At 48.0% G+C, this 144,179-nt stretch overlaps 2 protein-coding genes across 3 annotated transcripts in view; one reads left to right on the forward strand and one right to left on the reverse strand.

Annotated features, from left to right (window-relative positions):
• Positions 1-657, forward strand: part of LOC140731428 (uncharacterized) — a 13,625-nt gene extending 12,968 nt beyond the window's left edge. Inside the window, exon 3 of the mRNA XM_073052932.1 lies at positions 1-657. This exon is cut by the window's left edge and continues 3,400 nt beyond it. Within this exon, the coding sequence (XP_072909033.1) occupies positions 1-269 (269 nt within the window). The 3' untranslated portion in view covers positions 270-657.
• Positions 658-14,261: 13,604 nt separating this feature from the next.
• LOC140731980 (ankyrin repeat and BTB/POZ domain-containing protein 3-like) lies at positions 14,262-84,519 on the reverse strand. Of its 2 annotated transcripts, XM_073054029.1 has the most exons (17): positions 83,566-84,519; positions 73,626-73,757; positions 72,547-72,751; positions 64,193-64,345; positions 56,991-57,156; positions 51,007-51,096; positions 39,050-39,151; positions 35,025-35,112; positions 34,384-34,519; positions 32,275-32,486; positions 28,054-28,229; positions 24,893-24,998; positions 24,266-24,368; positions 22,571-22,661; positions 19,806-19,874; positions 17,885-17,998; positions 14,262-15,840 (listed from the first exon to the last, which is right to left on the reverse strand). In XM_073054029.1, exons 1-17 carry the CDS (start codon positions 84,428-84,430, stop codon positions 15,640-15,642), a joined length of 3,009 nt encoding a protein of 1,002 aa, XP_072910130.1. In that variant the 5' UTR covers positions 84,431-84,519; the 3' UTR covers positions 14,262-15,639. The 2 variants fall into 2 exon arrangements, with proteins under 2 accessions (XP_072910130.1, XP_072910131.1); XM_073054030.1 differs by lacking the exon at positions 19,806-19,874.
• Between the last annotated feature and the right edge of the window lie 59,660 nt (positions 84,520-144,179).

Consider the following 144,179-nt stretch of genomic DNA (forward strand, 5'->3'; position numbering starts at 1 on the left):
TGCACACAACGAGGGCCAGGAGCCCCATCATCTCCAGCTCTGCTCCCTTCCTATCAGCCCCTGAGCCACTGCCCCACCCGGAGCAGTTTGATGAGGCCCTCTTTGAAATCCTGTTCCACACGCCAAAGGACGTGCCGGACAAGATGCTGGTCAGCATGCCTGAGGAGGACCACGAGTACTGGGGGGTGTTGCACTTCCAAGGACTGGACGCTGCTCGAGATTTAATCAGGAAAAGGGAGGATGACGAGGAGAAGAAAAACAAGATGTGACCATTTTCGCTCCCTCTTGCCCCAGGTGCTGGAATGTATTATTTACCCAACACTCACTCTGGTGTGGGATCTGCACTGGCCAACAGGATCAAAACAGGCTGCCTCGCTGCCATCTATTGTGTGGGGTCAGAACCCAGGAAAAGGTGATTTGTTGAGAAATCTTCACCTAACACTAGAGGACCCCGGGCCTAGAGTTTGTATTATTGAGAATGGCAAATGTTTTTCTCTCTCTCTCTCTCCAGCTCACTCTCCCTAGCTCTCTCCCTCTCTCCTTCCCTCCCTCTATCTCCAGTCTGGCATCTTTAAGTGTCCACATTAAAATGTAAAAAAGGACTGAAGTATTTCCAGGAATATCTAGGCTTTGTCTCTGAATTCCCTTGTGCCTAAGAAAGGGCCCTCTCTTGCTATGTTTATTCCAAAATAAAACCTAAGGAGGGCTTGTGCATGTGCTTGGTGCTAACTTTTATTTTGAAGAAACAATAAAAGCTCTAACAGAAAACGAGAGCAAACACCGGAGGCTTGGTTGGTTGTCATGTCACTGTTGAGGACTTTGTTTCTTGAGGTAAGGACAGTGACATGAAAGACTGGCAAATTCAGGATGGGCAGAGTTAAAACCGCGTGTCCTTTCAGCCCCCAAAATACTGCAAAAGGAAATCACCACCTGACCGAGCCATTCTTCCTTGTTGCGTTCAGCTCTTCACCCCTTTACTGGGGCACGGGCTGCCAACAGCAGCTGGTCAGAGTCCTCTGTCCTGGGCCGAATGTCAATCGACCCCGCAGCTTCCCCTTTCACCACACGACATCATGCGTCTTCAGGGCGGAGGCCTCTCCTCTCCCGGGAGTGAGATCCTTGGAGCTCCTGCTGGTGTTTCTGTAGCTCTGGGTTTTTATGGAGCCTATCTATCTACCTATCCATTCCCTGTCCTTCTCCTTTCACTGCCAGGCCTGGGTCCGTCCATGGCCGAGTTGACCTACCCATATATCAGAATAAATCTTCCTGCACCAGACCAGCCTGTGTTCGCTGCCTTGTCCCAGACTGAAGTAGGTCTAGGTTAGGTCACCTCTTCTCAGGGAGAGAGCATGGAGCTGGGCATTCAATACTATGAAGAGTATGCAGTCAATGGCAACTTTATTAAGTACCTCCTGTATGTTCCACGTTGCCCATTCATTTCAAGGTTCAATGTATCGTGCATTCAGAGATGCTTCTGCACACCTCTGTTGTAATGTGTGGTTATTTGAGTTAGTGTCTCCTTCCTGTCTGCTTGAACCAGTCTGGCCATTCTCCTCTGACCTCTCTCATTAACAAGGCGTTTTCACCCACAAAACTGCTGCTCACTGGATGCACTTTTGTTTTTCACACCAGTCTCTGTAAATTCTAGAGATCGTAATACATCAAAATCCCAGGAGATCAGCAGTTTCTGAGATACTCAAACCACCCCATCTGGCACCAGCAATCATTCCACAGTCAAAGTCACTTAGATCAAATTTTTCCCCCATTCCGAAGTTTGGTCTGAACAACTGAACCTCTTGACCATATCTGCATGCTTTTCTGCATTGAGTTGCTGCCACACGATTGGCTGATTAGATATTTGCATTAACAATCTACCTAACCAGGTGGCCAACCCATTCTCCTATCTTCCCCCTGTAACCTTGGATGACCCTACTCATCAAGAACCTGAAGACTAAAGACTGGCTTTATCTGTCGATTGTACAACATTTGCATCAAATCAAACGAGTAAGGATTCTGTCACCACACTTCCGGCACCAGCAGAATGCGCCAACAACTTACTAACTCTAACCGTGTGTCTTAGGAATGTGGGAGGAAACTGGAGCACCCAGAGGAAACCACAAAGTCGTGGGGAGAACGTACAAACTCCTTACAAGCAGCTGCAGTAATTACCCCAATCAGTAATCGCATTATGCTTCATTACTGAGCCACTGGTGAGTAGCTGCTGTAGATGCAAATATTTCAAACTCTGGAAAAAAAATCTGTAACACTTGCAGCCCCAAGCATTTCAGATAAGGGATATTCAAACTGTAATAATGTAGACTGTGAAGAGGCTTATCAAAATTTACAAGTGGATCTTGATAGGGCTGAGGAAAGACAAACAAAATTTCTCAGTGCGAGGCGCTACGTGTCGGCGAATTAAACAGGATTGAACTTTCACGGATAAAGTCAGGGCCTTGGGGAATTGGGGTTTGATAGGTACAGGGATGGTAAGGACTGGAGGGAAATAGGATTATAAGATATAGGAGCAGATCTGGGCCATTCAGCCCATCGAGTCTGCTCTGCTCATTGAGTCTCATCATGACCGATTTATTATCCCACTCAGCCTCATTCATCTGCCTTAACTGTTGACGCCCTTATGAATCAAGAACCTATTAACCTATGTTGTAAGTATACCCGTTGACCTGGCCCAACAGCCGCCTACAGCAATGAATTCTACAGGTTCACCACGCCGTGGCTAAAGAAATTCCTCATCTCTGTTTTAAATGGATATCCTCCATTCTGAGAACAGGCTGTGCCCTCTGGTCCTAGACTCCCCCACTATAGGAAACATCGCTCCATTCCATAGGTTTCAATGAGATGCATCTTCATCCTGCTACACGCCAGCGAACATAGGTACATGGATGGAGGGGAATGCAGGTAGGTGGGACTAGGTTGGAGACCACGTCAGCATGCAGTAAACGGGCCAAATGGTCAGTGTGGAAGTCTGTGGAAGTCAGGCCACAGTATTGTCATTAACTAACTGGACTTTGAAACCTCAAACACTATCCTCTATTATACATTATTTAGCTTGTCCCTCATCACCAAACTCATTTGTTTCTTATTTATTTAGAGAACTAATGGGGAACAGGACCTTCCAGCCCAGCAACCTGCCTACTTAACCTTAGCCTAATCTAGGACAGTTTACAGTGACTAATCAACCTATGAACTGGTACACCTTTGGACTGTGGGAGGGAACCAGAGCACCCAGGGAAAACCCGTGTGTTCCCAGAGAGAACGTACCAACTCCTCACCGATGGCCACAGAACTGAACGCCCCCGAGCTGTAATGGTGTTACGTTAACCGCATTGCCATAGTGGCACCCAAGATCTGAAGTTTGAACAACAAAATGCCACTTTTAAACGGAATTCACTTGTTGGACACAGATATTGACCAATCGGTAATCTTGTGTGCTTTCAAGTCTATGAAACAGATTGACATTCGGAAGGAAACGGTGATGAGAAGGCTGATGGGACTGAAGGCTGACAAATCCCCAGGTCCAGATGGTCTGCACCCTAGGGTACTAAAGGAGGTGGCCCTGGAAATTGCGGATGCATTGGTAATCATTTTCCAATGTTCCTTAGATTCAGGATCAGTTCCTGAGGATTGGAGAATGTCTAATGTTATCCCACTTTTTAAGAAAGGAGGGAGGGAGAAAACAGAGAACTATCGTCCTGTCAGCCTAACATCAGTAGTGGGGAAGATGCTAGAGTCCATTATTAAGGATGAAATAGTGGCATATCTAGATAGCAGTGATAGGATTGGGCCGAGCCAGCATGGATTTACCAAGGGTAAATCATGCTTGACTAATCTGTTGGAGCTTTTCGAGGATGTAACCAGGAAGTTAGACGGGGGAGATCCAGCGGATGTAGTGTACCTCGATTTTCAGAAGGCATTTGATAAGGTCCCACATAGAAGATTGGTGGGTAAAATCAAAGCTCAGGGCATCGGGGGGAAGGCTTTGACATGGATAGAAAACTGGTTGGCAGATAGAAAGCAAAGGGTAGCGGTGAATGGGTGTTTCTCGGAATGGCAGGTGGTGACTAGTGGGGTGCCACAGGGCTCGGTATTGGGACCACAGCTGTTTACAATTTACGTCAACGATGTGGAAGAAGGCATTGAGAATAACATCAGCAAATTTGCTGATGATACTAAGCTGGGTGGCAGTGTGACATGTGATGAGGATGTTAGGAAAATTCAGGTTGACTTGGATAGGCTGGGTGAGTGGGCAGATATTTGGCAGATGGCGTTTAATGTGAATAAGTGTGAGGTTATCCGCTTTGGGAGTAAGAACAGGAAGGCAGATTATTATCTGAATGGTGTAGAGTTAGGTAAGGGAGAAATACAAAGAGATCTAGGAGTCCTTGTTCATCAATCACTGAAGGTGAATGAGCAAGTGCAGCAGGCAGTGAAGAAGGCTAATGGAATGTTGGCCTTTATTACGAAGGGAATTGAGTACAAGAGCAAGGAAATCCTCTTGCATTTGTACAGAGCCCTGGTGAGACCACACCTGGAGTATTGTGTACAGTTTTGGTCTCCAGGGTTAAGGAAGGACATCCTGGCTGTAGAGGAAGCGCAGCGTAGATTCACGAGGTTAATTCCTGGGATGTCTGGACTGTCTTACGCAGAGAGGTTAGAGAGACTGGGCTTGTACATGCTGGAATTAAGGAGATTGAGAGGGGATCTGATTGAAACATATAAGATTATTAAGGGATTGGACAAGATAGAGGCAGGAAATATGTTCCAGATGCTGGGAGAGTCCAGTACCAGAGGGCATGGTTTGAGAATAAGGGATAGGTCATTTAGGACACAGTTAAAGAAAAACTTCTTCTCCCAGAGAGTTGTGGGGGTGTGGAATGCACTGCCTCGGAAGGTAGTGGAGGCCAATTCTCTGGATGCTTTCAAGAAGGAGCTAGATAGGTATCTTATGGCTAGGGGAATCAAGGGATATGGGGACAAGGCAGGAACCGGGTATTGATAGTAATTGATCAGCCATGATCTCAAAATAGCGGTGCAAGCTCGAAGGGCCAAATGGTCTACTTCTGCACCTATTGTCTATTGTCTATATTTGTATAGTCAATCACCAATCACACTTCCACAAGGCAGGTGTAAACAACCAATGGAATCTCGACATTACTGGACAATAATACTATTGGGCTATTGACAACATCCATATTATTCCACAAAGAAAGATGTGTTGGGAATTTGAGATATACATCCAGTGAGAGCTGGTGATGTCTGGAAGTTAAACAGTGCGACCCGAGCCTTTAATCTGGATGATGTTGAAAGAGGTGGGTTAATTAGGGGCACTATCGTTGCAGGACACTATTTCAGCTTGGAGTGCTCAATGGTCATTGGTTTTAAGGCACGTCCCAATGTCTCTGCCTCTTTGGTATATTGGAGGCCAACTGTTCAACCTACCTCCATCCATTATGCATTGACATGTGCAGGTCTGGTCTCTGATCTAGAACGTAGAACATAGAACAGTACAGGCTCTTCAGCCTCAAAGTTGTCCCAACTTCTTAACCTACTCCAAGATCAATTTTAAGCTTTTCTCCTACATCGCCCTCCATTTTTTTATCATCCATGTGTCAACCTAAGAGTCTCTCAAAGGTCCTTAATGTATCTGCCTCTACTCACCTCCAGCAGTGTTTTTCATGTGCCCACCACTCTCTGTGTAAAATACTTACCTCTGACATCCTCCTCTATACTTTCATCAATCACTTTAAGATCATGCCCCCTCACAATAGCCATTTCTGCCCCTGGACAGAGGGTCTGACTGTCCACTCTATTATTTCTGTCCTGGGAGAAAGTGTCTGTGTCATGGTCCGGTCCGTGGAGTCTGCATTCCGGCTCATGGTCCGGTCCGTGGACTCAAGACTCCAGGTCTTCCGGTGTTCCCTTGTCTCAACTGGGCTTAATCGTAGGCACCTGATTCTCGTCTTGGAGTCGGGAATATAAGTGGCCCTGGGTTTGAGGTTGGTGGTGGGTTTGTCTTGTCAGTATCCTGTCCTCTGTGGGATAAGTCAGGCTGTCATTGCTGTTTCCCTTGGGAACAATAAAGTATGTCTGTCTGTTACCCTGAGGCTGGTCTGTTCACTTCCCTCTGAAGCCCTGCCTGTAACCTGTGACCTGTGCCTGGAGCCCTGCCCTGCCTTGCCTCTGCCTGGAGACTTGCCCTATTTAGAACTGTCTGTCCATGTCCACATCTTTGCTAGGTAGGTCCAGCTGTTTTGCCACTACCTAGCGTTAGGAGCTGCCTCTCCATGTCTATGCCTTTGCTAGGTAGGTCTGGCTGTTTTGCCACTACCTAGTGTTGCGAACTGTCTCGTTGTGTTCAGTGTAATGAGTCCCAGCCCTATGTCCTGTACCCAAGGAGGGGTCCCGGCTCTGTATTCCATGTTCCTGTTCTCCCTCAACTCTGTGTTCTGCGTTCCTGTTCTCCCTCGACCTAGGCTCTGGGTTCTTGTCGTGTCCATGTGCCTCGCCCAGCCCAGGAGTACCTTGCCCAGCCTAGTGCTGGGATTCCCTTGTTCTGTGCTGGGATTCCCTTGTCCAGTCCAGGAGTCTCATGTCCAGTTCTGTGTCTCTCCTCATCCTGTAGCCATGTCTTGTCCTTGCCTGGTTCTGGAGTCTGAGCCCGAGTCAAGACCCAGGTTCTGGGTCCTTGTCCAGTCTCTGGCTCGGAGTCCAAGCCCAGGCTCCTAGTTCCCAGTTCTCTGTCCTGGTTCCGCTCTCCTTGTCAAGTCCTAGCCCAGGCCCGGAGTCCTTGTCTCGTCTGAGGCCTTTGTCATGTCCAGTGTCCTTTCTTCCTCACTTCCCTTGCTTCCTTCTCATGCCCAGTACTGTTCCTGGTAGTTCAGTGTCTGTCTTGCTTTTGGGTCCACTCCCAACGCCCTCCCTATGACAGTCTGACTGTCCACTCTATCATTTCTGCCCCTGGAGAAAGTCTGACTGTCCACTATCATTTCTGCCTCTGGAGAAAGTCTGACTGTCCACTCTATCATTTCTGCCCCTGGAGAAAGTCTGACTGTCCACTATCATTTCTGCCCCTGGAGAAAGTCTGACTGTCCACTCTATCATTTCTGCCCCTGGAGAAAGTCTGACTGTCCACTATCATTTCTGCCCCTGGAGAAAAGGGCTGACTGTCCACTCTATCATTTCTGCCTCTGGAGAAAGTCTGACTGTCCACTCTATCATTTCTGCCTCTGGAGAAAGTCTGACTGTCCACTCTATCATTTCTACCCCTGGAGAAAGTCTGACTGTCCACTATCATTTCTGCCCCTGGAGAAAGTCTGACTGTCCACTATCATTTCTACCCCTGGAGAAAGTCTGACTGTCCACTATCATTTCTGCCCCTGGAGAAAAGGGCTGACTGTCCACTCTATCATTTCTGCCCCTGGAGAAAGTCTGACTGTCCACTCTATCATTTCTACCCCTGGAGAAAGTCTGACTGTCCACTATCATTTCTGCCCCTGGAGAAAGTCTGACTGTCCACTCTATCATTTCTACCCCTGGAGAAAGTCTGACTGTCCACTATCATTTCTGCCCCTGGAGAAAGTCTGACTGTCCACTCTATCATTTCTGCCCCTGGAGAAAGTCTGACTGTCCACTATCATTTCTGCCCCTGGAGAAAAGGGCTGACTGTCCACTCTATCATTTCTGCCTCTGGAGAAAGTCTGACTGTCCACTCTATCATTTCTGCCTCTGGAGAAAGTCTGACTGTCCACTCTATCATTTCTACCCCTGGAGAAAGTCTGACTGTCCACTATCATTTCTGCCCCTGGAGAAAGTCTGACTGTCCACTATCATTTCTACCCCTGGAGAAAGTCTGACTGTCCACTATCATTTCTGCCCCTGGAGAAAAGGGCTGACTGTCCACTCTATCATTTCTGCCTCTGGAGAAAGTCTGACTGTCCACTCTATCATTTCTGCCCCTGGAGAAAAGGGCTGACTGTCCACTCTATCATTTCTGCCTCTGGAGAAAGTCTGACTGTTCACTCTATCATTTCTGCCTCTGGAGAAAGTCTGACTGTCCACTCTATCATTTCTACCCCTGGAGAAAGTCTGACTGTCCACTATCATTTCTGCCCCTGGAGAAAAGGGCTGACTGTCTGTCTGCGCTAGGGAACTGGAGCTGCTGCTCGATGACCTTCGTCTGGTCAGGGAGAGTGAGGAGGTGATGGAGAGGAGTTATAGGCAGGTAGTCACCCAGGAACTACAGGAGACAGAGAAGTGGGTAACAGTCAGGAGAGGGAAGGGCAAGAAACAGGTACTAGAGAGTACCCCAGTGGCTGTCCCCTTAACAATAAGTATTCCTGTGTGAGTACTGTTGGGGGGAACGGCCTACCTGGGGGAAGCAACAGTGTTCGTGCCTCTGGCACAGAGTCTGGCCCTGTGGCTCAGAAGGGAAGGGAAAGGAAGAGGATGGCAGCAGTGATAGGGGACTCTATAGTTAGGGGGTCAGACAGGCGATTCTATGGACACGGGAAAGAAACTCAGATGGTAGTTTGGCTCCCAGGTGCCAGGGTCTGCCACGATATCCTGCAGTGGGAGGGAGAACAGCCAGAGGTTGTGGTACATATTGGTACCAACGACATAGGTAGAAAAAGGGAAGAGGTCCTGAAAACAGACTAGGGAGTTAGGAAGGAAGTTGAGAAGAAGGACCACAAAAGGTAGTAATCTCTGGATTACTGCCTGTGCCAGGTGACAGTGAGAATAGGAATAGAATGAGGTGGAGGATAAATGTGTGACTGAGGGATTGGAGCAGGGGGCAGGGATTCAGATTTCTGGATCATTGGGACCTCTTTTGGGGCAGGTGTGACCTGTACAAAAGGGACGGGTTGCATTTGAATCCCAGAGGGAACCAATATCCTGGCAGGAAGGTTTGCTAAGGCTATTGGGGAGAGTTTAAACTAGAATTGCTGGGGGTGGGAACCGAACTGAAGGGTGGTTGACTCACAAATAGAGAAAGTTTGGAGATGGTGCAAAAGGGAGGATAGGCAGGTGATAGAGAAGGGACGCACTCAGTCCGATAGTTTGAGATGTGTCTATTTTAATGCGAGGAGTATCATGAATAAAGTGGATGAGCTCAGAGCGTGGATCAGTACTTGGAGCTATGATGTTGTGGCCGTTACCGAGACTTGGATGCTGCAGGGGCAGGAATGGTTACTTCAAGTGCCAGTTTTTAGATGTTTCAGAAAGGACCGGGAGGGAGGCAAAAGAGGTGGGGGTGTGGCCCTGCTGATCAGAGATAGTGTCACGGCTGCAGAAAAGAAGTCATGGAGGGATTGTCTACGAAGTCTCTGTGTGTGGAAGTTAGAAACAGGAAGGGGTCAATAACTCTACTGGGTACTTTTTTTATAGACCAGCCAATAGTAACAGGGACATCGAGGAGCAGATAGGGAGACAGATTCTGGAAAGGAGTAATAACAACAGCGAGGGCCAAACTGTCCCGGGCCATCAGAGGGGCAAAGCGTGCACATGCCCAGCTAATCCACAGTTACTTCCAGGACAGCGGTGACACGCGGTGCATGTGGAAGGGCATCCAGGACATCAACTACAGGACAACAGCACCAGACTGTGCGGGTGATGCCTCCCTCCCAGATGTGCTGAATAACTTCTATGCTCGTTTTGAGGTGGAAAATGACATGGTGGCAGGGAATTCCACCCCTCCTCCAAATGACACAGATAAAAAGTGACGACTTGACTAATAACAGGGTTGTTGTGGTGGGAGATTTTAATTTCCCAAATATTGATTGGCATCTCCCTAGAGTGAGGGGTTTAGATGGGGTGGCGTTTGTTAGGTGCATTCAATAAGTAGATAAGCCTACAAGAGGAGAGGCTGTACTTGATTTGGTATTGGGAAATGAACCTGATCAGGTGTCAGGTCTCTCAATGGGAGAGCATTTTGCAGATAGTGATCACAATTCTATCTCCTTTACCACAGCATTGGAGAGGGATAGGAACAGACAAGTTAGGGATACATTTAATTGGAGTAAGGGGAACTATGAGGCTATCAGGCAGGAACTTGGAAGCATAAATTGGAAACAGATGTTCTCAGGGAAATGTACCAAAGAAATGTGGCAAATGTTCAGGGGATATTTGCATGGGGTTCTGCATAGGTATGTTCCAATGAGACAGGGAAAGGATGGTAGGGTACAAGATTCGTGGTGTACAAAGCCTGTTGTAAATTTAGTCAAGAAGAAACAAAGAGCTTACAAAAGGTTCAAAAAACTAGGTAATGATAGAGATCTAGAAGATTATAAGGCTAGCAGGACGGAGCTTAAGAAGGAAATTAGGAGAGCTAGAAGGGGCCATGAGAAGGCCTTGGTGAGCAGGATTAAGGAAAACCCCAAGGCATTCTACAAGTATGTGAAGAGCAAGAGGATAAGATGTGAAAGAATAGGACCTATCAAGTGTGACAGTGGGAAAGTGCGTATGGAGCCGGAGGAAATAGTTGGGGTACTTAATGAATACTTTGCTTCAGTATTGACTATGGAAAAGGATCTTGGCGATTGTAGGGATGACTTGCAGTGGACTGAAAAGTTTGAGAATGTAAATATTAAGAAAGGATGTGCTGGAACTTTTGGAAAACATCAAGTCACTGGGACCAGACAGGATGTACCCCAGGTTACGGTGGGAGGCGAGGGAGGAGATTGCTGAGCCTCTGGCAATGAGCTTTGCATCATCAATGAGGATGGGAGAGGTTCCAGTGGATTGGAGGGTTGCAGATGTTCCCTTATTTAAGAAACGGGGTAGGGATAACCCAGGAAATTATAGACCAGTGAGTCTTAATTCAGTGGTTGGTAAGTTGATGGAGAAGATCCTGAGAGGCAGGATTTATGAACATTTGGAGAGACATAATATGATTAGGATTAGTCAGCATGGCTTTGTCAAAGGCAGGTCGTGCCTTACGAGCCTGATTGAATTTTTTGAGGATGTGACTAAGCACATTGATGAAGGTAGAGCCGTAGATATAGTGTATATGGATTTTAGCAAGGCATTTGACAAGGTACCCCATGCAAGGCTTATTGAGAAAGTAAGGAGGTATGGGATCAAAGGGGACATTGCTTTGTGGATCCAGAACTGGCTTGCCCACAGAAGGCAAAGAGTGGTTGTAGATGGGTCATATTCTGCATGGAGGTTGGTGACCAGTGGTGTGCCTCAGAGATCTGTTCTGGGACTCCTACTCTTCATGATTTTTATAAATGACCTGGATGAGGAAGTGAAGGGTTGAGTTAATAAATTTGTTGATGACACAAAGGTTGTGTGTGTTGTGGATAGTGTGGAGGGCTGTCAGAGGTTACAGCGGGACATTGATAGGATGCAAAACTAGGTTGAGAAGTGGCAGATGGAGTTCAACCCAGGTAAGTGTGAGGTGGTTCATTTTGGTAGGTCAAATATGATGGCAGATTATTAATGGTAAGACTTTTGGCAGTGTGGAGGATCAGAGGGATGTTGGGGTCCGAGTCCATAGGACACTCAAAGCTGCTACGCAGGTTGACTCTGTGGTTAAGAAGGCATACGGTGCATTGGCCTTCATCAATCGTGGGATTTGAGTTTAAGAGCCGAGAGGTAATGTTGCAGCTATATAGGACCCTGGTCAGACCCCACTTGGAGTACTGTGCTCAGTTCTGATTGCCTCACTACAGGAAGGATGTGGAAACCATAGAAAGGGTGCAGAGGAGACCTATAAGGATGTTGCCTGGATTGGGGAGCATGCCTTATGAGAATAGATTGAGTGAACTTGGCCTTTTCTCCTTGGAGCAATGGACGATGAGAGGTGACCTGATAGAGATGTATAAGATGATGAGAGGCATTGATCGTGTGGATAGTCAGAGGCTTTTTCCCAGGGCTGAATTGGCTATCTCGAGAGGACACAGTTTTAAGGTGCTTGGAAGTAGGTACAGAGATGTCAGGGGTAAGTTTTTTTTTATTCAGAGAGTGGTGAGTGCGTGGAATGGGCTGCTGGTGGAGGTGGATACGATAGGGTCTTTTAAGAGATTCCTGGATGGCTACATGGAGCTTAGAAAAAGAGGGCTATGGGTAAAGCCCAGGTAGTTCAAAGGTAGGGACATGTTCGGCACAGCATTGTGGGCCGAATGGCCTGTATTGTGCTGTATGTTTTCTATGTTTCTATCATTTTTGCCCCTGGAGAAAGGGGCTGACTGTCTGCTCTGTCTATGCCTCTTATGCACTGTTATCAAGTCACGTCTCTTCACTCCAAAGAGAAATGCACCTGGAGGAAAGCCATGTGGTCACGGGGTGAACGAACAGACACCTTACAGGCCATGGTGGGAATTGAACCCGTCAGTGGTCACTGGTGCAGTAAATCGATGTGCTAACCGCTGTTATACCATGCCTCCCCATCTGATCAACGTCCATTTGTAACCTGTAACAATTTTTTATATTATCCACACCACCACCAAACTTCGTGTCTTCTGCTAACTTACCAACCCACCCATCCACTTCCTTATCTAATTCATTGTTACCTTGTGTCCCCGTCCCCCCACCACCTCTGAAATTCTGCCTTCGCATCCGAGACTTTGTGCAGGATTCCCTAAAGGTTAGCTTGCAAGTTGAGTCTATGGTGCGGAAGGCTAATGCGATGTTAGCATTCATTTCCAGAGGACTGGAATAAGGATGTGATGCCGAGGGTTGATAAGGCATTGGGCAGACCGGGAGTGTTGAGAGCCGTTTTGGCCCCTTTGTCTCAGAAAAGATGTGCAGCCCTTGGAGAGCATCCAGAGGTTAACGAGAACCAGGAGCATTTAATGGCTCAGGTCCTGTACTCACTGCAGTTTAGAAGAATGAGGGGGTATCTCATTGAAACCTGTTGAATATTGAAAAGCTTAGACACGAGGGGACATGAAGAGAATGTTTCCAATAGTGGGGAGTCTAGCGCCAGAGGCCACAGACTCAGAATAGAGGGATGTTCATTTAAAACGGATGAGGAGGAATTTCTTTAGCCAGGGGTGGTGAATCTGTGGAATTCATTGTCACAGACAATTGTGGAGGCCAAGTCGTTGAGTATATTTAAAGCAGAGGTTGATAGGTTCTTGACTAGTCAGGGCATCAAAGGTTATGGGGAGAAGGCAGGAGAATGGGGAGACTAGCCATGATGGAGGAGTGGCGTAATTCTGCTCCAGTGGGTTATGGTCCTGTGCTACTGTGGCTGTCCATAGCTTCGAATTCTTCATCTCCAAGTGGGAATGCTTGAAATTGCAGTGAGGAAAACAGTTCTGAATTGTCTTAATCCTTACTTCTTGCCAACTAACAGTGGACAAAAATCACTGCCTCTTGAACACCAGCATATGCAACTGGTGCTATTTTAAAGCTGTCTGTTCCAGGCGTGTAGTATCTGATGGCAGCACAACGTGCATGGACCTGCCTCTAGTTACAAACATTTCGCCAACAGTCCTGTGCCCCAGTTAAGCGGCAGTGTCTCAACAAATGATGGGAATCCCGGCTATTTTCTCCACAAGCTTTCATGTTCTTTAAGAGCTGTCCCAAATAAGCAGCTGCCCGATTAACCGATGGCCCAAGTAACTGGAATCCACTGTGTATGAGAAACGTAACTAGCTGAGTGGCGTAATGGCTGGCAACATGGGCAGGGTCGCTACCCACTGCTATATGCAATACAGACACAACTTCCTCCCAGTTTGATGGGGACAGTTTGGCTGCAGATTACCATGGGGGGGGGGCAGAAAATAAGATTTCCCCACAGGACTGAAGTTACATATTTTATAAAAATATTCACCCAGACATCTGGTCACCTACTTACAGGAAAGATGTAAATAAGGTTGAAAGAGTACAGAGTAAATTTACAAGGATGTTGCCAAGACTGGAGGAGCTGAGTTAGAGGGAAAGGTTGAATAGCTCAGGACTTTATTCCCCAGAGTGGAGATTTAATGGAGGCATACAAAATCATAGATAGGGTAATTGCAAGCAGGCTTTGGGTGGGACTATGAGTTGAGGCTGTGGGATAAGGGTGAAAGGTGAAACATTTAAGGGAAACTTCTTTGTTCAGAGGGTTGTGAGAGTGTGGAACAAGCTGCCTGTGGAGGTGGTGGATGTCAGGTCCACTTCGATATTGAAGAGAAGTTTGGATTGATACGTGGATGGGAGGGTTAGGGTCCCGGTGCAGGTCGACGGGACTAGGCAGCTTAAGATGGGCTGAAGGGACTGTCACTGCAGTCTGACTCTGACTCAATAGAAGAACACACAGAGGAACTGAATGATCTTTAATAATGAAAGAAAAAAAGGTTTACCAGTCTGATTTACCAATTATGTACATCACTGAAATCCTTCATTTGATTTTCATACCTGATGAAAATGCAGATTTCTGATACTTTCTATAAATAATCTTCTGCTTAATATCTTGTTTATACAAAATAACAAAAGAGCATTAAATTAAGCAATAAGATACAGTAGTTTACACACAATATTGCACTTCAGTTAAAAGAAAATTCCTTTGGTTTCTCTGCAACACGCACAGAATGCTGGAGGAGCTCAGCAGGTCAGGCAGATCGATGGAGAGGGGTAAACACTCGATGTTTCGGGCTGAGACCCTTCAGCACTGGTTTCTGTTGCTATTGGAAACAATACCTGAGGCTCAGTATGGCTTTGCAATTGAATGCCCGGGGAAGAACTGTGAAGCAGCCAATACTGCTTCCCAATCTCTCACAAAACTCTCATATCAGTCTGTCTGTGGACCACAGGAGACTGTAAACTGAAATCAGAGATGCAAAGGGAGTTGGGAGCCCTTGTGCAGGATTCCCGAAGGTCAATTTGTAGGCCGATTCAGTGGTGAGGAAGGCAAATGCGATGTTAGCGTTCATTTCAAGAGGACTAGGATGTAAGCGCAGGGAGGTGATGCTGAGGCACTGGTCAGACCACGCTCGGCGAGCAGTTTTGGATTCCGTATTGCAGAAAGGATGTGCTGACATTGGAGAGTGAATGATCCCGGGAACGAAAGGGTTAATGTATGGGAACCACTTGATGGTTCTGGGTCTGTACTCACTGGTGTTCAGAAGAATGAGGAGGGATCGCAATGAGACCTATCGAATACTTAAAGGCCTAAACAGAGTGGATGTGACGTTGCCTTTGGTGGGGGGGGTCTAGGGCCAGAGGGCACAGCCTCACAATAGCAATACGTCCATTTAGAACAGAGACGAAGAGGGATTCCTTTAGCCAAAGGTGGTGAATCTGTGGAAGCCATTGCCACAGGCGGCTGTGAGGCCAGGTCAAAGCAGAGATTGATCGGTTCTTGACTAGTCAGGGAGTCAAAGCTTACAGGGGGAAGGCAGGAGCATGGGATCGAGAGGGATAATAAATCCACCATGATAGAAAGGTGGAACAGACCCGATGGGACGAATGGCCACATTCTGCTCCTATGAACCTCATGGCCTTATTTCACCAAGGGTGAAATGGAAGGGGGCAGGTTTTCTCAGAGAAAACATTTAAGGTTGTTCTATTTCAACACCAAGCCACCCTAAAGCATGCCTATTGAGCTGTGTTGCCCGATGTCCTGTCCAGTAGACCCATCTCCATTTACATTAAGTGTTGTTGGCCATCCAAAGGCCAAGTCCTGTTAGTGCGTCACACTGTAGTTTCCTTGGAGATGGGCTGGTACACAGCCTGCATCCTGGAGGCCAGGGTCTGCTGCAGGTCTGCCAGGAGGTCCGATTTTACTGCCTCGTCCATCAACAGCTCCTGGAAAGAGTCCTGCTCCAGCAGGGACAGCAAGTTCTTCAGGAAGTAGCCGCTGCAGTACGAGACTAACTGGGATGCTCCAGCGACCTGCAGTGAACAGGAGTACAGCTTTACAGTCAAGAAAATCACAAGCATTGGCCCGTTCTGGCTTTAAAATGGAGAGTTCCACCCCTCCATTCATTTACATTTGCATAGAGCGCTGTTACAGGAAAGCAGCATCCATTGTTAGGGACCCCCACCACCCAGGTCCTGCTCTCCTCTCGCTGCTGCCATCAGGAAGGTGGTACAGGAGCCTCAGGACTCACACCACCAGCTTCAGGAACAGTTATCACCCCTCAACCATCTGGCTCTTGAACTAGAGGGGATAACTTCACTCAACTTCACCCACCCCATCATTAAAGTGTTCCCAAACCGATGGACTCACTTTCTTCATCTCATTGTCTTGATATTTATTGCTTTTTTTTACTAATTTGATTTACTTCTTTGTATTTACTCTGAATGCCCGCAAGAAAGCAAATCTCAAGGTGACATACATGCAGTTTGATTTATTACAGCTCTCCGAGTTAAAGTCATAGAACACAGAACATACACCATAGAACATTACATCACAGTACAGGCCCTTCGGCCCACAATGTTGTGCCAACCTTTCAACCTACTCCAAGATCAATCAAACCCTTCCCTCTCACATAGCTCTCCATTTTATATCATCCATGTGCCTATCAAAGAGTCATTGAGTCAAATAAAATAGGCCCCTCAGCCCAACTCGCCCATGCCGAGTAAAATACCGATCTCAGCTATTTGTCCACGTTTGGCCTATATCCCTCTAATCCTTTAGTAGGAAGATGTAGGACCAGAATTAGGCCACTCAGCCCATTGAGTCTTCTCCACCTTGCCAGCCTGGCTGATTTATTAAACCTATGCTCCTGCCTTCTCCCCATAACCTTTAACACCTCGACTAACCAAAAACCCAACAACCTCCACTTTAAATAGACCCAACCACTTGGCCTCTGTAGCCGACTGTGGCAATGAATTCCACAAGATTCACCACTCTCTGCCTAAAGAAATCCTTTCTCATCTCCTTTCTAAATGGGCATCCTTCTATTTCGAGGCTGTGCCCTCTGTTCCTAGACTCCCGCACTATAGGAAACGTTCTCCCCACATCCACTCCATCTAGGCCTTTCAATATTTGATAGGCTTCCAGCAATGACAGGCCCAGAGCCTTAAAACACTCCTCATATTTCATTCCCAGAACCATTCTCACGAACGTGTAAGGGGCCCAAAACTGCTCAGAACACTCCAACACGGGTCCGAAAACCTCAGCATTACATCTTAGCGTTTACACTCTAGTCCTCCCAAAATGAATGCTAACATTGCATTTGCCTTCCTCACCACAGAATAAACCTGCAAGTTAACCTTTAGGAAATCCTGCATGAAGACTCCCAAGTACCTCTGCATTTTCTCCATGTTTGGAAAATAGTCTACGCCTGTATTCTTTACCAAAGTGCATGACCGTACATATGCCTACACTGTATTCCATCTGCCACTTCTTCACCCATTCTCCCAATCTGTCCAAATCCCTGCTCCCTCAACGCGATCTGCCCCTCCTATCTTTGCACTGTATCACCTGCAAAATTGGCTACAAACCAAACAATTCCATCAGCCAAACCATTGGCATATAACATACAAAGCAGTCACAACACTGACTCCTGCGGAAATCAACTCGTCACCAGCAGCCAATCAGAACAAGCCCCCTTTCTTCCCACTGTTTGCCTCCTGCTAGTCAGCCAATCTTCTATCCAGGCTAGTATCTTTCCTGTTATGCCACGGGCTCTTATCTTGTTTAGCAGCCTCATGTGTGGCTTCTTTCTGTCCTGAAATCTTATTCCCTGGAATGAAGATTGAGGGGAGCTGTACAAACTGGCCTGTTTCTGTGCTGTTGTATTCTATGACCCTATCAGCCTATAAAATGGTACCTACGTAGCGAGTTCTCCACCTGGTGTTGAACTGCACCAAATTTAACCCTTTTACTTCAAAGAATACCCCATTAATCGTTAAAGCATTCCTGAAGATTACCTCAGGATGCTGCGCATTATACAACTTGCATATCAGCGGGAGGTAGGGCTGCCCTCACCTTGGCCCTTTGATAGGTCTTGGAGCTGTCAGCAAGGGTCAAATCTCGGGAACACATGGCTTCGCAGTGATGCATAAGCGATTCTAGCTTGAAGAGGCTGGAAGCTGAGAGAACCTGGAACAGAGACGGAGAGGTGAGTTCGGCAAGGAAGAACCCGCAACACAGACGGAGTGTGGAAGCTCCAGCTAGGCAAGGGTTAAGATGTCACATGCTTCATGGCAGCAGCTCCTCAGGGCCCAACAAATGGTGCAAATGCTTGTCTTGAAATTTTCTCGTCATTACAAGACCCTGTGGAGATTCTATTGGCTATTAATATCTGCATTGCTGCAGTGTGATTGGTCACTGATTGTGCAAGGTTATTACCCTACAACCAGCAGACTCCTGAACCAGTGTGGATAACTTCACTCACCCCAACACTGACCTGATCCCACAACCCACAGACCCACTTTCAACGTCTCTACAACTCATGTTCTCTGTATTACTTATTATTTGTTTTTATTAATTTGCATAGATTGTCTTCACTTGCACGTCATTTATCAGTCTTTGTGTGCAACTCTTCATTGATTCTATTGTATTTCTTTGTTCTACTTTGCTAATAAATTTACCTTGAGCTTTGAATAAGGAAATGGAACATACGCACACAAGATTACCAATTGGTCAGTATCCATTTGTTAGCTTCAGTGTAAAAATGGCATCTTTGCTCAAACTTCAGAGCAGTCTGATTTCCTTGTGCACGGGTACATAAAGTGTGGCTGAGGAACGTCTGCGGTGTCAGAGTCCAGTTTAGTTGGCGACGACACAGGAAATGAGCAATCTCTCTACATGTCGTTCAAAGCCATTCCATCTCTTACACCTTATACCCATTCCAATCATCTCTTTCCAAAGCACATGTACCATAATTCATTCCACTAAAAGCATCTAATCCACTCCAAGACAAATCGAGGGAGCATGCATAAATCTACCCCTCCTCAGCTGTGGGTTATTTCCTATGCCCCACTCACCTCCAAATTCAAAGTAAATTTATTATCCGGGAACATGTATGTCACCACATACTACCCCGAGATTCATTTTCTTGTAGGCATTTGCAGGAAAATAAAGAGATACAATTGAATTTCTCAAAAAGACCAACTAACAACTAATGTGCAAAAGAAGACAAATTGTGCAAATGAAATATAAATAATAATTATAAAGATAGGCCTTGAAAGTGAGTCTGCAGGTTGTGGAATCAGTTCAGTGTTGTGGTGAGTGAAGTTATCCTCGCTGGCTCAGGAGTTGAGGGGTAATAACTATTCCGGAACCTGGTGGTGTGGGTCCCGAGGCTCGAGGCTCCTGTACCTCCTTCCCGGTGGTAGAGAGCATGGCCTGGATGGTGGGTGCTGCTCTCCTTTGGACGTGCTCAAGGGTGGGAGGCTGTGTGACGGACTAGGCCGTACCCACTACTGACAGTTGGCTTTTCCCGTTCCTGGGCATCGGTGTTTCCGTACCAGGCCGTGATGCAGCCAGTTAGGACACTCTCCACTCTGTATCTATAGAAGTTTGTCGGGGTTTTAGGTGACATGCTGGATGGATCTTCGCAAACCCTTCGGAGAAAAGTGCAGTGCTGCCCATTTCCTGACATTCTTTCTCTCCACTACCAGCCCTTAACCGACAATTCTCAGCCACCCACTCCGTGAGGAGAGTGTGTCCATATTGAATATCCCCACCCCACCCCACCGACACTGCCACTATTGGAGCACCTCGATTCAAGTCGTCCCTGGCCCACGGTAATGAACTTGGTGCACAGACACGTTAGTGCACACTACCATCTGCCTGAGGATGTGGATAAGAACATCCGTGTCTTCTGATAGCTCACCACTTGCCAAGTGGCAGGACACTAGGGAATAAGCGTGCGAGTTGAGATGCACACGAGGGAAGAGCTTACCTCCAAGGCTCTGCTTTTCCTGATGTGCAGTCCATCTGTTCCTCCATTGTAAATATACCGTACCAAGCACTGTGGAGACATCACAGATCTCGATATGAGTTCGTGCACAAGTCTCCAATAAAAAATTGCAAGTGAAAAAAATCATTTCTCCAAATGCAAAACATCCATTTCTTTGACAGGTTTGGTTATTTCAGAGACCTTTATAGCCAGGTATTACTGCTGTGGTATAGTTGCTGACATTTCTGCAATGGGTTTGCTTATTACAGAGACCTTTATAGCCAGAGTTTGTTGCTATTTTGTTGAAAAATTGTAGCCTATACACTGTGTATCATTAGCTATGCAAAAATCAAAATCGGATGAAGGAAAGAGAGAGAGAGAGAGAGGAAAAAGAGAAAGAGCACGAGAAAGAAAGATTAAAGGGAGATGAGCTTTATTTGTCACCTGTACATCGAAACATTCAGTGAAATGTGTCATTTGCATCAGCAACCAACACAGTCTGAGGATCATGCTGACGTGTAAGTGTCGTCACGCATTCAGCACCAACAAAGCAAGCCCGCAACTCACTGATCCTCACCCGTATGTGTTTGGAACGAGGAAGCCAGAGCACCCGGAGGAAACGCACTCAGTGATGTGGAGAACTAACTCCTTACAGACAGAGATTGCTGGTGTGTTAAACGACAGCACTGTTATGCTGCTGCGCTGCCTTGGTTACCGTTACTTTGTTGGAGACCACAGCAATTAAATGGCGCACTGTCACCCGTCCATTCAGAAAGAGCTGGACACCCAGCCATTCACCTCTGGTGAAGATGCGAGCAAATAACAGCCAGGAATACAGGGAATCATTTCCAACGAGCATCTAAAACGTGTCACCTAAACCTCTGCCAGACTTCTGGAGATGCACAGTGAAGAGTATCCTGACTGGTTTCATCATGGCCTGGTATGCCCGGAAGCAGAAACGCCGAGAGAACGTGGAGGATACAGCCCAGTCCATCAAAGGTAAAGCCCTCCCTATAATCCAGCACATCTGCGTTAGCATTCATTGCAAGAGCTCTGGAATACAAGAGCAAGGATGTGATGCTGAGGCTTTATAAGACACTGGTGAGGCCTCACCTTGAGTATTGTGAACAGGTTTGGGCCCCCCATCTTAGAGAAGATGCGCTGACATTGGAGAGGGTCCAGAGGAGATTCGCAAGGATGATTCCAGGAATGAAAGGGTTATCATACTCTCAGTCTGTTCTCACTGGAATTCAGAAGGATGAAGGGGGATCTCACTGAAACCTTTCAAATGTTGAAAGGCCTAGACAGAGTAGATGTGGAAAGGATGTTTCCCAGGGTGGGGGAGTCTATGACAAGAGGGCACAGCCTCAGGATAGAGGGGAGCTCTTTCAAAACAGACATGGGACAAATTTCTTTAGCCAGAGGGTGGTGAATTTGTGGAATTTGTTGTCACATGGAGCTGAGGAGGCCAGGTCGTTGGGTGTACTTAAGGCAGAGATTGATTGGTTCTTGACTGGACACAGCATCAAAGGTTATGGGGCAAAGGCCGGGAACTGGGGTTGAGGAGGAGATTAAAAGAAAGGATCAGTCATGATTGAATGATGGAGCAGACTCGATGGGCCAGATGGTTTAATTCTGCTTCGATGTCTGTGGTCTTATCTACAAGAAGCGCTGCCACAAGAAAGGAACATCCACCATCCAGGCCAGGCTCTCCTCTCCCTGCTACCACTGGGCAGAAGGTACAGGAGCCTCAGGTCCCACACCACCAGCTTCAGGAGCAGTTATTACCCCTCAGCTATCAGGCTCCTGAACCGACCGGCGTGGATAACTTTAATCACCACAACTCTGAACTTTTCCACAACCCACAGGCTCACTTTCAAGGCCTCTACAGCTCATGTTCTCAGTTTTACATTTGCACAGATTGTCTTCTTTTGAATATTAGTTATTTGTTAGTCTTTTGTTTATGTGTAATTTTTCATAAGTTCTATTGTATTTTTTCCCCTGTGAATGCCTGCAACAAAATAGATCTCAGAGTAGTATATGATGACATATATGTCCTTTGATACACTTCCTTTGGCGTTGGCACTTTCAGACTGATCATCTGCTCCAAAGGAAGGTCCCTCTATACCAACCTGAAGTATCTCCGTTACAGGTGTTGGAGAACTCACGTATAATGGGTTCGTTATCCGAATCATGTTTCAATTGTAATCAGAGATAGTCACAGGATGGCATGGTTGTAGTAGTGTCAATTTTACCTGTCGTCGATAGCCGCTCCCCCATGGGAGGTGGGGATTGGCCCGTGTGAGGAGCATTGCAGCCCATCCCACTACCTGTCACTTAGTTGATGATGTCACGGTGCTGGTAGAGTTTAAATCTAGCCACACAGCCTCTTTTCACACACCTGGTCACCCCGGGCTGAGGGTCATGTTATTGTGGAAACAGTAAACAGTGGGGGGGGGGGGGGGGGTGCTGTAAAGAGGGTCTCTGCACACGCTTTAGAGAAGTATTTCCCACAGTGTGTATGTTTAGTGTCTGAGCATATATAGTTAACATACTCACCAGTAGTGAGTGTCTCTGCCCCAACTCACCAAACCCGTGAAACTGATTTCACACCAACAGACACGAACCAGATGCACTAGGATTTTGTCCATGAGACAAGATGCATCAAGTGCCCAGGAAGTTAGCTGTCAATAAACATCCCTGGTGTGTCTGACATTAATTTGCTACATTCGTTCTATCAGAAATATGAATAATTTGCTGTTGGTTACCTCAAATGTTTCGTACGCTATATCTTGGATCTCGATTGGGTCTCTGGCCTTGTCATTGACGGAAGGGCAGGCTTCAATAAGCACTCTGAACCTTAAACGTAACCAAAAAGTAGAATTATGTAGAACACAGAGCCAGAGAGAAATACGGCACAAAATGCAGCCTGTGTTGGATCTGTGTCCAGTAAACAGCAATAAAATAGATCTGACTCTCAAATAACGTGAGCAGCAGAAGTAGCCCTAACCCCCAATCAAACACTTTCCGTTCAGAGAAGCTCTTCCATAGAAATCCCGATGCCGATGCTCCATTTTGGGGAAGCTCTCCCCACTGAGGTTTAGTGTTATTTCACGTACACTGTCCCTTCCCACGTTCATCCCCAATACTGTCGTAACTCCAACATTTCTCAGTTTCCCACCCTGACCAGCCTTGTTTAACTAAGATAGAACATGACAGCAGAGTACAGGCCCTTTGGCCCACAATGGTGTGCTGACCTTTTAGCCTACTCCAAAATCAAGCTAATCACACAGGGGGGAAAAGATTTTGTTGCGTGATGTGTTCTGTTCTACTGAGCAGTGCGGGCATGCCGTGTTGGTGTCAGAAAATGTGGTGCCACTTGTGAGTTGCCCCAGCACTTCCTTGGGTGTGTTGTTTGTTGAACATCGTGGGATTGGATTGCTACGTTGGAGCTGGAAAAAGTGGTGCCACTTGCCAGCACGTCCTTGTTTGTGTTGGTTGTTAATGCAGAAAACACATTTCACTGTATGTGATAAATGAAACTGCATCTGAATTCCAATTTCTTTTTTTTCCATTCTCGTGCCCATCTAAGGGTCTGTTAAATTTCCTGTTGTACCTGCCTTTTCCAGCAGCCCTGGCAGTGCATTTCCCTTCTTTCTTTTCCTCAGCTTCACAAAAATCTGTTGACTTGAGCCCAGCACATCAACGTAATTACGTAGAGGGGATGCCCGCGGCTAGACTTCATTAGGAGTTTGGGAGGAGATTTGCTAAGTCTCTGAAGTCTCTCACCAATGTACCGTGGGGAGTATTCTAACTGTTTGTTTCACTGCCTGGTATGGGGAGGTAAGGGAACACTGCACAGGACCTGAGAAAGCCGCAGAAAATTGTAAATTCAGCAACTTTTTCATGGATACTAGACTTCCCACCATTAAGGGCATAGAGTCATAGACCACTACAGCGCAGAAACAGGCCCTTTGGCCCATCTAATCCATGCTGAACCATTCATCTGCCTAGTCCCATCGACTTGCAACCAGATCATAGCCATCCATACCCCTCCCATCCACTTACCTGTCCAAATTTCTCTTAAGCATTGAAATTGAACCTGGATCCACACTTTGTGATGGCTGCCTGTTCCACACTCTCATCACCCTCGGAGTGAAGAAGACCCGCCTCATGTTCCCCTTAAACATTTCACCTTTCACCCTTAACCCATGACCTCTAGTTCCAGTCTCACCCAACCTCAGAGGAAAAAGCCTACTTTAACCCTATCTATATTTGTCATAATCCTCTCCTCTCCTCAATCTTCCAACGGTGATGCCTCAAGAAGGAAGCATGCACCATTAAGGACACTCAACATCCAAGATGTCCCTCTCTCACTTCTATCATCAGGGGCCTGAGGACCTAACACTCAATGTTCTGGGAAGAGCTTCTTCCCTTCTGCCTGGTGCACGGCGGGCTCTTACCGTGGTGATGCTGACGTCAGCAGCTCGCGATCGCCGTAGAAAGGTTTCCCGCCCACCAGGAAGGTGACGTCTGAGCACTCCTGGTTGTTCAGAGGGATGGTTTCTGCAGGAGGAAACAGAGAGGGTTAGATTCTCGCAAACTTCCTCTTCCAGTGCCAGCACAGCCTTTCTCAGAAAAGGAGACCAAAGCTGCTCACAATACTCCACATGCAGTGTAACCAATAACTTATAGAATCTCCGCATTGTATCCTTGCTTTTGTGTACTACTGTTAACACTGCGTTTACCTCCCTTACCACCGACCCAACCTGCAAGTTAATCTTTAGGGAATCCTGCACAAGGGCTCCCAAGTGCATTGCATCTTTGATTTTGGAATTTTCTCCCCATTTAGAAAATAGGCTACCCCTTTATTCCTTATATGCATGGCCATACGCCTCCCTAGGCTATATTCCATCTGCCACTTCTTTGCCCATTCTCCCAATCTAAGTCCTCAAGGGCAGCCTCTTTCTATCTGCCAAGGCCTCACTATTACATCCTCGTTGTCTCCGAACATCGCATTTGCTTTGCGAAGATCCGGGATTGAAAGTTTGTCTCCGATCGAGTCCACAGACAAAGCCCCTGATTCTCACCGCCTGGGTCTCTGAGTTTCTGCTTCAGGTCTTGGATCACGGGGATATGGTAGGGTCCGTAGCAGTGAGTGAAGATGGCAGCCAGCTGCTGAATTATAGTATCATTCTGAAAAACAAGGCACAAAGACACATCACAACACGTCACTCAGGTCTGAGATCAGTTCACCAGCTTTCCATAGTTACCACTTTGCTTAGAACATGCAGAACATAGAACAGTACAGGCCCTTCAGCCCACTATGTTGTGCTGACCTTTTAACCTACTAGAGATCAATCTAACTCTTCCGTCTGACAGAGCTCTACACTCTTCATATCATCTATGCTTCTTCTTCTTCTTGTTTTACGGCGGTTGGCACTCAGCTTAATGGTGCATTACCGCCACCTTCTGCTCCGGGCGGGGTGTGGATCAGACTTACATTCTAAATCCCTTCACCCATTCACACACCCTAATCTACACATTACCCTTCCTTCTTTGGCCAGCCTAGTACCCTATTCCTGTGTATCCGTCATATCCGATATTTTAAAAAACCCTGTATCGCTTAAGAAAGCTAAAAATACCCTGACCTGTGTTCTCTCACCCATGCCCAGTAACCCTTTTAATGTGAATTCCTGCACCCCCAATTCCCTTAGATTAATTCTCATCATCTCTCTCTGCATCCCATACTTCCTGCAACTCAGAACTACATGTTCTACTGACTCCTCTTCCTGACATTCTGCACACAATCCTGTCTGATGTTTCCCTATCAATTTCAATGTTTGGTTTAGTGCACAGGGACCCAGCCTTAACCTAGTCCACACAATTTCCTCTCTTCTGTATCCAATACCTACCCTAGTACTTGTAAAAATATAAAACTGACTTGGTAAGTGCATTTAACTGTCACGTGATGGAAAAGTATAGTGATTATACTCAGGTCTATACAGATGGTGCTAAGGAACCTGAGACAGGAGTGACAGGGTTTGGGGTGGCGATACCAGCAAAAGAAATTGCAATCAGCAGAAGAACATCTGATAAGTTAGCGGTGTATACAGTGGAGATGATGGCAGTGATGGTTGCGTTGCGTTGGGTGGAGAAAACTAAACTAGTCGAAGCATTGATATGTTCAGATTTATCCTCAGTTCTAGCAAGTTTAAGGTTTTTTTCACTCAAACAGCCGGCAAGATGTACTTCATGAAATCCTTCAGTCAGTCACAAGAGTTGCAAATCAGGGAGGTCAGGTTAAATTTCTATGGGTTCCAGCACATGGGGGTGAAGGGGAATGAGAGAGTGGCTGAGTTGGCAAAGAGGGCGTTAAAGAAAGAAAATATAGAAATGCACATTAGTATCAGTAAAGCAGAGGTTAAGTGTGTAATCTGGGGAAAAAATCATCCAGGTGTGGCAAGAAAGATGGGACAGGGAGGGGAAAGGGAGGCATTTATCGATCATCCATGCGCCTATCTAAGAGTCTCTTAAATGTCTGTAACGTATCTGCCTCTATCACCACCCTGGCTGGGCGTTCCACACACCCACCACTCTGTGTAAAAACCTACCTCTAGACAAGACCCACCCCCCCATGCTTCCCTCCAATCTCCTTGAAAATATGCCTCCTCATTTTAGCCAGTACAGTCCTGCGAGTGTCCACTCGATCTTTGCCTCTTATCACCCTCCCTCACTCCAGACACTCACTCATTCTATCCTCATGAGGCATGCTCACTAATCCACCCTGGTAAATCTCCTCCACAACATGATGATACGGCCTTTAGATCCTGCGCCCTGACCTATGGAAACAAGCATGCAGCATGCCTTCACCACCATCCTATTTATCTCTGTTCAAAGTTGAACATAATTTTTTTATTAAAGTATGTTTATGTCATTATATACAGTAGATTCCTGTTAATTACAAAATCTAAATTGAGAAAGTAGCCAGGACTCCCTTCATTTAGTTGGTACACGACGCCTCTCAACTGGGACAACAAACTGTCACCAAACAGCTTCCAACTGGAGACAGGCTTGTGCTCATTAAGACACTACACCAGGCGTAGAGCAAACAGTTTCTAAACAGTGTCAAGTTGTGTGTGTTTCTGTTCAGTGATCTTTGTCACTGAAATAAGCAGGAAGACAATTCTGAACTGTTTTGCTCACTGCAGTTTCAAGCACTCGGGCTGGGAGATGCCGGAAACGGATGGGAGTGAAAATAGAGCAATTTCACTATTCCAACAAGTCAGGAACTACGAAGAATCAACAGTCACCTTGAAAGTTACAATGAAAATGAAGATTTGGAGGATGCGATCGTTAACAGCATTGTTTGAAGGCAGTCCACTATCTGCACCAGGCGTCTGTGCAGATTCTGTTCATTTACAGTCAATCAAAAGAACACAGCAATGTACACTGGATGAATTCCTCCATCAAAAACTTCTTCTTTATACCTTTTTGACTATTTCCATAAAACTTTGGCTAAAGGGGGCAGCCGCTTAATTGGGCCGAAATGTTACTGGTCCCGATGTGTCGCAATTAACCAGAATACACTGTAGTACCTTGACATTTGCTTCCTTGCAGGCATTCACAGTAAAGCAACAAAATACAATTGAACCAATGAAAATCCATGCACAGAGACCGACAAGCAACAAATGCATTACTCTCGCTGTGTTCAGGACATAATGGGCTCGAACCCCAAGGTCCCTCTGTTCACTGACATTCCTTAGTGCCCTCCCTGTGTCTGCCACAGCCTATCTGAGTCTGCCACAGTGCATCAACTTCCCGGGCAAAGTAGAACTGGAATGAGGAAACAGGGTAGATTGTACGGGCCTAGACAAGACCCACCTTGCTCAGATGGAATACATTGGACACAAGGGGCAGAGGCTCTTGGAGATGAGGTAAGGGGGTAGATTTGTACAGGCCTAGACAAGACCCATCTTGCTCGGAGATGAGGTAATGGTGTAGATTTGTACAGGCCTAGACAAGACCTATCTTGCTCGGAGATGAGGTAATGGGGTTGATTTGTACAGGCCTAGACAAGGCCCACCTTGCTCAGTGATTAGGTAAGGGGGTAGATTTGTACAGGCCTAGACAAGACCCACCTTGCCCAGAGATTAGGTAAGGGGGTAGATTTGTACAGGCCTAGACAAGACCCACCTTGCCCAGAGATTAGGTAAGGGGGTAGATTTGTACAGGCCTAGACAAGACCCACCTTGCTCAGACGGAAAATGTTGAACATGAGAGGCAGGCCCTCAGAGATCATCTCCTCGCTATACACATCCTTCAGGCTATCAAATTCTTTCAACAGCTCCAGGGTGACGGAGCAACGATGCTGATTGTACGAGGTCTTCAGGGACTTCTGCCACGAGTGTATAGTCCATGGCACACCTAGAATGAAAACAGACACTCATCAGACCAGAATACACTGGAGCATTATCAAGCCATTCGGCCTATTGAGTCAGCCCCGCCATTCCATCATGGCTGATTTATTATCCCTCTCAACTCCATTCTCCTACCTTCTACACTTAATCTTTGACCCCCTTACTAATCAAGAGCCTATCAACCTCCACTTTAAACTTACCCATTGACTTGGCCTCCACAGCCATCCATTGAACCGCCCTCTGTCTGACTTGGGTCCACTCCAATTTACCTACCATCACCACAGCTCAACACAACAGCAGATGCCATCTCATTGACTCTTCATTCAGCTCTGGAGCATCCAGACACCGAAGATGCATACGTTCTTCACTGTCTACAGCTCAGCATTCAATGTTATCATCCCCATGAAACTAATCTTCAAGACCTTGGCATCAATACCTCCTTGTGCAATTGCATCCTCGATTTCCCCACTTGCAGACTTCAGTCAGTTTGGATTGGCAATCTCCATGATCTCCAACAGTACAGGTGCACCATGAGATTGTGCGTTTAGTCCCCTGCTCTACTCACTTACGACATTGGGGCTAAGCACAGCTCCAATGCTGTATTTGTTTGCTGAGGAGAGAGGTTGAAAGTCTGGCTGAACGGTGTCACAACATCTCACTCAACGTCAGCAAGACCAAGGAGCTGACTATTTTCAGGAGGAGGAAACCAGAGGTCCATGAGCCAGCCTCCATCAGGAGATCAGAGGTGGAGAGGGTCAGCAACTGTAAACTCCTCGGTGTTATCTTTTGAGAGGACCTGTCCTGGGTCCAGCACGCAAGTGCAATTACAAAGAAAGCACGGCAGCGCCTCTCTCTCCGCTCAGGCTGGCCAAACCTGATGTGTGGGCAAAGCCAAGCACACCCATTTCTCAATTGCTAGGAACTTTCGGACTATTCCAGTACTGGCTAGTGTTGTGATTTTATGATGACTTACATAAATATTGCTGCATTGGCCGAATTGTTTAATGCTATTGCATAGTGCCTCTGGGATGACATCAGTTGTAGATATTACTATCAGGACAATGTATACCCTGTCCATGTTCCATAGCCTTTCAAATTCCTCTTTTAATTCAGCATATTTCTGGTGGTTTTCACATTGATTTCTGTAAGTTATGCATGTTTGGAATGGCTGTATCTATTAAGTAAGTTGTTCTTATTATTATCCTGTGTTACTATATCTGGATGGTTATTACAGATTGTCCTATCTGTAATAACAGATCGGTTGTAACATTATTTGTAGGGCTCTGACTCTGAAACGGGACCAGGCTTGTACTTATAGTGAGATATAGTGTCATTTATCAGTTTGTATTTTAAAGCAGGATTTTGGTGAATGATGTTTGCCACTCCATTGTGCCTGTGTAAGTAATCAGATTGAGTTAAACTGCTACAGGATCCTGGAATGTGTTGGATTTTTTCTGGTTTCTCTAGGCATTTTCTGAATTTATTGAGTTGAATTTCTCAGTCTTCTATTATTTATTTTAACATTTTTGTGTTAATCACCTGGGGAACTCCTGTTTCTGCAAAGGTCTCATTATTATTAATTATTTTTCTTTTACTTTTTGTATTTCCACAGATTGTTGTTTTTTTTTGTGCAACTTGTCAGGGCAGTCTTTCATCAATTCTATTGTGTTTCTTGTTATTACTGTGAATGCCTGCAAAAAATTGAATCTGGTGTTGTATATGGTGACAAATTTGATAATAATATCATAAATATATATACACATACACATATTTAATATATTATAAAATACGTGTATATGTATATGCTGATATTATTATACAGAATACACATACAGAATCTTCCAAACTTCTGAGAAAGTAGGGGTGCTAATGTGCTTTCTTTGTAATGGCACTAAATGCTGGACCCAGGACAGATCCACTGAAATTACAATAATTTGATAATAAATTTACTTTGAACTTAAACATATTAAAGATATTCCTCTTCATTGGAACAGGGGCATTTTATAATGGTTGAAGGAATGAGGCCATTCAGCCCATTGAGTCTGTGGTACCATTCCACCATGGCTGATTTGTTTCTTTAACCCCTTTCTCTCAACTTCTCTCCACAGCCCATAACTCGCTGACCAATCAAAAAACTATCAATCTCAAGCTCAAGGTTTGAGCTTAATTTCTTATCCAAGTTCCTATATCTTACCTTGAGATTCGTTTCCGAGCAGACATTTACAGGAAAATACAGAAATACAATAGAATTTATGAAAAACTATACATAAACAGACTGACAAAGAAATGGTGCAAAAGAAGACAAATTCTAAAAATAAATAAGACTAAGGACATGAGATGTAAAGAGTTCTTGAAAGTGACTCCATAGGTTATGAGTTCAGTGTTTTGGTGAGTGAAGTTATCCACACTGATTCAGGAGGGTAATAACTATTCCTGAACATGGTGGTGTTGGACTTAAGGCTTCTCTGCCTTAGATACACCCAATGATGGCCTCCACAGTGAATGACAATGAATTCCATAGACTTGCCACTCACTGCCAGAAAAAATTCCTCTTCATCTCTATCCTAAGTAGACATCCCTCTATTCTGGTCCTAGACTCCCCCACTATAGGAAACATCCTCTTCACATCCAGTCTTTCAACATTCGATAGGTTTCAATGAGATCCCTCTCATTCTTCTAAACTCCAGAATGTACAGGCCCATCAAATGTTCCTCAAAAATTAACCCATTCATTTCCAAAGTTATTCTTGTGACCCTCCTCTGGACCCTCTCCAATGCCAGCACATCTTTTCTTAGATAAGGGGCCCAGAATTGCTCGCAATATTCCAAGCTCAGACTGACCAATGCCTTATAAAGCCTCAGCATTACATCCTTGCCTTTCTCTTCCAGTCCTCTTGAACTTGTGTGAAGATCCGTATTGTACCTATCCCAGAGCACTGAAATCCAGTCAATGCCCCAATTTGTTCCTGATGCAAAAATAACCGACCTACTTTCAACTGCAAGATGCACAAGGTACTGGAGGAATTCAGCAAGGTCAGGCAGCATCTATGGAGGGGGATAAACAGCAACCCTTCTTCAGGGCTGGAAAGAAGCCAGAATAAGAAGAGGAGGGGAGGGAGAGACAGGTGATAGGTGAGACCAGGTGAGGGGAAGGTGGGTGAGCGGGGGCGGGGGAGGGTGAAGTGAGAAGCTCGGAGGTGAAAGGTGGAAGATGTAAACGGCTGAAGAAGAATCTGATAGGAGAGGTGGGTGGAGCATGGGAGAACGGAAAGGGGATACGGGAGGGGCACCAGGAGATGGTGATAGGCAGGTGAGAAGGGAAGGAGTGAAAAGAGAGCTTGAATGGGGAATGGAAAAAGAGAGACAGTGTGCCTCCAATATTGTTAATTCTCAGAAATTCAAACGTGATGCAATGGAAATTTTAGGCCAGTGCACACATATTTGTTTCAGTGTTTTCTACTTTATTACGTTACGAAGTTCCTTCATATGCAGTGAAGTGTTCCATTATGTCCTGCTGAAGGTTTCTTTCTAACCAAAGATCTTCCTCCCTTGTTCTGCTGTGGAAGTCCTCAGACTGTACTGCCCTGCAAGGAGGTTGAGCAGACAGGCGCAGTTCCAGTCACTGCCAGCAGAGGCCACCCGCTCATCACATCTGGGCGAAGCTCTCCTCGTTCAGTAGGGATTTTTCAAACTTCGCACCAAACAGGCCTATCCAGCCCTCGAGCGACACCACCCTGCACTTCTCCGATAGAATCCTAGCCTAATTGCGGGACAATTAACCAGTACATCATTGGACTGTGGGAGGAAACTCAGGCAACTGGAGTAATCCTACACATCATGGAGTCGACACTGAGATTGAACTCGGGAGTTGTAACAGCAGACATCCCAGCTCTCCCGGAAGTTCCGGGAGTCTCCCGCATATCGATAGTGGCTCCCTGACGCCCGCAAATTATATACAATATTCGGAAAAGGATATTTTTTGAGAGAGATGAGGTAAAGAGAGAATCAGTTCAGGAACGAGAGCTCAAAGCCGTGGCAAGGAACGACACATACCCAGCCTGTGCAGTTCCATGGTGATGTCGAGATAGCCGTGCTCAGCGCTCTGGTACAGGGCGTCCTGCAGCGCTCTCCTGCGGGCTCTGCTACTGCGACTCAGGCCAAAGCTCGCAGCCTGCGGCTTGCTCAGACCCGCTCCCTCGGCAAGAATGTCCTCCAGGGACACAAACTCGGTGTCTGGCTGCGACATGAGTTTCTGAAGCACGTTCCTGAGTAACAAGTAAAAACAACAAAGAATGAATAGCAGCGAAAACTTTGCTTGGCAGTCCGTGGTTTGATATCCGCCGTGACTGCCAACTGCCTGCAGTACAGACCTCCCCAGTTATTCATAAACACACACTGGAAACCCGGAGTCAATGGTGGAGGGACTCAGCAGGCCAGGCAGCATCTGTGGAGGGGTTACCATGGAGTCTACGTTTGGGCAGAGCCTCTTCATCTGGTCTGGAAGGGAAGGGGGAAGATGCCAGAACAAGAATGTGGGAGGAGCAGACGGATGATAAGCTGGCAGGTGATAGGTGAGACTAGGTGAGGTAGGAGGAGGGGTATGAAGTAAGAAGCTGGGAGGTGATTGGTGGAAGAGTTAAAGGGTCGAAGAAGAAGGAATCCGATAGGAGAGGAGAGTGGACCATGGGAGAAAGGGGAGGAGGAGGGGCACCAGAGGGAGGTGATGGGCGGGGGTGAGCAGAAGTGAAGGGGTGTAAGGGGTAACAGAATAGGGAATAGAGAAGGGGAGGTGGAGGAATTACCAGAGGTTAGGGAAACCGATGTTCATGCCACCAGATTGGAGGCTACCCAAACAGAACTCAGGGTGTCGGGCCTCCAGCCCGAGAGTAGCCTCACCGTGGCAGAAGAGGAAGCCATGGACAGACACGTTGGAATGGGAGTGGGGAGTGGAAGTAGAATAGGTGGCTGTCGGGAAATCCTACCTCATCTGCACAGATGCTGCCTGACCTGCTGAGTTCCTCCAGTACTTTGTGTTTTTCCCTTTACTCCGGCGCATTCAGAACACCTTTCTCCGGCAAAGGCCCAGTAAGATCCTGCCCCACCTCTGTCATGTAACAAAGCTCCCAGCTAAAACGTACTCTCCGCTGCACCTTTTCACATTGTAAGGCTTCCAGTGAAAACACACTTTCCTTCACACCTCCCATAAAACACCTTCCCTTCCCAACATGGTGTGCTCATCTGGCAATATGGGGGGGGGGCATAATTTTAAGGTGATTGGGGTAAGTGTAGGGGGATGTCAGGGTTAGGTTTTTCCAGAGAGTGGTGGATGTGTGAAATCAGGGCTGGTGGTAGATACACCACTAGACTCTGTGATAGACACATGGATGGTAGGAAAATGGAGGGGTAGATGGGAGGGAAGAGTTAAAGTTGATCTCACTGAAGGTTAAAAAGCTCACTGTAAATTTATTATCAAGGTACGCATATGCCACCTTGAGATTCATTTTCTTGCGGGCATTTACAGGAAAATAAATAAATAAATAGAATTTACAAAAACAAAAGACTGACAAACAGACAATGTGCGAGTTAAAAATAAATGAACAATATCGAGATCATGAGTTGAAAGTGAATCTCTAGGTTGAGGAATTGTTCGGTGCTGGAGTAAGAGAAGTTATCCACACTAGCCCAGGAGCCTGATGGTTGAGGGATATTAACTGCTCCTGAACCTGGTGCTGTGGGTCCTAACTTGTCTGTCCCTCCTGCCCGATGGTACGCTCAAGCAGAGAGCATGGCCTGGATGGTGGGGTCTTTGAGGATCTGCTGTTCCTTGAGGCAGCGCTCTGTGTAGATACACTCAATGTTGGGGATGGCTTTTCCTGTGACGAATAGGGCTACATCCAGCACTTTCCATTCCTGAGTGTTGGTATTTCCATACCTGGTCGTTACGTAACTACTCAGGACACTCTCAACTGTGCATCTCAAGAAGTTTGGAAGTTTTAGATGACATGCCAAATCTGAGCAACCCCCCAGGAGTAGAGGCACTATTGTGCCATTTTGTAATGGCGTTTAGCTGCTGGTCCCAGAGCAGATCCTCTGATATGTTAACGCCCAAAAGTCCTGACCCGTGCTGCAGCGATCTACGTTCTATACGTCCAGCTGATTTACCTGCGTCCGTGGGCAGCAGCCTGACTGAAGGGATTAGTGATTCCGTGCATTGACGTAGCCATACCACTTTTGTCCATGGTCCCAGCCAGGACATCGGCTCCCTTTTGCAATAAATGGCAAACGAGATCAAAGTGACCTGAAATTGACGAAAGGCAAGGCAAAAGTTAGAGAGGATCTGTACAGTGGGGAGGTCCAGATAGGATCTGAATGACGAGGAGATCCAAAGAGGGTCTGAACGGAGAGGAGATCCGGAATGAGAGAGTTGTGAAAAGGGGGCAGAGCATCATAGTTACAAGGAAAAGGTGTGACTAAAATCAGAATTGGTTTGGTATTGTTGCATGGACTGAGATACAGTGAACAGCTTGTCTTGCACACTTTTCATACAGATCAATCATAACACAGTGCACTGAGGTAGAACAAGGTCAGACAATAATAGAACGATAGAGAAATGGAGGGTTATGTGGGAGGGAAGGGTCAGATTGATCTTACAGTCGGTTAAAAGATCAGCACAACATCGTGGGCCGAAGGGCCTGTGCTGTGCTGTACTGTTCCGTGTTCTAATGCAGGATAAAGGGTAACAGCTACAGAGAGGTGCTGTAATAAATGATAAAGTACAAGACCATCGCTTGGTAATTGTGTACCTGCTGCAGCTGCCAGCTGTAGTGGCGTTTCTGACCAGTTTCCCTCGATGACCCCTCCTTCGACGTTGGCCCCCGCATCCAATAGTAGCTGCAATGCGAAAGAGGGGAATTGTACAGAATTCACGGCAAGAATTTAGTTCAGCTTGCCTCTGCCCCACACTTCTCGTCATGAACCCTCTCTCAATGTGATGTCTGTGTTCTACGAATAAACTCATCTCAGGCTTCCATCTTCATCAGGGTTGATGCCTGGGCAAGTCTAGTTCGGTGGTATTTATACCCCCGTCATCCATCCCCCCGACTGGTTAGTCCTCATCCAATCAGCTTTCTGCTTTCCCACCTTGTTTACAATCAAATTCCAGCTCTTACTTCAGGCAAGACCTACATCTTTGTTAAAATTCTTCTCCTCTAGTTTTATTTCAATGGCTGCCTTCACCAGACGGTCCCAAAACAGCAGTTTTGTGCCGTTAAAGTCAATCCTCTGGTCATTGCAAATGCAATGTTGTGCTACCGCCGGTTTCTCTGGGTAACCCAAACAGATACACATTCTGTGCTCCTTGATACGGGTTGATGCCTGTACTCACTGCTCCACATTCACAGGGAATCCTCTGAATTTGATTATACATGAGGCGGGAGAGCAGAAACCTGATTGGATGAGGATTAACCAATCAGGGGGGACGGACGACGGGGGTATAAATGCCACCGGACTAGACATACCCAGGTATCATCCTTGATGTAGATGGCAGAGTTTGTCATCAAAACGTCAGTTAAATTCAATACCTGTTCCCGGCTAGAAGCCTGAGAGAGGTTATCCGTTATATACTCTGGGAAAGCACCAGATCCTTTTTCTATGCTCTCTACTCAGAAGCTGCTTGATGAGGTATACTGGTACACCTGCTCGTGGATGCAAATATCCAACCAGCCAATCATGTGGCAGCAACTCAACGCATGCACGAAAGCATGCAGACGTGGTCAAGAGGTTCAGTTGTTGTTCAGACCAAACGTCAGGATAGGAAGGAAAGTGACTTTAACCGTGGAATGATTGTTGGTACCACACAGGGTCTCAGAAACTGCTGATCTCCTGGGATTTTCACACATAACAGTAGAGTTTACAGAGAATGGTGCGAAAAAACAGAAGGCAACAAATCCAGTGAGCAGCAGTTCTGTGGACAGAAACACCTCGTTAATGAGAGAGGTCAGAGGAGAATGGCCGGACTGGTTGGAGCTGACAGGAAGGTGACAGTGACTCAAATAACCACACATTACACCAGTGGTGTGCAGAAGAGCGTCTCTGAACACAGAACACATTAAACGTTGAAGTGGACGGGCCACAGCAGCAGAAGATCACGGACAGACACTCTGTGGCCAGTTTATTAGGTACAGGTGATATGTAATAAACCAGCCACTGAGTGCGCTTTCTACATTCTTAGTGTGAACACCCGGTTTGAGGACTCGGAGTGACAGGGAAGGGGTTGGAGCTTTAGTGCTAATCAGGGGCAGTGGGGATAGAGGAGATGCAGTCTTCATATGGAGTTCTGCAGACTATTCTGACACACAGAGAGTGTGTGGAACACCCTGACACGGCTGGTGGTAGAGGCAGAGATATGTCAGTGACATTCAAGAAACTCTTTGATAGGCACATGGTTGAAAAAAAAATGGAGGGCGATGTGGCTGGGTATTTGATCTTTGGTAGGCTACAAAGTCGGCCAAAGAACCTGTTCTGTGCCGTAGTCCTCTATGTTCCAGTAAAAAATGGAGAACTTGAGTAAATTATAATACTGCCCAACTGTGAAGTTAAAGGAAGGGGGGAAGACAAAAGAAGGATGTAAAACTTTCTTGAGGGAATCGGAATCAGGTTTATTATCACTGACACATCACAAAATTTGTTGTTTTGCAGCAGCAGTAGAGTGCAAAACAAAAATACTATAAATTTCAGTCGTCGTCATCATTATGTGCTGTATTGTATGACATCACCATTATGAGCCGTATTGTATGACATCATCATTATGTGCTGTGTCGTGTGACGTGGGTGAACATGGTCTTACACGACCGTGATTGTTCTTGGCAAATTTTCCTACAGAAGTGGTCTGCCACTGCCTTCTCCTGGGCAGAGTCTTTACAAGAGGGGTGACCCCAGCCATGATCAATACTCTTCAGAGATTGTCTGCCTGACATCAGTGGCATCAGGACTTGTGATTTGCACCGGCTGCTCATATGACCGTCCATCACCTACTTCCATGGCTTCACGTGACCCTGATCGGGGGCTAAGCAGGAACCAGACCTTACCCAGGGGTGACCCACAGGCCAGCAGAGCTGAGGAGCACCTTACATCTCTCTCGATAGAGATGTTTCTCCACCCCACCATCCAATAAATTACAATAAGAAATGTATATTTTTTAAAAAGTTAAATAATTAGTGCAAAATGATGGAAAAAGTAATGGGTTCATTGTCCATTCAGAAATCTGATGGCAGAGGGGAAGGAGTTGAGTGCATTCTTTCGAATTCCTGTCCCTCCTCCCTGATTTTACAATGAGAAGAGGGCGTGTCCGGCTGTGCTCCCACTCTGTGCTTTGAGAGCCTGGGGTAGACATTGTCAGTGTCATCACAAGAAAGAGACCGCCAGCTTCCTGGATGCTAAAACAGCTGGGAGGTGTGGAGTGGGCAACTTGAAAAAGATCAACACACAAACTGCTGGAGGAACTCGGCAGGTCAGGCTGCAGCGATGGAGGGGAATAAACAGTCCAGACCCTTCATCAGGACTGGAAAGGAAGGCGGAAGAAGCCAGAGTAAGGAGGGGAAGAGTACAAGCTGGGAGGTGGTAGGTGAGACCAGGAGAGGGGGAAAGGGGATGGGTACGGGAGGGGGTACGAAGTGAGAAGCTGGGAGGTGATGAGTGGAAGAGGTGAAGGGCTGAGGAAGGAATCCGATAGGAGGGGAGTGGACCACGGGAGAAAGGGAAGGAGGAGGGGGTACCAGGGGGAGATGATGGGCAGGTGAGGAGAAGAGGGGAGAAATTTCTCTCCTCAAATTGAGTAAATAATTTTCCATCCAAGTTCTTATAATATTTTCCCTCATGTGCCCTTTAACAGACAGCTTGTACTCCTCCCCCACCCCCACCTTCTTATTGTGGTTTCTGCCCCCTTCCTTTCCAGTCCTGGTGAAGGGTCTCAGAGCTCAAAATGTCAGCTGTTTATTCCTCTCCAGAGATGCAGCCTGACCTGCTGAGTTCCTCCAGCATTTTGTGTGTGTCGCTCTGGATTTCCAGCATCTGCAGAGTCTCTTATTTTTATGCGAGAGAATCAGCCGTTATTTGAGCTCCATCATGGGCGCTAGCCTCCCCAGTTCTGAGGCCATCTTCAACAGGTGATGCCTCAAAAAGGGGACCCCCATCACCCAGGACTTGCCCTCTTCTCATTGCTGCCACCGAGGAGGAGTTACAGGGGCCTGAAGACACAGGAACAGTTTCCTCCCCTCTGCCATCAGGTTCCCTAAGGACAAGGAACCCAATGTGGTGAGATTTGTTGTTTTGCAGCAGCAGTACAGGGCAATGTTTAAAAGTTAATATAAATTATGATAAGGAATATTGATAGGAAATATTTGTGTATAAACTGTAGATATTTGCACTATGCATGTGTGTGTGTGTAACTATATCTGTACATACTGTATATATCTATAGTTTGCTGCAGGAAAACAACACGTTTCGTGACATTTATCGTGATAATAAACCTGGCTCTGGTTCTGGAGTAACTGGCCTAATTTAGTCTCACCGTGTGTTTTTAACATCACCCCCTGGCAGTAAAGATGTCACTCAGTGATCTCTCATGAGGTTCACTTCACGAGTGCCTCCGGAGTGTTGGCACTGAAGAGGAGGGCTGTGGTCTGAGCAGGAACAACCTAAATCCAAGGACAGGAACCAGCAGCCCTCCGCCAACCCTGCCGTGAAGCCACAGGCCTCTCCAAGAGCCGGCACAGCAGGCAGAACTTAACGCACACTTCTTTCTGTAAAGAACATCAACCCGCCTCCCTACCTGAGTGACGGGGAGATGGCCAAACGCCACAGCGAAGCTGAGGGCGGTCCAGTGCCGGGTCTCTGCGTGAATGGACGGCCACTGCTGGGAATTGCTGGGCACCTGCAAGGAAACATACAGCTCAGACTCAGGCGGCCAATCCTAAACGTCATTGTTACTGTGTCTCAAACTCCGGCGGGGCGGCCAATCCTAAACGTCATTGTTACCGTGTCCCAAACTCCGGCAGCCAATCCTAAACGTCATTGTTACCGTGTCCCAAACTCCGGCGGCCAATCCTAAACGTCATTGTTACCGTGTCCCAAACTCCGGCGGCCAGTCCTAAACGTCATTGTTACCGTGTCCCAAACTCCGGTGGCCAATCCTAAACGTCATTGTTACCATGTCCCAAACTCCGGTGGCCAATCCTAAACGTCATTGTTACCATGTCACAAACTCCGGCGGCCAATCATGAATGTTACTGTGAACAGGTCTCAAACTCAGCTGGCCGATTTTTTTTGGGATACAGTGAGGAACTGCCCCTTCTGGCCCTTTGAGCTCAGCAAATCGCAGATTTAACCATTGCCTAACCTCAGGACAACTTACCTGTGAACCAGTACCTCTTGGGAAACCAGAACGGCCGCAGGAAGGCGGGGGCTTTATAAGGCACTGGTCAGACTGCACTTGAAGTATTATGGGCAGTTTTTGGGCCCCAAAAGATGTGCTGACATTGGAGAGGGTTCAGAGGAGATTCGCAAGGATGATTCCAGGAATGAAAGGCTTAACACATGAGGCGCTCTGGGCCTGTACTCACTGGAATTTAGAAAAATGAGGAGGAGTCTCATTGAAACCTATCAAATATTGAATAAAATGGATGTGGAGAAGGTGTTTCCTATAGGGTGTGAGTCTCGGACAAGAGGGCACAGCCTCAGAATAGAGGGTCGTCCCTTTAGAGCACAGATGAGAAGGAATTTCTTCAGACAGAGAATGGTGAATCATTGTCACAGATGGCTGTGGAGGCCAAGTCATTGTGTACATTTAAAGTGGAGGTTAATGTTTCTTGATTAGTCAGGATGCAAAAGGTTATGGGGAGAAGGCAGCAGAATGGGGTTGAGAGGGAGAATAAATCAGCCAGGTTGGAATGGTGGAACAGACTTGATGGGCTGAACGGCCTAACTCGGGGCTCAAGCTCATCTGCTCAACCTTAAACATAACTGTCAACAGGCCGGCAAAAGAGCTGGAAATTTTGCGAGGTACGTGCATGTTGAGATTCCAACGTGACCCAGGCATACTACCTGTCATTTACTGCAGAGGGCGCTACAGAGCCACGTGGCATGGAAACAGGCTCTTCCACCCAAATCGTCAATGGCAGCCAAGGCTCCCATTTTCAGCTCGTTCCACCCCTCATGGTCCAGCCCATATCCCTCTAATCCTTTCCTGCCCAAAAGGCCTCTTAGGTGTTAACATTACTGCGTTAACCACTTCCTCGGGCAGCTTGTTCCAAATCAGGGTTTTAGGTAGGGCTAATGCAAGCACACATTTTTCTGCTAAGGATGAGTGAGATTAGAACTAGAGGTCACAGGTTAAGGGTGAAAGGTGAAATATACGGGGGGGAAACTTGTTCACTCAGAGGGTGGTGAGAAAGTGGAACGCAAGTGGTGGATGTGGGGGTCAATTTCAATATTTAAGAGAAATTTGGATAGGTACATGGATGGGAGGGGTGTGGAGGTCTATGGTCCAGGTACAGTCAATGGGAATAGGCAAATCAATGGTTCATCACAGGTTAGATGGGCCGAAGGGCCGGTTTCGGTGTTGTAGTGTTCTATGGCTCTATATGCTGACCCCTCTCTGGATATAAAAGCTGCCTGCCAGGTTCCTATTAAATCTCTCTCCTCTCACACTACACCTGTGGCCTCCCCTACCCCATTCCCCACCAGTGGGGAGAGGTCTATGTGCATTCGGCCTTTCTGTAGCCCTCGTGGTTTGAAACATCTCAGTCTGATGCATCCACCTGAACTGGGTCAGGGATTCATTTTATTTAAAGATTAGCTTTGTTTGTCACATGCTTCACTTGCTAAACCAGATTAAAAAGATCACGGCATCCAGGACGAACTGGTGTTCAGCTCACGACTCCATGAGGTTCACTCGCCTCTGCGCTGAACTGACTGTGTGTCTGTATCCTGCACCCCTCGGTTTCTACTGAACTGTGTGTGTGTATCCTGCACCCCTCGGTTTCTACTGAACTGTGTGTGTGTGTCCTGCACCCCTCGGTTTCTACTGAACTGTGTGTCTGTATCCTGCACCCCTCGGTTTCTACTGAACTGTGTGTCTGTATCCTGCACCCCTCGGTTTCTACTGAACTGTGTGTGTGTGTCCTGCACCCCTCGGTTTCTACTGAACTGTGTGTCTGTATCCTGCACCCCTCGGTTTCTACTGAACTGTGTGTCTGTGTCCTGCACCCCTCGGTTTCTACTGAACTGTGTGTCTGTATCCTGCACCCCTCGGTTTCTACTGAACTGTGTGTGTGTATCCTGCACCCCTCGGTTTCTACTGAACTGTGTGTGTGTATCCTGCACCCCTCGGTTTCTACTGAACTGTGTGTCTGTATCCTGCACCCCTCGGTTTCTACTGAACTGTGTGTCTGTATCCTGCACCCCTCGGTTTCTACTGAACTGTGTGTCTGTATCCTGCACCCCTCGGTTTCTACTGAACTGTGTGTCTGTATCCTGCACCCCTCGGTTTCTACTGAACTGTGTGTCTGTATCCTGCACCCCTCGGTTTCTACTGAACTGTGTGTGTGTATCCTGCACCCCTCGGTTTCTACTGAACTGTGTGTCTGTATCCTGCACCCCTCGGTTTCTACTGAACTGTGTGTCTGTATCCTGCACCCCTCGGTTTCTACTGAACTGTGTGTGTGTGTCCTGCACCCCTCGGTTTCTACTGAACTGTGTGTCTGTATCCTGCACCCCTCGGTTTCTACTGAACTGTGTGTGTGTGTCCTGCACCCCTCGGTTTCTACTGAACTGTGTGTCTGTATCCTGCACCCCTCGGTTTCTACTGAACTGTGTGTCTGTATCCTGCACCCCTCGGTTTCTACTGAACTGTGTGTGTGTGTCCTGCACCCCTCGGTTTCTACTGAACTGTGTGTCTGTATCCTGCACCCCTCGGTTTCTACTGAACTGTGTGTGTGTGTCCTGCACCCCTCGGTTTCTACTGAACTGTGTGTCTGTATCCTGCACCCCTCGGTTTCTACTGAACTGTGTGTCTGTATCCTGCACCCCTCGGTTTCTACTGAACTGTGTGTCTGTATCCTGCACCCCTCGGTTTCTACTGAACTGTGTGTCTGTATCCTGCACCCCTCGGTTTCTACTGAACTGTGTGTCTGTATCCTGCACCCCTCGGTTTCTACTGAACTGTGTGTCTGTATCCTGCACCCCTCGGTTTCTACTGAACTGTGTGTGTGTGTCCTGCACCCCTCGGTTTCTACTGAACTGTGTGTCTGTATCCTGCACCCCTCGGTTTCTACTGAACTGTGTGTGTGTGTCCTGCACCCCTCGGTTTCTACTGAACTGTGTGTGTGTGTCCTGCACCCCTCGGTTTCTACTGAACTGTGTGTCTGTATCCTGCACCCCTCGGTTTCTACTGAACTGTGTGTCTGTATCCTGCACCCCTCGGTTTCTACTGAACTGTGTGTGTGTGTCCTGCACCCCTCGGTTTCTACTGAACTGTGTGTCTGTATCCTGCACCCCTCGGTTTCTACTGAACTGTGTGTCTGTATCCTGCACCCCTCGGTTTCTACTGAACTGTGTGTCTGTATCCTGCACCCCTCGGTTTCTACTGAACTGTGTGTGTGTGTCCTGCACCCCTCGGTTTCTACTGAACTGTGTGTCTGTATCCTGCACCCCTCGGTTTCTACTGAACTGTGTGTCTGTATCCTGCACCCCTCGGTTTCTACTGAACTGTGTGTGTGTGTCCTGCACCCCTCGGTTTCTACTGAACTGTGTGTCTGTATCCTGCACCCCTCGGTTTCTACTGAACTGTGTGTCTGTATCCTGCACCCCTCGGTTTCTACTGAACTGACTGTGTCTGTATCCTGCACCCCTCGGTTTCCACTGAACTGTGTGTCTGTATCCTGCACCCCTCGGTTTCTACTGAACTGTGTGTCTGTATCCTGCACCCCTCGGTTTCTACTGAACTGTGTGTCTGTATCCTGCACCCCTCGGTTTCTACTGAACTGACTGTGTCTGTATCCTGCACCCCTCGGTTTCTACTGAACTGTGTGTGTGTGTCCTGCACCCCTCGGTTTCTACTGAACTGTGTGTCTGTATCCTGCACCCCTCGGTTTCTACTGAACTGTGTGTCTGTATCCTGCACCCCTCGGTTTCTACTGAACTGTGTGTCTGTGTCCTGCACCCCTCGGTTTCTACTGAACTGTGTGTCTGTATCCTGCACCCCTCGGTTTCTACTGAACTGTGTGTGTGTGTCCTGCACCCCTCGGTTTCTACTGAACTGTGTGTCTGTATCCTGCACCCCTCGGTTTCTACTGAACTGTGTGTCTGTATCCTGCACCCCTCGGTTTCTACTGAACTGTGTGTGTGTGTCCTGCACCCCTCGGTTTCTACTGAACTGTGTGTCTGTATCCTGCACCCCTCGGTTTCTACTGAACTGTGTGTGTGTGTCCTGCACCCCTCGGTTTCTACTGAACTGTGTGTCTGTATCCTGCACCCCTCGGTTTCTACTGAACTGTGTGTCTGTATCCTGCACCCCTCGGTTTCTACTGAACTGTGTGTGTGTGTCCTGCACCCCTCGGTTTCTACTGAACTGTGTGTGTGTGTCCTGCACCCCTCGGTTTCTACTGAACTGTGTGTCTGTATCCTGCACCCCTCGGTTTCTACTGAACTGTGTGTCTGTATCCTGCACCCCTCGGTTTCTACTGAACTGTGTGTCTGTATCCTGCACCCCTCGGTTTCTACTGAACTGTGTGTCTGTATCCTGCACCCCTCGGTTTCTACTGAACTGTGTGTGTGTGTCCTGCACCCCTCGGTTTCTACTGAACTGTGTGTGTGTGTCCTGCACCCCTCGGTTTCTACTGAACTGTGTGTCTGTATCCTGCACCCCTCGGTTTCTACTGAACTGTGTGTCTGTATCCTGCACCCCTCGGTTTCTACTGAACTGTGTGTCTGTATCCTGCACCCCTCGGTTTCTACTGAACTGTGTGTCTGTATCCTGCACCCCTCGGTTTCTACTGAACTGTGTGTCTGTATCCTGCACCCCTCGGTTTCTACTGAACTGTGTGTCTGTATCCTGCACCCCTCGGTTTCTACTGAACTGTGTGTGTGTATCCTGCACCCCTCGGTTTCTACTGAACTGTGTGTGTGTATCCTGCACCCCTCGGTTTCTACTGAACTGTGTGTCTGTATCCTGCACCCCTCGGTTTCTACTGAACTGTGTGTCTGTATCCTGCACCCCTCGGTTTCTACTGAACTGTGTGTGTGTATCCTGCACCCCTCGGTTTCTACTGAACTGTGTGTGTGTGTCCTGCACCCCTCGGTTTCTACTGAACTGTGTGTCTGTATCCTGCACCCCTCGGTTTCTACTGAACTGTGTGTGTGTGTCCTGCACCCCTCGGTTTCTACTGAACTGTGTGTCTGTATCCTGCACCCCTCGGTTTCTACTGAACTGTGTGTCTGTATCCTGCACCCCTCGGTTTCTACTGAACTGTGTGTCTGTATCCTGCACCCCTCGGTTTCTACTGAACTGTGTGTCTGTATCCTGCACCCCTCGGTTTCTACTGAACTGTGTGTGTGTATCCTGCACCCCTCGGTTTCTACTGAACTGTGTGTGTGTGTCCTGCACCCCTCGGTTTCTACTGAACTGTGTGTCTGTATCCTGCACCCCTCGGTTTCTACTGAACTGTGTGTCTGTATCCTGCACCCCTCGGTTTCTACTGAACTGTGTGTCTGTATCCTGCACCCCTCGGTTTCTACTGAACTGTGTGTCTGTATCCTGCACCCCTCGGTTTCTACTGAACTGTGTGTCTGTATCCTGCACCCCTCGGTTTCTACTGAACTGTGTGTCTGTATCCTGCACCCCTCGGTTTCTACTGAACTGTGTGTCTGTATCCTGCACCCCTCGGTTTCTACTGAACTGTGTGTGTGTATCCTGCACCCCTCGGTTTCTACTGAACTGTGTGTGTGTGTCCTGCACCCCTCGGTTTCTACTGAACTGTGTGTCTGTATCCTGCACCCCTCGGTTTCTACTGAACTGTGTGTGTGTGTCCTGCACCCCTCGGTTTCTACTGAACTGTGTGTCTGTATCCTGCACCCCTCGGTTTCTACTGAACTGTGTGTGTGTGTCCTGCACCCCTCGGTTTCTACTGAACTGTGTGTCTGTATCCTGCACCCCTCGGTTTCTACTGAACTGTGTGTGTGTGTCCTGCACCCCTCGGTTTCTACTGAACTGTGTGTCTGTATCCTGCACCCCTCGGTTTCTACTGAACTGTGTGTGTGTGTCCTGCACCCCTCGGTTTCTACTGAACTGTGTGTGTGTGTCCTGCACCCCTCGGTTTCTACTGAACTGTGTGTCTGTATCCTGCACCCCTCGGTTTCTACTGAACTGTGTGTCTGTATCCTGCACCCCTCGGTTTCTACTGAACTGTGTGTGTGTATCCTGCACCCCTCGGTTTCTACTGAACTGTGTGTCTGTATCCTGCACCCCTCGGTTTCTACTGAACTGTGTGTGTGTGTCCTGCACCCCTCGGTTTCTACTGAACTGTGTGTCTGTATCCTGCACCCCTCGGTTTCTACTGAACTGTGTGTGTGTGTCCTGCACCCCTCGGTTTCTACTGAACTGTGTGTGTGTGTCCTGCACCCCTCGGTTTCTACTGAACTGTGTGTCTGTATCCTGCACCCCTCGGTTTCTACTGAACTGTGTGTCTGTATCCTGCACCCCTCGGTTTCTACTGAACTGTGTGTCTGTGTCCTGCACCCCTCGGTTTCTACTGAACTGTGTGTGTGTGTCCTGCACCCCTCGGTTTCTACTGAACTGTGTGTCTGTATCCTGCACCCCTCGGTTTCTACTGAACTGTGTGTCTGTATCCTGCACCCCTCGGTTTCTACTGAACTGTGTGTGTGTGTCCTGCACCCCTCGGTTTCTACTGAACTGTGTGTCTGTATCCTGCACCCCTCGGTTTCTACTGAACTGTGTGTCTGTATCCTGCACCCCTCGGTTTCTACTGAACTGTGTGTCTGTATCCTGCACCCCTCGGTTTCTACTGAACTGTGTGTCTGTATCCTGCACCCCTCGGTTTCTACTGAACTGTGTGTGTGTGTCCTGCACCCCTCGGTTTCTACTGAACTGTGTGTGTGTGTCCTGCACCCCTCGGTTTCTACTGAACTGTGTGTCTGTATCCTGCACCCCTCGGTTTCTACTGAACTGTGTGTCTGTATCCTGCACCCCTCGGTTTCTACTGAACTGTGTGTGTGTGTCCTGCACCCCTCGGTTTCTACTGAACTGTGTGTCTGTATCCTGCACCCCTCGGTTTCTACTGAACTGTGTGTCTGTATCCTGCACCCCTCGGTTTCTACTGAACTGTGTGTCTGTATCCTGCACCCCTCGGTTTCTACTGAACTGTGTGTGTGTGTCCTGCACCCCTCGGTTTCTACTGAACTGTGTGTCTGTATCCTGCACCCCTCGGTTTCTACTGAACTGTGTGTCTGTATCCTGCACCCCTCGGTTTCTACTGAACTGTGTGTGTGTGTCCTGCACCCCTCGGTTTCTACTGAACTGTGTGTCTGTATCCTGCACCCCTCGGTTTCTACTGAACTGTGTGTCTGTATCCTGCACCCCTCGGTTTCTACTGAACTGTGTGTCTGTATCCTGCACCCCTCGGTTTCTACTGAACTGTGTGTCTGTATCCTGCACCCCTCGGTTTCTACTGAACTGTGTGTCTGTATCCTGCACCCCTCGGTTTCTACTGAACTGTGTGTGTGTGTCCTGCACCCCTCGGTTTCTACTGAACTGTGTGTGTGTGTCCTGCACCCCTCGGTTTCTACTGAACTGTGTGTCTGTATCCTGCACCCCTCGGTTTCTACTGAACTGTGTGTGTGTGTCCTGCACCCCTCGGTTTCTACTGAACTGTGTGTCTGTATCCTGCACCCCTCGGTTTCTACTGAACTGTGTGTCTGTATCCTGCACCCCTCGGTTTCTACTGAACTGTGTGTCTGTATCCTGCACCCCTCGGTTTCTACTGAACTGTGTGTCTGTATCCTGCACCCCTCGGTTTCTACTGAACTGTGTGTGTGTGTCCTGCACCCCTCGGTTTCTACTGAACTGTGTGTCTGTATCCTGCACCCCTCGGTTTCTACTGAACTGTGTGTCTGTATCCTGCACCCCTCGGTTTCTACTGAACTGTGTGTGTGTATCCTGCACCCCTCGGTTTCTACTGAACTGTGTGTCTGTATCCTGCACCCCTCGGTTTCTACTGAACTGTGTGTCTGTGTCCTGCACCCCTCGGTTTCTACTGAACTGTGTGTCTGTATCCTGCACCCCTCGGTTTCTACTGAACTGTGTGTCTGTATCCTGCACCCCTCGGTTTCTACTGAACTGTGTGTGTGTGTCCTGCACCCCTCGGTTTCTACTGAACTGTGTGTCTGTATCCTGCACCCCTCGGACTCTACTGAACTGTGTGTGTGTATCCTGCACCCCTCGGTTTCTACTGAACTGTGTGTGTGTGTCCTGCACCCCTCGGTTTCTACTGAACTGTGTGTCTGTATCCTGCACCCCTCGGTTTCTACTGAACTGTGTGTCTGTATCCTGCACCCCTCGGTTTCTACTGAACTGTGTGTCTGTATCCTGCACCCCTCGGTTTCTACTGAACTGTGTGTCTGTATCCTGCACCCCTCGGTTTCTACTGAACTGTGTGTGTGTATCCTGCACCCCTCGGTTTCTACTGAACTGTGTGTCTGTATCCTGCACCCCTCGGTTTCTACTGAACTGTGTGTGTGTATCCTGCACCCCTCGGTTTCTACTGAACTGTGTGTGTGTGTCCTGCACCCCTCGGTTTCTACTGAACTGTGTGTCTGTATCCTGCACCCCTCGGTTTCCAGGACCGGCTGAAACACGGAACTGACTGTGGACTCACTTTCAGAGACTCTGCAGTTCATGCTACTTGTTTACATAGAAACATAGAAAACCTACAGCACAATACTGGCTCTTCTGCCCACAAAGTTGTGCCGAACATCTCCCTACCTTAGAAATTACCTAGGGTTACCCATAGCTCTCTATTTGTCTGAGCTCCATGTACCTGTCCAGGAGTCTCTTAAAAGACCCTATTGTATCCACCTCCAGCACTGCTGCCGGCAGCCCATTCCATGCACTCACCACTCTCTGTGTAAAAAAAAACTTACCCCTGACATCTCCTCTGTACCTACTTCTAAGCACCTTAAAACTGTGCCTTCTTGTGGCAACCATTTCAGCTCTAGGGAAAAGCCTCTGACTATCCACACGATCAGTGCCTCTCATCATCTTATACACCTCTATCAGGTCACCTCTAATCCTCCGTCGCTCCAAGGAGAAAAGGCCGAGTTCATTCAACCTATTCTCATAAGGTATGCTCCCCAATCCAGGCAACGTTCTTGTAAATCTCCTCTGCACCCTTTTCTATGGTTTCTACATCATTCCTGTAGTGAGGTGACTAGAACTGAGCACAGTACTCCAAGTGGGGTCTGACCAGGGTCCTATATAGCTGCAACATTACCTCTCGGCTCTTAAACTCAGTCCCACGATTGATGAAGGCCAATGCACCATATGCCTTCTTAACCACAGAGTCAACCTGTGCAGCTGCTTTGAGCATCCTATGGACTCGGACCCCAAGATCCCTCTGATCCTCCACACTGCCAAGAATCTTACCATTAATACTATATTCTGCCATCATATTTGACCTACCAAAATGAACCACCTCACACTTAACTGGGTTGAACTCTATCTGCCACTTCTCAGCCCAGTTTTGCATCCTATCAATGTCCTGCTATAACCTCTGACAGCCCGCCACACTATCCACAACACCCCCAACCTTTGTGTCATCAGCAAACTTACTAACCCATCCATCCACTTCCTCATCCAGGTCATTTATAAAAATCACCAGAGAGAAGGGGTCCTAGAACAGATCCCTGAGGCACACCCCACAGCCTGGGGTATATCTCATTTGGTCCCGATGACTTATCCAACAATGCTTTCCAAAAGCACCAGCACATCCTCTTTCTTAATGTCTATATGCTCAAGCTTTTCAGTCCGCTATAAGTCATCCCTACCATCGCCATTCTTTAAGTAACTCGGCTATCTCATCCGGTTCCATACACATTTTTCCACTGTCACGCTTGATTGGTCCTATTCTCTCACATTTTATTCTTTTGCTCTTCACATGCTTGTAGAACGCCTTAATCCTTTCCTTAATCCTGCTCCCCAAGGCCTTCTCATGGCCCCTTCTGGCTCTCCTCATTTCATTCTTAAGCTCCTTCCTGCTAGCCTTATAATTTTCTAGATCTCTATCATTACCTAGTTTTTTGAGCCTTTTTGTAAGCTTTTTTTTCTTCTTGACTAAACTTTCAACAGCTTTTGTACACCACGGTTCCTGTACCCTACCATCCTTTCTCTGTCTCATTGGAACATACCTATGCAGAACGCCACGCAAATATCCCCTGAACATCTGTCACATTTCTGTCGTACATTTCCCCAAGAACATCTGTTCCCAAGTTCCTGCTTGATAGCCTCACATTTCTCCTACTCCAATTAAACGATTTTCTAACATGTCTGTTCCTATCCCTCTCTAACGCTATGGTAAAGGAGACTGCATTATGATCACTATCTCCAAAATGCTCTTCCACTGAGAGACCTGACACCTGACTGGGTTCATTTCTCAATACCAGATCAAGTACAGTCTCTCTTCTTGTAGGCTTATCTACTTATTGTGTCAGGAAACCTTCCTGAACACACCTAACAAACTCCACCCCATCTGAACCCCCCTCTAGAGAGATGCCAATCTATATTTGGGAAATTAAAATCTCCCACCACGATGACCCTGTTATTATTACACCTTTCCAGAATCTGTCTCCCTACCTGCTCCTCGATGTTCCTGTTACTATTGGGTGGTCTATGAAAAACACCCAGAAGAGTTATTGACCTCTTCTTGTTCCTAACTTCCACCCACAGAGACTCCGTAGACAATCCCTCCATGACTTCCTCCTTTTCTGGAGCTGTGACACTATCACTGATCAACGATGCCACGCCCCCACCTCTTTTGCCTCCCTCCCTGTCTTTTCTGAAACACCTAAAGCCTGGCACTCTAAGTAGCCATACCTGCCCTTGAGCCATCCAAGTCTCAGTAATGGCCACCACATCAAAGCTCCAAGTACCGATCCACGCTCTAAGCTCATCCGCTTCTCTATCACCTGCCTATCCTCCCTCTCACACTATCTACAAGCTTGCTCGATTTGTGAGCCAACCGCTTCTTCCTCAGTCTCTTCAGTTCGGTTCCCACCCCCCAGCAGTTCTAGTTTAAACTCTCCCCAACAGCCTCAGCAAACCTCCCTGCCGGGATATTGGTCCCCCTGGGATTCAAGTCCAGCCCTTCTTGTACAGGTTCTTATTGTTTGCACAATTTGTTGTTATTTCGCACATTGAGTGTTTGATGTGCTTTGTTGTGTGGGTTTTTTAAATTGGTTCGATTGTATTTCTCTGTTTTGTGTCTGCCTGAATGGAGACAACTCTCAAGATTGCATATAATATACAAATGTTGAACTTTCTACAGTCGAAGCAAACAGTGAAATGTGTCGTTTGCATCAAATCAGCTGTCAATCACACAGAAAGCACCAGGGGCCATGGTCAAACCCAGAGCTCTGATGGCACAAGGCAGCGGATCCACCTGCTGCGTCTCTGCCGATGACGGGAACGGATGTGTTCTGAAAACCTGTCATTATTCTCACCTGGATATCTACATCTGCTCCTGAGTTCAGCAGGACCTGTGCCATGGCCTCATCCCCATTGCTAGCTGCATACATTAACGGTGTCATTCCCTGGTGGGTCAGAAAGCATTAGGTTAATAATGAGCTTCGAGACCAGGTGCCTGCATGCCCAGTGACTCCGGGCACAAGACAGCGGCAAACCTGAATGAAAAACACAAAGTACTGGCACTGCACGCAGCCGACTAATGCAACCACCAGCCGGATCTTGCTCCCGGGAAGCAGACAGCTCGGATTAAGCTCTTTCTTTTTTAATCTACACATCAGAAAAGAGGATTAAGTAATTAGCACATGGGAGCTGCCTTTTTTAGCTCTTCAGAAAAGTCGGAAGTTCAAAAGTAAATGTATTTATGGAAAATAGCCAATAATATCATGAAGGATCCCAGTCAATACGCTCACGGACTGTCTGTCCCATCCCATCAGGGAGGAGGCTACGTAGCGTCCACGTCAGGACCACCAGACTCATATACAGACACTCCTGCGTCTAACGACACTTTATGGGCAGAAAATCAATGTATGTAAGCTATCTTACGTATTCATATTTATTGTGTTTTTTTATTACTATCTTCTTTATCTTGTTGTGTTTCTTGTTTGTGCTGCATCGGATCCAGAGTAACAATCATTTCATTCTCCTTTACACGTGTACTGGAAATGACGTCACACAATCTCGAATCCTGAATCATTGAAGTACGGATACACTACCTTGAGATTCATTTTCTTGTGAATTTTCACAAAGACAAAGAAATACAACAGAATTTATGAAAAACTGGACTGGCAAACAGCCAGTGGGCAAAAGACAAATCACAATACTCTGCAAAAGTCTTAGACGCGTGCAAAACAATTCTGTAAAGTGAGGCCACTTTAGTTTTGAAATATCAAAAAACTTACTATATAGAACAAAATCTATCAAAATAAACAAAGAGTGAAAAATGAAATCAAATCAGTATTTGGTGTGACCACCCTTTTTGCTTTCTAAACCGCATGAATTCTCTTTGGTATAGGGTTTTATAAGAAAACCGGCTGGTAGATTGTTCCAAGCTCCACTGCAGACCAGACAGCCTCGATGTTGGCATCATGGCTCTGTGGCGGCCACTTCATCTGTTGCAGAACTGTCTTCTTTTTGCTGAAGAATCTCGCTCTCTCTCACTGGATATATCTATACACACACAGACATATGAGATAATAGAATATCTGAGAATATGAGATGCAAAGATTTGCATTCCTGGAGAGTGAGTCTATAAGGTTGTGCAATCAAGGTGAGTGAAGTTATCCACGCTGAAGTTTGAGGGGTAATCGCTGTTGTAGGTCCGGAGGCTCCTGTGCCCCCCTCCCTGATGGCAGCAGCAAAAACGAGAGTGTGCCTCGATGGTGAGGATCCTTGATAATGGATGCTGCTTTCCTGCGACCGAGACACAACACTGTAACGGGACCTTCCTGCCCAACAATCCTGTCCTGCCCAATACACGTGACCAATTAACTGTGCTGGCATTGGAGAGGGTCCAGAGGAGGTTCACAAGAATGATTCCATGAATGAAAGGGTTAACGTACGAGGGGCATTTGATGCCTCTGTATTCACTGGAGTTTGGAAGAATGACGGGGGGTTGAGGTATCTCAGTGAGTATTGAAAGGCCTAGGTAGAGTGGATGTGGAGAGGATGCTTCCTATACTGGGGGAGTCTAGGACCAGAGGGCACAGCCTAAGAAGAGCTGGATGTCCCTTTGCAACAAAGATAAGGAGGGATTTCCTTAGCCAGAGGGTGGCAAATCTGTGTAACCCTTTACCACAGACAGCCGTTGAGACCAAATCATCGGGTACATTTAAAGTGGAGGTTGATAAGATTCCTGATTGGTCAAGGTGTGAAAGCTTACATGGAGAAAGCAGGAGAATAGGGCTGAGAGGGAAAATAAATCAGACATGATAGAATACCGAAAAAGACTCGATGGGCCAAATGGTCTGATTCTGCTCCTATGTCTTATGATCTTAACCTGCTAACTGGTGCATCTTTGGACGGTGGGAGGAAACCGGAGCACCTGGAGGAAACCCACACGGTCACGGAGAGAACATATAAACTCCATACAGACGGCGACAGGACTTGACCCAGTGTCGCTGGTGCAGTGACCGCTGCACAACTGCACCACCCGCTCTCTGTAGGAGCCCGCTTGTCTGTGCGGTGCCCACGGGCAAAGGTCTGGTTTTGGGTGTCGGGACTCAAGTGCACACAACGTGAGTGACGTCACATCCGTGTAAAACGACGCAGTGCGGGGCAAGTGAACGGGAACGGCGCGAGACCTGGACGTTCCACACAGAGACGAACAAGAGAATACAAGTCATCCGTGGAGACTGCAGAGTCAAAAATAGCACGTCGACACATAACGTGGCGGTTTATCTTCACCATCAGTAGACATTGGGCGTGTCAGCACGAACACACAAGCAGCAACAACAAAACCAGAACAACGGCTCAGCACATCCCTCCCTCACACACTCCCCTCCCCCCAACACAGCTCAGCCGCCTCTCCGGTCTTTAGATCTGCCTACAGGAAAGATACCAATAAGACTGAAAGACTGCAGATAAAATTTACATGTTGCTGAGACTTGAGGACCGGAGTTCCAGGGAAAGGCTGAATACACCCATAGAACATTACAGCACAGAAACAGGCCTTTCGGCCCTTCTTGGCTGTGCCGAACCATTTTTCTGCCTAGTCCCACTGACCTGCACCTGGCCCATATCCCTCCATACCCCTCTCATCCATGTACCTGTCCAAGCTTTTCTTAAATGTTAAAAGTGAGCTCGTATTTACCACTTCATCTGGCAGCTCATTCCACACTCCCACCACTCTCTGCATGAAGAAGCCCCCCCCCCCCCCCCGTTCCCTTTAAGCTCTTCCCCCTTCACCCTTAACCCATGCCCTCTGGTTTTTTTCTCCCCTGGCCTCCATGGAAAAAGCCTGCTTGCATTCACTCTATCTATAGGTTAAGACTTCATTCCCTGGAGCGTAGAAGATTGAGGAGAGATTTGATTGACCTTTACAAAATTGTGAGGGGTATAGATAGGGTAAATGCAAGCAGGCTTTTTCCACTAAGGTTGGATGGAACAACAACTAGAGGTCATGGGTTAAGAGTGAAAGGTGAAATGTTTAAGGGGAAGCTGAGGGGAGCTTCTTCCCTCAGGCTGTGTTGAGAGTGTGAAATAAGCTGCCACTGTGAGTGGTGGATGTGGGTTCAGTTTCAACATTTAAGAGACATTTGGATGGATGGTAGGGGTATGAAGGGCTACGGTCTGAGTGCAGGTCGATGGGACTAGGCAGATTCATGTCTAGCACTGGCTAGATGGGCCAAAGGGCCTTTTCTGTGCTGTAGTGTTCTATGACTCTATAACTCCCAGACACCGAGCCTCCAACCTCCAGATGAGTCAAATTCAGTTCTTGACCTTTCAGTTTCAACCTCCAAACTTTCTGACCTCTGAGGCCTCTGATTTCAACCTGCAGGCTTCACCAATCTCTGGGTATTGACCCCAGTACTTACCGAGCACATGCAATGTCTCGATGTCTTGTCTCGATGATCTCTGGTTTCAACCCCAGGGGTTGCCAAAGGAATCAGGACTTGCCAACTGACCTCTGTGGGCCTCCAAAGCCTTGCCTCGCCTTCTGCCCTTAACACCTGGTGGAGTCGTCGGGGCGCATTAGGTACATTGCCTCGCCTTCTGCCCTTAACACCTGGTGGAGTCGTCGGGGCGCCACCATGACAAGCTTTTCACCAGTTTGTTCCATCTGTTGTGGTTGTGTGCCAGGGCCTGGGTCACTGCAAACGTTTTCCCTGTCCATTCTGTAATGTTGTCCGTCCATCTTTTCCTCTGTCTGCCTCTCCTTCTTTTCCCCTCCACAGTTCCTTGTAGAACGGTCTTTGCAAGGCCACTGGATCTTGTTACGTGGCCGTGCCATCTCAGCTTTCCTCACCGTTGTGAGAAGGTCTTCATGGGGGCCAATATAGTGCTGGATGGTCTTGCGGACCTGCTCGTTTGTGATGTGGTCCAAGTATGAGATGCCCAAGATGTTGCGATAGCATCTCATTTCCAATGCCTGTATCTTCCTCTGTAGCTCTGCTGTGAGGGTCCATGTCTCGCATGCGTACAGGAAGATGGAGAATACCAATGCACACAGGAGTCTGATCTTGTACTTCATGGTGATGTTGCTGTCCCTCTATATTGTCTTGAGTTTGGATAGTGCAGGCATTGTCTGTGCAGTTCTCACCAGGACTTCTGGTCTTGATCCTTCATCACTGATGATTGCCCCCAGGTATTTGAACTGCTGCACTGTCTCAAGTTTCTGACCATGGACTGAGATGTCTGTTGTGATGGCACTGTAGGCATTTGCCATGAGGTTGTTTTTCTCGGCACTTATTGCCATTCCAAACTTCATGGAGGCTCCGTCAAGATGGCTGACCAGGTTGGCCAGTTCGTCCTCTTTTCCTGCAAGTCCATCAATGTCATCAGCAAATCTTAGGTTCATGATGTTCCTCCCTCCGATGCTGACTGTGCCCACATGATCTTCAAGGGCATCACTCATGATCCGTTCCAGGAAGACGTTGAAGAGTGTGGGGGAGAGGAGGCAGCCCTGACGGACTCCTACAGAGGTATGGAACTACTCCCTGATTGTGGCCTGAGTGAGTACTTGGCGTAAAGCTGATAGATCGTATGTTGAATTTCTTCATGGTGGCCCATAAGGCATCATGTCAGACTCTGTCTCGAATGCCAGGAACCACTAACTTCAGACGTCCAACCCCAGGACTCAACGACCTTGGGGATCACCGGCCCTCATTCTCAGGGTCCTACAGACCCCCAGCCCTCCGGTACTGGGAGGATAACTAGCCTCTGAACTCAGAGCCCTCCGCCTTAAACACCAACCCCACCTACTTCCCCGGACTCGACATTCACAGCCCCTGACCGCTCACACCCCCCCACCCCTGTCCCTAATCCCTAACCTGACCCCAGCTCATCGTTATTGACCGCTGAGCAGGCATTGACATGGTGACCACTGAATGCCCTTGCAAGTGCACAGTACGAACCTCTTTAAGTGAATTACCATGGCAACAGGAATGGGAAAGACTACAGAAAGTAGTGGATGCAATCCAGTCCATTAGAGGTGAAGCCCTCACTACGTGTGTAAGGGACACAGCCACAAGAAAGCAGCACCCATCAAGAATCCCCACCACCCAGCACATGCTCTTTTCTCACTGCTGCCACCAGGAAGAAGGTACAGATGTTTTAGTGTACGTATTTGGGTCACTTGTCCCATTTAACCTGTCGCAGTACGGTGGATTTTAGGACCCAGGGCAGCTCGCGGTGTATAGTACAGTACGTACTGTTCTGTATCTGTTCATCGACGTAAAACAATCACGGTTGAAAATACTGTAAGGTGGAAATAATGAAGTGATTGGAAAGAGGTGAGACGCATTCGGTCATTGGAAAAGCGTTAGGCTGCAGTCGGTCACCGATCAGAACTATTTTAAAGGATAAAGTGAGAATAATGGAGTATGTGAAAGGCCCTGCCCCGATGCAATTATTACTAAGCATCATAGTGGTTTAATTATTGAAATACATACTGTACGTTGCTTATGTTTTTTATGCATAGAAAGGTAAAATATATATATACCAAGACAAACATTTGACTAACTGACACTTGGAGCGAGGGAGAGAGGGAGTGAGGGAGAGAGGGAGAGAATGGATATTTGCACAATGTGATTGGTTGGTCGTCAGTCTTTGTTTAGGTGTAGTTTTTTGTCTATAAATTCTATTGCATTTATATTCCTATAAATTCCTGCAAGAAAATGAATCTCAGGTGGCACATGCTGTATGTACTCTGACGATAAACTGACATTGACTTTGATTTGATGTGTCTGTTACCGCAGACAACAGACCTGTAGTAGTACAGACCGCGAGTCTGTTACCCTACCTGTTCATTCAGTGTGTTGATTCCATCCGGCCCCAGCAAGGCAACGGCGGCCGTCACCAGGTCCGTGCGGCCACTGCTCAGCATCTGAAACCCCAGATCCTGTTTCAGCTTCAGCTCCGCCTGCTCGGCATTCAGGCCACGGGAGACACACAGGGAGCTGGTGATCCTGTGGGAGACGGCAGCCGTGAGGGGAGTGGACACGCGATTCACCGGGCAGACTTTCGACAAGGAAAAGGGCAACACACAGAAAATGCCGCAGGAGCCCAGCAGGTCAGGCAGCATCTACAGAGAGCCATTAACAGTCGACGTTTCGGGCCAAGACCCTTCATCAGGACTGGAAAGCCAGGATAAGCAGGCGGGGGGGGGGAGCAGGACCAGCTGGAAGGTGACAGGAGAGACCAGGTGGGTGGGGGGGGGGGGGGAATGAATTGAGAAGCTGGGAGGTGATAGCTGGGAAAAGCAAAGGGCTGAAGGAGAAGGAATCTGACAGGACAGGAGAGTGGACCAGAGGAGAAAGGGAAGTGGTGGTGGGGGGAGTACCGGGGGAGGTAATGAGTACGTGAGAAGAGGGAAGGGGGGAAAGGGGAGAAAGAGGGTAATAAAGGCAAAAAAGAGTTTCAACAGTATCTCCTGTTTCCACCTTTAGCCCTGAACCCTCCTCTTCCCGTACACAGAACACACTGCCGGGGTGGATGTCACAATCACAGATTAGGCAACTGCGCCTTTCAATGTGCATGTGGCAGCTAATTGTGTCATTGTGATGGTATTTAACTCCATTCATCCCGCCGTGGTTTTTGTCGAGACTTGGACACAGCAACACTTTGCTTCCTGCATTCCACCTTGCCTGAAAAACTGGACTGTTGAGTCAACTGACTGAAAACGAGCGATATTCCTTTAATTCTTAGTTGTTCTTTTCAGCCGCAGTGTCAGCTTCGTTTTCCATTTGTTTGGCCCAGCGTCTATTGTTTTTTCCCCCCTGTAACACTGTTCACATTAAAGCCTGTGAATTATCGATCAGTGCCTCTCAGGGGCCATATCCGTACCGGGTGACAGCAAGTCTCGACCACACAAAGATGGACGCGGCAGAGAGAGCAGCTGACCTTGGCCATGAGATGCATTGGTCAGAGTGATTTGTCGAGGCAACAATGTTCCGTTGGAATTCTTATGTATAAACTCCATCATGGCAAAAGGATCTTGCCAAGTAATGGGCCCAGACGTTTTGACACTGGTGCCTCGAAGAGGGTGTCTTCTATTCTCAGTGTTTATCCTGACGCTACATTCTGAGTGTCCCAAGCCTACATTCCGAGCTCCTCTAGTCTACATTGAGTTTCTCCGGCACCCATTCCTAGCTTTTCAAGTCACAGGAACCCAGGTTCCCAGCTCTGTGGTCCCGTGACTCAGGTTTGCGTAACAAATGAGCGCTTCAAGCAATTCAACAAATCATCATTCAAGTCAATAGTGTAAATTCTGGAAGAGCCCTGCTGCAAAAGCTGATCCCTGGCTGGAGTGTGCGAATGAACAAGTAACCCTATGAAGAGAATCCTGATGAAAATCCTGGTAGAGACTGGTGAAATTGAACTTTCATGAACCAGCCAGCTTAGCGATGAAAGGAACCTGTCTGTACCATCTCGATCTGTAAAATTGAGAGTATATCCTAACTGCCTCTGGAAAATTGTGAAAGATAAAACACTGTGAACAAGATTTGAGAAGGTTCCTTCTCAGTTTTAAGTTTCATGGTTTTAAGGTTCATGTTTTCAAAGTTTCCCAAGGGTTTTGTTTTTCCAATTGTTTCCAAGGCTTATTCAATGTGTTTAGGGTTTTTCGATGTCCTCCCCATCTCGAGGATTCCCAAATCTCCCTCCCAGCCCCGCCCAAGGTTCCTTGATCTCACTCCAGGTTCCCTGGTCTCTATGTCTCTTTGGATCCCCAACTCTCCCTGCCTCTCGAGGGGGAGACATGGGGAACTCAAGTTCCCAGGTCTTGTGAGTCATCCCTGGATCTCGAGTTTTCAGGTTTTCCTGGGCTGTCAGGTGGCAGCTATCGGGTGTGGGGGGGGAGGGGGGTTCTGTAGTGACTACTTCATGCCTGTTCAGGACATCAGCACATTGGGCTGAGGTTTTTAGAGCTCCTGAATTGGTTAATTGTTGCTTAACAACAGCTATTAATGGCTTAAGAGTTCCTTGTGTTTTTCTCAAGCGATTTGCCCTTTGTAATGCGGTTTCCTGGTGCTTTCTGTTTAAGTTTATTTTGATGGGCTCAGGGATTCAGTGTTAGTCTTATTGTTGAAGCAGATGCCCAATTAGCTCCAATCGGAGGGTTCTCATTTTGAGAGCAATTTGTCTCATGGTAACACTTGGTCGAGCTACTTTTGTCTAAGCTCTTGTTTCTGTCTCTACATGGATGTCTTTGGCTCCGATAATTGGCACTTTCCCATCAGCATCACTGAAGGACATCCCAGACAAGTCCCTCATTAGCGACTTCCAGTAAACACAGGTCTGTGGCGCCTCAGGGGCTGTGCCTAGAGAGGGGGCCCTGTCACAACCATGGATTCGGCAATTGCGCTCGTGAATATGCATGTGTCAGCTAACTATTTCATTGTGATGGTATTTAACTCCATTCATCCCGCCCGTGGTTTTTGTCGAGACTTGGACACAGCAACACTTTGCTTCCTGCATTCCACCTTGCCTGAGAAATTGGACTGTTGAGTCAACTGACTCTGAAGACTAGCGGTATTTGGTTAATTCTTGTTCTTTTCAGCCGCAGTGTAGGCTTCGTTTTCCATTTGAGAGTTTTAGTTATTATTGTTTTCTTTTGCTGTAGCGCTATTTGCATTGAAGTCTGGGAACTATCGACCCGTGTCAGTGTCTCCCACTCTGCACTTTGGGCACCTCTGTAGCGGCTGACAGTGGGAGTAGAGACTGAACCCTACACTTCACATACACAGAAAGCACTGCCAGGGTGGGAGTAGAGAATTGAACCCGACTCAATTATAATACGATGACTCGGCCTTTTCTCCTTGGAGTGACAGCGGATGAGAGGTAAGCTGATAGAGGTGTACAAGATGATGAGAGGCATTGATCGTGTGGATAGTCAGAGGCTTTTTACCCAGGGCTGAAATGGCTATCGTGAGAGGGCAGAGTTTTAAGGTGCTTGGAAGTCGGTACAGAGGAGATGTCAGGGATAAGTTTTTTTTTACTCAGAGAGTGGTGAGTGCATGGAATGGGCTGTCGGGCGACAGTGGTGGAGGCGGATACAACAGGGTCTTTTAAGAGGCTCCTGGACAGGTACATGGAGCTTAGAAAAATAGAGGGCTATGGGTAACCCTAGGTAATTTCTAAAGTAAGTATATGTTCGGCACAGCATTGTAGGCTGAAGGGCCTGTATTGTGCTGTGGGTTTTCTTTGTTTCCATGTTTCTACTCTTCTTGTACACAGAACGAGGAAATGGCTAATATGAGGGGACATAATTTTAAAGTGATTGGTGGAAAATATAGCGGGATGTCAGAGGTAAGTGTTTTTTTAATATTCTTTTTGAGTCATCAAACACCCTGCTAGGGATGGTAGTAGAGCAGGGGTTCTCAGCCTGGGGTCCAAGGACATCTCGGTTAATGATAGGGGTCCATGGCATAAAGAAGGTTGGAATCCCTGTGGTAGAGGGATTTTAACAGACTCATGGATGATAGAAAAATGGAGGAAATGGTCGGCACAAAAGCACATCTTTTGAGGATAGTTTGAGCAAGCTGGGGCTTTTCTCTTTGGAGTGAAGGATGAGAGGCAACTTGATAGAGGTGTACAAGATGAGAAGAGGTATAGATAGAGTGGACAGCCAGAGTCTTTTTCCCAGGGTAGAAATCAGTAATAAAAGGAGGCATAACTTTAAGGTACTTGGAGGGAGGTTTGGGGGTCAGATGTAAAGATGGACAAAGGGAGTGGTGGGTGTGTGGAACCCCTGCCAGGGGTGGTGATAGAGGCAGATACATTAAAGACATTTAAGAGACTGTTAGATATGCACATGGATATTGGATAACAGAGGGCTGTGTAGCAGGAGGGAGGGGTTAAATTGATCTTAGAGTAGGTTAAACAGTCAGCACAACACTATGGGCCTGAGGGTCTGGGCCTGGACTGTTGTATGCATGTTCCTTAAGTGCAAACTGAGTACAATTCTTCCAGGGAATGAAGGTTAATGATGGGCTTTCATGAAAAGCAGAAATTCACTACACAGGAACATCAGTGTTGCTCAGGCAAGTAAATTGTGGGTCAGAAAAATATTGATTTAAATGGATTCCGCTCGGTATCAGTGGCACCCAACTATTGCAGTGTATACACTTGCGAATTCACTGAGCAATGTGACTGAACGGCCACGCTAAAGAGTTCCGAAGAAGGGTCTCAGCCCGGAAACCCTGATTCTGTCCCCCACCCCCAGCTGGGTCAGCAAGTCTTCTCGCAACTTCTTCACATCTCAGTCCTTCCTTCACGGCTGTGTTTTTAAAAACACCAGTAGTGTGTTCACCTCTTCACCCTGTGTTTTTAAAAATGCTAACAATCCGTTCACCTCCACAGATCATTCACTTTTTAATCTCCACATCTTTATAAACTTGGCCGACCATCTTTCAAAGCACTTTTAAAATTTAGAGATGCAGCACGCTAGCGGGCTCTTCCGGCCTAACGAGTCTGCACTGCCCCATTACATCCATGTGAACGATTAGTCAACTAACCTACGAGCTGAACCTGGGGCGCTGATGCTCTTATAGCATTACTAACATTAGTGCTACTAACCCATATGCCTTCGGAATTTGGGAGGAAACCGGAGCCCCCCAGAAAACGTGCAAACTCCTTACAGACAGCGGCAGGAATCGAACTCTCGATCGCTTGCACTGTAAGAACATTTCTCTAAACCACTGCACAGCTGTGCCGTCTCAAAGTAATGACGCTGAAGAACTGTATTCCCCAACAGGCAAAAAAGATGTGATGGCATTGGAGGGGGAGGTTCGTGAGAATGATTCCAGGAATAAAAGGGTTAATGTGTGAGGGACATTTGATGGCTCAGGGCCTGCACTTGCTGGAGTTCGGGAGAATGAGGGCGGATCTATGGACAGCTATGTGTGGAGCCGAAAGGGATGGGGAGATTCTGAACAATTTCTTTTCTTCGGTATTCACTAAGGAGAAGGATATTGAATTGTGTGAGGTAAGGGAAACAAGTAGGGAAGTTATGGAAACTATGACGATTAAAGAGGAGGAAGTACTGGCGCTTTTAAGGAATATAAAAGTGGATAAATCTCTGGGTCCTGATAGGATATTCCCTAGGACCTTGAGGGAAGTTAGTGTAGAAATAGCAGGGACTCTTGACAGAAATATTTCAAATGTCATTAGAAACGGGATGGTGCCGGAGGATTGGTGTATTGCTCATGTGGTTCCATTGTTTAAAAAGGGTTCTAAGAGTAAACCTAGCAATTATAGGCCTGTCAGTTTGACATCAGTGGTGGGTAAATTAATGGAAAGTATTCTTAGAGATGGTATATATAATTATCTGGATAGACAGGGTCTGATTAGGAACAGTCAGCATGGATTTGTGCGTGGAAGGTCATGTTTGACAAATCTTATTGAATTTTTTAAAGAGGTTACAAGGAAAGTTGACGAGGGTAAAGCAGTGAATGTTGTCTATATGGACTTCAGTAAGGCCTGTGACAAGGTTCTGCACGGAAGGTTCAATTGTTAGGTGTGAATATTGAAGTAGTAAAATGGATTCAACAGTGGCTGGATGGGAGATGCCAGAGAGTAGTGGTGGATAACTGTTTGTCAGGTTGGAGGCCGGTGACTAGTGGTGTGCCTCAGGGATCTGTACTGGGTCCAATGTTGTTTGTCATATACATTAATGATCTGGATGATGGGGTGGTAAATTGGATTAGTAAGTATGCAGATGATACTAAGGTAGGTGGCGTTGTGGATAATGAAGTAGGTTTTCAAAGTTTGCAGAGAGATTTAGGCCAGTTAGAAGAGTGGGCTGAACGATGGCAGATGGAGTTTAATGCTAAGTGTGAGGTGCTACATTTTGGTAGGAATAATCCAAATAGGACATACATCGTAAATGGTAGGGCATTGAAGAATGCAGTAGAACAGAGTGATCTAGGAATAATGGTGCATAGTTCCCTGAAGGTGGAATCTCATGTGGATAGGGTGGTGAAGAAAGCTTTTGGTATGTTGGCCTTTATAAATCAGACCATTGAGTATAGGAGTTGGAATGTAATGTTAAAATTGTTCAAGGCATTGGTAAGGCCGAATTTGGAGTATTGTGTACAGTTCTGGTCACCGAATTATAGGAAAGATGTCAACAAAATAGAGAGAGTACAGAGGTGATTTACTGGAATGTTACCTGGGTTTCAGCACTGAAGTTACAGAGAAAGGTTGAACAAGTTAGGTCTTTATTCTTTGGAGCATAGAAAGTTGAGGAGGGACTTGATAGAGGTATTTAGAATTATGAGGGGGATAGATAGAGTTGATGTGGATAGGCTTTTTCCATTGAGAGTAGGGGAGATTCAAACAAGAGGACATGAGTTGAGAGTTAAGGGGCAAAAGTTTAGGGGGAACTTCTTTACTCAGAGTGGTAGCTGTGTGGAACGAACTTCCAGTAGAAGTGGTAGAGGCAGGTTCAGTATTGTCATTTAAAGTAAAATTGGATAGGTATATGGACAGGAAAGGAATGGAGGGTTATGGGCTGAGTGCGGGCCAGTGGGACTAGGGGAGAGTAAGCGTTCGGCACGGACTAGAAGGGCCAAGATGGCCTGTTTCCGTGCTGTAATTGTTATATGGTTATATGGATCTCATCGAAATGCTTCAAATATTGGAAAGCCGAGATAGGGTGGATGTGGAGAGGATGCTTCCTATCGGAGGAGAGCCTCAGAACAGAAGTGATCTCATTTAGAATGGAGACGAGAGGCAATTTCTTTAGCCACTGGGTGGTGAGTCTGTGGAATTCTTCATCACGGATGTGGAGGCCAAGTCATCCGGTATATTTCAATTGGTTCTTCGTTAGTCAGAGCCTCTAAGGATACGGGGAGAAGGCAGGAGAATGGTATTGAAAGGGATAATAAATCAGCCATGATGGAATGGCGGAGTAGACACAATGGGCTGAATGGCCTAATTCTGCTCCTATGTCATAAGGTCTGATGGTTGTAGGCCGAGGAGGAACAGAAAGCCAGTGCTGACCTGAGTTGCCGTGGCTCACAGTCGACACCCGGTAACAGTAACCTGGCAGCCTGTCGAACATCAACACTGTCCACCGTCAAACTGCTCCTGTACTCTGCGTGAGCGACACAAACCCTGATCCACTCGACCATTGGCGGCAGAACCTCGTACAGCCTGTGGAGAACAAACGGGAGCAGACATGATTATAACCTGGACACAAAAGGCGAGAAGGAAGCAGCTAATCTTCGCACATGTATGGGCAGTCCCTGAATAAGAAACATGTTCTGTTTCTACAAAGGTCCCAAAGTAAATTTATTCCTCAATAACACAAACTATAAAAGTCAGGTTTATTTATCAGACACTCATTGAAAGATAGAGTACATCAACCATGATCAAATGAGATGGGAAAAGGCTAGAAAACGGGATTCAGAGAGATAATAAATTTGGCGTGACTGAATGGTGGAGCAGACGCAATGTGTCAAATGGCCTAATTCTGCTCCGATGTCTTATGGAGATGTGCCATTCACATAATTGACCAGCACGCGCTGCAGGAAGCCCGCAGGTGTCGCTACACTTCCGCCAGCAATACAGCCTACCCACTACTTACTAACCCCAACCCGTATATCTTCGGACTGTGCGAGGAAACCAGAGCACATGGACAAAACCCACAGAGTCACAGGGAGAAAGTTCAAACTCCCGAAAGACAACAGTGAGTATTGAAAACCGATCACTGACACTGAAAAGTGATGCACTGACCTACACCATCTTCCACTGTCCACAACACCACCGACCTTCCACACTGTCCCCAACACCACCGACCTTCCACACTGTCCCCAACACCACCGACCTTCCACACTGTCCACAACACCACCGACCTTCCACACTGTCCACAACACCACCGACCTTCCACACTGTCCTCAACACCACCGACCTTCCACACTGTCCTCAACACCACCGACCTTCCACACTGTCCCCAACACCACCGACCTTCCACACTGTCCACAACACCACCGACCTTCCACACTGTCCTCAACACCACCGACCTTCCACACTGTCCACAACACCACCGACCTTCCACACTGTCCACACCACCACCGACCTTCCACACTGTCAACACCACCGACCTTCCACACTGTCCATACCACCACCAACCTTCCACACTGTCCACAACACCACCGACCTTCCACACTGTCCACAACACCACCGACCTTCCACACTGTCCTCAACACCACCGACCTTCCACACTGTCCACAACACCACCGACCTTCCACACTGTCCACAACACCACCGACCTTCCACACTGTCCACAACACCACCAACCTTCCACACTGTCCACAACACCACCAACCTTCCACACTGTCCTCACCACTGACCTTCCACACTGTCCACAACACCACCGACCTTCCACACTGTCCTCAACACCACCGACCTTCCACACTGTCCACAACACCACCGACCTTCCACACTGTCCATACCACCACCAACCTTCCACACTGTCCACACCACCACCAACCTTCCACACTGTCCTCACCACTGACCTTCCACACTGTCCACAACACCACTGACCTTCCACACTGTCCACAACACCACCGACCTTCCACACTGTCCTCAACACCACCGACCTTCCACACTGTCCTCAACACCACCAACCTTCCACACTGTCCACAACACCACCGACCTTCCACACTGTCCTCAACACCACCGACCTTCCACACTGTCCCCAACACCACCAACCTTCCACACTGTCCCCAACACCACCAACCTTCCACACTGTCCCCAATACCACCGACCTTCCACACTGTCAACACCACCGACCTTCCACAATGTCCACAACACCACCGACCTTCCACACTGTCCTCAACACCACCGACCTTCCACACTGTCAACACCACCGACCTTCCACACTGTCCCCAACACCACCAACCTTCCACACTGTCAACACCACCGACCTTCCACACTGTCCCCAACACCACCGACCTTCCACACTGTCCACAACACCACCGACCTTCCACACTGTCAACACCACCGACCTTCCACACTGTCCTCAACACCACCGACCTTCCACACTGTCCACAACACCACCGACCTTCCACACTGTCCACACCACCACCGACCTTCCACACTGTCCTCAACACCACCAACCTTCCACACTGTCCTCAACACCACCAACCTTCCACACTGTCCACACCACCACCAACCTTCCACACTGTCCTCACCACTGACCTTCCACACTGTCCACAACACCACCGACCTTCCACACTGTCCTCAACACCACCGACCTTCCACACTGTCCACAACACCACCGACCTTCCACACTGTCCTCAACACCACTGACCTTCCACACTGTCAACACCACCACCGACCTTCCACACTGTCCACAACACCACCAACCTTCCACTGTCCTCAACACCACCGACCTTCCACACTGTCCTCAACACCACCAACCTTCCACTGTCCTCAACACCACCAACCTTCCACACTGTCCCCAACACCACCGACCTTCCACACTGTCCACACCACCAACCTTCCACACTGTCCCCAACACCACCGACCTTCCACACTGTCCTCAACACCACCGACCTTCCACACTGTCCTCACCACCGACCTTCCACACTGTCCTCAACACCACCAACCTTCCAAGCTGTCCACACCACCACCAACCTTCGTGTTATCTGACAAAGACATGACCTGAATTGACAAAATTCACAGTCATATCTTGATTACATAATTATCTCTCCATGAAACAGATAAAATCATAACCACAAGGGATTCTGCAGATGCTGGAAATCCAGGTCAACACACACAAAATGCTGGATGAACTCAGCAGGTCAGGTAGCACCTATGCAGAGAAATAAAGAGTCCATGTTTCGGGCTGAGTCTCCTTATCATGGTGGAAAGGAAGTCAGGGAGTGACTAGATTAAGAAGGTGGGAGGAGAAGGACAAGTGATAGGTGAGAACAGGTGAGTGGGATGGTGGGTAACTGGGTATGAAGTGAGAAGCTGGGAGTTGGTAGGTGAGAACAGGTGAGGGGGAGGTGGGCAAGTGGGTATGGATAAAGTAGAAGCTGGGAGGTGATAGGTGGCAGAGGTAGGGGCTGAAGGAGAATCTAGCAGGAGCATGGACCATGGAGGAAAGGGAAGGAGGAGGGAGGGAGGGTGATAGGTACCTAGGTGAGGGGAAGAGAAAGGGTGAGAGGGGAGTCGGATTGGAGAACTGATGCTGCCTGACATGCAAGTTCCTCCAGAGTCTGGTGTGCATGAGCTTGTGAAGGATTTGCTTTTTCCTCAGGTGACTCGTTCCTGCTGCTTCACATGGAGTGGCCATCGCATAGGACTGGAAAAAGCTGCAGAGTTGTAAGTTCAGCCAAGTCCATCACCCAGGACATGCCTCTTCTCATTGTGACGCTCAAGGCGGAGCTACTGGAGCCTGAAGCCACACACTCAACATTTTAGGAAACTGTTTCCTCCCCCCACCATCAGATTTCTGAATGGACAATGAACCCACGTACCCTAACTAGCTCACTAATTTTTGCACTAAATATCTATCATTCTTACTGTGATTCATAGCTTTCACTGCTAATCCACGACCCACGTCAGGAACAATAAACCCGAGTCTGATTAATCCGACCACATCTGTGCTTCCCCTCCTCACTCATTCTCATATGAACGCCGGGAAATGTGAGAGTTGACGGTGCAGTTTGTACCCACACACGGGAAGCTGAACAAGTACAAAGAACAATCGTTGCCTCCGCTCAAAAGCACCAAGCCTGTGGTCACCATATCGTGCAGCAAGCCCTACCTATCACTAGGGGACTTTTCACTTCCTGCAACCTTTCAGGGTAGTCATCATCGCTGTTCTCTGAAAAACCCCAGACAACTAAAAATCCGACTTACATCACCCCATGATACTTAAACTTGCCACACACAGCAGCTTGTGTTCAGAGGCTCATCAAATTCAAGCTGTACTTCTGACAGACTATAAATTAACACTTCCTCTTTTCACAGTTCATTGCCATAAAAATATGTACAACATTTAACATAAACAGCAAACACTCAATTCCACCCTGAGTTTAGTGGTGATATGCCCAATCGACTGCCGTGATCTGAGCCAGGGACTGCAAGCCTGGCTGGAATCGGCGTGCACTGGGCTTGAAGCAGACCTTGAGACGCAAGAGTGGAATGTGGCCATTCAGCCCATTGAGTTTGCTCTGTGCCACGGGAGCATAGCTGTTGGCACAACACTATTACAGCTCAGGGCATCAGTTCAGAGTTCAATTCCAATGTTATCCATAAGCAGCCTGTACGTCCTCGCCATGGAATCCATGGGTTTCCCGGTTCCTCCCGCGCAAGTTGTAGGGTAATTAGTTATTGTTAAAAAGGAGCATCATGTGCCCTTTTCTCACTGTTACCATCAGGTAGGAGGTACAGAAGCCTGAAGGCACACACTCAGTGATTCAGGAACAGCTTCTTCCCCTCTGCCATCCGATTCCTAAATGGACACTGAACCCGTGAACACTACCTCACTTTTTTAATATATAGTATTTCTGGATTTTTTTGTACAATTTTTAATTTATTCAATATACATATACTATAATTAATTGATTGATTCTTCTAGATTATGTATTGCATGGAACGGCTGCTGCTAAGTTAACAAATTTCACGCCACATGCCGGTGACAATAAACCTGATTCCGATTCCGATTCGGAGCTGTCCTGTGATTGGAATCGGCGACTGCTGGGTGGTGCGGTTCGAAGGATTGAGATTCCACACTCTATCCCAATCAGTCAATAAATAGATCAGCACTAGACATCCTGCAGATGCTGGAGATCGAGAGCAACACATTCAAACTGAATAACCAGTCAACGTTTCAGGCCAAGACCCTTCATCAGGAAATATATAACCGATTAGCTTTTCCCTCTCAACCCCATCCTCCTGCCATTTCCACATAACCTTTGACGCCCTGACTAACCAAGAACCTATCAACCTCTGCTATAAATACACTCAATGACCTGGCTTCACCAACTATCCGTGGCAATGAATTCCATACATTCTGCCTAAAGAAATTCCTCCTCATCTCTGCTCTAAATGGATGTCCCTCCAGTCTGAGGCTGCGCCCTCTGGTCCTAGACTGTCCCACTATAGAAAACATCCTCTCCACGTCCACTCTATCTGCGTCCTCTGGTCCTAGACTGTCCCACTATAGAAAACATCCTCTCCACGTCCACTCTATCTGCGTCCTCTGGTCCTAGACTGTCCCACTATAGGAAACATCCTCTCCACGTCCACTCTATCTGCGCCCTCTGGTCCTAGACTGTCCCACTATAGGAAACATCCTCTCCACGTCCACTCTATCTGCGCCCTCTGGTCCTAGACTGTCCCACTAGAGGAAACATCCTCTCCACATCCACTCTATCTGCGTCCTCTGGTCCTAGACTGTCCCACTAGAGGAAACATCCTCTCCACGTCCACTCTATCTGCGCCCTCTGGTCCTAGACTGTCCCACTATAGGAAACATCCTCTCCACGTCCACTCTATCTGCGTCCTCTGGTCCTAGACTGTCCCACTATAGGAAACATCCTCTCCACGTCCACTCTATCTGCGTCCTCTGGTCCTAGACTGTCCCACTAGAGGAAACATCCTCTCCACGTCCACTCTATCTGCGCCCTCTGGTCCTAGACTGTCCCACTATAGGAAACATCCTCTCCACGTCCACTCTATCTGTGTCCTCTGGTCCTAGACTGTCCCACTATAGGAAACATCCTCTCCACGTCCACTCCACGTCACATGGTGGATTGGATAGTGGACTACTTGACAGATAGACCTCAGTATGTGCGGTTGGGAGACTGTAGGTCTGACACGGTGGTCAGCAGCACAGGGGCGCCGCAGGGAACCGTACTCTCTCCGGTCCTGTTCACCCTGTACACATCAGACTTCCAATATAACTCGGAGTCCTGCCATGTGCAGAAGTTCGCTGATGACACGGCCATAGTGGGGTGTGTCAGGAATGGACAGGAGGAGTATAGGAAACTGATACAGGACTTTGTGATATGGTGCAACTCAAACTACCTGCGTCTCAATATCACCAAGACCAAGGAGATGGTGGTGGACTTTAGGAGATCTAGGCCTCATATGGAGCCAGTGATCATTAATGGAGAATGTGTGGAGCAGGTTAAGACCTACAAGTATCTGGGAGTACAGTTAGACGAGAAGCTAGACTGGACTGCCAACACAGATGCCTTGTGCAGGAAGGCACAGAGTCGACTGTACTTCCTAAGAAGGTTGGTGTCATTCAATGTCTGTAGTGAGATGCTGAAGATGTTCTATAGGTCAGTTGTGGAGAGCGCCCTCTTCTTTGTGGTGGCGTGTTGGGGAGGAAGCATTAAGAAGAGGGACGCCTCACGTCTTAATAAGCTGGTAAGGAAGGCGGGCTCTGTCGTGGGCAAAGTACTGGAGGGTTTAACATCGGTAGCTGAGCGAAGGGCGCTGAGTAGGCTACGGTCAATTATGGATAACTGAACATCCTCTACATAGCACCATCCAGAGACAGAGAAGCAGTTTCAGCGACAGGTTACTATCAATGCAATGCTCCTCAGACAGGATGAAGAGGTCAATACTCCCCAATGCCATTAGGCTTTACAATTCTACCGCCAGGACTTAAGAACTTTTTAAAAGCTATTATTAATGCTTTTTGAGATAGTGATTTAGATGCATATCATATTTTTTACTGAGTTAAGTATTGTATGTAATTAGTTTTGCTACAACAAGTGTATGGGACATTGGAAAAAAAGTTGAATTTCCCCATGGGGATGAATAAAGTATCTATCTATCTATCTATCTATCTGTGTCCTCTGGTCCTAGACTGTCCCACTAGAGGAAACATCCTCTCCATGTCCACTCTATCTGTGTCCTCTGGTCCTAAACTGTCCCACTAGAGGAAACATCCTCTCCACGTCCACTCTATCTGTGTCCTCTGGTCCTAGACTGTCCCACTATAGGAAACATCCTCTCCACGTCCACTCTATCTGCGCCCTCTGGTCCTAGACTGTCCCACTAGAGGAAACATCCTCTCCACGTCCACTCTATCTGCGCCCTCTGGTCCTAGACTGTCCCACTATAGGAAACATCCTCTCCACGTCCACTCTATCTGCGCCCTCTGGTCCTAGACTGTCCCACTAGAGGAAACATCCTCTCCACGTCCACTCTATCTGCGCCCTCTGGTCCTAGACTGTCCCACTATAGGAAACATCCTCTCCACGTCCACTCTATCTGTGTCCTCTGGTCCTAGACTGTCCCACTAGAGGAAACATCCTCTCCACGTCCACTCTATCTGCGCCCTCTGGTCCTAGACTGTCCCACTATAGGAAACATCCTCTCCACGTCCACTCTATCTGTGTCCTCTGGTCCTAGACTGTCCCACTATAGGAAACATCCTCTCCACGTCCACTCTATCTGTGTCCTCTGGTCCTAGACTGTCCCACTAGAGGAAACATCCTCTCCACGTCCACTCTATCTGTGTCCTCTGGTCCTAGACTGTCCCACTAGAGGAAACATCCTCTCCACGTCTACCCCGTTGAGGCCTTTCAATATTCGATAGGTTTCAATAAGTTCCTCCCTCAGTCTTCTGAATTCCAGCGAGTACAAGCCCAGAGACATCAAACGTTCCTCATATGTTAACCCTTTCATTTCTGGGATAATTCTCGTGAACCTCTTTTAGATCCTTGCTTTTATATTCTAGCTCCCTCAAAAAAAAGTTGGAGCCAAGAGTGGCTCCTTACAGGGTCCTGAGACAAAAGAACGGTCTAGCTCACTCATCCTGTCCTCCATAAGACATGCTCTCTAGTCCAGACAGCACCCTGGTAAATCTCCTCTGAGCATACATCACAATGCCATGCCTCCCGCTTAACCTACTCCAAGATCAATCTAACCCTTTCCTCCAACAGAGTCCATCATTTCTCTATCATCTAAGAATTCCTTAGATGTCCCTAGTGACCTCACCCCTGGCAGGGCTTCCATGCACCCATCACTCTCTGCAAAATAGCCACCACTGACATCGTCCCTATATTTTCCTCCAATCATCTTAAAATTATGCCCCCTCGCATTAACCATTTCCACCCTTGAGAAAGATCGCCTGCTCTCCACTTGATTCACGTCTCTTATTAATTTGTACACCTCCATCAAGTCGCCTCTCACTCTCCTTCGCTCCAGAGAGAAGCAATTATTTGGACGGCGTTCTGAAATCCCCTGATGTGCGACACAGAAAGCGTTCAAACTCCCAAAAGCCCAGCGGGACATGTTGTGCTACCCGTGAACGAATCCGCTCGGCACAAGAGAGCGTGCCGGCCCATCCCGTGGAGGAAGGCTTGCAGCTGCCTCACCTCTCGTTGTTCAGCTTGCCCTTGGGAGGCTCCTCACCGAGGTTCTCCCACTCCATCTGCGGGCAGTGGGTGTAGTAGTAGAGACTGTGTAACGCCCCCGGCTCCCAGGAGTACGGGCCCTTTCTGAAGTGCAACTGAAACCCCTGGTCACGGTGCAAAGCGCCAAACTGCTGGAGGTAGTACATAGAGTGAGAGATCAAGTCGCCTAGGGAACAGAGGAAAGGAGGTTAGCATCCATCACCATTCCAGTTCCTTTACTGTCATCAGACTGTACACATACACAACCAAACCAAACTACGCTCCTTAGGGATCAGAATCAGGTTTAACATGACTGACATTGTCGGGAAATTTGTTGTTTTGTGAAAGCGGTACGGTGTAATACACAAAAAACTGTAAATTTCAACAAGGAATTATATGTGTGAAAATCAAATACATGGTGCAAAAGCAGAGCGAAAAAAACCAGCGAGGCAGAGTTCAGCGGTTCATTGATAAGCAATCAGATGGCGCAGTGTGTGCCTTCAGGCTCCTGTACCTCCTGCCTGTTGTTAGCAGTGAAGAGAGGACATGTCCTGGGAGATGGGGGTCCCTAATGCCAGGCGCTGCTTTTTGGATGTCGGGCGCCACGGTAGCGTAACAGTTAGCACGGCACAATTACAGCTTAAGGCGTCAGAGTTTAATTCTGACGCTCTCTGTAAGGAGTTTGTACGTTCTACCCGTGACCACCTGGGTTTCCTCCGGGTGCCCACAGCCCAAAGACATACCAGTCAGTAGATTAATTGGACATTACAAATCGTCCTATGGTTAGGATGGTGTTAAATAGATGGGTTGCTGGGCGGGGTGGGGCTCGTTGGGGTGGAAGGGTTTGTTCCTCGCAGTATCTCGAAATAAGTCAATACACAGCTTTATCACAGCACCATACATGATAGCCTTTTACACACATGAATGCGCTTGCAGAAATGGTGACTGAGGTCTTCCGGTCTGGACTGTTCTGAAACATAATGAAGTGTCAAAGCGCCCTCCCCCCCCCCCCCCACTCGTCCGCGCACTGACAGGAGGAGAGAGGGTCGCAGAGTACTGACTGAGTTCAGCAATGGTGCCCACGGAGGTTGCCAGCATGGCTTGCTCCAGGTTCTTCAGGTCATGGCTGGTGTAGAGCTGCTGATGATGGCGCTCGGCATACATACTGAGGTACGTCGGAAGGCAGGGCACACCTGAGAACACAAGAAAAGAGGTCGGCGTTCGGTTAGACATCTCAGAGACATATTCCGAGGAGAAGTCAAATCTATCGGGGCTTCAATGAGGAATCTCCAAAGTCAGACAGACGCACCAAGATGATTCACCGCCACTTAGACCATAAAACCATTCATTCGTTGTGAGCCGTGTCCTATGACACGGGTAATCTTAGTCTCATGACCATGATTGTTCCTGGCTAATTTTTCTACAGAAGGGGTTTGCCATTGCCTTCTTTTGGGCAGTGTTTTTACAAGAAGGGTGACCCCACCCGTTATCAATACTGTTCAGAGACTGTCTGCCTAGTGTCAGTGGTCGCATAACCAGAACTTGTGATCTGCACCGGCTGCTCATACGACCGTCCACCACCTGCTCCCATGGCTTCACGTCACCCTGATCGGGAAGGTTGCCCAAGGGCGAGAAGGAGGGAAGCAGCTCCTGACACCTCCTTTGGTAGGGACAGATCTCCACCCCACGACTTATGGATTTTTAAGTAAACCTATTATCAAAGTACACATATGTTACTAATTCAGCCCTGAGATTCGTTTTATTGTGAACATTCACAGTAAGTACAAATTGGAATCAATGACAGATGGACAAACAACCACTTTATAAAAACAACAAAGTGTGTGTAAACAAACAAAAAATAATAAATTAATACTGAGACCATGAGTTGTAGAGTCCTTAAAAGTAAGTGCATAGGTTGTAAAATCAGTTCACTGCTGCGGTGACTAAATTTTTCCTCTCTGGTTCGAGAGCCTGATGATTGAGGAGTAATAACTGTTCCTGAACCTGGTGGCGTGGGACACCAAAGCCCAGGAACGGGGGAGTCTGCAGGAAGTAATACATAACGGCCCAGTTCGTCACAGGAAAAGCCCTCGGGCACAGTTGCAGGAAAGCATGTTCACCATCACCATCCAGCCCATGCCCTCTTCCTGTCACTACCACTAGGCAGCAGGTACGGGGGGACGGGGGAAGTGGTGTCAGAAACAGTTACTAGTCTATAATCATCAGGCTCCTGAGGCAGCCTTTAAAGTCCACAGTAAATTTATTACTAAATCGCAGAGGGATGGCTCTCTCTGCAATTCCCTCTTTCATTCACCCTTCCCTCCCGCCACTGACACCTAAGTGCCACACCTGCCCATTCACCTCCTCCCTCACCCCTGCTCAGGGCACCAAACGATCATTGCAGGTGAGGCAACACTTGACCTGCGAACCTGCTGGGGTCGTTGATTGTGTCTGGTGCTCCCAACACAGCCTCCTCTACATTGGTGAGGTCCGTCCTAAACCGCTTCATCGAGCACCTCCGCTCCATCCGCCAAAAGCGGAACCTCCCGGTGGCCAATCATTTTAATTCCCGTTCCCATTCCAAAGTGTCGTTCTCTTGTGTCAAGTTGAGGCCACCCTCGGGGTAGAGGAGTGGTATCTTATATTCCGTCTTAGTTGACTCCACTCTGATGGCACGAATATTGACCTCTTTCCAGTAAGAACATTTCACCTGGCCTCCTGACTTAAACCCCCTGGCCTCTCACCTCTCCATCTAGAGTTGCAAGGAGTCCTTTGAAAGCCTGTAGATCATTAAAACAGTACAGAGAAGTGGTGAGTGAAATTATTATCCATGCTGGTTCAGGAGCCCGATGGCTGTGAAGTAACAGCTGTTCCTGAACCCGGAGGCATGGAGCCTGATTTCCTGGACTAGTTCAAGCATCAGCCTCCTGAATTGGTATGTATAACCAGGGTTTTGACCATCCGTCTCCAGTTTGTAGGTTGTGAGTTCCACTTCACAGCCTAAGTGAGGCTGAGAGGAAGTGGTGCACAACCCGATGTGCTGTCTTTCGGTCTGGCTGTTAGACTAGACTCTTTCCTACACATAAAGTCCCACGGAACAGCTCTGGCTTCTGTCATGGGTGATAGTGAACTCTCAGCCAACGGCAAGAAAACTTTGCTGCACTGAAGCTGGGAAACACAGGAGAGTCTGCAGATGCTGGAAATCTAGGGTAACACACACAAAATGATGGAGGAACTCGGCAGCTATGGAAATGAATAAACAGTTGACGTTTCAGGGCGAGACCCTTCATCAGGACTGGAAAGGAAGGGGGAAGAAGCTGGAATAAGAAAATGGGGGGAGAGGGGAAGGAGGACAAGCTGGCAGGTGATAGGTGAGACCGGGTGAGGGGGAAGGGGCTGGGTGGGTGGAGGAGGGGGGGATGAAGTAAGAAGCTGGCAGGTGATAGGTGAGACCGGGTGAGGGGGAAGGGGCTGGGTGGGTGGAGGAGGGGGGGATGAAGTAAGAAGCTGGCAGGTGATAAGTGAGACCAGGTGAGGGGGAAGGGGCTGGGTGGGTGGAGGAGAGGGGATGAAGTAAGAAGCTGGCAGGTGATAGGTGAGACCAGGTGAGGGGGAAGGGGCTGGGTGGGTGGAGGAGGGGGGATGAAGTAAGAAGCTGGCAGGTGATAGGTGAGACCGGGTGAGGGGGAAGGGGCTGGGTGGGTGGAGGAGGGGGGATGAAGTAAGAAGCTGGCAGGTGATAGGTGAGACCGGGTGAGGGGGAAGGGGCTGGGTGGGGGAGGAGGGGGGGATGAAGTAAGAAGCTGGCAGGTGATAGGTGAGACCAGGTGAGGGGGAAGGGGCTGGGTGGGTGGAGGAGGGGGGATGAAGTAAGAAGCTGGCAGGTGATAGGTGAGACCAGGTGAGGGGGAAGGGGCTGGGTGGGTGGAGGAGGGGGGGATGAAGTAAGAAGCTGGCAGGTGATAGGTGAGACCGGGTGAGGGGGAAGGGGCTGGGTGGGGGAGGAGGGGGGGATGAAGTAAGAAGCTGGCAGGTGATAGGTGAGACCAGGTGAGGGGGAAGGGGCTGGGTGGGTGGAGGAGGGGGGATGAAGTAAGAAGCTGGCAGGTGATAGGTGAGACCAGGTGAGGGGGAAGGGGCTGGGTGGGTGGAGGAGAGGGGATGAAGTAAGAAGCTGGCAGGTGATAGGTGAGACCAGGTGAGGGGGAAGGGGCTGGGTGGGTGGAGGAGGGGGGATGAAGTAAGAAGCTGGCAGGTGATAGGTGAGACCAGGTGAGGGGGAAGGGGCTGGGTGGGTGGAGGAGAGGGGATGAAGTAAGAAGCTGGCAGGTGATAGGTGAGACCAGGTGAGGGGGAAGGGGCTGGGTGGGTGGAGGAGGGGGGATGAAGTAAGAAGCTGGCAGGTGATAGGTGAGACCAGGTGAGGGGGAAGGGGCTGGGTGGGTGGAGGAGGGGGGGATGAAGTAAGAAGCTGGCAGGTGATAGGTGAGACCGGGTGAGGGGGAAGGGGCTGGGTGGGGGAGGAGGGGGGGATGAAGTAAGAAGCTGGCAGGTGATAGGTGAGACCAGGTGAGGGGGAAGGGGCTGGGTGGGTGGAGGAGGGGGGGATGAAGTAAGAAGCTGGCAGGTGATAGGTGAGACCAGGTGAGGGGGAAGGGGCTGGGTGGGGGAGGAGGGGGGGATGAAGTAAGAAGCTGGCAGGTGATAGGTGAGACCAGGTGAGGGGGAAGGGGCTGGGTGGGGGAGGAGGGGGGGATGAAGTAAGAAGCTGGCAGGTGATAGGTGAGACCAGGTGAGGGGGAAGGGGCTGGGTGGGTGGAGGAGGGGGGATGAAGTAAGAAGCTGGCAGGTGATAAGTGAGACCAGGTGAGGGGGAAGGGGCTGGGTGGGGGAGGAGGGGGGGATGAAGTAAGAAGCTGGCAGGTGATAGATGGAAGAGGCAAAGGGCTGAAAAAGAAGGAATCTGATAGGACAGGAAAGCAGACCATGGGAGAAAGGGAAGGAGGGAGGTGATGTGCAGGTGAGAAGGGGATCAGGTAGTGTGACATCAAAGGTTTTATCCTTCCTCTCCCCATTTCAGTTTGTTTTTCTGTTATTGTCACATACTAAGCCAGGCTTGGCCCAAAATGGCAACTGTTTACTTCCCTACATAGATGCTGTCTGAACTGCTGAGTCCCTCCAGCATCCTGTGTGGTTTTTTAGACAGTGTGCATTTGCAAGCGTGTGCAATCTTTGTGAAATTTTTTCTCTAAATCAGCTGCAGCTTTTAACTGAGGTATGTGTAAGAGCCTTGCAGTTGTTTAAATGGACTATATTAGGCTGCATGCCATTTGCTGCACTGTCAAACCACACTAACATTTCTGGACAGAACTCAGCTCTCAACCACAAGTCTGCTTCACCATCGTCTGAAGAGGGAACAGAAAGCAGTAACCATGACAGGTATGGAAACAACTCCCACTTCACCAAAACCGTGTGGCTGTGTCCCTTCTGAACCAGAAGAAGGACACGAGCCTTCAATGCATCACAATCTGAGTTTTAGGGACAATCATGCATTGCATTAGCAGGGCAATTTCCATGTCCTAGCAAGGAAATGATACAGGAGGAATGTTGTTCCTGGGAAAATTGACAAAGGGATGATACAGGGGGAACTTTGTTCCATATAACCATAACAGCACGGAAACAGGCCATCTCAGCCCTTCTAGTCCGTGTCGAACGCTTACTCTCACCTCGTCCCACCGACCTGCACTCAGCCCATAACCCTCCATTCCTTTCCTGTCCATATACCTATCCAATTTTACTTTAAATGATAATATGGAACCTGCCTCTACCACTTCTACTGGAAGCTCGTTCCACACAGCTACCACTCTCTGAGTAAAGAAATTCCCCCTCATGTTACCCTTAAACTTTTGCCCCCTAACTCTCAACTCATGTCCTCTTGTTTGAATCTCTCCTACTCTGAATGGAAAAAGCCTATCCACGTCAACTCTATCTATCCCCCTCATGATTTTAAATACCTCTATCATGTCTCCCCTCAACCTTCTACGCTCCAAAGAATAAAGACCTAACTTGTTCAGCCTTTTCTCCCTGGGAAAATTGATGCAAGGGATGATATAGGAGGAACTTTGTTCCTGGAAACTTCTGGGACTTAACAAAGTACCAATATTGAAGGAACACGAGGAAGTCTGCAGATGCTACAAATCCAGAGTAATACACACACAAGATGCTGGAGGAGCTCAGCAGGTCAGGCAGCGTCTATGGAGAGGATTGAACTGCTGACGTTTCCGGCCCAGACCCTTCTTCAGTACTGTAAAGGAAGGGGGAAGAAGCCCGAATAAAAAGATGGGAGAATAGCTAGAAGATGGCAGCTGAAGCCAGGAAATACGATGCTGGGAATCAACAAAGGAACGATATTAGAGAAACAACATCCCTGGGAATCAACAAAGGAACGATATTAGAGAAACAACATCCCTAGGAATCAACAAAGGAACGATATTAGAGAAACAACATCCCTAGGAATCAACAAAGGAACGATATTAGAGAAACAACATCCCTAGGAATCAACAAAGGAACGATATTAGAGAAACAACATCCCTGGGAATCAACAAAGGAATGATATTAGAGAAACAACATCCCTGGGAATCAACAAAGGAACGATATTAGAGAAACAACATCCCTGGGAATCAACAAAGGAACGATATTAGAGAAACAACATCCCTAGGAATCAACAAAGGAACGATATTAGAGAAACAACATCCCTCGGAATCAACAAAGGAACGATATTAGAGAAACAACATCCCTGGGAATCAACAAAGGAACGATATTAGAGAAACAACATCCCTAGGAATCAACAAAGGAACGATATTAGAGAAACAACATCCCTAGGAATCAACAAAGGAATGATTCTGAAGAAACTATGTTAATTCTGTTAGAAACAGCTTAAAGATAAACAGCCGTCAACTTAAGATGATGCCACTTGTTTCTTTCCCTGCTGATTATTTCCAGTACTTTGCTTCTAATAGGTTTTCAGACATCTACTATATTTTAGGGTGGCGGGGTGGAGGTACGTCTCTACCAAAGGAGGTGTAAGGTGCTCCTTCTCTCCACTAGCCTGCAGCTCACCCTTGAGCAAGGTGTAGCACCTACTTAGCCCCCCGACCCCCGCCCCCGAATCAGGGTCACATGAAGCCATGGAAACTGGTGGTGAATGGTTGAATGAGGAATTGGTGCATAGCACGAGTCCAGATTATGTGATAAATGATGCCAGGCAGACAATCTCTGAAGAGTATTGATAATGGCTGGGGTCACCCATCTTGTAAGGACTCCACCCAGAAGAAGGCAATGGCAAACCACTTCTGTGGAAAAAAACTGCCAAGAACAATCGTGATCATGGAAAGACCATGATCACCCACGTCACAGAACACCACACATAATGAACAAACTGTATTTTACTTCAAATAAGCTCTACAAAAGTAAAAGATTGTTCTGCTTTCTGTCTCTTAGTCCAGAGGAAAAGAGAATCTGTCACTCGCCCACGCTTCTTGCAGTATAGTTAATTACTAATTATTGTGTAATCTGAAACTACTGATCATAAAGCCATGGACCAGCAAGTCGAAATGGGATTGGGAAGTCAAATCAATGTGGGTGGCCACTAGGATTTAATGGGTTTTTTTGCTGTTTAAATCAACTAAGGCCGATGAAGTGAGCCCCCGTGAATTGGGACAACTTTTAAAAATAACAGCTACCCTCTACCTCACCAGTAGCTTCACAAGTTTCTGATTTACACATTAATTAGCAATTGATCATACCGCAGAAAATGTGGGCGTGAGTTATGTTCCTACAACGATGAAGACTTGGCGTCTTTCTGGAGTTGAATTGCAGTCACGTCCTGTCAGCTTGAACCAGTCTGGCCATTCTCCTCAGACCTCTCTCATTTTCAGCCACACGACTGCCACTCACTGGAATTTTTTTTCTGTTTTTCACACCATTCTCTGTAAACTCGAGAGACTGTTGAGCATGAAAATCCCAGTTTCTGAGATACTCAAACCACTCCGCCAACCACCAACAATCATTCCACGGTCAAAGCCACTTAGATCACATTTCTTCCCCTTTCTGAGCAACAGGGGACCTCCTAACCATGCCCGCGTGCTTTTATACATTGAGTTGCTGATCAAATACAGGCTGATCAGATACAGAAAGCAGCTGTACTTAATAAATTGGCCACTGAGCACGCAACAAGGGAGCCTCCACTGAATGGAAAGTTTTAAAAAGTCCAACAATTGCAGTGGGTCAAGGAGCATCTGAGGGAAGACAGGAATTGTCAGAGTTTCGGTTCAAAACCCCCCACATAATTCCTTTCCTCCCACAGACTCGATTCGACTGGCTGAACTCCTCCAACAGCTTGATTGCTGCTCCAAGCTCCCAGATCCGGGGTTCTCTTCAGCTGGAAAAAGTCGGGCCTTTCTGAATGTTCAGTGATTAATATCGTCCACTTGGAATCTTTGGAACATGTCTGAATGGTGATGTCAGCTGCATTCTAGAGAAGGGTTATGCAAAGGGACAGGAACTGTGTATGATGAAGCATTTCTTATCTTACCCGTGACAGACCCAGCAATAATTAACAGGTTATGCTTTATGCTGTAACTGAACCAGAGAAAATGCCTTTTCAACAATGAATAAGCAATGGTCAGGAGCTTGCTGTGGTGTGTTGGTCAGGGCAGGACATGCAACAAAACACAACATTCAACAAATCTCAATAACAATACGTAAACTAAAATATGTAAACAATATGTATATCAAGAACAAGATGTAAACTTAAGTACAGATATGGAATAAAATGTGCAAATATAAGCATTATAAAAAGTGGTTTAAAGTGTTTACGGTACAGACCAGTGACGGGGGGGTAATAAATAGAGGGGGCTGAGGTGGCACACTAGAATGGTTGATCAGATTAACTGCCTGCAGGGGAGGAAAGAAACTTTTAAGATGTCATGAAGTTTTTGATTTCATAACCCTATCAATCTCCCTAAGTACAGGTACAGCACAAGGCCGTGAGCTTAGCCCCCTGCTCTAATCGGTTTGGTGGAGGGTATATTGACGGACTCTATCACAACTCGCAAACACAGTGGATACGGGCACCGGTAACGCCCTCCCCACCATTGAGCACATGTAGCTGGAGGAAGCCCACACAGTCACGGGGATGGTGGAGGACCCCACCATCCAGGCCATGCTCTCTTCTTCATTCTACCCTCAGGCAGGAGGTACAGGAGCTTTAGGTCCCACGCCACCATGTTCAGGAACTTTTACCCCTCAACCATCAGGCTGCAAGGATAACCTCACTGAACTGATTCCACAACCCAGGCTCACTTTTGAGGACTCTGCAATGCATGTGTCAGTATAATTTATTATTTTATTTCATTTGCACGGTTTGTCTTCTTTTACACACTGGCAGTTTGGCAGTCTTCACCTCTGTATAGTTTTACATAAGTTCTATCATATTTCTTTATTCTCCTGTAAATGCCTGCAAGAAAATGAATCTCAGGGCATTAGATCATAAACAGAAAATCTGCAGCGTCTGATAATCGGGCGCAACACAGGCGAAATGCTGGAGGTCAGGCAGCATCCACGGAAGTGAATAAACGGTCGACATTTCGGGCTGAGACCCCTCAGCAGGAATGGAAAGGTGGGTGGCGGTAAGGCGGTCAGCTAGAAGGTGCCTCACTCACCTCAACTCGGAACTGACTCCACAACTTATGGACTCAGTTTTAATTACTCTACACTCACGTTCTTAGCACTACTTATTGATTTTTATTTGCACAATTTGTCTTCTTTTCAACGTTGATTGTTTGCCAGTCTTTGTTTATGTATAGTCTGTTTTCTAAATTCTACTGGCCTGCTCTTATTTTCTTGTCAATGCCTGCAAGAAAATGAATCTCAGGATAGTACAGGTGTAATATGATAACAAGTTCACTTTGAAGTGGGACTTCAGTCACACAGGGCATTTCCGAGCCCAGGTCTGGAGAACTGCAAGCAATATTGCAGAAGGAATGAAGTCAACCCAGGGGAGGCAGTTTCAAGAAAGTCACTAAACTACAAAGTCAAGTGGATAGCTTACCTCACAAGGAAAGCCTGGACAAGCCAAGCTTGGAGTGGGCACTGTGGGTATAAATAGTATTTAACTGTGGGACGTGCACATCGCTTGGGAAAACAAACTGTCCGTTGAAGAACAAAAATGCAGTTGCATTACAAAATGATTGGCTGTGAATGTGCCCAGACATGCTCCCATTCCTTCCAGGTATCTTAGTTTGAAGTAAAACAATGTATACAGTAAAGGACCGAGTAAGAGGAGCCAGTCTGAGGAAACACACAAATCACAGACATTCAACCATTAGGAGCCTGGATCTGTACTCTAGGGCCACTTCGTTTGATACCACCTCGACCTAAAAAAGTGGTCACTGAGTGTATGTTCATGGTCTTCTGCTGCTGTGGCCCGTCCACTTCAAAGGTCAACGTGTTGTGTGTCCAGAGATGCCAGTGTTGGAACGCCTGGTTGGTTGAGCTCCTGTCGTCTTCCCGTCAGTCCGGCCGTCCTCCTCCGACCTCTCTCATCAACGAGGCGTTCTGCACCCAAAGCGCCGCCACTCGCTGGCTGTTTATTTTTGTTTTTCACACCATTCTCTGTAAACTCTAGAGACTGTTGTGTGTGAAAATCCCAGGAGATCAGCAGTTTCTGAGATACTCAAACCACCAACAATCATTCCACAGTAAAGCCACTTGCATCACATTGCTTCCCCATTCTGATGTTTGGTCTGAACAACTGAACCCCCTCACCATGCTTTCTGTTCATTGAGTTGCTGCCATATGATTGGCTGATTAGCTTTTTGCATTAACGAGCAGATATACATGTGTACCTGATAAAATGGTCACTAGAAGTGTACCACTTAAACGCCACTGTCGAATCTCCCAGTGCCCCCTGCTCGCCCCTCACCTCCGGAGTCCACTTACCATAAGCGTTTTTGCCGCAGATCAGGTGGTCGTGAGCCTGGAAGAGGCCCCAGAGATCAGCATCGCTGCCAACAGCCTGCTCCAGTGCCTTGTCCAGCCCGCCGAGTTGCTCGTTGGCCCGGGCGCCCAGGTGGTCCAGCAGCCTCAGGTAGAGCTCTTCCAGCAGGTTCTCCAGGCAGGCCGCCAGGTAGATGGCCGCGTGTTCGTGGACGCGCAGCGACAGTTTACAGTCCACCATCCAGCGGAAGAAGCGGCCGACAGAGAAGGTCAGATTACAGTAGGCGCTCTTGCTGGCATTGAGCTGCTCCCTGCAGCTCATGTTGTAGGCGGACAGAGCCTTGACGGCCGCTTCGATGCAGCTCTGGGACAGGGCCCAGGACAGGACGAGTTTGGCGGCGCCCTGCACTTCGTGCTTGCTACACTGAGCGCTTACTAGGCTCAGTCTCTGCGCCTCCCGGGCGATGCGGACCAGCGCCCTGCCCAGGTAGGCGGAAAGTCTCTCCAACAGCTGGCTATCCGCGGCCGGACCTCCGGCTCTGCACCTCCTCAGGATCTCCCCCACCTCTTGCTCGGACCAGGGCACCTCCTCCAAGTGGGGCAGTTTGGGGTAACAGTCCGGGGACTCCAGGGGTCCGGAGCTTTCCAGCAACCCGGCGTCCAGCGTCCCGCAGCTGTTCGTGTACCTCTTGCTGGCCGCCGTGGGGTAGGAGTACAAGGTGTTGCCCAAGTGGGGCAGCGACAGAGTGGACGATCTGCACGAGGCTCCGGCTCCTCCATAGCCAGAGTCCAAAGTCAGGTTCTCGAAGTTCCTGCCCAGCAGTTTATGGAGCCCGGACATGGTCTGGGCTCCCCTCGGCCGGATCATTGGCGGCTGCTCTGCCGAGATCTGCACGGACTTTCTCTAGTTATGACTGGTTTTCCTGGCCCGGCCCCTCTTCAGAGTCGGACGGTGTGTCTGAGCGAGTCGCCCGTCAAACCCCTCCCACATTCTCCCCGCCCACTCACCTACCTCCGGGAAACTCCACCTCCCCGTCCGACACGGCGCTGTGTACACAGAACCGAGTCCGAAGTAATGTACATGTCACCCGAAGACTAGACTTCCTGCACGGTAAATACAAAGAGGCGCAATATCGGCAACGAAACGCCGCACACACACACACACAGACAAGCAACAGTGTGCGGAAGGCAAATTGTCCAGATACTGAATAAACAAATAAAAACAGATAGACCAATAATACGGAGAAGATGAGTTGGAGAGTCCTTAGAAGCCAACCTGAAAGTCGCGGAATCAGTTCAGTGTTGGGGTGAATGAAGTTAGCACCGCTGGTGAGCCAGATGGTTGAGGGGTGATAAGTGTTCCTGAACCTGGTGGTGTGGGTCCTGAGGTTCCTGTACCTCCTTCCTGATGGCAGCAGCAGGAAGGGAGCGTGTCCTGGGCGGTGGGGTCCCTGATGATGGATCTGCTTTTCCCGCAACTGTACTCCTTGTAGATGTGGTAGGGAGGGTTTTATCTGTGATGCACTCCAGCAAGTCCATCACAGAGCAAATCAACGCCCTACAAGACTCAACAGTGGGGATAGAGAGACAGTGATGTAGACAGGGCAGTATGTGTGTTCCAGAAAGAGAAGGTGTGTTCCTAGACTGAACGGGGTGTGACCCAGGGATAGAGATGGTGTCATCCTAGGCAGGACAACGAGTGTCCAGAAAGAGAAGGTGTGTTCCTAGACTGAATGGGGTGTGACCCAGGGATAGAGATGGTGTCATCCTAGGCAGGACAACGAGTGTCCAGAAAGAGAAGGTGTGTTCCTAGACTGAACGGGGTGTGACCCAGGGATAGAGAGACAATGACAGGCACTGTCACTGGCAGGACAGCAGGGATAGAGAGAGGGTGGCAGTCAAGTTCAAGTTTATGGTTGTTAAACCGTACACGTATATGCAGCTAAATTGTTCATTCAGGATCAAGTTGCAAAACACGGTATGTATAGTCACACACAGTACATAGAGTTCTCACAGCACATACATCACAGAATAATACCAGCACAAGTCTCTGCGAGGCGTGGCCTGAAGGTTGATGGCACATGGGATGTTGTCCTGGAGCCACGTTTCTGCAAGAACAAGCTCACAGCAGTTCCTCATCTCTCCCTGGGTCACCCGCAGACAAAGGTGAACACTGGAGAGCAGCACCAACGGGAGAGCCAGCCTGTGGAGTCCTAACCCTAGAGAGGATAGTGTGTCCCTAGTGTGTTCCAGAGATGGAGAGAGAGAGAGAGAGAGTGATCCTAGACCAGTGTCCTGTGTATAATCACAGCCTCTTTTGATCTGTGTGACCCAGAGATGGTGAGCAGGGGGCTGTCAGCCTACAGAGGGAAGTGTATGACCCAAGGGGGGGGGAAGAGAAAGAGAGAGACAGGGAGAGAGTGGGGGGGGGAGGAGGATGTGTTGCTACACAGGACAGGGTGCGTGATCCTATTCTGGACAGTGCGTGGGGGAGGAAGTGTAATCCAAGAAAGATGACCCAAGGATGGAGGGAGTATATGAACCAGGGATAGGAGGAGTACGTGCTTCAGAAATGTGTGTGACGCATCACAACAAAATGGACACACACTAGTGTAGTAGTTTGTGAAGCTATGACGGCTTGGCGGGTCAGAGTTTGGAGTTCAATTCTCACGTCCTCTGTGAGCAAGGCTGGATGTTAGTTCCCCCCGCTTACCCATGGGTTTCCTCTGGGTGCTCTTGTTTCCTCCCACGGTCTAAAGATGTACCGGTTAGTAGGTTAATAGGTTAGTGTGAATTGTCCTGCGATTAGGCTAGGGTTAAATATATGGGTTGCTGTGCGGTCTGGCTCATTGAGCTGGAAGGACCTGTCCAAATAAAATAAATAAACAAGCATCAAAATAGCAACAGCAAAGCAAGCTCTTTTCCACATGCGCACGGCAGCCTTGCAACAGCAGTACAGGCCTTCGGGCCTACAATCTCCAGGCCTTGGCTTCCCAGCTTCTGATTGACCTTCTGTATTGGTCCTCAGACTAGCCGAAGACAGGACCCAGAATGCCAGGCTCACCAACTGTCCGGCTCTCATGCCTCGAACTGGAGATAAGGCATGGAAGAGGGCTGTGTGTGGGATTGGGGCTCTGCCAGACCGCCTGTCAGCAGGATGAGGAAGCAATGGTCACGGGTAAAGCTCTCCCCACCACTGAGCGCACCAACGCAGAGTGCTGTCTCATGAAAGCAGCATCTATCATCACAGACCCCCACCACCCAGGTCATGCCCTCCTCTCACTGATACCAACAAGGAGGTACAGGAGCCTCAGGACTCACACCACCAGGACCAGGAGCAGTTATCACCCCTCAACCATCAGGCTCTTGAACCGGAAGGGATAACTTCACTCACCCCATCACTGAAATATTGCCACTTTCAAGGACTCTTCATCTCTTGTTCTTGTTATTTATTGCTTATTTATTTATTTTTCTCTTTAGTACTTGCACAGTTTGTTGTCTTTGGGGAAAGGGTTGTTGGTCTGCCCTGCTGGCTGTGGTCGTTCATTGATTCTATTGTGCTTCCTGTATTTAGTACGAATTCCCGTAAGAAAATAAATCTCAGAGTTGTATACGGTGACATATGTACCCTGATAATCTATCTACTTTACACATGAGGAAGTTTGCAGATGCAGAAATCCAAAGCAACGCACACAAATTGCTGGAGGAACTCATCAGGTCAGACAGTGTCTGTGGAGAGGAATAAACAGTCACCGTTTCGGGCCGAGAATCTTCATCAGGGCTGGGAAGGAAGTGGGAGGATGCCAGAATAAAATGGTGGGAGGAGGAGGGAAAGGAGGATAGCTGGAAGATTAGGGACAAACAGTCCTCTTTCTCATGCAGTTGGTTCTGCAGGAAGTTATACTCTCCCTGATTACCTTTGCCTGTGTTCTGGGGTAAAAGACTGGAGGATTATTAGACAGATGCTGTTTGAGGAGGGGTATTAATTTAGTTTGAGGTCACTGCTCTCGAGCTGCAGAGACTCCGTTATGCTTTAGTTAGTTTGAGAATTTTCAGTTGGCAGCCCTGTTGTTCCATTATTTTCCTTGTTCTTCCATTCCCGGGTCCTCAAGGTTGACGTTGCTGGGGGAGGTAGTGGGTTATGACCCAGGTTCAATTCCCGAAAAGAGTTTGTACGTTGTCCCGTCACCATGCGGGTTTCCTCTGGTGCTCCACTTTCCTCCGGGCTGGTGAGTTAATGGGCCACTAATTGGGCGGAGCGAGTTCGTCGGGCCAGGTTACCATTACCGTGCTGTATCTCTACATAAAATCCAAATAAAACCTAAATAGTCAGTACAGCTTAGTGAAGTAAGTCATACTCTGTAAGCACGGAACTCCGGGGCACCTCATTAATCAGCACGCCTGAAAAGAACCCTTTTTAAAATCTGTTTTCTTGCACAAATTGCTGGAGGAACTCAGCAAGTCATACAGCATCGATGCAGGGAGATAAACGAAGGTCACTGCCACTCTCATTCTGCCTGCATTCCCAGTCCCCACGAAGGGTCTCTGCTGGGACGTTGGGTGAATTTATTATGGGGAACAAGGAAATGGCAGATGAGTTGAACAGGTACTTTGGATCTGTCTTCACTAGGGAAGACACAAATAATCTCCCAGATGTAATAGTGGCCAAAGGAACTAGGGTAAAGGATGATCTGAAGGAAATTTATATTCAGCAAGAAACGGTGTTGAGTCTGAAGGCTGATAAGTCCCCGGGACCTGATGGTCTGCATCCCAGGGTACTTAAAGAGGTGGCTCTAGAAATCGTGGACGCATTGGTAATGATTTTCCAATGTTCTATAGATTCAGGAACAGTTCCTGATGATTGGAGGGTGGCTAATGTTGTCCCACTTTTCAAGAAAGGAGGGAGAGAGAAAACGGAATTATAGACTGGTTAGCCTGACGTCAGTGGTGGGAAAGATGCTGGAGTCAATTATAAAAGAGGAAATTATGACACATTTGGATAGCAGTAGAAGATCAGTCTGAGTCAGCATGGATTTATGAAGGGAAAATCATGCTTGACTAATCTTCTGGAGTTTTTTGAGGATGTAACAATGAAAATGGACAAGGGAGAGCCAGTGGATGTAGTGTACCTGGACTTCCAGAAAGCTTTTGATAAAGTCCCACATAGGAGATTAGTGGGCAAAATTAGGGCACATGGTATTGGGGGCAAAGTACTGACATGGATTGAAAATTGGCTGGCTGACAGGAAACAAAGAGTAGTGATTAACGGGTCCCTTTCGGAATGGCAGGCCGTGACCAGTGGGGTACCGCAAGGTTCGGTGCTGGGACCGCAGCTGTTTACAATATACATTAATGATTTAGATGAAGGGATTAAAAGTAACATTAGCAAATTTGCCGATGACACAAAGCTGGGTGGCAGTGTGAAATGTCAGGAGGATGTTAGGAGAATGCAGGGTGACTTGGACAGGTTGGGTGAGTGGGCAAATGTATGGCAGTTTAATGCGGATAAATGTGAGGTTATCCACTTTGGTGGCAAGAACAGGAAGGCAGATTACTATCTGAATGGAGTCAAGTTAGGAAAAGGGGAAGTACAATGAGATCTAGGTGTTCTTGTATATCAGTCAATGAAAGCAAGCATGCAGGTACAGCAAGCAGTGAAGAAAGCTAATGACATGCTGGCCTTGATAACAAGAGGAATTGAGTATAGGAGTAAAGAGGTCCTTCTGCAGCTGTACAGGGCCCTGGTGAGACCCCACCTGGAGTATTGTGTGCAGTTTTGGTCTCCAAATTTGTGGAAGGACATTCTTGCTATTGAGGGAGTGCAGCGTAGGTTCACAAGGTTAATTCCCGGAATGGCGGGACTGTCATATGTTGAAAGATTGGAGCGACTGGGCTTGTATACACTGGAATTTAGAAGGATGAGAGGGGATCTGATTGAAACATATAAGATTATTAAGGGATTGGACACGCTGGAGGCAGGAAGCATGTTCCCGCTGATGGGTGAGTCCAGAACCAGAGGCCACAGTTTAAGAATAAGGGGTGGGCCATTTAGAACTGAGATGTGGAAAAACTTTTTCACCCAGAGAGTGGTGGATATGTGGAATGCTCTGCCCCAGAAGGCAGTGGAGGCCAAGTCTCTGGATGCATTCAAGAGAGAGTTAGATAGAGCTCTTATAGATAGCGGGGTCAAGGGATATGGAGAGAGGGCAGGAACGGGGTACTGATTGTGTGTGATCAGCCATGATCACAGTGAATGACGGTGCTGGCTAGAAGGGCCGAAGGGCCTACTCCTGCACCTACTGTCTATTGTTGCATTTTGTGTGTGTTCCTCAAGATTTCCAGCATCTGCAGAATCTCTTGCATTTATCTTTCTTTATTTAACAGTCCCCTTGACTCCTTGAAGTTGCCATAGCCAGTGTGGTGGGGGGGTGGGGGAGAGGTGCAGTGGGGATAAGCTCCCACTTCCTATGAAATAGTCCCAATGGCGTGTATCTCAAATAGACTCTGACAACTAGGTTCGGCTCCTGGCCTTCTGGTGCGGTTCAGCTACAAAGCCCGGTGGAACCACTTCTACTGACAGGAGAAGGGACAAAGGCAGGTTACTGGCACCTTAAAACCAGTTGCTTCGGGCAAATGGGTCCATCGGCCGTGGCTGGCAGCTCAGCGAGGAGAAGCAAAACTCTGGTCTCAAACCTGCACTGCCTTTCAGCGATATCCACTCATGGGGAAGGCCTCAGGGGTAAACCCCGAAGGAAAAATCCAGAGCAGGAGTCCCTGAAGCAGTCCATGTTGATTTCAACGCTGACTGGCAACTCCTGTTCCTTTGGGTCCATCAGTTGCATGGAGAAGGGGAGCCCGCTGCGTTGGCAACAGCTCGCTCTCCTCATTCTACTGGCATAACATGTGGAAGCTGGCACACAACGTCCATCGTCCGCCTTCGACCGACGGAGGCCTCAGACAGTTCACTTAATCCAGACCAAAACCTTAGCTTTACAATTCAGGGGTGTCAAACTCATTTTAGGTCACGGGCCGGATTGAGCAAAATGCAGCTTCATGCGGGCCGGATCAGTCGGACGCGTGCGAACGCAGCTTTCGTTGCCTCCGTTTTTTCAGCCTGCTCTCATGTGTCTCAGTCTCTGCTATAACTACAAAGTGTTTCACTTTACAAATTCCGTTTCTTATTGTTACGTATCCCGTAACTGGATCACTTACCAGCAAAGATAGAGAGGTCCGCTGAAGTCTGATGGTACCATTTTCAAACGTTTTTATTTATAAAGGGGCACAAAAGTAAGGTTAATACAAACATTCAGATACCATAAGTCGTCAATATTCAATCTAAAGCGCAGGTATAGTAATAACCAATAAGAAATAAACTCTATCGTTGTCTAGGGGTAATGTATATATTGTCCGCTGTATATCTGAAAGTCTCTTGCGGTCACTGTAGTTCCACCAGCTGCCGTCTTTTGGGGTGTCGCGTTGGTGCACTTTGTTAGAGAGAGAGAGATAGAGATTAAATGAAACAGTTACCCAGCGGGTTTCTTTCCAACCTTTAGGAGTTCGATTCGTCGAAGCCTCGTTGGGGAATGGACGCTCACTTGTGGCCTCCCCTGTAGCTAAGCCGTTATTTTGTGGTGAGGTCGCCAATCCCAGGCAAGGAAAAGACGCACACGAACCCCCCCACCGGCTGTCGCTATTAAACGCTGTCACAGGATTTCTAGCGTGTCTTCTGGTGCGTCTGGGGGGCCATCTTTACAACCCCTCTTTTATCTGAGCTCACGGGGTCTCAGATGTCAATCAGGTTGGGATGATGCAATCTCTCTCCATCTCTCCACCCACGTTGCCCTGAGGGTATACACGTAGTACAGTTCCCAATTCACAAAGGTGTCTCCACGAGACAATGACCACAGTCGCCAGCTTTTGCCTTGCCGTGAAACGAGGGACACCGCACGTATCTCTCTCTTCTCTTGGGTCATTGACCCCCCCCCCCCCTTCACTAGGGCTCTGGCGATTCTCACAAAGGAGGGGGCTGGGGTCATAACATTATGAAGAAGACTGCCGAGCATAATTAGCATAGATGGGGGAAAAGATATCTGTACATCTGTAGCACTCTACTGCAACCAATACCAGAAACTAGTGAGAACATACACACTTTGTTAGGTAGCCCTGTGCACCTGCTCATTAATGCTGATATCTAATCAGACAATCATGTGGCAGCAACTCAGTGCACAAAAGCATGGTCAAGAGGTTCAGTTGTTGTTCAGACCGAATATCAGAATAGGGAACAAACATGATCTGAGTAACTTTGACCGTGGAATGATTGTTGGTGCCAGACGGGGTGGTTTGAGTATCTCAGAAACTGCTGATCTCCTGGGATTTTCACGCACAACAGTCTCTGGAGTTTACAGAGAATGGTGTGAAAAACCATCCAGTGAGCGGCAGTTCTGTGGGCAAAAATGTCTTGTTAGTGAGAGAGGTCAGAGGAGAATGGCCAGGCTGGTTCAAGCTGACAGGAAGGTGTCAGGAACTCAAATCGTTACAACAGTGGTGTGCAGAAGAGCATCTATGAACACACAATTCGTCGAACCTTGAAGTGGACGGGCTATAACTGCAGAGAACCATGAACCTACACTCAGTGGCCACTTTATTAGGTACACGGTGTACCTAATAATGATTCCCTTGAGTGAGATTGTAATCTGTATTGTTTGTGGTTGGGTGTGGCACAACGGTAGCCTAGTGGTTAGTGCAACTTGGGGTTCCGAGCTCAGTTCCAGCACCGTCTACACGTTCTCCCCGTGAAACGTCTGAGCTTTCCCCGGGTGCCTCAGTTTCCTCCCACAGTCCAAAGACGTACCAAAAGGAGGTTACTTGCTCATTGTAAATTGTCCCATGATTGGGCTAGGATTAAATCAAAGATTGCTGGATGGTACAGCTCAAAGGGCTGAAAAGGCCTGTTCTATGCTAGACCTGTAAACAAATCATAAATCTGACTGTCAATGAGAAGTTGCCTCATTTCTGCAGGTGTACTCTGTGTGTTTGATCACAGTTAGGCTTTAGCACATGATCAGCTGTTTAAGTGCGTCAGTCTTCACTGGTGTTTTCATGTGACTCAGTCCTTTCCCACCAGTATAAATCGGTGAGTCATTCCTAAGGTGTACGCGCCGATCTCACTGTGTCTTTTCTGTGCAACAGAGAAATGTCGAGTTATCTCAAAGTTACAACACATTGGAAGGTTATTTCGCCAGTCATTTGTAAGAGAAACCAAACACTTTACCCCAACAATGCACACAAAATGCTGGAGGAACTCAGCTAGTCTGGCAGCAGCTATCGAGAGGAATACACAATCAACGTCTGGCTTCTGCCCCCCCTTCCCTCCCAGTCCTGATGAAGGGTCTCAGCCCAAATCGTTGACTCTTTATTCCCCTCTGTAGATGTCGCCTGACCTGTTAAATTCCTCCAGCATTTTGAGTGTTAATCTGGATTTCCAGCCTCTGCAGAGTTTACATTTAAGGCGCTGGCTCCCTCGGATTCTTTGATTCTTGAAATGAGTCCAAAATTCTGCAGGTATCAGCCTTACAACAGCAGCAGTCACAGCAACAGGCTCAGGAACAGTTATTACCCCTCCACCATCAGACTCCTGAACTGCCGTGGGTAATAACTTTCCTCATCTCAACACTGAACACAACCTCTTATCAGTACTGCCACTGGGGAGGAAGCACTGGGAGTCTTAGGTCCCACACCACCAGGTTCAGGAGCAGTTCAGCCACTGGGCTCCTGAACCAGCAAGGATCATTTCACTCATCACAACACTAAACTGATTCCACAACCTACAGACTCACTTTCAAAGACCCTATAAGTCATGTTCTCCCGTGCTAATTATTGTTTATTTACACAAATTTCTTCTTCTGCACATTGGTTGTTTGTCGGTCGTAGTTTATGTTGTTAAGTTTTTCTTAAATTCTATTGTTTTTTTTTTACTTTTCCTGCAAGAAAATGAATCTTAAGGTGGTATGTGTTGATGTAAACCCATCTTGATAATAAATGTACTGTACGTTGACTTTGAGCTAGCAACTTGACCTTGTGAAAAAAACCTGGAGAGGGACGGGCTCGGCCAGGTTTCAGATGCCGGAGACACGCTGTACGATGAGCAATCACTAGAAAGATCAGTGCAAAAAGCTTGTCATGACAGCGCCCCGATTACTCCACCAGGACACACACACTCACACACACACACACACACACACACACACACACACACTCACTCACACTCACACTCACACTCACACTCACACTCACACTCACACTCACACTCACACACACACACACACACACACACACACACACACACACACACACACACACACACACACTCACTCACACTCACACTCACACACACACACACACACACACACTCACTCACACTCACACTCACACTCACACTCACACACACACACACACACACACACACACACACACACACACACACACACACACACACACACACACACACACACACACTTTGACTGACCTGCTGAGGTCCTCAAGCTTTCCAGCATCTATGAATGCCTTCTGTCTCTGACTTTACCCCGGTTGCCCCCTTCCTAGAGTACTGTCATCTGTATCTCGTTCAACTTCCAATGTATCCTCACCACCCAGGCCACGCTCATTTCTCACTGCTGCCATCAGGTAGAAGGTACAACAGTCTCAAATCTCACACCACCAGGTTCAAGAACTGTTACTACCCCACAACCATCAAGCACTTGAACAAAAGGAGATAACAACATTCATTTAAGGACTCTTTTAAATTGTTACCTCATGCCTGTTATTTATTGCTATTGTATTCCACAGTTTGGTGTCCATTGATCCTGTTTACAGTCACTGTTCTATAGATTTGCTGAGTGTGCCCACAGGAAAATGAATCTCAGGGTTGCTTGTGGCGATGTGCATGTACTTGAATAATAAATTTTACTTTGAATTTTGATCTTTGAACTTTGTAATGCCTTTTCAGATAACCCTGATTAAACCTAGACACCATCACTATAACAAAAGATCTGCTGGCATTGGAGAGAGTTCACGAGAATAGTTCTGGGAATGAAAGGGTTAACAGATGAGGAGCGTTTGTTGGCTCTGGGCCTGTACTCACTGGAGAGTGAGGGGGAATCTCATTGATAGCTATCAAATTTTGAAAGGCCTCAACAGAGTGGACGTGGAGAGGATGTTCCCTGTAGCAGGGGAGTCTAGGACAAAAGGTCACAGCCTCAGAATACAGGAGCGTCCGTTTAGAACACAGATGAGGAGAAATTAAAGCCAGAGGGTGGTGAATCTGTGGAATTCATTGCCACAGATGGCTGTGCAGGCCGAGTTATGATGTATATTTAAAGTGGAGGTTCATGGATCTATCAGGGTGTCAAAGGTTATGGGAAAAAGACAGGAGAATGGGGATTGAGAGAGATAATAAATCTGCCATAATGGAATGGTGGAGCAGACTTGATGGACTGAATGACTGAATAGTCTAATTCTGCTTCTATGTGTTGTGGTCTTATCACCAGATTCTAATCCACCCCCGCTGGGTACATTTTCCTCTGCTCCCGTCACGTTTGAATCTCTCGCTTTCGTTCTACCCTATGTGATTCATATTCCTTCCATCGACGTTTGACTGCATCCTTTGTGAGTTAAGATTCAAGATTCAAGTTTATTTATCAGGTGTACATCAAACACACAGTGAAATGGGTCATTTTGTTAGCAGCCAGCACACCCGTGGGCACTCTGGGGACAGCTCGTAAATGTCACCACACGTTTCAGCATGAACATGACATGCCCACGATGCTCAGCAGAACAACACAAGACACCAAACAGCAAAACTAGCCCCTTTCCTCCCTCACACCCTCGCACAAACAGATAGACCTCCATTCCCAAGACAGGGCATCTTCTTCGGCCTCCATTGGACTCAGATCTGTATGCAGACTCACGGACATTTACAGTCTCGGTTGTCCGGCTAATGTCTGGACTACTGATTCAAGCTCCGGGCTTGGTCGTTGGCACTCACCCCAGGATCAGCAAAAACTAGGTTTCAAGCAGGCTGCTGATGGGACCCCAAACACTAGACGTCTAACTCCAGTCTCACCGTTTCGCGAACCTAGGGGGTCATCGGACCTCATTCCTTCTGCCCGCATGGAAATCCGACTCCTGATCCTGCTGACGAATCCCTGCACTGTTTGTCTCCTTTTGCACATTGGTTATTTGTCAGTCTCTCTCTCTCTCTGTAGTTTTCTGTTGATTCTATTGGATTTCTTTATTTTCCTGTAAATGCCAGCAAGAAAATGAATCTCAGGATAGTCTATTGTGACAAGTACATACTTTGATGATAAATTATCTTTGACTTTGATTTACACCACACCAGAGCGTATATAACAATGATGTTACCTGTCAACTGTTCCTTTGGGGCGTTACAGGGAACTTGGGCCCTGTTGTCCATTGTTAGTTACACTTGCGACAGTTTGACCTTCCCAATACACACACACAAAGTGCTGGAGGAACTCAGCAAGTCAGGCATCATCTGCGGAGGGGAATAAACAATCCATGTTTCAGGCTGAAGCTCTTCAGCACTTGAAAGGAAAGAGGACGGAGCTAGAACAAGGAGGTGGGGGGAGGTTATGTCAGTCGATGGCTTCCCCTACTGCCACAGTGAAGACACTTTCAGGCTGGAGGAGTTCATATCATTGGTGCCAGACGGGGTGGTTTGAGTATCTCAGAAACTGCTGATCTCCTGGGGTTTTTACACAGAACAGTCTCTAGAGTTTACAGAGAATGGTGCAAAAAAAATAATCCAGTGAGTGGCAATTCTGTGGGTGAAAACCCCTTGTTAATGAGAGAGGTCAGAGGAGAATGGCCAGACTGGTTCAAGCTGACAGAAAGGAGACAGTAACTCAAATAACCGCGTGTTACAACAGTGGTGTGCAGACAGATCAAATCATTAGACATGGATAATTAGATGAGGGTCGTCTTCATCCCATGTTCTGGATATTTATTATTTATTTATGAATATTGATTCCTCTTTTTGCATTTGCACAGCTTGTTGTCTTCTGCACTCTGATTGAATGCCTTAGTTGGGTGGTCTTTCACCGATTCTATGATAGTCATTACCTGTATATCATCTGGTTCACTGATGTCCTTTAGGGGAGGAATCCCGCTGCCCTTACCTGGTCTAGGCTACTTGTGACTCCAGACCCACAGCAATGTGACTGACTTTTAAATGCCCTCTGAAATGGCCTAGCAGGCCATTCAGTTGTATCCAACCGCTAATAAGAAAATAATAAGGAATTAACCCAGACGGACACCCAGTATCGACCTCGGCACTGGAAACAACAACAGTAAAACCAGCCCTGTCGACGCTGCAAAGTCCTCCGTACTAACATCTGGGGACTTGTGCCAAAGTTGGGAGAGCTGTCTCACAGACTAGTCAAACAACAGCCTGGCATGGTTGTCCCGACAGAATCACACCTTACAGTAAACATCCCGGACTCCACCATCTCCACTCCTGGGTATGTACTGTCTCACTGGCAGGACAGGCCTAGCAGAGGTGATGACACAGTGGTGTACAGTAGAGAGGGAGTTGCCATGGCAACTCTCAGTATTGACTCGGGACCCCTTGAAGTCTCATGGTACCAGGTTACCGTGGGCAAGGAAGCCTCCTGCTGATTACCACGTCCCGTCCTCCCTCAGCTGATGAATCGGTACTTCTCCATGTTGAGCAGCACTGGGAGGAGGCACTGAGGGTGGCAGGGGCACAGAATGTACTCTGGGTGGGGCTTCAATGTCCATCAGCAAGAGTGGCCTGGTAGTACCACCACGGACCGAGCTGCTCGGGTCCTACTGGGCAGAGCTACTAGACTGGGACTACGGCAGGTAGTGAGAGATCCAACAAGAGGGAAAGACACACTTGATCTCATTCTCACCAACCTGCCTGCCGCGGAAGCATCTGTCCATGACTGCATTGGTAGAAGTGACCGCCACACAGTACTTGTGGAGACTAAATCCCATCTCCACATTGAAGAAATCCTCCACCACGTTGTGTGGCGCTACCACCATGCTAAATGGGATAGACTTCGGACAGATCCAGCAGCCCAAGACTGGGCATCTATGAGGCGCTGTGGGCCATCAGCAGCAGCAGAATTGTACTCAACTACAATCTGTAACCTCATGGCCCAGTGTATCCCCCATCCTAATATTACCACCAGGCTAGGGGATCAACCCTGGTTCAATGAAGAGTGCAGAAGGGCATGCAGAGACAACACCAGGCATACCTGAATATGAGGCGTCACCCTGGTGAAGCCACAATACAAGACTACTTGGATGCCAAACACCATAAGCAGCAAGTGATAGACAGAGCTAAGTGCTCCCACAGCCAATGGATCAGATCTAACTCTGTAGTCCTGCCACATCCAGCCGTGAATGGTGGTGGACAATCAAACAACTCAGTGGAGGAAGAGGAGGAGGCTCCACAAACATCCCCATCCTCAATGATAGAGGAGCCCAGCACACCTGTGCGAAAGGTAAGGCTGAGGCATTTTCAGTCAGAAGTGTCAAGCAGATGATTCAGCTCGGCCTCCTCCAGAAGTCCCCAGCATCCCAGATGTCGGCATGCAGCCAGTCCGGTTCACTCCACATGATATCAAGAAAGGGCTGAAAACACTGGATACTGCGAAGGCTACAGACACAGACAAAATCTTGGCAATAGTCCTGAAGACTTGTGCTCCAGAACTTGGTGCGTCACTAGTCAAAGTGTTCCAGTACAACTACAACACCGGCGTTTACCCGGCAATGTGGAAAATTGCTCAGGTAGGTCCTGTACACAAGAAGCAGGACAAGTCCAACCCAGCCAGTTATCGCCCTATCAGCCTACTCTCAATCATCAGCACAGTAATGGAAGGGGTCATCAACAGTGCTATTATGTGGCACCTACTCATCTGCTTACGGCTGTCCAGTCTGAGTTCCATCAGGGCCACTCAGCTCCTGACCTCATCACCTCCTTAGTCCAAACATGGACCAAGGAGCTAAATACCAGAGGTGTGGTGAGAGTGACAGCCCTCGACGTCAAGGCGGCATCTGACTGAGTATGGCTTCAAGGCGCCCTAGCTAAAATGGAGTCAATGGGAATTGGTGGGAAAACCCTCTGTTGGTTGGACTCATACCTGACACAAAGGAAGATGGTTGTGGTGGTTGGAGGTCAATCATCTCATCCTCAGGATATCACTGCAGGAGATCCTCAGGGAAGTGTCCTAGGACCAACCATCTTCAGCTGCTTTGTCGACGGACAGTTGCAGCAGTGTGTACTGTCTACAAGATGCACTGCAACAACATACCAAAGTTCCTAAGGCAGCACCTTCCAGACCCATGACCACTACCGTCTAGAACAGCAGATACCTGGGAACACCACCACTTGGAAATCCCCCTCCAAGTCACTCACCAGCCTGACTTGGAAACATCGCGCCATTCCTTCATTGTCGCAGGCTCAAAATCATGCAATCCCCTCCCTAATAGTACTCTGGGTGTACCTACACCTCAGGGACTGCAGCAGTTCAAGTAGGCAGCTCATCACCACTTTCTCAAGGGCAACTAGGGATGGGCAATAAGTACTGGCTTAGCTGGAGACGCCCACATTTCGTGAATGAAAAAGTAATATTCTACAGATTTGTTAAGTATGCCCCCAAGAAAATGAATCTCAGGGTTGTATATAGTGACATGTATGTACTTTGATTATAAAAGTTACTTTCAACTTTGTGAATAATTATTCCTTGGATGTAGAAAGCACTCCGCAGTTCAGGCAGCACCTGTGAGCAGAAATGACGTTAATGTTTGAAGTTAAGGATCCTGCATTAGAACTGGAAAAGTGAGGTAACAGGCATGTCTTAAGTTGCAGAGAAGGGGAGTGGTGCAGAGAACAAAGAGTTTGTGAGTGCCGATGAAAGTTGTCCAGGCAAGTTCAAGTTTATTGTCATTCAACCCTATACACACTTGCCACCAAGCAAAACAATGTTCCTTTCAACCAAAGTGCACAACACAATACACATAACTCAAACACATCGCACATAAAGCAATATTACCACAAATAAATTAACAAATAATAAGGTGCATTTACAGCATAAGTTAAACAGTAAACAGAGTAACACTACTGGTGCTTCATACGTGATGAGACCTAGGTGGTGGCAGGGAGTTTAGTAATCTCATGGCCTGGGGGGAAAAGATCCTAACAATTCTTGTCTTAATGCTATGGTGCCTCCAGCCTGATAGAAGGGGATCAAAAATATGGTGTTACATTTGGGAGGGGATCATTGACAATGCTAAGCACTCTTGATAAATATCTCTAGCAACTTTTCTAAAACTTCTAATTAGACTTCAAAGAGCAAAACAAAAGAAATCTATTACAGCAAAAATATACAGCCAAGGATGGTAATCTGAAAATGTTAAGTTTATTATTGAATTTTTGGGGGCAGCGCAGTGACAACCTCTTTACCGATCGGGTCTCCATTCCCACCGCTGTCTGAAAGGAGTTTGCACGTTCTCCCCTGTGGTTTCCTCCGGGGGCTCATGTTTCTTCCCATATTCCAGTGGGGTTAGTGAATTGTGGGTGCTGGAAGCCTGGCAGCACTTGTGGTTCGCACCCAGGACAATCGTTTGCCGATTTGATTTGACACAGCAATGCAATTCACAGTATGTTTTGATGTACAGTACATTCGACAAATAAAACTGACCTTTAAGGGCTACAAGACAGACAGAGAGAGGATGTGGTTTCGCTCCTTCACTTTAAGCAGAAAACAAAACAGAAGGCCAAGTATAGGACAGAAAGAGGAACTTTGAAAGCAATGCACTGAGCTCAAATTTCAAAGTAAATTCATCATCAAAGTAGATATATGTCACCATTTACTACCCAGAGATTCTACTTTCTGAGGAGGCTGAAGAGAGCTGGACTTTGCACATCCATACTCGCGTCACTCTACAGTGAGCATCCCAACAAGTTGCGTCACTGCCTGGTACAGAAACTGCACTGCGGTGGAGAGGAAGGCTCTACAATGGGTGGTCAAAACTGCCCAATGTATCATCAGCACCAGGCCACCCGCTATCAAGGTCACGTATATACAGAAAGATGCCAGAAAAGGGCCAGTAACATCACGAAGGATCCCACCCACCCTGCTCCTAGACTGCTTGTACTGCTCTCATCAGGGAGGAGGCTACGTAGTGTCAACACCAGGACCGCCAGACTCAAAAACAGTTACTTTCCCCCAGCAGTAAGGCTGATCAACACCTCCACCCACTAACCCACCACTACTTCATTATTTCCCGTCGGTCACCTTATGTAACAGGTTGGCGTCACTTTATGGACATAGAATCAATCTATGTATCTTATGTATTTATATTTACTGTTTCTTTGTGTGCATCAGTCCGGAGTAACAATTATTTTGTTCTCCCTACAAGTGTACAGGAAAACACATTAAATAATATTGCGTATTGATGCAAAGAAACACAGTAGAATCAATGAGAAACTGCGCCCAAACAACGACAGACAAATAGCCAATGTGCCAAACAGCAGAAATGCACGGAATGATCAACAAATAAATAAAGAAATGCATATGCACTGACAACACGAGCTGCAAAGAGTCCTCGAAAGTGAGGTTGTGGAATCAGTTCAGAGTTGAGGTGAGGTGGTTCAGGAACCTGATGGTTGAGGGCGGGTAGTAACTGTTCCTGAACATGGTTGTGGGGGACCTGAGGTTCCTGTACCTCCTGCCCGGTGAGAGCAGTGAGAACACATCGGATTGGGCTGTCAGAATCCGGATTTCAGTTCCAACGTCACGTGTAAGGTGTTTGTAGGCTCTTCCAGTGACCATGGGGGCTTTCTCTGGGTGCTCCAGTTATCTCCCACAGTCTAAAGACGTACCGGCTGTCAGGTCAGCTGGTCATTAGGCTGTGGTTAAATCAGGGGTTGCTGGGTGCCAGGTCTAGAAGGGTCCACTCCACGCTGTATCGCAATAAATAAGTGAGGTCGTGGTCTTGATGTTATTGAGGTTGGATCCTGCGACTGGACAAAACACAAGCAAATTGCCTCTTGCCGTGGCTTGCTGGGCTCCTCAGTGTGAAAGAGCAGGCGTCACATCTGCTGTGATCGGATGAGAAAGCACGGTAAGGAGGGGAAGGAATGAGGCAGATGGGAGAGTGAACCAGGAACACGCATAAGGAAAGAGCCCTGCAGAAGATTGCAAGTGGAGGGGTGCTGGACTCACTTTGACACTGAGGTATTTCCTGTTTACTGTTTACCACTGCTTTATTTATTTATCAGTTTGCTTGTTTGTTTATCTACAGAAGGGCCTTTCAGCAACCACCAGTTTAACCAAACAGACCTCCAAACCGGAGCACTCGGAGAAAACCCAAGCGGGCGCAGGGGGAACCGTACCAAGGCTCCTTGGAGAGGACGCCAGGATTGAACTCTGAACGCTGATGCCCCACCGTGGCTGCCCGCTTTATGCCCATTGAACTATGCCTTACAGAATCATGTACGACAATATTTTGGTTTTCTTGCTGTGGATTGCATGTTTGGAGGTGAACCGTGGTCTGGAGGAATGGTGTTTCATTTGGTTGTATGTATGTACAGTCAGATGATAATAAACTTGACCTCGAGTGGCAGGCGTCTCTGGTGTTGGAATCCCATTGAACACGGTGGAAATTATAGAGGAGGCTGGTGGGGAAGATAGTGTTCCATCTCCCTTTGGACTGGGAGGAGAGAGATGTGAGAGTGAAAGATTGGGACTGAGACTGAGTGAAAGGCAAGGCAACACTGTTAGAGGTAGGTATGAAACATCTAAGCATCAACGTGGAAAACCTCATTAGAATCGATACGACAGAAATAGACTAACGAAACACTCAGTCGCTACTTTATCAGATACCTCCTTTACTTAATATAGTGGTCACTGAGTGTATTTCTGTATGTTCGTGGTCTTCTGCAGCTGTACCGATCCACTTCAAGGTTTGTTGTGCACTCGGAGATGCTCTTCTGCGCACCACTGTGTAACGTGTGGTTACTGAAGTTACTGTCAGCTTGAATCAGTCTGTTCATTCTCCTCTGACCCCTCTCATTAACAAGGTGCTTCCATCCACACAATTGCTGTTTTGTTTTCTTGTTTCTCGCAACCATTCTCTGTAAATTCTAGACACTGCTGTGTGTGAGAACCCCAGGGGATCAGCAGTTTCTGAGATACGCAAACCACCCTGTCTGGCACCAACAATCACTGCACAGCTGATGTCAGTTAGATCGCATCTCTTCCCCATTCTGATGTTTGCTCTGAACCTCTTGACCATGCCTGCATGCTCTTAGGCCAGCAGTTGCTGCCACGTGATTGGCTGATGAGATATTTGCAATATCAAGCAGTGTACAGGTGCACCTAATAACGTGGTCATTGAGTGCACTCAGGAAATTACCCTCAGGTTGTTTTGGGAAAATAAATATACAATCCCCTGGAACTTGAACAAGGAATTGAAAGAATTAATCATCAATTATTTCAGAATGAATGGGAAATCCAGAGAATCAGACACATCCTGAGTCATAAGCAAAACAGAGCTCATATTAACACATCATTTTTGTCAATAACACGACTGCATTCACACACACACACACACACACACACAGAGGTGTACTGAAGAGGTAAAGAGACACACATATGAATACACTGACTCACAGATATTAAAAAACAGTTTGTATTGTGAAAGCAGATTTACTGTAAGGAAACATTCTTTTCCTCTTGTAAGTATGTATTAGTAGCATAGTGGTTAGGATTTCCCTTTAGTGTACCAGTGACACGGGTTCGATTCCTGCCGCTGTCTGGAAGGAGTTTGTACATTGTCCTCGCGACCACGTGCGTTTCTTCCAGGTGCTCTGGTTTCCTCCCACAATCCAAAGATCTGGAATGTTAATGGGTTACATGGGTATAATTGGGAGACCTGTACTCTTTTGGCCAGAGCTGTATCTCGAAGTCAATAAAATAAACCTGGCTTACTTTTACGTTCTTTGCAAATCACTTCCTATATTCTTATTGAAGTTGTGAACATGGACACTAGAAATTGTGGAGGTTCTGAAAATCTGGAGCAACACCACAAAACAGAGGAACTGGGCAGGTCAGCAGCATCTATGCAGGGGAACAAGCGGTCAGTGTTTTGGACCAAGACCCTTCATCAGGACTCATTTGTTAATGCATAGGCCAGGCATTGAGGGCCCCAGCATTAATTCCTGCTGGCCTCAGGCTCCCAATCACGACACCATCATACCACAGAAACCAGCCTCCCCTCTATGGACTCTGTCTATACTTCTCACTGCCTCAGTGAAGCAGCCAGCAGAATTAAAACCCCACCCAGCCCAGACATTCTGTCTTCTCCTCTCCCCCACCAGGCAGAAGAGACAAGACATTGAAATCACATACTACCAGGCTCAAGGACAGTGTGTATCCCACCATTACCCCTGGATGATCAGATTGACTCTAGACCTCACAGTCTACCTCATTATGATCTTGCACTTTATTGTTTATGTTCTATGTAGCTGTTACACTTTATTCTACATTGTTGTTATTGGTTTTAGCTTGTCCTACCTCAATGCACTGTGTAATGATTTGATCTGTATGAACAAGCACAAGACAAACTTTTCACTGTATCTCGGTACACGTGACAATAATAAACCAATTCCAATACCAATTAGATCATAAGACCATAAGATATAGAAACAGAAGTAGGCCATTCAGCCCATCAAGTCTGCTCCGCCATTCAACATGGGCTGATCCAATTCTTCCAGTCATCCCCACTGTCCTGCCTTCTCCCCATACCCTTTGATGCCCTGGCTAATCAACAACCTATCTATCTCTGCCTTAAATACACCCAATGACTTGGCCTCCACAGCTGCTCTTGGCAAGAAATTCCACAGATTTACCACCCTCTGACCAAAGTAATTTCTTTGCATCTCAGTTCTAAAAGGACGTCCTTCAATCCTTGAGTCGTCCCCTATCATGGGAAATAACTTTGTCATATCTCATCTGTTCAGGCCTTTTAACATTCGGAATGTTTCTATGAGATTCCCCCTCATTCTCCTGAACTCCAGGGAATACAGCCCAAGAGCTGCCAGATGTTCCTCATACGATAACCCTTTTATTCCTGGAATCATTCTCGTGAATCTTCCCTGAACCCTCTCCAATGTCAGTATATCCTTTCTAAAATAAGGAGCCCAAAACGGCACACAATACTCCAAGTTCAGGCCTGAACTCCAGGAATGCTGGTAAAGGCAGATACATTAGGGATGTTTAAGAGACTGTTGGGGACATCTTGTTCTTCTTAAGCTCATCTCCCCTTCTGGGGCATAGGCTGCTAACAGCAGTTCACCAGGGTCCTCTGACCTGGGCCAGTCTTCAGGCTGTCCCCAGGTGTAGCCCATCTTCTTGGTGTATCCTTCCTCTCCCTAGGATTCTCCCTTTGGAGCTTCTGTTTGTGTTTCTGTAGCTCCGGGAGTGGGGGAGCGCGATGTGGAGTCGATCTGCTCACCCCATACCCAACCAACCTTCTTTGGTAGTCAAGGTTGGGACCATCCATGGTAGAGTTTGTTGGGAACATGGATGAAAGAAAGATGGAGGGGTATGTAGGAGGGAAGGGTTAGTTTGATCTTAGAGTAGGTTAAAAGGTTGGCGCAACATCCTGGGCCAAAGGCCCTGAACTGTGCTGTGGTGTCCTACGTTCTCTGTGGTAGGTGCATGGTCTGGGGTGCTGCAGGAGGCAAATATGATGGAGGCATTCAATAGCCTCTTAGATAGGCACAGAGATGTTTGGAGTATCGCAGGGCAGGGACATTGCATAGCAGAAGGGATTGTTTAGTTGGGCCTTTGATTTACTTGGGCCTATTGAGTCCAAACTCACCGTCAAACACCCATTTACACTAATTATGCAGTAATCCTAACTCCACCATGGACGGTCCCAAACCCGGCTGTGGAAGGAGGAGCTAGCAACTCCGCTCCATTAAAACCCAGAGGTAAAGGAATGCCAACAGAAGCTTCAAAGTCCTCATCCCCCGGTAGAGGACAGTTACGCCAAGACGATGGGCTACACCCGAGGACAAGGTGAAAGACTGGCCCAGGACTGAGGACTCTGACGAGCTACTGTCGGAGGCCTATGCCCCAGTAGGGGTGATGGACTTAAGTAAATGTAATCATGCAATAATTCTATTTTATTTTTATTCATCCCACCTTCTCAGCTGCCACACACATACCCTCCGGGGCAATTCACAGCAGAGAGCTGCGTCTCACTGGAATTCAGGGAGAGACTAGAGCAATCCAACGTGGTTGCAGGAAACATACAGATTCTACTCAGGCAGCATTAGGGTTCGAGCTGCTCACTCATTTCCTCTATATCTTGAATACGGTTTCTTGAGAAAGTGTTTAGAGCAGCTTATCTGCAGAACTTATTAATGCACAGAGTAAATTCCCTATCAATTGGACCATGGGGGTTCCCATAGCAATGTTTATCTAGAAGAAGGAACTCAAGATAAAAGTATTTGTTACGAGAAGCTACGTACACTCACCTGCTGTAACTAATGAAGTGGCCACTGAGTGTAAGTTCATGATCTTCTGCTGCTGTAGCCCGTCCACTTCATGGTTCAACGTGTTGTGGGTTCAGAGATGCTCTTTTACACACCACTGTTGTAGCACATGATTATTTGACTTACTGTCGCCTGCCTGTCAGCTTGTAACAGTTTGGTCATTTTCCTCTGACTTCTCTCATTAAGAAAGTGTTTTTGCCCACAGAACTTCCACTCACTAGATGTTATTCGCACTGTTCTCTGTAAAAAAAAAAACCCTACAGACAGCAGTGTGTGAGAACCTCAGGATATCAGCAATTTCTGAAATACTCAAACAACCCCATCTGGCACCAACAATCATTCCACAGTCAAAGTCACTTAGATTGCATTTCTTCCCCATGCTGATGTTTGGCCTGAACATGGACTGAACCTCTTGACCATGTCTGCATGCTTTTATGCATTGAGTTGCTGACACAGGATTGGGCGATTGGATATTTGCATTAATGATAATGTGTACAGGTGCATGTAATAACGTGGCCACTGATGGAGCATTCAAAATGTGTGGACAACGTTACTGCAAACACACAGAGAACAGGAGGGAGGCAGTGTGTCCAAGGGTTTGAGACCTGTCTGATTGTGTGAGTGGGTGAGAGGCTGGGAACGGGGATTGTTGTTGCTTGTGTTGTTCTGCCGAGCATTGTGGGCATGCTCTGTTGGCACTGGAATGTGTGGTGACACTTGTGAGCTGCCCCCAGTAGACCCTTACGTTGTTAGCACAAATGACGCGTTTCACTGCGTGTTTCAATGAATGTGATAAATAGTTCTGAATGTGAAAATGGATACGTTGATAAACACAAGAGATTCTACAGATGCTGGAGATCCAGAGCAACACACACAAAATGCTGCAGGCACTCCGCTGGTCAGGTAGCATCTACAGAGAGGAATAAAGAGTCAACGTTTTGGGTGGAGGCCCTTCTTCAGCACTGGAAAGGAAGGGGGGAGATGCTAGAATAAAAAGATGGGGGGTAGAGAAAGGGAGACAGCTAGATAGGTGAAGCCAGGTGAGTGGGAAAGGTAAAGGGCTGGAGAAGAAGGAATCTGATAGGAGAGGAGAGTGGACCATGGGAGAAAAGGAAGAAGGAGGGGACGAGGGGCAGGAGATAGGCAGGTGAGGAGAAGAGATAAGAGGCCACAATGGGAAATAGAAGAAGGGGAAATGGGGAAGGAAAACATTAGCAGAAGAAGGAATTGACGTTCAGCTTGGAGACTGCCCAGGCAGAAGGTGTTGCTCCTCCACCCTGAGAGGGGCCTCATCATGGCACAAGAAGAGGCCATGGACCAACATGTTAACAGTAATGGGAATTGGAATTAAAATGGTTGGCCACCGGAAAATTCCACCCTTGGCGAATGGAGCGGAGGTGCTCCACAAACTGTTCCCAAATCTACGTTATGCCTCACCAGTGTAGAAGAGGCTGCACTGGACACAATAGATGAACCCAGCACATCCACAGGTGAAGTGTGCCTCACCTGAAAGAACTGGTTCCAAGTGCCTGATGGTTGAGGGGTAATAACTGTGTCTGAACTTCTTGGTATGGGACTTCTAGTTGCTCAAAGTAGAATATGGGAAGGAAAAGAGGCAGGTAGAGGTGGTACTTCTGTTGTTTCATAAGGCATTCGCACTTCTAATTGAAGTGTAACCCAGGGGGGCAGACGTGAGTCTGTCTGTTCAGGAGCCGGGGTTAGACTGATCTTCATCTGGCATCTCGTCCACGGCCGTTCCAACGTGGCTGGCCCTGAGCTGGCATCGTCTGATGGAGTCCTTGAAGCACACAAGCCTCCATTCGAAGTCAACAAGTTGGTCCAGGTCATGGAGCAAAGGTGGAATTGAGAGAGACGAGTAGGTATTGATGTGACGGTAGAGATGGGATTGAGAGAGACGAGTAGGTATTGATGTGAAGGTAGAGGTGGGATTGAGAGAGACGAATAGGTATTGATGTGAAGGTAGAGATGGGATTGAGAGAGACGAGTAGGTATTGATGTGAAGGTAGAGATGGGATTGAGAGAGACGAATGGGTATTGATGTGAAGGTAGAGGTGGGATTGAGAGAGACGAATGGGTATTGATGTGACGGTAGAGATGGGATTGAGAGAGATGAGTAGGCATTGATGTGAAGGTAGAGGTGGGATTGAGAGAGACGAGTAGGTATTGATGTGAAGGTAGAGGTGGGACTGACAGAGATGGGTAGGTATTGATGTGACGGTAGAGGTGGGATTGAGAGAGATGAATAGGTATTGATGTGAAGGTAGAGATGGGATTGAGAGAGAGGAGTAGGTATTGATGTGAAGGTAGAGGTGGGATAGAGAGAGACGAGTAGGTATTGATGTGACGGTAGAGGTGGGATTGAGAGAGATGAGTAGGTATTGATGTGACGGTAGAGGTGGGATTGAGAGAGACGAGTAGGTATTGATGTGAAGGTAGAGGTGGGACTGAGAGAGATGGGTAGGTATTGATGTGACGGTAGAGGTGGGATTGAGAGAAATGAATAGGTATTGATGTGAAGGTAGAGATGGGATTGAGAGAGAGGAGTAGGTATTGATGTGAAGGTAGAGGTGGGATAGAGAGAGACGAGTAGGTATTGATGTGACGGTAGAGGTGGGATTGAGAGAGATGAGTAGGTATTGATGTGACGGTAGAGGTGGGATTGAGAGAGACGAGTAGGTATTGAAGTGACGGTAGAGGTGGGATTGAGAGAGACGAGTAGGTATTGATGTGACGGTAGAGGTGGGATTGAGAGAGACGAGTAGGTATTGATGTGACGGTAGAGGTGGGATTGAGAGAGACGAGTAGGTATTGATGTGACGGTAGAGGTGGGATTGAGAGAGACGAGTAGGTATTGATGTGACGGTAGAGGTGGGATAGAGAGAGACGAGTAGGTATTGATGTGACGGTAGAGGTGGGATTGAGAGAGACGAGTAGGTATTGATGTGACGGTAGAGGTGGGATTGAGAGAGACGAGTAGGTATTGATGTGAAGGTAGAGGTGGGATTGAGAGAGACGAGTAGGTATTGAAGTGACGGTAGAGGTGGGATTGAGAGAGACGAGTAGGTATTGATGTGACGGTAGAGGTGGGATTGAGAGAGACGAGTAGGTATTGAAGTGACGGTAGAGGTGGGATTGAGAGAGACGAGTAGGTATTGATGTGACGGTAGAGGTGGGATTGAGAGAGACGAGTAGGTATTGATGTGACGGTACAGGTGGGATTGAGAGAGACGAGTAGGTATTGATGTGACGGTAGAGGTGGGATTGAGAGAGACGAGTAGGTATTGATGTGACGGTAGAGGTGGGATTGAGAGAGACGAGTAGGTATTGATGTGACGGTAGAGGTGGGATAGAGAGAGACGAGTAGGTATTGATGTGAAGGTAGAGGTGGGATTGAGAGAGACGAGTAGGTATTGATGTGACGGTAGAGGTGGGATTGAGAGAGACGAGTAGGTATTGATGTGAAGGTAGAGGTGGGATTGAGAGAGACGAGTAGGTATTGAAGTGACGGTAGAGGTGGGATTGAGAGAGACGAGTAGGTATTGATGTGAAGGTAGAGGTGGGATTGAGAGAGACGAGTAGGTATTGATGTGACGGTAGAGGTGGGATTGAGAGAGACGAGTAGGTATTGATGTGACGGTAGAGGTGGGATTGAGAGAGACGAGTAGGTATTGATGTGAAGGTAGAGGTGGGATTGAGAGAGACGAGTAGGTATTGATGTGACGGTAGAGGTGGGATTGAGAGAGACGAGTAGGTATTGAAGTGAAGGTAGAGGTGGGATTGAGAGAGACGAGTAGGTATTGATGTGAAGGTAGAGGTGGGATTGAGAGAGACGAGTAGGTATTGATGTGAAGGTAGAGGTGGGATTGAGAGAGACGAGTAGGTATTGATGTGAAGGTAGAGGTGGGATTGAGAGAGACGAGTAGGTATTGAAGTGAAGGTAGAGGTGGGATTGAGAGAGACGAGTAGGTATTGATGTGAAGGTAGAGGTGGGATTGAGAGAGACGAGTAGGTATTGATGTGAAGGTAGAGGTGGGATTGAGAGAGACGAGTAGGTATTGATGTGAAGGTAGAGGTGGGATTGAGAGAGACGAGTAGGTATTGATGTGAAGGTAGAGGTGGGATTGAGAGAGACGAGTAGGTATTGATGTGACGGTAGAGGTGGGATTGAGAGAGACGAGTAGGTATTGAAGTGAAGGTAGAGGTGGGATTGAGAGAGACGAGTAGGTATTGTTGTGACGGTACAGGTGGGATTGAGAGAGACGAGTAGGTATTGATGTGACGGTAGAGGTGGGATTGAGAGAGACGAGTAGGTATTGATGTGAAGGTAGAGGTGGGATTGAGAGAGACGAGTAGGTATTGATGTGACGGTAGAGGTGGGATTGAGAGACGAGTAGGTATTGATGTGACGGTAGAGGTGGGATTGAGAGAGACGAGTAGGTATTGATGTGACGGTAGAGGTGGGATTGAGAGAGACGAGTAGGTATTGATGTGAAGGTAGAGGTGGGATAGAGAGAGACGAGTAGGTATTGTTGTGATGGTAGAGGTGGGATTGAGAGAGACGAGTAGGTATTGATGTGACGGTAGAGGTGGGATTGAGAGAGACGAGTAGGTATTGATGTGACGGTAGAGGTGGGATTGAGAGACGAGTAGGTATTGATGTGACGGTAGAGGTGGGATTGAGAGAGACGAGTAGGTATTGATGTGAAGGTAGAGGTGGGATAGAGAGAGACGAGTAGGTATTGTTGTGACGGTAGAGGTGGGATTGAGAGAGATGAGTAGGTATTGATGTGAAGGTAGAGGTGGGATAGAGAGAGACGAGTAGGTATTGTTGTGACGGTAGAGGTGGGATTGAGAGAGACGAGTAGGTATTGATGTGACGGTAGAGGTGGGATTGAGAGACGAGTAGGTATTGATGTGACGGTAGAGGTGGGATTGAGAGAGACGAGTAGGTATTGAAGTGAAGGTACAGGTGGGATTGAGAGACGAGTAGGTATTGAAGTGAAGGTACAGGTGGGATTGAGAGACGAGTAGGTATTGATGTGAAGGTACAGGTGGGATTGAGAGACGAGTAGGTATTGATGTGACGGTAGAGGTGGGATTGAGAGAGACGAGTAGGTATTGATGTGAAGGTAGAGGTGGGATAGAGAGAGACGAGTAGGTATTGTTGTGACGGTAGAGGTGGGATTGAGAGAGACGAGTAGGTATTGATGTGACGGTAGAGGTGGGATTGAGAGAGACGAGTAGGTATTGATGTGACGGTAGAGGTGGGATTGAGAGAGACGAGTAGGTATTGATGTGAAGGTAGAGGTGGGATTGAGAGAGACGAGTAGGTATTGATGTGAAGGTAGAGGTGGGATTGAGAGAGACGAGTAGGTATTGATGTGAAGGTAGAGATGGGATTGAGAGAGACTAGTAGGTATTGATGTGACGGTAGAGGTGGGATTGAGAGACGAGTAGGTATTGTTGTGACAGTAGAGGTGGGATTGAGAGAGACGAGTAGGTATTGATGTGAAGGTAGAGATGGGATTGAGAGAGACGAGTAGGTATTGATGTGACGGTAGAGGTGGGATTGAGAGACGAGTAGGTATTGTTGTGACAGTAGAGGTGGGATTGAGAGAGACGAGTAGGTATTGATGTGACGGTAGAGGTGGGATTGAGAGACGAGTAGGTATTGATGTGAAGGTAGAGGTGGGATTGAGAGACGAGTAGGTATTGAAGTGAAGGTACAGGTGGGATTGAGAGACGAGTAGGTATTGAAGTGAAGATGAGAAGGCTAGGAGGAAAGTGGGGTGGGGGGTAAAGGGGAGAAATGCGAAGTGATGTGAGAGAAAGGCAGTCAATGGTGGTGTACCCGTGACAGGGGCGGTGATGGGGAGGGGTAGAGAGAGTGGTGAATGCAAAGCAGAGATCGTGAGGGAGAAGCAAAAGCAAGAGGGCGACAATGCTCAGGACAGGGTAGTGATAAAAGGGAGACACATTAGGAAGGGAGTTGACAATGGGCTGAGGGAAGAGAGGGACAAAGGTTGTTGGATAAGAGCGGGGGATAGAAGGTAAGAGTATTGCATGGAGAAAGAGGTCTGCCATGGGAGCATAGCAGTTAGCGGGATGCTGTTACAGCTCGGGGTGTCACAGTTCGGATTTCAGTTCTGATGTCATTTGTAATGGGCCTGTATGTCTTCCCCTTGAACACACGGCTTTCCTCAGAGTACTCCGGTTTCCTCGCACCGTCCAAAGACACATGGGTTAATCGTTTGATTGGTCATTGTAAATTGTCCAGTGTTGCTGGCAGCACAGCTCGAAGGACTGGAAAGGTCTGCTCCACAATTTATCCCCAAATAAATAAATACAAGCTGAACACATGGCATGAAAGCAGTGTCACTTTCCTTCAGCCTTTTAGAAGTAATTTTAAAGTAGGTAAAGGGAATTTTTTTCAATGCTGTGGGAGGATCTGGGACGTAGATTACATTATCTATTACATGGGTTGGATTACGTTGACATAATGTGCTTCCTCAGGAACTGTAATTATTTTTCTTCTCCACAACCTATTGTCCTCACATCAGCTGCCCAGCTCAGACGCAAAGCAAAGGGATTCCCTTTCACTTCCTATTGGATGGTTACTGCACGTATTCACGTCAATGATTCCCACAAATACCCACAGTATCAACTGTGTCATGAGGTCCATTTTCAAGCTGCAGCAACAATCAAGAAAGGGGAAATTAGTTGAGTCAGGCACAGGCAGCAATGAGTATCTGTTTCTTTGTGTTATCTAATCAGCCAATCACGCGCCAGCAGCTCAATGCATTGAAGCATGCAGACATGTTCGAGAGGTTCAGTTGTTGTTCAGACCAAACATCAGAACGGGGAAGAAATGTAATCTAACTGACTTTGACTGTGGAATGATTGTTGGTGCCAGATGGGGTGTTTGAGTATCTCAGAAACTGCTGATCTCCTGGGATTTTCACACAGAATAGATGCTAGAGATTATAGAGGTATGATAAACAAAAAGAAATATCCAGTGAGGCGGCTCTGTGGGTGTAAAATGCCTTGTTAATGAGAGAGGTCACAGGAGAATGGCCAGACCGGTTCAAGCTGGCAGGAAGATGACAATAACTCAAATAATGACACGTTATTGAACCAAGGCGAGGTGAGCGGAGATAAGGCAGAGCAATGGTGACAAAGGGGTCTGTGCACAAGAATGAGGAATGACCTGAAGTTTGATCAACTCGAGCGCTGGGACAAATTGGAAAAGTCGGGTACGGGTCAAATCAAGGTGGTGGTGCCTGGGGCTGAGAGCATGTCGAAGCAGCAGGGCCCAGGTGCAAGAGCGAGGAATGACCCAAGGTTTTGACAATTTAAGTACCGGACTAGATTGAAAAGATCAGGGTGTCGGGGCCAGAGGTGAGGGATGGGCTGGTGTTCAATTCGCTGCTCCACGACGCTTGCTTGTCTCTGCACTGAACTGAAGCCGTGGCTTGCACTAACGGGTTCCTGGATTGGTTGGGGGCTGTTACTTGCTTACATTTATCATTTGTGCGATCTGTTTTTTTCTGCACATTGGGTGTTTGACGGCCTTTTCCTCAATGGGTTCTATTCAGCTTCTTTGTTTTGTGGCTGCCCGTAAGGAGACAGTTCTCAAGGCTGTATATAGTACACATACTTTGATAATAAATGTACTTTGAACTTCGAATGAGGGGAGATTTGATAGAGCTATTCAAAATTACGAGGGGTATAGATCAGGTAAATGGAAGCAGGCTTTTTCCCACAGAGGCTGGGTGAGGGGAAGCTTCTTCACTCATAGAGTGGTGCAAATGTAGAGCAAGCTGCCACTGGAAGTTGTGGTTGGCGGTTAAATTGTAACACCTAAGAGAAGTTAGGGTAAGTGTATGAATGGAAGGGGTACGGAGAACTATCGTTCAGGTGCGGGTGAGGAACAGACCAGCATGGGGTGGAAGAGCTGAATGGCTTTTTTCTGTGCTGTAGCACTCTATGCTGGATTCAGCTCAAACTGGATCATCGAGTTCGCTGATGACACAACGGTGGCTGGGCTCATCACCAACGACGACAACGTGCCATACCGAGGGGAGATAACGCAGCCTGAGTCTCCTCACGGACAAGGCTAAAGAGATGATGGTGGACCTTAGGGAGGTGCAGGCTGATCACTCCTCACTGCTCATATATGCCTCCTCCATGGAGAGAGTTAGGATGGGAAACAACTTAATCCCTCAGGTCATGAGCTTCCTGATCCCCTGGTCACCACCCAGGTCCAATCTTATGCAGAGTGCCAGTGGCATTATATCATTTACTTTTTGACTTGTGTCGTAAATGCACCTTATTACTTGTAAATTTGATTGTGGTAATGTTGCTTTATGTGCTATGTGTGTGAGGTGTATGTACTGTGTTATGCACCTTGGTCTGGAGGAATGCTGCTTTATTTGGCAATATACATGTGTACAGCTAAATGGCGATAAAAACCATAAAACCATAAGGCAAAGGAGCAGAATTGGGCTATTCGGCCCATCAAGTCTGTTCCGCCATTCCATCACAGCTGATGTTATCCCTCTCAAATCCAGATTCCTGCCTTCTCCCTGTAACCTTTGATGCCCTGACTAATCAAGAATCTGTCAACTTCCGCTTTAAGTATACTCAATGACTTGTCCTCCATAGCCGTCTGTAGCGATAAACTCCACAGATTCACCACCCTCTGGCTAAAGATATTCCTTCTTATCTCTGTTCTATAGGGACATCACTCTATTCTGTGGCTGTGTGTTCTAGTACTAGACTCCCCTACTATAGGAAACATCCTCTCCACATCCACTCTACCTAGGCCTTTCAATATTCAATAGGTTTCAATGAGCTCCCCCCCCTCATTCTTCTAAACTCCAGGGAGTTCAGGCCCAGGGACATCAAACACTCCTCATATGGGAGTAGGGGTCTCTTTCATTCCCGCGATCATGCTCGTGACCCTCCTCTGGACCCTCTCGAATGCCAGCACATCTTTTCTTAGATAAGGTATCCAAAACTCTGAGATGTTCCCTAACTGTTCCAAGCAGTCCCGTAAGCCTGATAGAATTAGTACTTACCATAAAATAAGCTTAAATTTAATTTTGTTTTCAACACCAAAAAGACCTTTAATGTTGCCGACCTCAAAGTTCAGGCCAGTACATCATCCCTGGACCAGGGCCCCAAACCTGGCAGCTCAGGTAACGGGGTCAAAAATACCCCAAAGAGCTGAAGGTATCCTCTGTGGCTTTGCCTGTTTAAATGCTTGTGGAAGGGGCAATTAGCAGCTCTGATCGTCATCTCCATCGTCATTCATCAACTGTGCCAGCTGCAATTTATGAAACTGTGCTCTGTTCCCCGTCGCCCTCCTAACGACGTTCTACAGGAGCACCATCGAGCATGTCCCATCTGGCTGCATCGTTGTGTGGAACAGAAACTGCAAGGCATCGGACCACCAGACCCTACCGAGGACAGTAAACACTACCGAGAGGATCACCAGGGTCTCCCCAACCCCTCTCCATTTCAGACCCCCCATTTGTGACGTTTACTGGGGTGTTGCAGATGAAGAACCTGAAGCATTGTTGAGGATCCCTACCACAGCAGCACCCCCAGGACTATGACTGCTTCTCCTCCAGGTTGTGAGACTGTGGAATACCCTGCCACCATCGAGATCTGGTCAGTAGCACAGTGAACTGGTTACTACGCACTACATCCATTTCGAATTGCATTTTATTGGCTATTTGTGGTAATGGTTTGCTTTATGTGCTGATATGTTCTGTGGGTGCACCATGGTGCAGAGGAATGTTGTTTCGTTTGGTTGTATTTCTGTGCTTGAACTTCACCACACATGCTCAGGACTTATTTATGGGGCAACTACATAAGCACGAGAGGGAGAGGAGATATTTATCTATTGACATACAGCACGGAACAGGCCATTCTAGCTCTTTGAACCGGGCCATTCTCCAACACTCTGATTCAATCCCAGCCTAATCACGGGATAATCCACAACGACCAATGAACCGAACAACCAGTACATATTTGGACTTTGGGAGGAAACCGGAGCACCCAGAGGAAACCCACACGGTCACGGGGAGAACGTACAAAATCCTGATGGGCAGTGGCAGGAATTGAACCCAGGTCGCCTGTACTGTAAAACACTGTTTTAACTGCTAGTGGAAATTAAGAGATGGGGGAGATTGTTCTTGGCAAATTTTCTCCAGAACTGGTTTGCCATTGCCTTCTTCTAGTCGGTCACTTTACAAGATGGATGACCCCAACTATTATCAATTCTCTTCAGAGATTGTCTGCCTGGCATCTGCAGTTGCATAACCAAGACGTGATGTGCACCAACTGCTCATACGACTATCCACCATCTGCTCCCATGGTCCAAGTGACCCTGATCGGTGGGGGTGGGGGGTAAGCAGGTGCTACACCTTACCCAAGGGTGTCCTGCAGGCTAGCAGGGGGAAGAAGCGTCTTACACCTCCTCCGGTAGATGCATATCTCCACCCCACCGCCTGGTGATGCAAACTGGGGTGGATAGATTCCCAAGGCTTGACATTGTGTCCTCTAGGACATCTGGGAGGCTAATGCAGAAATTGTGGGGTCCCTAGCAGAGATATTTAAAATGTCCTTAGCCATGGATGAGGTACCAGAGGTCTGGGGGATAGCTAATGTTGTTCTATTAAGAAAGGCTCTAAGAATAAGCTATGAGCCTAACATCAGCACTTGGAAGGGATTCTAAGGGACTGGACTTATGAGTATTTGGATAGACATGGACCTATTAGGGATAGTCAGCATGGTCACATCCAAACACAACAGAAACCAGCTGGGCCGTAAGGCCAGTTTCTCTACTGGAAACCCCACACACTCAAGCCTCTTTTCACTTCATCCTCTGAGCTTATTTATACACTGATCTAAGCACGGCCCAGTCGTCGGGGGAAGGATTAGAAAGCTTGAGACAGAAGAGTCCATCACTCTTCTCATTGTTCCCATCAAGGAGGAGGTACAGGAGCCTGAAGAGACGCACTCGTTATTCCAGGAACAGCCTCTTCCCCTCCGCCATCACATTTCTGAATGGACAATGAACCCATGTACACTACCTCACTACTTTTCCCTCTCTTTTTTCACCACTTACTATAATACATATCAATACACTGCTGTCACAAAAAAAACAAATTTCACAACATATCGGTGATATTAAACCTGATTGTGCAGTTGAATGAAATTAGTCGAATAAATTAAATCAGCTGGTGGAATGGTGATGTGGAACATAAGGAGAGCTGTCGTGTCTGTGCACAACTATGTATCGATTAAATAAATTCACGCACGTCGGAGATGGCTTTAACTGGTGTATTCACATTGCAGTGAGGGGGGAGAGAGAGAGAGAGAGAGAACAATGCACAGGCAACAGATCAATATGTAGTGCTAAGGGGGGGGGTTCATTTCTCTAAAAGGAATAGTTCCATCCATATATTAAAAGAGCAGAGATCTAAAGGGCCAAAAGGCCAGTGTCTCTATTGGAAATTCCACATACTCAAGCTCTTTATATTTTGAACATACAATCTAGAAAACTACAGCTTATTACAGGCCCTTTGGCCTAGAACACTAAAGCTTAGTATAGGCCCTTTGGCCTAGAGCAATACAGCTTAGTACAAGCCCTTTGGCCTAGAACACTACAGCTTATTACAGGCTCTTTGGCCTAGAGCAATACAGCTTAGTGAGGTGAACTGCATATACCTGTCTGGACAGGCCCCCCCACCCCCCCCCCCCCCGGCTGACTGCTCCTGTGGCTCCTCCCACAGACCCCGGTATAAAGGCGAATGGAGACACAGCCCCGGCCTCAGTCTCCAGGATGTAGTGTGGTGGTCAATTGCTGCTTGTTCTTTCTTCCAGCCAATAAAAGCCTGTATCTCTCCTCACGTCTCCGAGAGTTATTGATGGTGCATCAATTTTATTGGCTGTAAGTTTTAAAACATGGAAAGCATTTTACGTCCGGAAAAATTAGATCTTGATCCTCAAGACTCAGAAGCAGCTCTTGCCTTTGAACTCTGGCTTGCATGCTTCCACTCATACTTGGAGGAGGTTTGTGTGACTGAGCCCGCTATTATGCACAGAACCCTCCTTTCGAGGGTCAGCCCGAAAGTTTACTCCCTTATCAGGGACCTGCCGACCTACCAAGGGGCACTGGACGCCCTCAAAAGACAGTACCTGTGGCCGGTGAACACCGTCTATGCAAGACATCGCTTAGCGACGCGGCGACAGCGACCCGATGAGTCAAGCGGGCAGTTTCTCCGAGCCCTACAGACATTCGTGCGAACTTGCGACTGCAAAGGACTGACGACGGAACAACATGCGGAGCTGCTAGTAAGAGGCGCCTTCGTTACGGGGATCAGGTCAGTGTACGTGCGCCAGCAGCTGCTGGAAAACGCCGAACTTACCTTACGCTCGGCGATCAAGACGGCCGACATGCTGGAGGCTGCTCTGCACAATGCTGATGCTGTCCAGCCACGCGATCCCCTGCCGGTTCCATGGACACCTCAGACCCCACCACCTGCCGCTGCCAGTCGCAAGTCCACGAACTCCCCAAAACCGACCACAGCTGCTGCCACTCGCAAGTCCATGCAGTGTTACTTCTGCGGACTCGAAAAGCACCCCCGAAAACGCTGCCTGGCCTGAGAAGCGACCTGCTCCAGCTGCGGGAAGAAGGGCCATTTTGCCAAGGTCTGTAAGTCTGAACCACGAGCGGGGTCTGGCAGCGCTGCGTGTGAGGCATGGGGGCCGCCATCTTGCCTGCCCGCCTCGTGTGAAGCATGGGGGCCGCCATCTTGCCTGCCCGCCTCGTGAGAGGCATGGGGGCCGCCATCTTGCCTGCCTGCCTCGTGCAAGGCATGGGGGCCGCCATCTTGCCTGCCCGCCTCGTGCGAGGCATGGGGGCCGCCATCTTGCCTGCCCGCCTCGTGTGAAGCATGGGGGCCGCCATCTTGCCTGCCCGCCTCGTGAGAGGCATGGGGGCCGCCATCTTGCCTGCCTGCCTCGTGCAAGGCATGGGGGCCGCCATCTTGCCTGCCCGCCTCGTGCGAGGCATGGGGGCCGCCATCTTGCCTGCCCGCCTCGTGTGAAGCATGGGGGCCGCCATCTTGCCTGCCCGCCTCGTGAGAGGCATGGGGGCCGCCATCTTGCCTGCCTGCCTCGTGCAAGGCATGGGGGCCGCCATCTTGCCTGCCCGCCTCGTGCAAGGCATGGGGGCCGCCATCTTGCCTGCCTGCCTCGTGCAAGGCATGGGGGCCGCCATCTTGCCTGCCCGCCTCATGTGAAGCATGGGGGCCGCCATCTTGCCTGCCCGCCTCGTGAGAGGCATGGGGGCCGCCATCTTGCCTGCCTGCCTCGTGCAAGGCATGGGGGCCGCCATCTTGCCTGCCCGCCTCGTGCGAGGCATGGGGGCCGCCATCTTGCCTGCCCACCTCGTGCGAGGCATGGGGGCCGCCATCTTGCCTGCCCGCCTCGTGTGAGGCATGGGGGCCGCCATCTTGCCTGCCCGCCTCGTGCGAGACATGGGGGCGGCCATCTTTGTCGGTGCCACCTCGCCCCGCCCCCGACCCGCCGGTGTTTACCGGGCAACAAGACGGTATTGAGAAATATACTTGATATAATCATTATATATACCTGAACTATAATCACTATGTATTAGCTATTTACTATACTATGTAATCACTTCTAGGTACCAAATATTAATATGTATTATTTTACTAGGTACATTTTGTTATGTGTTGTTTTCACTAGATACTTTGTACTCTCTTAGCTGCATATTATGGCACTTACAGTACACCTGCTTGTTTTGCAACACCATTAGCTGCGATGTATCCCATGTATTACACTCAGACTTTGTTTAGTACGAGATAACGGTGGCGGACAGGATGCTGCGAGCAGGAATGTACTGTGAGGGAGGTTGTCTGAAAAACATAATCTTGGCCACGAATAAGGCCCCAATGCAAACGGGTGAAAAACAATGGTGACGTACCGCGGGCTAGGCAAGAGCAATTAATTAATTCATATATAGATGATATGCAACTAAAACTTGATTGGGTAGGCTAATAAAACCGAAGTGTAACTGAGATAAGAAATTACTATAAAGAATGCTGTACACCGGAGCTCGGGGGGCTTTCGGTGACAAGTTCATTGATTGCCTCAGCCTTTGTTTGCAAATAAAGGTTTACTTTTCTTGAAGAATTGTCTGTGTCTCCAAGTCATTTCAAGTAACCACGACAACGGCAGTTCAACTCTGGCCTCCGTAACCCTCGACCAAAGCGCCCCACACCAGCTTACAAGGTCAATGATGGACATCCTGGTGGAGGGGCACAGGACTAGCTGCCTGTTTGACATGGGCAGCACTGAGAGTTTTATTAACCCGGACACGGTGCAACGTTGCGGACTCGTGACACGGCCGGTAAGCCAGAGGGTCACCATGGCTCTGGGTCGTATTCCACAGACATCCGGGTGGGTTGTGTAGCGACATTGGTGGTGCAGGGCACAGAATATCAGGACTTTGCGCTACTGGTCATGCCTCAACTGTGCGCACCTGTGCTATTGGGGCTGGACTTCCAGAGCCACCTCGAAAGTGTGACTATGGCATATGACGGGCCCCTCCCACCACTCACTGTCAGGAATCCTCAGTTTGTTGGGACTTCATCATATACCCCGCTACTGACCACACACACACACACCGAACCACACATCCCACCCAGCACCATGCCGACAGCTGCGCTACTGACACCACTTGCAGCCTCTCCACCCTCAAGATCCCTCCCCCATCGCTGTTCACCAACCTGACCCCCGACTGTAAACCGGTGGCGACTAAAAGCAGGAGGTACAGCGCAGGGGACAGGGCCTTCATTAAGTCGGAGATGCAGCGGCTGCTCAGGGAGGGGATCATTGAGCCAAGCACAAGTCCTTGGTGGTCCCAGGTGGTTGTTGTTTGGACCAGGCAGAAAAATAGGATGGTCGTGGACTATAGCCAGACCATCAATAGGTTCACGCGGCTTGATGCTTACCCCCTACCCCGCATCACGGATATGGTCAATATCAGATAGCTCAGTACAAGGTGTACTCGACCATAGATCTGAAATCCGCTTATCACCAGCTCCCCATCCACCCAGAGGACCGCCCCTACACCGCCTTCGAAGCGGGCAGCAGGCTCTATCACTTCCTGCGCGTCCCCTTCGGTGTCACAAATGGTGTCTCTGTCTTCCAGAGGGAAATGGACCGGATGGTGGACCAGTGCCAACTGAAGGCCATATTTCCCTATCTGGATAACATCACCATCTGTGGTCACGACTGGCCGGATCACAACGCCAACCTCCAACGATTTTTCCAAGTGGCCAAAGCCCTGAACCTTACTTATAATAGGGACAAGTGTGTGTTCGAAACCACCCGACTCGCTATCCTTAGGTATGTCGTGGAGAACGGGGTCATTGGCCCTGATCCCGACCGTATGCGCCCCCTGTTAGAACTCCCTCTTCCCACCACCCTCAGAGCCCTCAAACGGTGCCTGAGCTTCTTTTCCTATTACGCCCAATGGGTCCCCCATTACGCAGACAAGTCCCGCCCCCTGGTCATGTCTACCACTTTTCCCCTCTCTGCCGAGGCCTGCGCGGCCTTCAGCTGCATTAAAGGGGACATTGCCAAAGCAACGGTGCATGCGGTGGATGAGAATATTCCCTTCCAAGTAGAGAGTGACGCCTCCGATTTCGCGCTTGCCGCTACCCTCAATCAGGCAGGCAGGCCAGTAGCATTCTATTCTCGTACCCTTCAAGGCCCTGAAATTCGGCACTCCGCGGTGGAGAAAGAAGCCCAGGCCATAGTGGAAGCTATTAGGCACTGGAGGCACTATCTCGCCGGCAAAAAGTTCACCTTGCTGACCGACCAGCGCTCGGTTGCGTTCATGTTCAGCAACCAACAGCGGGGCAAAATCAAAAATGATAAAATTTTGCGGTGGAGAATAGAACTCTCCACCTACAACTATGATATCCTGTACCGGCCTGGCAGTCTCAATGAGCCCCCTGATGCCCTATCCCGGGGAGCGTGTGCCAGCACACAGCTCAACCAGCTATACGCCCTCCATGCACATCTTTGCCACCCAGGGGGTCACCCGATTTTACCATTTTGTGAAAGCCTGGAACCTGCCGTACTCCCTTGAGGACATCAGGACGATGAGCAGGGACTGCCAAGTCTGCGCTGAGTGCAAACCGCACTTCTACCGTCCTGAAAAGGCGCAACTTATCAAGGCCACCCGCCCCTTTGAGCGACTGAGTGTTGACTTTAAGGGCCCCCTTCCCTCCACTGACCGCAAGGTCTACTTTCTCAACATTATCGACGAGTACTCGCGGTTCCCCTTTGCCATCCCCTGCCCCGATACCACTGCCACGTCCGTCATAAAAGCCCTGCGCCAGCTCTTCACTCTGTTCGGATATCCCTGCTATATCCACAGTGATAGAGGGTCCTCCTTTATGAGTGACGAGCTGTGCCAGTACCTGCTGGCTAGGGGCATTGCTACTAGTAGGACCACGAGTTATAATCCCCGGGGAAATGGACAGGTGGAGAGGGAGAATGCCACAGTGTGGAAGGCCACACTTTTAGCCCTTCAGTCAAAGGGATTGCCGGTCTCTCGCTGGCAGGAGGTCCTCCCCAAGGCACTCCACTCCATCCGCTCCCTGTTATGTACGTCCACCAATGCCACCCCTCACGAGCACCTATTCTCTTTTCCCAGGAAGTCTGCCACTGGGACCACCCTACCGGCTTGGGTGACGTCCCCAGGGCCAGTGCTGCTCCGGAAGCATGCGAGGAGCAATAAATACTCCCCGCTGGTCGAGAGGGTTCACCTTCTACATGTGAACACCCAGTACGTCTACGTGGTCTTACCTGATGGGCAGGAGGACACGGTCTCCGTCTGTGACCTGGCGCCTGCAGGAGCAGCAGACCGCTACCCCGAACACTCCACGGTAACTATGAACCCTGTACCCGAGGTGACACCGCGCACACTAAGCCCTACACAGACTCCTCATGACACTCATATACCGGGCGTCTCGTACGCGTATATTCCAGGCGCCTCGCACACGCATGAGGGATTACTGACGCCTAGTGGGCTGACACCTCCAGTCAGGCCGGAACCAGCACAACCACCGTCTCTGGTGCAATCACCACCGGCACCTGTGCAATCACCACCACCGGCACCTGTGCAATCACCACCACCGGCATCTGTGCAATCACCACCACCGGCACCTGTGCAATCACCACCACCGGCACCTGTGCAATCACCACCACCGGCATCGGTGCAATCACCACCACCGGCACCTGTGAAATCACCACCATCGGCATCTGTGCAATCACCACCACCGGCACCTGTGCAATCACCACCACCGGCGCCTGTGCAATCACCACCGGCACCTGTGCAATCACCACCACTGGCACCTGTGCAATCACCACCGGCACCTGTGAAATCACCACCGGCACCTGTGCAATCACCGCCGGTGCTACGTAGATCGCAGCGACAGATTCGACCACCTGATAGACATAACCTGTAAATATACTTGTAAGAAACTTCGCCACATGGGGACTCTCTTTTAAAACAAAGGGGGGGTGAATGTGGTGAACTACATATACCTGTCTGGACACGCCCCCTGCTGACTGCTCCTGTGGCTCCTCCCACGGACCCCGGTATAAAGGCAATTGGGGACACCGCCCCGGCCTCAGTCTCCAGGATGCAGTGTGGTGGTCAATTGCTGCTTGTTCTTTCTTCCAGCCAATAAAAGTCTATATCTCGCCTCACGTCTCCAAGAGTTATTGATGGTGCATCACTTAGTACAGGCCCTTTGGCCTAGAACACTACAGCTTATTACAGGCCCTTTGGCCTAGAACACTACAGCTTATTACAGGCCCTTTGGCCTAGAACACTAAAGCTTAGTATAGACCCTTTGGCCTAGAGCAATACAGCTTAGTACAGGCCCTTTGGCCTAGAACACAACAGCTTAGTACAGGCCCCTTAGCCTAGAACACTATTTTTTAAGCAAAATATACTTTATTCAAAAACAAAATTATTTACAGTGAACCATTCAATGACATTCAATCTGTTACAGATGTTTCCTCTACATTCTGTACATTTCCACATTTCAGCCACTCAGGTGGCATTATGTTGGTTCATATTTACATACCCTTGTTGAGGGGTAAACTCCCCGCCACCCTACCCCTCCCACTCCCGCGGGAGAAGAACTCTAAACCATGGTCCTTCCCCGCCGGGCCCTTGCGGTGGCTGCACCAGGTTTCAATGCGTCCCTCAGCACGTGTTCCTGCAGCCGAATGTGCCAGTCAGCAGCATTCCCCCACGGACATCTCCGTGTGCTGGTAGAACATCAAGTTTCGGACGCAACCGGTCAGGATACTCTCTGCCACACATCTATAGAAGTTTGTCAAAGTTTTAGATGACGTGCTGAATCTTTGCAGACTTCTAAGAATGTAGAGCTGCTGCCGTGCTTTGTTTGTAATGGCAATTGTGTGCAGGGCCCAGGACAGATGCGCTGGAATGATTTCATTTCTGAGCCTAGCGGTGACAAGACTGACCCTAGCAGTGGGGAACGCATGTACAAGGATATTTCCCTGAGCAAATTGGAAGAAGCGATGTCTTACTTCTAGGAGTTCAAGATGGGAGAATACAGGAGAGCCTCCTGTCTGAAAAGCATGATTTCTCCTGGGACAAAGCATGCCCCACAAGCTCACTACTGGGAGGCAGTCAAGAGAGACCATCCATCCCATCACCAGTTTCAGACATTTCTAGAGCAAGAGCCCTCTCCAGAAAACCTCAAATTTTGCCAGAGGATACCAACCTGTGCAGCCTACCGTCTCCACAGAGATGCTACTGCTGTGGGGAAAGTCTTGCCCACTGGTCCACTTGCAAGCATCGAAAGACAGTCTGCTCTTCCTGTCAGAAGGTTCGGCCCCTCTAGGAGGCGTGCCTCACTGAGCAATGTGCCATGAGGACTCGGTTACACGCATAGCAGGCAACCAGCCTCTGAAATTTGAGCTAGATATGGGGTCAGTTGTCACATTGCTAAGTGAATTATCCTTAGCCCGATTCCAAAACTATGACTGGAGCGTCACTGGAGAAAGCTTGGACCTGTGTGATGTCTTCACTGCAGAAGTGGTTCACCGGGAGCCCTGTTTCACTTACCATGCACGTGTTGAGGGAAGGACAAAGGCTGAATTGGACTATAAAGATGCCAGTGGTACTGTACTGCATTAACTGTATTGGGAGGAGCCCTTGCATTGAATTCTCCATTACCAAAGCACCAGCAGCTTCTTCAATCTGACACTTTGGTTCAATACTGTGGTCCGGCGGGTAAGTTCGACTCTGTTGTCTTTCACTGTACACACGTATGCCATCAAACAAGACAGTGTTCCTCTGGACTAAGGTGCACAACACATATAACTCACACACACACACAACACATAAAGTAACGGTACCACAAATAACAAGGTGCGAACACAAGTTAAAAAGTAAACAGTATAGCGCTAACAGTGCTTCATCCCTGCTGAGATCTGGGTGACAGCAGGGACTTCTGTCATCTCATGTCCTGGAGGAAGAAGCTGATTCCCACCCTAACAATTCCTGTCCTAATGCTACGGTACCTCCTGCCTGATGGTGGGGGGTCAAAGAGATTGTTGGATGGATGGGAGGGATCGTTGATGATGCTACGTACTCAGCACTCCTGATAAATATCTCAGACAAGTGGAAGAGAGATCCCAATGATCCTCTCGGCGTCTACACAATCCTTTGTGGGGACCTGCAGTAATATGCCGTGTAATTCCCGTACTAGACAGTGATGCAGCTGGTCAGGACACTCTCAATGGTGCTCCTGTAAAAATTGGTGAGAATGGGGAAAGTGGAACCATGTTTGTCTCAATCTCCTGAGGAAGCGGAGATGCTGTTGTGCTTTCTTGACAAAATAGGTATAGTTGAGGGACCAGGTGAGATCATCCATTATGTGCCCTCCAAAGGCTCTTAGATACATGCTGAGCACTCAAGTGCTTAAATACCCCGTATGTTTCTGCCTCTGCCATCACCCCTGGCAGTGCCTTCCATGCACCCACCACTCTCCGTGTAAAGAAAACTACCTCTGACATCAGCCCCTATACTTCCCTCCAATCTCCTTCAAATGATGTCCTGCCATTTTAGTCATCTCCACCCTGGGGAAAAGTCTTTGGTTGTCCGCTTATTCTTTGCCTCTTACCATCTTGATAGAGACTCTATCAAGTCTCTTCTCATCCTCCTTCGCTCCAAAGAGAAAAGCCCCATCTTGTTCAACCTGTCCCCCTAAGATGCACATAATCGCCTGTATCCATTTATACTCCGACCCAGGCCCTGCCCAATCATTGCGCAAAGGATTGGAAAGATGGGCGTGAGAGAAAGGACTGGCTGGATCTCAAGGAGAGATAAAGAAACAGGGATTACCTGCAATTAGAAGGTTCAATCTTTATACCATTTGGTTGTAGATGACTCAGGCAGAATCCAATCTGTGTTTCTCCTTGTCCTCGTCCCAGCAGTGGAGGAGGGCAGCAGATCAGTTGCTGTGGGAGAGGATCAGAGCTCATGCTTTATGAGGATAGGTTGAGTAAGCTTGGACTTTCCTCTTTGGAGCGAAGGGGAATAGAGGTGACTTGACACAGGAGTACTAGATGGTAAGAGATAAGGATTGAGTGGGCATTTTCCTAGGATGGAAATGGCTAGAATGAGGGGCACAATTTTAAGGTGTTTGATAGAAAGTATGGGGGGGGTGGGGGGTGTAAGAGGTAGCTTTTTTAAAAACTAGAGGCTGGTGGGTGCGCGGAACGCCCTGCGAGGGGTGGTGGTGGGGCAGATACATTAGGGACATCCAAGAGACTCTTAGGTGGGCAGACAGATTGTGGTGAACTACATATACCTGTCGGGACTGCTCCTGTGGCTCCTCCCACAGACCCCTGTATAAAGGCGACTGTGGGCTGTTGCCCAGCCTCATTCCCCAGGATGTAGTGTTGTTCATTCTTCCAGTCAATAAAAGCCGATACCTCGCTTCCTACGTCTCAGAGCGAGTTATTGATGGTGCATCACAGATGAAAGAAAAACGGAGAGCCATGTGGGAGGGAAGGGTTAGATTGATCGTAGGTTGGTACAACATGTGGGCCGAAAGCTCTGAGCTGTGCTGTTCCACATTCTCTTCATGACTAATCATGTCCTCGGTGTTAACTTTATTTGCAGTCAGCCTTCCTTTACACATCGGTTGTTGGTCAGTCTTTGTTTTTGTATTTAAAAAAAATTATTGTATTCCTTTTTTTCCTGTGGATGCCTGCAAGAAAATGAATCTCAGGGTGGCAAAATTTAATATATGTACAGTACATATACCAAAATAAATTTATTATGGAAGTACATTTACAACAATCTCTTTGACCCCCACCCCCACCATCAGGCAGGAGGTACATTAGCATTAGGACAAGAACTGTTGGGACGGGAAACAGCTTCTTCCCCCAGGCCGTAAGACAACTGAACCCCCTGCCACCGCCCAGGTCTCGTCACATATGAAACACAAGTAGTGTCATACTGTTTATATTTTAACTTGTATCAAATATACACCTTATTATTTGTTAATTTATCTGTGGTAATATTACTCTGTGTGCTGTGTGTGAGTCATATGTATTGTGTTGTGCTCCTTGGCCCAGAGGAGGGCTGTTTCATTTGCTGCTAAACATGTGTACAGATGAATGACAATAAACTTGAACTTGATATGAGCTCTTGAAAATAAGTTTACTTTGAACTTTGAAGTTTCAATGTCGGGAATGGAAGTGTATCTAATATTTCTGATATTCTGATTCCTTTCAATTGCAAAGTCTTCCGATTTACGAAATTCAGTTTGCTTGGGCAGCACTCCATTCAGATATCCAGGAAATCTCACATCCTGGCTGTTAAGTAACAAAGAAGGTGAGTCAACCCGTCGTACCAGCCGAGAACTGAATCACCCATTGAGGACCGAGGCTTCATACATTGGAGTTAAGTGGCGGTACTTACGCAGAGTGAGTCACCAGGTGTGAGTGATGTGCAGCCTGGAGAGGAAAGTCAGGTGTTGGTAGGGGTGGCACACTAGTGTAGCGGTTAGTGCAATCGCCTTACACAGCCAGCTGTAAGATTCGTCCCTCTCCGCAAGGAGTTTGTACGTTCTCCCCGTCAGCGCGTGGTTTCCTCCCAAATTCCAAAGACATGCGTGTAGGGTTAGTGAATGGCAGGCACACCACACCAGGAGCGTGGCAACACTCGCGGGCTGCCCCCAGCGCAATTCTCACTAATCTGATTTGACACAAACAACGAGTTTCACTGCACGTTTCGAAGAACATGTGATGTTAACATAAGACTAATCTTTATCTTTCGTTCCTTGGAGGGTGAGATTATGCAAAATGTTTGCTGGAGAGGATTTAGACAGGATTCACATCACCGTCTGGTGTGGAGGGGCCACTGCAGAGGATCGGAAAAAGTTGCAGGAAGTTGTAAACTCAGCCAGCTCCATCGTGGACACATGCGTCCCCCCCCGTCGAGGACACCTTCAAAAGGCAGCGTCCATTTCAGAAACAGAATCAGACTCAGCTTTATTACCACAGATATACTTGTGAAATATGTTGGTTTGTGGCAGCAGAACAGTGCATAATAAATTATATAAATTACAATTAGCAATATATAAAACAATAAGTTGTGCAAAAAGAGAGCAAAAACTGTGAAGTCGTGTTCACGGGATCATTGTCCATTCAGAAATCTGATGGCGGAGGGGAAGAAGCTGTCTGTAAAACACTGGGTGTGTGTCTTCAGGCTCCTGTGCCTCTTCCCTGATGCTAGCAATGAGAAGAGGGCATGTACTGGATGCTGAGTGTCCTTAATGATGGATGCTACATTCGTGACGTACTGTCTCTTGAAGATACCCTCGACAGTGGGGTGGGTTGTGCCCCGTCCAAGAGGCTTTGACCTCCAGTCTTGGACTCCAGGGTTTATCGTCCTCTGGGATTCAACCACCAGACTCACCAACCTCAGGATAGTGGTCCTCTGACCTCAGGATAGTGGTCCTCTGACCCCAGGATAGTGGTCCTCTGACCCCAGGATAGTTGTCCTCTGACCCCAGGATAGTGGTCCTCTGACCACAGGATAGTGGTCCTCTGACCTGCTGGCTGACTTTACAAGCAGGTTCAAAATCAAAGTCAAGCTAAATTTATTATCAAAAGTACGTGTATGTCACCATATACTATACTGAGATTCATTTTCTTGCAGGCTTTTACTAGGAAATAAAATGCAATAGAATTTATGAAGAATTAGTCATAAATTAAGATTCACAAACAACCAATGTACAAAAGCAGACAAGCTGTGAAAATAACTAATACTGAGAACATCAGTTGTAGAGTCCTTGAAAGTGAGTCTGTAGGTTGTGGAATCAGTTCAGAGTTGACGTGAGTGATGCTCTCCACGTCGGCTCAGGATTCCGATGGTTGAGTGGGAATGACTGTTCCTGATCCTGGTGGTGTGGGACCTAAGACTCCTGTCCAGTGGTAGTGAGAAGAGAGTGTGGCCTGCGTGGTGGGGGTCCTTGATGATGGAGGCTGCCTTCTCGTGGCAGTGCTGCTTGTAGATATGCTCAATGATACAGTGGACGGTTTGCCCGCCCGAGGTGTTCCTCTCTCGCTGGACTCCAGTAGTAGGACACTCTTGCCTTGATGAGGGAGGGGAGTGGGGAGGAAGCCGCCGGACTCACTCTCCTCTCAGAAGCTCCAGATATCTGCACAGTTACATGGATAATTGTGTGGCACGTGGCCAAGTGGTTAAGGCGTTGGACTAGTGATCTGAAGGTCGTGAGTTCGAGCCCCAGCCGAGGCAGCGCGTTGTGTTCTTGAGAAAGGCACTTAACCACACATTGCTCCAGTCCACCCAGCTGAAAATAGGTACCGGCAAAAATGCTGGGGGTCAACCTCACAATAGACTGGCATCCTATCCTGGGGTGGGGTGGGGGAGTCTCGTACTCTCAGTCGCTTCATGCCACAGAAACCGGCATAAGCACTGGCCTGATGAGCCACAAAGGCTCGGGACAGGACTTTTACCAACATGGATATTTGCCAGCCGTTCCCAGATGAAAGGCCGACCTTCATGGCCTCTACTTTCTTAGAAATGTTCACAGAATCGGCATGCCATCTGAAACTTCCACAAACTTTTTTAGATGTGCAGTGGTGACTGGTTACATCACAGCCTGGTATGGAAACACCAATGACCTTGAATGGAAAAAGGTAATAGATATGGCCCAGTCCATCGATGGTAAAGCCCTCCACACAAATGAGCACATCGACAAGGATGAGAAGAGTTAAATGCAGGCCTTTGAAGAGTAGACAGGATGTGCACTACAAATTACAATGAGAGAGAGAAAAGGCATGTAAAAAGAGCAATGTTTTGATAGTCAGGGTGATTTCAATATGCAGTAGACTGGGAAAATCAGGTTGGTGCTCATTCACCAGAGAGGGAATTTTAGAATGCCTATGAGAAGGCTTTTTAGAGTAGCTTGGCATTGAGCCTACTGGGGAAAAGGCAAATCTGGGTTGGGTGTTTCATTTGATTAGAGAGCTTAATGTAAAGGAACCCTTAGGAGAGAGTGATCATAATTACATTACTGTGATATTCTGGTGCTGCTGCAATTTATTTTCTGCTATTTATCTATTTAATACTGTTTTTCTATCACTGTCTTGTTTTTATCTACCGCTTTGTTTGATTGCCTGAGAGGAAGCCGAACAGAGTTTCATTGTATCTATGTATAGTGACAATAAAGATCATTCATTCATGATATGACAGAATTCACCCTGCAGTTTGAGAAGGAGAAGCTAAAATAGATGTATCAGTGTTACAGTGGAGCGAAGGGGATTACAGAGGCAGGAGAGAGAAGTTGGCTGAAGGGACACTAACAGGGATGACGGCAGAACGATAATGGCTGGAGTTTCTGGAGACAATTCCGAAAGTGCAGGATTGATACATCCCAAAGATGAAATATTTTAGAGAGAGGATGAGGCAACTGAGGCTGACAAGAGAAGTCAAAGACAACATAAAAGCAAAACAGAAGGCAGATAACAGAGCAAAGATTAGTGGGAAGTAGAGGATCGGGAAGCTTTTAAAAGCCAACAGAAGTCAACTAAAAAGCTATAGAGAAAAAAAGATAAAATATGAAGGCAACCTAGCCAATAATATAAAAGAAGATACACAAAGATTTTTCAAATATATAAAGAGTAAAAGCGAGATGAGAGTGGATATTGAACCATTGGAAAATGACCCTGGAGAGGTACAAATGGGAGACAGAGAAATGGCAGGGGATCTCAATAAGTATATTGTGTCAGTCTTCAATGAAGAAGACACTAGCAGAAGACCAGAAATATAAGAGTGTCAAGGGCAGAAGTTAGTGTCATTACTATTAGTAATAAGAATGTGCTTGGGAAGTTGAAAGGTCTGAAGGTAGATAAGTCACCCCAGGGTTCTGAAAGAGGTAACTGAAGAGATTGTGGAGGCATTAGTAATGATCATTTAAGAATCTTTAGATTCTGGAATGGTTCCAGAGGACTGGAAACTCCACTCTATAAGGGAAGGACATAGAAGAAAGGAAATTAAAGGCCAGTTAGCCTGACCTTAGTGGTTTGGAAGATGTTAGAGTCAATTATTAAGGATGAGGTTTCTGAGTACTGGGCGGCACATGACAAAATAGGCCAACGTCAACATGTTTTTCTAAAGGTGAAATCTTGCCTGAAAAATCTGTTGGAATTTTTTGAGGAAATAACAAGCAAGATAGACAACAGAGAATCGGTGGATGTTGTGTGCTTGGATTTTCAGAAGGCCTTTGACAAGGTGCCACACATGAGGCTGCTTAACAAGATAAGAGTCTATGTTATCACAGGAAAGATACCAGCATGAATAGATGATTGGCTGGCTGGCAGGAGGCAAAGAGTGGGAATAAAGGGGCTTTTTCTGATTGGTTGCTAGTGTCTAGTGGTGGTCTGCAGGGGTCGGTATTGGGAACATTTTTTCACATTATATGTCAGTTATTTAGAAAACGGCTTTGCAGCCACTTTTGCAGACGATATGAAGATAGGTGTGGTAGGTAGTGTTAAGGAAGCAGGGTGTCTGCAGAAGGACTTAGACAGATTGGGAGAATGGGCAAGGAAGTGACAGATGGTATATAGTGTTTGGGAAGTGCATGGCCATGTACTTGGGCAGAAGGAATAAAGGTTAACTTATAAGTTGAGTTAGTGGGAAGGAAGGAAAATGCAATATTAGCATTCATTTTGAGAAGACTAGAATATATAAGCAAGGATGTAATGCTGAGGCTTTATAACGCATTGATCAGACTGAACTTGGAGGACAGTGCACAGTTTTCAGACCCTTAAAAGATGTGCTAGCATTGTAGATGATCCAGAGGAGGTCCACGAAAATGATCCCAGGAATGAAAGGATAAACATATGGGACATTTGAGGAACGCTTGATGGCTCTGGGCCTGTACTCGCTGGAGTTTGGAAGAATGAGGAGGGATCTCACTGAAACCTATTGAGTATTGGAAGGCATAGGTAGAGTGGATGTGGAGAAGTTGTTTCCTATAGTGGATGAGCCTAGGACCAGAGGGCACAGCCTCAGAATAGAAGGACGTCCATTTAGAACAGAGATGAGGAAAAATTCCTTCATCCAAAGGGTGGTGAATCTGTGGAATTCATTGCTACAAGATGGTTGTGGGGGCTTGGGCATTGGGTGTACTTAAGATGGAAGCTGATAAAATTTTGATTAATCATGAAGTCAAAAGTTACAAGGAGCATGGGGTTGAGAGGGATAATAAATCAGCCAAGTTGAAATGGCCGAATTCTGCTCTTATGGTCTAAGGACCACTGTTGCAGGAAAGCAGTATTCACTGTCAGAGACCCCCACCATCCAGGTCCATCTCTCCTCACTGCTGTCACCAGGAAGCAGGTACAGGAGCCTCAGGACTCACACCACCAGGTTCAGGTACAGTTGTCACCTCTCAACCATCAGGCTCCTGAACCGGGGAGGAATACTTATGCTCACCTCAAGACTAAACTGTTTCCACAACCTCTGGACTCACTTTTAAGAACTCTACAGTTGTTGTTCTCAGTATTTATTGTTTATTTGGGTTTTTTTTCTGCTTTTTGCATTTGCACAGTTTGTTGTCTTTTACACGTTTGTTGTTTGGTGAATTTGTTGTGTCTGCTCTTTCGTTGCTTCGTCGCCCGCAAGAAAATGAATCTCAGGGTTGTATACAGTGACATATATATATACTTTGATAATAAATTTACTTCGGACTTGGATACCTCCTTCAAACAGAGAGACATGGGTGGAAGTAGCTCCACCAGCTTACTTGTCATAACCAAAGTGGCCCAAAGTTCCCCTTTCATCACTGACCAAAATCCACAACCTACATAAAATAGTGGGTGTTTTAAAAGCACGTGGGACTGAAGCTGCATGAAACCTCGAGCATATTGGAAGCAGCATGAGTCACAAAGATGATGTATTTAACAGGCTGCTGTCTCTGACACATTAGAACCTCACTTCACAAATAACACCATGCATTAGCGGAAACAACTAAATTTACAAGCCGTGTTAGAAATTGGGCTTGAGATTCAAACCTCCACACGGATACGATTGACGATGCGTCCGGCACAAAGAAATCGGGCAGGGAAAATCACTGCTCACCCCGCAAGATGCCTTTTCCAAAACCTCCCCTCGGTTATTAAAACAAAAACTTCAGGCCGTCTGAAACATTTCTTTCCACAGCCAGTTAATCTGCTCGACCATTCTAGCTAGCCCAGTCCCACTGCCATCTATCTATTACCTCAGTCACTGCACCGTAAACACTTGAAAACACTTCTTCTTCTGCTGTTTACATTGTAGATACACACTGGTATTTATGTATTTATGCACATTTTATTCCATATCCAAACTTTAGCCTCTAACGTTATTTTTAATACAATTATGGAATATGTTTTTTGTTGCCTGTGGCACCTTGCTCCTTGACCCTTGCTCCTTGACCCTTGACACATGGGCACTAGCCTCCCAGCATTAAGAACGTCTCCAACAGGCAATGCATTAGGAGGTTGCATCTATCACTGAGGACCCTCAGCCTCCCAAGACATGCCCTCGTGTCAGTACTACCATCAGGGAGGAGGTACAACGATCTAGGAACAGCATCTTCCCCTCAGCATCTGAACGGTCCATGAACTCATTGACACCACGTCGTATTCCTCTCTAACACCATTTATTCTTTTTTGCAACTTGTAATAATGTTTAATGTCCCGTTGCCACAAAACCACAAATTTCACTGTGTTACACTCAGCGGCCACTTTATTAGCAACCTCCAGTACCTAGTGAGTGTGTGTCCGTGGTCTCCAGCTGTTGTAGCCCGTCCATTTCAAGGTTCGGTGTGTTGTGCATTCAGAGATGCTTCTGCACACCACTGTTGTAACGTGTGGTTATTTGAGTTAGTGTCAGCCTCCCGTCAGCCTGAACCAGTCTGGCCATTCTCCTCTGACTGCTCTCATTAATGAGGTGATTTCATCCGTGGAACTGCTTCTCTCTGGATGTTTTTGTGTTGGGTTTCACACCATTCTCTGTAAGTTCTAGAGACTGCTGTGTGTGAAAATCCCAGCAGACCAGCAGCTTGAGTGAGACGCACATCATCCCGTCTGCCACCAACAATAATTCCACAGTCAAATTCACTTTGATCACATTTCTTCCCCATACTGATGTTTGTTCTAAACAACAACTGAGCCTCTTGACCATGTCAGCATGCTTTTGGGCACTGCGTTGCTGCCACACGATCGGCTGATTGGATATTTGCATTAACAAGCATGTGTCCAGGTGTACCTAATAAAGTGGCCACTGAGTGTATGTCAGGGATCAGAAACCTGATCCTGATTCTCAAAATAAGAAAAGTACAAATCCAACCAACTTTATTATTCTTAAGATGGACCTCCACATTTTCAGTCTTCCCCCATTAGCTCCTCAGCACCTGGCAATCACAAGTGCTGTGCCTGGTGCCACCACAGCACGGAGAAGATTAAAACAGTGTGCAAACCCCTGCTCCACACTCACAGCCATCGACATGGACATTGGGACACAGGACATCCAGAGTCTAGGACTCTGCTCCGCACTCAAAGCCCAGTGACGAGGGAGGACATTAGTGGGTGCTGGGCAGACGTTGGTCAGTGGGTTCTAGGATTGAACATCTAAGCGAGCAGGAGGCATGAGAAGACACGAGGGCCAGTGAGCTGGCGACCCAGAGAACCAGCGTGGAGCAGATCAGCAGATCCGGGGCATCCCTACCGAAGATCACAGGCCAAAGGTCAAACAGAGGTTGAAGCACGGTGCCTGAGGAAACGAGGCCTGTATGGAGTAATGCGAGCCGTCTCTGTGCGTGGGAGGGTGGGAGAGAGGAAAGGGGCTAGTGTTTGCTGCTCTTTTTCATTGTGTTCTGCTGAACCTTGTGGGCTCGCTATGTTGGCGCTGGAACATGTGGTGGCACTTGCGGGTTGCTCCCAATACGCCCTCAGGGGGAGGATTACAGGGTTAATGACGGGATCCGTATCGGTGTGGGGGATTACAGGGTTAATGACACGATCCGTATCGGTGTGGAGGATTACAGGGTTAATGACGGGATCCGTATCGGTGTGGAGGATTACAGGATTAATGACGGGATCCGTATCGGTGTGGGGGATTACAGGGTTAATGACGGGATCCGTATCGGTGTGGGGGATTACAGGGTTAATGACGGGATCCGTATCGGTGTGGAGGACTACAGGGTTAATGACGGGATCCGTATCGGTGTGGAGGATTACAGGGTTAATGACACGATCCGTATCGGTGTGGAGGATTACAGGGTTAATGACACGATCCGTATTGGTGTGGAGGATTACAGGGTTAATGACGGGATCCGTATCGGTGAGGAGGATTACAGGCTTAATGACGGGATCTGTATCGGTGTGGAGGATTACAGGGTTAATGACAGGATCCGTATCGGTGTGGAGGATTACAGGTTTAATGACGGGATCTGTATCGGTGTGGAGGATTACAGGGTTAATGACAGGATCCGTATCGGTGAGGAGGATTACAGGGTTAATGACGGGATCCGTATCGGTGTGGAGGATTACAGGTTTAATGACGGGATCCGTATCGGTGTAGAGGATTACAGGGTTAATAACAGGATTCGTTTCCGTGTGGAAGATTACAGGGTTAATGACGGGATCCGTATCGGTGTGGAGGATTACAGGGTTAATGACAGGATCCGTATCGGTGAGGAGGATTACAGGGTTAATGACGGGATCCGTATCGGTGTGGAGGATTACAGGGTTAATGACAGGATTTGTTTCCGTGTGGGAGATTACAGGGTTAATGACAGGATTTGTTTCCGTGTGGAGGATTACAGGGTTAATGACAGGATCCGTATCGGTGTGGAGGATTACAGGGTTAATGACAGGATTCGTTTCCGTGTGGAGGATTACAGGTTTAATTACGGGATCCGTATCGGTGTGGAGGATTACAGGGTTAATGACGGGATCCGTATCAGTGTGGAGGATTACAGTGTTAATGACGGAATCCGTATCGGTGTGGAGGATTACAGGGTTAATGACGGGATCCGTATCGGTGTAGAGGATTACACGGTTAATGACGGGATTATTAGCAGTGGGGAGGATCAGAGGGTTAATCGTGGGATTATTAGCAGTGGGGAGGATCAGAGGGTTACTGGCGGTATAATTAGCAGTGGGGAGGATCAGAGGGTTACTGGCGGGATTATTAGCAGTGGGGAGGATCAGAGGGTTACTGGAGGGATTATTAGCAGTGGGGAGGATCAGAGGGTTACTGGAGGGATTATTAGCAGTGGGGAGGATCAGAGGGTTACTGGAGGGATTATTAGCAGTGGGGAGGATCAGAGGGTTACTGGCGGGATTATTAGCAGTGGGGAGGATCAGAGGGTTACTGGCGGGATTATTAGCAGTGGGGAGGATCAGAGGGTTACTGGAGGGATTATTAGCAGTGGGGAGGATCAGAGGGTTAATGGCGGGATTATTAGCAGTGGGGAGGATCAGAGGGTTACTGGCGGGATTATTAGCAGTGGGGAGGATCAGAGGGTTACTGGCGGGATTATTAGCAGTGGGGAGGATCAGAGGGTTAATGGCGGGAATATTAGCAGTGGGGAGGATCAGAGGGTTACTGGCGGGATTATTAGCAGTGGGGAGGATCAGAGGGTTACTGGCGGGATTATTAGCAGTGGGGAGGATCAGAGGGTTACTGGAGGGATTATTAGCAGTGGGGAGGATCAGAGGGTTACTGGCGGGATTATTAGCAGTGGGGAGGATCAGAGGGTTACTGGCGGGATTATTAGCAGTGGGGAGGATCAGAGGGTTACTGGCGGGATTATTAGCAGTGGGGAGGATCAGAGGGTTAATGGCGGGATTATTAGCAGTGGGGAGGATCAGAGGGTTACTGGCGGGATTATTAGCAGTGGGGAGGATCAGAGGGTTACTGGCGGGATTATTAGCAGTGGGGAGGATCAGAGGGTTACTGGCGGTATAATTAGCAGTGTGGAGGATCAGAGGGTTACTGGCGGGATAATTAGTAGTGGGGATGATCAGAGGGTTACTGGCGGGATAATTAGCAGTGGGTAGGATCAGAGGGTTACTGGTGGGATTATTAGCAGTGGGGAGGATCAGAGGGTTACTGGCGGGATTATTAGCAGTGGGGAGAATCAGAGGGTTAATGGCGGGATTATTAGCAGTGGGGAGGATCAGAGGGTTACTGGCGGGATTATTAGCAGTGGGTAGGATCAGAGGGTTACTGGAGGGATTATTAGCAGTGGGGAGGATCAGAGGGTTACTGGAGGGATTATTAGCAGTGGGGAGGATCAGAGGGTTACTGGAAGGATTATTAGCAGTGGGGAGGATCAGAGGGTTACTGGCAGGATTATTAGCAGTGGGGAGGATCAGAGGGTTAATGGCGTGATTATTAGCAGTGGGGAGGATCAGAGGGTTACTGGCGGGATTATTAGCAGTGGGGAGGATCAGAGGGTTACTGGTGGGATTATTAGCAGTGGGGAGGATCAGAGGGTTACTGGCGGTATAATTAGCAGTGGGTAGGATCAGAGGGTTACTGGCGGTATAATTAGCAGTGGGGAGGATCAGAGGGTTAATGGCGGGATTATTGGCAGTGGGGAGGATCAGAGGGTTACTGGCGGGATAATTAGCAGTGGGGAGGATCAGAGGGTTACTGACAGGATTATTAGCAGTGGGGAGGATCAGAGAGTTACTGGAAGGATTATTAGCAGTGGGGAGGATCAGAGGGTTACTGGCGGGATTATTAGCAGTGGGGAGGATCAGAGGGTTACTGGAGGGATTATTAGCCGTGGGGAGGATCAGAGGGTTACTGGCGGGATTACTGGCAGTTGGGAGGATCAGAGGGTTACTGGCGGGATTATTAGCAGTGGGGAGGATCAGAGGGTTACTGGAGGGATTATTAGCAGTGGGGAGGATCATAGGGTTACTGGAGGGATTATTAGCAGTGGGGAGGATCAGAGGGTTACTGGCGGGATTATTAGCAGTGGGGAGGATCAGAGGGTTACTGGAGGGATTATTAGCAGTGGGGAGGATCAGAGGGTTACTGGCGGGATTATTAGCAGTGGGGAGAATCAGAGGGTTAATGGCGGGATTATTAGCAGTGGGGAGGATCAGAGGGTTACTGGCGGGATTATTAGCAGTGGGTAGGATCAGAGGGTTACTGGAGGGATTATTAGCAGTGGGGAGGATCAGAGGGTTACTGGAGGGATTATTAGCAGTGGGGAGGATCAGAGGGTTACTGGAAGGATTATTAGCAGTGGGGAGGATCAGAGGGTTACTAGCAGGATTATTAGCAGTGGGGAGGATCAGAGGGTTAATGGCGGGATTATTAGCAGTGGGGAGGATCAGAGGGTTACTGGCGGTATTATTAGCAGTGGGGAGGATCAGAGGGTTACTGGTGGGATTATTAGCAGTGGGGAGGATCAGAGGGTTACTGGAGGGATTATTAGCAGTGGGGAGGATCAGAGGGTTACTGGAGGGATTATTAGCAGTGGGGAGGATCAGAGGGTTACTGGAGGGATTATTAGCAGTGGGGAGGATCAGAGGGTTACTGGCGGGATTATTAGCAGTGGGGAGGAACAGAGGGTTACTGGCGGGATTATTAGCAGTGGGGAGGATCAGAGGGATACTGGCGGGATTATTAGCAGTGGGGAGAATCAAAGGGTTACTGGCGGTATAATTAGCAGTGGGGAGGATCAGAGGGTTAATGGCAGGATTATTAGCAGTGGGGAGGATCAGAGGGTTACTGGCGGGATTACTGGCAGTGGGGAGGATCAGAGGGTTACTGGCGGGATTATTAGCAGTGGGGAGGATCAGAGGGTTACTGGAGGGATTATTAGCAGTGGGGAGGATCATAGGGTTACTGGAGGGATTATTAGCAGTGGGGAGGATCAGAGGGTTACTGGCGGGATTATTAGCAGTGGGGAGGATCAGAGGGTTACTGGAGGGATTATTAGCAGTGGGGAGGATCAGAGGGTTAATGGCGGGATTATTAGCAGTGGGGAGAATCAGAGGGTTAATGGCGGGATTATTAGCAGTGGGGAGGATCAGAGGGTTACTGGCGGGATTATTAGCAGTGGGTAGGATCAGAGGGTTACTGGAGGGATTATTAGCAGTGGGGAGGATCAGAGGGTTACTGGAGGGATTATTAGCAGTGGGGAGGATCAGAGGGTTACTGGAAGGATTATTAGCAGTGGGGAGGATCAGAGGGTTACTGGCAGGATTATTAGCAGTGGGGAGGATCAGAGGGTTAATGGCGGGATTATTAGCAGTGGGGAGGATCAGAGGGTTACTGGCGGTATTATTAGCAGTGGGGAGGATCAGAGGGTTACTGGTGGGATTATTAGCAGTGGGGAGGATCAGAGGGTTACTGGCGGGATTATTAGCAGTGGGGAGGATCAGAGGGTTACTGGTGGGATTATTAGCAGTGGGTAGGATCAGAGGGTTACTGGCGGTATAATTAGCAGTGGGGAGGATCTGAGGGTTAATGGCGGGATTATTGGCAGTGGGGAGGATCAGAGGGTTACTGGCGGGATAATTAGCAGTGGGGAGAATCAGAGGGTTACTGGCAGGATTATTAGCAGTGGGGAGGATCAGAGGGTTACTGGAAGGATTATTAGCAGTGGGGAGGATCAGAGGGTTACTGGCAGGATTATTAGCAGTGGGGAGGATCAGAGGGTTACTGGCGGGATTATTAGCAGTGGGGAGGATCAGAGGGTTACTGGCGGTATAATTAGCAGTGGGGAGGATCAGAGGGTTAATGGCGGGATTATTAGCAGTGGGGAGGATCAGAGGGTTACTGGCGCGATAATTAGCAGTGGGGAGGATCAGAGGGTTACTGGCAGGATTATTAGCAGTGGGGAGGATCAGAGGGTTACTGGCAGGATTATTAGCAGTGGGGAGGATCAGAGGGTTACTGGCGGGATAATTAGCAGTGGGGAGGATCAGAGGGTTACTGGCGGGATTATTAGCAGTGCGGAGGATCAGAGGGTTACTGGCGGGATTATTAGCAGTGGGGAGGATCAGAGGGTTACTGGAGGGATTATTAGCAGTGGGGAGGATCAGAGGGTTACTGGCGGGATTATTAGCAGTGGGGAGAATCAGAGGGTTAATGGCGGGATTATTAGCAGTGGGGAGGATCAGAGGGTTACTGGCGGGATTATTAGCAGTGGGGAGGATCAGAGGGTTACTGGAGGGATTATTAGCAGTGGGGAGGATCAGAGGGTTACTGGAGGGATTATTAGCAGTGGGGAGGATCAGAGGGTTACTGGAGGGATTATTAGCAGTGGGGAGGATCAGAGGGTTACTGGCGGGATTATTAGCAGTGGGGAGGATCTGAGGGTTAATGGCGGGATTATTGGCAGTGGGGAGGATCAGAGGGTTACTGGCGGGATAATTAGCAGTGGGGAGGATCAGAGGGTTACTGGCAGGATTATTAGCAGTGGGGAGGATCAGAGGGTTACTGGAAGGATTATTAGCAGTGGGGAGGATCAGAGGGTTAATGGCGGGATTATTAGCAGTGGGGAGGATCATAGTGTTACTGGCGGGATTATTAGCAGTGGGCAGGATCAGAGGGTTACTGGCGGGATTATTAGCAGTGGGGAGGATCAGAGGGTTACTGGCGGTATAATTAGCAGTGGGGAGGATCAGAGGGTTACTGGAGGGATTATTAGCAGTGGGGAGGATCAGAGGGTTACTGGCGCGATAATTAGCAGTGGGGAGGATCAGAGGGTTACTGGCAGGATTATTAGCAGTGGGGAGGATCAGAGGGTTACTGGAGGGATTATTAGCAGTGGGGAGGATCAGAGGGTTACTGGCGCGATAATTAGCAGTGGGGAGGATCAGAGGGTTACTGGCAGGATTATTAGCAGTGGGGAGGATCAGAGGGTTACTGGCGGGATTATTAGCAGTGGGGAGGATCAGAGGGTTACTGGCGCGATAATTAGCAGTGGGGAGGATCAGAGGGTTACTGGCAGGATTATTAGCAGTGGGGAGGATCAGAGGGTTACTGGCAGGATTATTAGCAGTGGGGAGGATCAGAGGGTTACTGGCGGGATTATTAGCAGTGGGGAGGGTCAGAGGGTTACTGGCGGGATTATTAGCAGTGGGTAGGGTCAGAGGGTTACTGGCGGGATTATTAGCAGTGGGGAGGATCAGAGGGTTACTGGCAGGATTATTAGCAGTGGGGAGGATCAGAGGGTTACTGGTGGGATTATTAGCAGTGGGGAGGATCAGAGGGTTACTGGAGGGATTATTAGCAGTGGGGAGGATCAGAGGGTTACTGGAGGGATTATTAGCAGTGGGGAGGATCAGAGGGTTACTGGAGGGATTATTAGCAGTGGGGAGGATCAGAGGGTTACTGGCGGGATTATTAGCAGTGGGGAGGATCAGAGGGTTACTGGCGGGATTATTAGCAGTGCGGAGGATCAGAGGGTTACTGGCAGGATTATTAGCAGTGGGGAGGATCAGAGGGTTACTGGCGGGATTATTAGCAGTGGGGAGGATCAGAGGGTTACTGGCGGGATTATTAGCAGTGGGGAGGATCAGAGGGTTACTGGCGGGATTATTAGCAGTGGGGAGGATCAGAGGGTTACTGGCGGGATTATTAGCAGTGGGGAGGATCAGAGGGTTACTGGAGGGATTATTAGCAGTGGGGAGGATCAGAGGGTTACTGGAAGGATTATTAGCAGTGGGGAGGATCAGAGGGTTACTGGCGGGATTATTAGCAGTGGGGAGGATCAGAGGGTTACTGGCGGGATTATTAGCAGTGGGGAGGATCAGAGGGTTACTGGCGGGATTATTAGCAGTGGGGAGGATCAGAGGGTTACTGGCGGGATTATTAGCAGTGGGGAGGATCAGAGGGTTACTGGAGGGATTATTAGCAGTGGGGAGGATCAGAGGGTTACTGGAAGGATTATTAGCAGTGGGGAGGATCAGAGGGTTACTGGAGGGATTATTAGCAGTGGGGAGGATCAGAGGGTTACTGGCAGGATTATTAGCAGTGGGGAGGATCAGAGGGTTAATGGCGGGATTATTAGCAGTGGGGAGGATCAGAGGGTTACTGGCGGTATAATTAGCAGTGGGGTGGATCAGAGGGTTACTGGCGGGATTATTAGCAGTAGGGAGGATCAGAGGGTTACTGGCGGTATAATTAGCAGTGGGGAGGATCAGAGGGTTAATGGCGGGATTATTAGCAGTGGGGAGGATCAGAGGGTTAATGGCGGGATTATTAGCAGTGGGGAGGATCAGAGGGTTAATGGCTGGATTATTAGCAGTGGGGAGGATCAGAGGTTTACTGGCGGGATAATTAGCAGTGGGGAGGATCAGAGGGTTACTGGAGGGATTATTAGCAGTGGGGAGGATCAGAGGGTTACTGGAGGGATTATTAGCAGTGGGGAGGATCAGAGGGTTACTGGCGGGATTACTGGCAGTGGGGAGGATCAGAGGGTTACTGGCGGGATTATTAGCAGTGGGGAGGATCAGAGGGTTACTGGCGGGATTACTGGCAGTGGGGAGGATCAGAGGGTTACTGGCGGGATTATTAGCAGTGGGGAGGATCAGAGGGTTACTGGAGGGATTATTAGCAGTGGGGAGGATCAGAGGGTTACTGGAGGGATTATTAGCAGTGGGGAGGATCAGAGGGTTACTGGCGGGATTATTAGCAGTGGGGAGGATCAGAGGGTTACTGGAGGGATTATTAGCAGTGGGGAGGATCAGAGGGTTACTGGAGGGATTATTAGCAGTGGGGAGGATCAGAGGGTTACTGGCGGGATTATTAGCAGTGGGGAGGATCAGAGGGTTACTGGCGGGATTATTAGCAGTGGGGAGGATCAGAGGGTTACTGGCGGGATTATTAGCAGTGGGGAGGATCAAAGGGTTAATGGCGGGATTATTAGCAGTGGGGAGGATCAGAGGGTTAATGGCGGGATTATTAGCAGTGGGGAGGATCAGAGGGTTAATGGCTGGATTATTAGCAGTGGGGAGGATCAGAGGTTTACTGGCGGGATAATTAGCAGTGGGGAGGATCAGAGGGTTACTGGAGGGATTATTAGCAGTGGGGAGGATCAGAGGGTTACTGGAGGGATTATTAGCAGTGGGGAGGATCAGAGGGTTACTGGCGGGATTACTGGCAGTGGGGAGGATCAGAGGGTTACTGGCGGGATTATTAGCAGTGGGGAGGATCAGAGGGTTACTGGCGGGATTACTGGCAGTGGGGAGGATCAGAGGGTTACTGGCGGGATTATTAGCAGTGGGGAGGATCAGAGGGTTACTGGAGGGATTATTAGCAGTG

The sequence above is a fragment of the Hemitrygon akajei genome, chromosome 8 (assembly GCF_048418815.1).
Source record: "Hemitrygon akajei chromosome 8, sHemAka1.3, whole genome shotgun sequence".
Taxonomy (NCBI): domain Eukaryota; kingdom Metazoa; phylum Chordata; class Chondrichthyes; order Myliobatiformes; family Dasyatidae; genus Hemitrygon; species Hemitrygon akajei.

What these genes read in the sequence shown, in the direction of transcription:
- LOC140731980 (XM_073054029.1), bottom strand. Translation starts at nt 84,430, where the DNA reads ATGATCCGGCCGAGGGGAGCCCAGACCATGTCCGGGCTCCATAAACTG. An exon ending in GCCATCTCCCCGTCACTCAG is followed by an intron (nt 35,113 to 39,049) that starts GTAGGGAGGCGG and finishes TTCGCATTGCAG; the next exon opens with CTACTATTGGATGCGGGGGC. An exon ending in TAGCGTACGAAACATTTGAG is followed by an intron (nt 19,875 to 22,570) that starts GTAACCAACAGC and finishes ATGTCTCCACAG; the next exon opens with TGCTTGGTACGGTATATTTA.